The sequence below is a fragment of the Bradysia coprophila genome, unplaced genomic scaffold (genome assembly GCF_014529535.1).
Source record: "Bradysia coprophila strain Holo2 unplaced genomic scaffold, BU_Bcop_v1 contig_151, whole genome shotgun sequence".
Taxonomy (NCBI): domain Eukaryota; kingdom Metazoa; phylum Arthropoda; class Insecta; order Diptera; family Sciaridae; genus Bradysia; species Bradysia coprophila.
In genome coordinates this window covers 7,786,876-7,921,275 of record NW_023503423.1, presented here as the reverse complement: position 1 = coordinate 7,921,275, position 134,400 = coordinate 7,786,876, and the positions used below count along the sequence as shown (strand labels likewise).

The 134,400-nt window shown below is 36.6% G+C and overlaps 8 protein-coding genes and 3 long non-coding RNA genes across 21 annotated transcripts in view; 6 read left to right on the top strand and 5 right to left on the bottom strand.

The window, feature by feature from the left end:
* Nucleotides 1–15,405: 15,405 nt before the first annotated feature.
* On the top strand, nt 15,406–68,062 carry LOC119074800 (protein sevenless). Of its 5 annotated transcripts, none has more exons than XM_037181079.1 (17): nt 15,406–15,935; nt 47,818–47,871; nt 57,230–57,289; nt 57,359–57,446; nt 57,624–57,874; nt 57,937–58,112; nt 58,218–58,284; nt 60,177–60,505; nt 60,592–60,760; nt 60,835–60,947; nt 61,011–62,076; nt 62,145–63,058; nt 63,128–66,059; nt 66,122–66,552; nt 66,687–66,829; nt 66,979–67,032; nt 67,300–68,062. In XM_037181079.1, exons 1-17 carry the CDS (start codon nt 15,780–15,782, stop codon nt 67,833–67,835), a joined length of 7,539 nt encoding a protein of 2,512 aa, XP_037036974.1. In that variant the 5' UTR covers nt 15,406–15,779; the 3' UTR covers nt 67,836–68,062. The 5 variants fall into 5 exon arrangements, with proteins under 5 accessions (XP_037036974.1, XP_037036973.1, XP_037036978.1 ...); XM_037181078.1 differs by having other exon boundaries at nt 60,592–60,766; XM_037181083.1 differs by lacking the exon at nt 58,218–58,284 and having other exon boundaries at nt 57,937–58,047; nt 60,592–60,766.
* A 2,000-nt stretch (nt 68,063–70,062) lies between these two features.
* LOC119074799 (MICOS complex subunit MIC27) lies at nt 70,063–71,367 on the bottom strand. 2 transcript variants are annotated; one of them, XM_037181076.1, is made up of 5 exons: nt 71,239–71,367; nt 70,880–71,031; nt 70,670–70,821; nt 70,295–70,540; nt 70,063–70,228 (listed from the first exon to the last, which is right to left on the bottom strand). In XM_037181076.1, the coding sequence occupies exons 2-5, from the start codon at nt 71,023–71,025 to the stop codon at nt 70,113–70,115; spliced, it is 660 nt and encodes a 219-aa protein (XP_037036971.1). In that variant the 5' UTR covers nt 71,026–71,031; nt 71,239–71,367; the 3' UTR covers nt 70,063–70,112. The 2 variants fall into 2 exon arrangements, with proteins under 2 accessions (XP_037036971.1, XP_037036972.1); XM_037181077.1 differs by lacking the exon at nt 71,239–71,367 and adding an exon at nt 71,119–71,180.
* Nucleotides 71,368–72,279: 912 nt separating this feature from the next.
* Nucleotides 72,280–80,575, top strand: LOC119074782. The gene is made up of 10 exons (XM_037181056.1): nt 72,280–72,468; nt 73,327–75,818; nt 75,901–76,053; nt 76,123–76,341; nt 76,402–76,562; nt 76,642–76,855; nt 76,913–77,122; nt 77,193–77,444; nt 78,658–78,774; nt 78,837–80,575. Exons 1-10 carry the CDS (start codon nt 72,459–72,461, stop codon nt 78,963–78,965), a joined length of 3,957 nt encoding a protein of 1,318 aa, XP_037036951.1. The 5' UTR covers nt 72,280–72,458; the 3' UTR covers nt 78,966–80,575.
* A 157-nt stretch (nt 80,576–80,732) lies between these two features.
* LOC119074797 lies at nt 80,733–99,254 on the bottom strand. Its single transcript, XR_005087255.1, has 4 exons — nt 99,244–99,254; nt 94,669–94,673; nt 88,721–88,723; nt 80,733–80,865 (listed from the first exon to the last, which is right to left on the bottom strand). It is a non-coding gene; the product is annotated as an uncharacterized LOC119074797 (long non-coding RNA).
* A 2,410-nt stretch (nt 99,255–101,664) lies between these two features.
* Nucleotides 101,665–103,373, bottom strand: LOC119074792 (LIRP-like). The gene is made up of 3 exons (XM_037181074.1): nt 103,300–103,373; nt 102,030–102,213; nt 101,665–101,969 (listed from the first exon to the last, which is right to left on the bottom strand). The coding sequence occupies exons 2-3, from the start codon at nt 102,211–102,213 to the stop codon at nt 101,755–101,757; spliced, it is 399 nt and encodes a 132-aa protein (XP_037036969.1). The 5' UTR covers nt 103,300–103,373; the 3' UTR covers nt 101,665–101,754.
* A 5,529-nt stretch (nt 103,374–108,902) lies between these two features.
* Nucleotides 108,903–111,003, top strand: LOC119074798. The gene is made up of 2 exons (XR_005087256.1): nt 108,903–108,955; nt 110,796–111,003. It is a non-coding gene; the product is annotated as an uncharacterized LOC119074798 (long non-coding RNA).
* Nucleotides 111,004–113,190: 2,187 nt separating this feature from the next.
* LOC119074796 lies at nt 113,191–131,904 on the bottom strand. The gene is made up of 3 exons (XR_005087254.1): nt 131,773–131,904; nt 124,921–124,923; nt 113,191–113,205 (listed from the first exon to the last, which is right to left on the bottom strand). It is a non-coding gene; the product is annotated as an uncharacterized LOC119074796 (long non-coding RNA).
* Nucleotides 116,999–118,994, top strand: LOC119074784 (collagen alpha-1(VIII) chain-like). Of its 3 annotated transcripts, none has more exons than XM_037181062.1 (6): nt 116,999–117,097; nt 117,159–117,254; nt 117,315–117,684; nt 117,871–118,016; nt 118,073–118,594; nt 118,661–118,994. In XM_037181062.1, the coding sequence occupies exons 1-6, from the start codon at nt 117,086–117,088 to the stop codon at nt 118,676–118,678; spliced, it is 1,164 nt and encodes a 387-aa protein (XP_037036957.1). In that variant the 5' UTR covers nt 116,999–117,085; the 3' UTR covers nt 118,679–118,994. The 3 variants fall into 3 exon arrangements, with proteins under 3 accessions (XP_037036957.1, XP_037036956.1, XP_037036955.1); XM_037181061.1 differs by having other exon boundaries at nt 117,315–117,741; nt 117,928–118,016; XM_037181060.1 differs by having other exon boundaries at nt 117,315–118,016.
* On the top strand, nt 122,946–123,891 carry LOC119074787 (cytochrome b561 domain-containing protein 1-like). Its single transcript, XM_037181066.1, has 2 exons — nt 122,946–123,157; nt 123,255–123,891. Exons 1-2 carry the CDS (start codon nt 123,032–123,034, stop codon nt 123,771–123,773), a joined length of 645 nt encoding a protein of 214 aa, XP_037036961.1. The 5' UTR covers nt 122,946–123,031; the 3' UTR covers nt 123,774–123,891.
* Nucleotides 125,638–127,494, bottom strand: LOC119074786. Its single transcript, XM_037181065.1, has 4 exons — nt 127,351–127,494; nt 126,816–127,200; nt 126,454–126,750; nt 125,638–126,357 (listed from the first exon to the last, which is right to left on the bottom strand). Exons 1-4 carry the CDS (start codon nt 127,356–127,358, stop codon nt 125,863–125,865), a joined length of 1,185 nt encoding a protein of 394 aa, XP_037036960.1. The 5' UTR covers nt 127,359–127,494; the 3' UTR covers nt 125,638–125,862.
* Nucleotides 128,618–134,400, top strand: part of LOC119074789 (keratin-associated protein 21-1-like) — a 65,271-nt gene continuing 59,488 nt past the window's right edge. The window contains exons 1-3 of one of the 4 annotated variants that reach the window (XM_037181070.1): nt 128,618–128,689; nt 128,747–128,978; nt 129,027–129,065. In XM_037181070.1, the coding sequence (XP_037036965.1) occupies nt 128,645–128,689; nt 128,747–128,978; nt 129,027–129,065 (316 nt within the window). In that variant the 5' untranslated portion in view covers nt 128,618–128,644. Of the gene's footprint in view, nt 128,690–128,746; nt 129,066–134,400 lie in introns of all 4 variants that reach the window. The other 3 variants (XM_037181071.1, XM_037181068.1, XM_037181069.1) reach the window with 3 other exon arrangements.

Here is a 134,400-nt window from a genome sequence, read left to right as displayed (position 1 = left end):
TTTTACCAACCTTTGTCACTTTGTCACTTTGTTACAACGAAACTTTTGAATTTACCGGTGAAGGACGTAATTCTAAGAAACTAATTTGAAGGAATTTTCATAAAAGCTTATAATTTAGGAGCTATGAACGTTTTAAGGTATTGAACTATAGGACCCATAACTCAAAAAATATGGCAGATAGAAAGTTCGTTTAATAGACAACGTTATAGAGTCTTAGATTATAGTCGATGCGTGTTTCATGGTTTCACTAAAAAGTCGCTTATCTTGGAGATATGAGCGTTTTAAGTGCGAACTATGGCAGCCATAACTCGGAAAATACGGCAGATGGAATCCTCGTGGAAAAGACAAAGTTGTAACCACTGTTTCAATTACCACCTGCTTCACACAAAAAGTTACAAAAATCGAGGGGGTGACCACTCACACACAAGAGCGTACACTGTGATCACTTTCAGACGATAACTCTTTCGATAACCAACCACTTTGCCGAAGAAACGAACTTTCCATCAGTTTTGACGCAAATTTTTTTTGTTGTAATTTTCTTTCTAAAAATTTTCGGGTAAAATTTTTGTTGATCAAACTTTCGCGTGCTTTCCTTATCAGTTGCCATTTGTGACGTATATCTTTTTGCGTGTCGAATCTGTAAGCGTCACCTACACCGATATCAGTTCTTTTGTAAGTCGATATCAGTTCTTTTGCGTCACACTGTAAGTGGGTTTGGGCGATTTCATTATCCTATTTTCTTCGGACCTGTATACATTTGGGTGTCTCGTGTCTGTTATATAATTGTACGTGCACAATAATGCACACTTTTGAAATTCCTAAATAATTCTTTAAATCTTATTTAATTAGAATGTTAAAAATGTAACTTTTCTACTGGAAATCGTTTCCAACAAAGGCTTAAAACATCGTATATGGAACCAATATAATTTTTATGACTCAATAAGTATTTTAGCGACGATTAAAATCGCTTCACACAAAAAATATCATTAATAAATAATATCCAGATGTTGTCTGCTTTCTTAATAAATTTGTTTAAAATCATTTTTACAAATAAAATATACATTTCGACGATATAATATAATGCGGGGTTAATACAGAAATGATACTAGGCACATGTCCTTGATCTCAGAACCATATAATAATTTTGAAAACAAACTTAATGTTTGTTCATTACAATCCATATAATACGGGGAGTGTATTAGTAATGTATGCAACAAGTTGAGAAATGGGGTTGTTTTTGTCACTGGAAGTGATGTGATGCGATTACATTGTCTCCGAATGGTTAGAGATGTTGCATTGGGTTTTGGTTTGGGAACTGTCGGGAGTTTGAAATTTGGCCAGAGCAAGCTTTTTATTTACGGTTTATGGTTCAAAAGGAAGGATAGACAAAAAGTATTTATGAAAATCCATTTCGTCACTAGTGAAAAAAGTGTAAATGAAAATCGGTTTCGTCACTAGTGACAAACGGGAAAACATAGAAAAACAGAAAAAAGACACCCAAATGTTATGCAAAAGTCTACTTTCCGCAGCGCTGTTACAGAATCATGTTTTCATATAACGTTCAATACATGTCTGCTTTCGTTCGGTCATATCTTCATCAATGGTTGGAAAAGTTATTGTAAACATATCGAAAAGGATAGTTTTACAAACAAATTTTTTTTTGAGGCACGCACTTGATGATGTTTAACTTGTTATTTGAGATGCATATTATGGTGTGTAGTGTAATATGCATGCTTAATGTGCACTATGAACGTATGAATGAAACATCATGGCAATTGTAGACATTAGACATAACTCCAACAAATAATCTATATAAACAACAAAAGCGAAACAATTGGTTTGTTTCTCTTCATATTTTTATCGTTTTAATTCCGGAAATCAGCAATCATAGTTTGGTGTATGATTTTCCTATATATGCATTTGTTATCGAAAAAGAAAAGGTTAGACAAAGTGAACTTTGTGGAACGTTTACGATATATATACCGTAAACTGTACAGATGGTCTATCTACTATCTGAACCGATAACTAATTTTTGATTCCGATGATGACAACTTCCGACGATCCGGTTGCTTTAATTTTTTATTTTTACTCTGAAGAAATGTTGAGGGCTTGCGATTTTATACTCGAGTATTTTCGTAAAGCGCTGTCTGATTTTAGGCTTCCTAATTTTGTAAATAAGGGGTATATCGACCGAACCGTTAAACCGCTAATTTATTCAATATTTTAGTTGATTATGAACGTCAATGTGTTGCTGGACGTTTTTTCGTTAGAAAAGGCAAAAGGTTCTGAAAGAAAGATCTGACCTTTGCGAAGCTAGTGACAGTGTATGGATAATACACTGTAAATAGCAGTTTTATTGTCTGCTTAAACATTTTCTTCAAATTATGGCTATAAATTAACTTTATAACTCTTTGTAAACATGTAAACATAGGACAGAGGACAAACAAATTGTTTAAATAATTCACTCGTCCGATTTGTTGTAAAATGATCTTCTTTTTCGTCGGACCGCAATAATGGTTTTGTTCGAACAATAAACATTAATGCCTTTTGTGTACTATTCATTTAACATACACGCATATCCTTTTCCATGTTCAATTTCCACAGTTTGTTTCGATATTTGTTTACGTAAACGCAAAACGGACAATTTTTATTTTCTTGAATAAATATACCTAATTTTGGATGGAATTTTTGGAATGTATGCGACACTGTTTCATTTTATAAATACTAGGTCCCACCTGTTGGGTGGGTCAGATCCCTTGACTGTCTGAACCTGAACTTCTTTATAGATGTTGTATTGGTAATGATTTATTGGTTGATTAAGAAGAACTACTAGAACGGTCTAAATCTCTCATTAACAATTTAATTCTGTTTTGTTTTACTGAAAATCTTTGTAAAGTCTTGGGACGTTATAAAACGATACTAATTTTTGATTCACAACTTCATTTTCTGTTACTGGCCTGGTTTTATGCTCATATTAGACCGTTATTGTCTATAAAATGATTAATGCCTTCAGTATAAATTAAACTCGTGTGAATTGCGGCTAGAGCGTTGCTCTCGCCGCAAACTTCACACGAGTTTAATTTTTTGTGGTTTAATCGCTTTTGTTAACAAGACAAAATAAAATAACAAGAAACAATTGTTGAAAATTCGTTTAGCAACAGCAGTTACATCGTTAGACCAATATAATGTATCTTAAAACATAACCTCAGCAATTCTGTGCTTTATCAATTTTTTTTGAACAAAGAGCAGAAAAGGTTTTTTTTTGAGAACTCCTTCCAGCTGGTTGAACCAATACCACCCATTTTCGAACTTGACCTGAGGAATTCAATGCTTCATCGAATAATTTTTTTTTTTGAAAATCGGTTGAACTTTGCTCCAGTTATCGTGTTAACAAAGAGCAGAAAAGGCTTCTTTCGAGAACTACTCCCAGATGGTTGAACCGATACCACCTATTTTCGAACTTCAATCCTTCATCGAATAACAAACAAACAAACCCATTTTCAAACTTGACCTGGGAGGTGCGGGAAATAGATAAAAATTCAGTTTCGGAAGATTCTAAAGTGGATTGATTTTATTATGCAAAATAAAACACATTTATTTAAAAATAGTATTGAAAAGTGTCAGTAAAAAATATCAAACCAGATTTCCATACATTTTTAATCATAGTGAACGTGATACCTACATGTGTATTTGTTTCTGTAAAACCCATGACTTACAGACAAGGGAATAATAAATTGCCTACCCGCATGAGAGTAGAGGAGCGTATAGAATGTGCAGCCATAATTATAATTATCATTATAAAGTAAGAGGATAAAAGGATGCGTCAACAGTCAAAATATATCTAAAAAAAAGCAAACAATATTTGAACATAGCCTCAACTATAACAGCGGCCGATAGCAAGATCGTGGCGGTTAAATTACACATTTTAGGTAAATGTTAGATAAAGGATGTAGTGGACGATTTGTTTAAATTATGAAACGAGAAGTTGGTACCTTCCATACAAATCACTTTCCATTAAGTCGAACGGATCCACGAGGAACCAAATTTTGAATAAAGTATTATCATATCGTATACCTCGTCGTAATTATAAAGTGATTTCTATATTCACGCTTCATGTGACGAACAAAGTACTCTGTTTTTATTAAACTTGCCGTATGGATCCTCAATTTGGATTCAGTTAGATTCGTACTCCTGTCCAGATCGACATGAAATTATTTTTCTTATTTTTAACATCAGTGCTGCTGCACTTCACAGTATCAGATTCAGTAATACTTAGATCGTTGGATTTTCAATAGATTAGAGTAAATAAGAAAAATCTTCTTTTTTTTCGAGGGCATTCTGGTGGTTTTTAAACATTGCTCCAATTCTTTCAACAAAAAATATATTGATAAATTATTAACACCGCGTAAACCAATCAATCGTACAACGTCGCTCACTTCATTGGATATATACATAAAGCCTGGAATTTCATTCGACTCACCGATCTATGTAAGCTATTTTTACTGACAAAGAAAACGAGCTATCGAATCCATTTGTCCATACAGATTCATGTGGAGTTTTTCAAAAAATTTGCTACTCAATACAAAACATTTATGATTAATTATAAAATTGAGCTGTGCGAAGGTTTGATCCTTAAAAATCATCCGTTGTATATATACCTTTTCCACAAAGGTAATGAAACTGAATCCAACATTTTGAACCCGTGTCCTCTAAAGGTTTGACCGTCGTTTTGATGATATCGTAAAAGTTTTGAAATCAAATTCGAAAGTTACGACATATTTTAGGGTCATATATTCATAAAGCCGTACTACACAAGCTACGAATACATGCCGCGCCTGCTACCAACTGGAATGTGGCGTATCGAAAATACGGTAACAAAAGATTCGAAAGACGGCGAAAGAGTCCTTAAAATTATCAATTACTACGAAATCACAGCGACGGGAATTGAAGAGTTTTAACGCAAATGTTCAAATGGAAAATTCAAATTAATAAATCTCGGTTGCAAGACAGGTTTCTACAAGCTACATTTTATTGATTCTCATTTCATTAACTGAAGTTAATGTCGTCTGCTTATCCGCTACGCTGAACGATCACGAGCACCAAAATCTCAGGACATGTCATATTATACTTAAATGGTCCGTTGCCAATCTGCAACGTTAAAAAACTGAGTGAATTTTGTGCACTCCTAGACTTATTGATGTCATTTCGGACCTACGTCCAAATATTCTGACATTGTACACACTTCACGTTCTATTGTACATGTATGTATCGATGGCACATTTAGAAGACTTCTATGGACTGTTTGCCACCGACTGATGAGTAGCAGTCCTTAGAGCTCCTGAATGACGAAACAGGTTGTCTTTGTTTAGAACTTGATATCATCAAGATCACCTTCTCCTTCACGGAGTCCCATGTATAGGCTCCAGCGTGAGTTCTTGTTTGTGATGTTTGCCTGAAACTACATGTCATATTATACTTAAATGGTCCGTTGCCAATCTGCAACGTTAAAAAACTGAGAGAATTTTGTGCACTCCTTGACTAACCTTAGGAGTGGATCCTGTGTAGATCAACCGTTACGTCCTTGTGCAGGACGTTTGGAATCACTGAAAATGCCTACAAACATTGAGCTAAATTCAGAGCTCATCAAATGTTTCTCTATAGTTTTGCATGCGGTGTCGTGTGTGATTTCCCAAAATGATTTCCCATTTTTCTCGGCTTAACTCTTGTGACTAAGTATAGATACTAAATCACTGATGATATTTGGACAGGTCGAAAAACAATTCAGTTCTTCAAAATATTTATTTATTTATTTTCGTTTAAAGACCAAATAACAGGCCAGAGCCCAATAACAATTCAGTCTATTACAAAAAACAAACAATAGAAAAAATCTACAATCATTGATTAGAAAAAAATTAAAGTTAAAAGAAAAAAAAACAAAATCCGTACATAAAAAATAATTGAAATAATGAGACTACCAAACAAAATGATCTTTCACTGATCTATTAAATGCCATTGATGAGCTGTTGAAAATGTCAAGGTCACTGAAGAGCATGTCATGGTTTCGTTGAATCCTATATAGCGGTGAATTTGATTGATAATTGGTGACCATCCTCGGAAGATAAAACACATCTGATTGTCTCGTTGTCCTAACTGGTTGCCGAAAAGAAAGACGCTGAGAAAGCACTGAGTCCACATGATTATGTATTAACTTGTATAGCATAACTTCATCACCATTCAGTCGAACGATTGAAGTTTCAGATGTTTCAAACGCTCATTATAAGGAGGTCTCTGGTTTCCAATACCAAATTTGAATTAAAACATGCGAGTAAATTTCTTTTGGACTCTCTCAACCTGTTGCACCGCATCATGATAAAACGGACTCCAGACCGACGAACACTATTCAAGCCAGCTTCTGATGAGAGATGAGTATAAAAGACGTAGACTGGATTGGTTAGTAAAGTATTTTCCACAGCGGAATATAAAGCCAAGTGTCTTAAAGGACTTACGAACCATGTGATCAATGTGATCAGTAAACGACAATTTGTCATCCATAATAACTCCAAGGTCTTTCTTTAATGATACTCTTTCCAGCACTACTCCATCAATAGTGTAAGGAAACGATATTTTGTTTAGACTGTGAGTAGTTGACATAACTGCACACTTTCCAACATTGAGAACCATATTATTTTCCTTACACCATTTAACCACCGTCCCAATGTCATCTTGAAGCATTTGACAATCGTAAGACGTACTTATCGCTCTAAACAACTTCAGGTAATCTGCAAAACCTGAGCAGGATGGCAGCGAAGATAACAAGTCGTTTATAAACATAATGAACAGCAATGGATCGTTCAGAACTATTTATATAGAACTATTATAGAACTATTTTGTATGGAATGGTTTTTTACAGTGTTTTACAGTTGTGTGATACACTGTCAAATTTCTCAGAAACGTTTAGCACTGATTTTTACTGAAAAATATCATTTCGGCGTTGAATGATTTAATTTCTATCTAACAAAATTTTCGAGTAATTTTTTTTGAGTATAAAACGATTTAGCAAATTTAATGTGCCGGACATATAAAGAGAAAATGTTGTTCATAAAAATCAGTATTCATCTGACGTATAATTGAAGTTAAACATTAATTTTGACGTTTATTGTCAAATGGCAATGTCGTAAATTAACTAGTCGTAATTTGAATCAAAAATAATGTGGAAAAACAGGATCTGAATCGTTCTATTGTTCTGTTTTGGAATGAAATTCAAAATTTAATTGTAAATCGTTTTCAGAACGTGCAAAGTAGTGTACTTCTTCAAGTTTTTTATCAATGTAATTAAGTCTTCAATGAACGTTCTTTGCTGTGTCAATCTGAAGCTTTTTTGGTTCTTGGCATTATTTGCCATCCCTAATCTTCTAAATTTATTTCCTAACAATTCGTACTCGATGGGAGGATTCAACATTAGATACCAAATTATTGGTGTAATTAGATTCGATATTGTGAGCAAGACAGACGACAGCGACACGACTAAGAACGCCAACCAATAAATTATTTCTGAATCGTTCCACGATAAGGTCATAAAAAAGGGTAAACCCAAAGCACTGTCAAGCACCGAAGCTGACTTTGACATAACTCAATTAGAAGGCCAAAAACACACCTGTTGACTATTTTGTAAAAAATTTTGATAGCCATTGTATGAAAAAGAATAGCCAACTTTGATCGGTTCAGTCCTCTATTTGAGTGACGGCAAAGTCAGCTTCGGTGCTAGAAGCTGACTTTGACATAACTCAATTAGAAGGCCAAAAACACACCTGTTGACTATTTTGTAAAAAATTTTGATAGCCATTGTATGAAAAAGAATAGCCAACTTTGATCGGTTCAGTCCTCTATTTGAGTGACGGCAAAGTCAGCTTCGGTGCTAGACAGTGCGTTGGTAAACCTTTATCGGTGGTGCATATTGGAAGTCTTATTACAATCAACAAAGGAACAGTTGCAAGTAATGCGATACAATATGAACGGACGAAACTCATAAATTTGTTTATCTTTTCGCTTTTTTCCTCATATTCTTCACGATTTTCAATTGAGTGAACAGCGGTCTGATCATTTAAAAGTTCCAGGATTTCCTTTTGCTTGAATAGAAGGTACAAAAATTTGACGTATACAACCGCCGATACAACTGCAGTCTGTACCGAAAAAATCGACTCATTTCGATCGTCACATAGAATATAGAATTAGTTAAACAAAATATCGGGAGCAAAGCGCCACAAAAAGTGTAAAATAATTTCTTCTCAATTTTACGGATATTAGATTCATCGTCCCTTTGCCATATTCCAAGTGTGTGGAATAATTTTATAATTTGCTGAAGTGTTTTGTGAACTTGAATCGCCAACATTTTCTTAGACTTTTATCATCGGCTGTTTCAACTCAATGCCAAACACTGACTGGTTGAATGCTCGCACTTAAATCCATTATATAGAACTGGTGACCGTCGATGTGCTGGTGATTTGATGCATAATACACAACCAACCATCGCAATACAATAAGAAACCTAAAAAGATTTTGATTCGATTCACTCGCAGGCCTCACAAACCGTCTAAAACTCCTAAAATTTCAAAAATGCTCCTAAAATCTCCTAAAACTCCTAAAATGAGACCTCGAAAATCTCATTAAACTTATTATAAATCAGGATCACGATCAATGCAATCAGTGGATGTGTAAAATAACATAAAAAACGCCTACGTCTCCTTAGATCTCAATAGAGTAATTGTTTTTGTTAATTGCTAACTAGGTCCCACCTGTTGGGTGGGTCAGATCCCTTAACTGTCTGAACCTGAACTTCTTTATAGATGTTGTATCGGTAATGATTTGTTGGTTGATTAAGAAGAACTACTAGAACGGTCTAAATCTCTCATTAACAATTTAATTCTGTTTTGTTTTACTGAAAATCTTTGTAAATTCTTGGGACGTTATAAAACGATACTAATTTTTGATTCACAACTTCATTTTCTGTTACTGGCCTGGTTTTATGCTCATATTAGACCGTTATTGTTTATAAAATGATGAATGCCTTCAATAAAAATTAAACTCGTGTGAAACTTCACACTCGTTAATTTTTTGTGGTTTATTCGCTTTTGTTAACAAGACAAAATAAAATAACAAGAAAGACTTATTGAAATAGATCAAAAAATTCGTTTAGCAACAGCAGCTACATCGTTAGACCAATACAATGTATCTTGAAACCTAACCCAACGCACTGCTACTAGCATGAACACTCCTTTGACAAATGTCCAATTTGGAGGCTTTTGTGATGAGAGCTACCGCTTAAGATTGATTGTATGGTGTGTTTTAACTCATACAACGAAAACTAGTCATCTATCTTTACGAAAGAAACGCAGTGCCTACTGTGACTTCATCAGCCTCCAAATATTTCTTATGTTCATGCTAGGAGCAGTGCGTTGCCTAACCTCAGGAATTCTGTGCTTTATCAAACATTTTTCTTTAAATCGGTTCAGAACACTGTAACTGGGGTTAACAAAGAGCAGAAAAGGCTTTTTCTGAGAACTACTTCCAGATGGTTGAACCAATACAACCCATCGAACTTGACCTGAGGATTTCAATGCTTCATCGAATAAAAAAAAGTTTTTGAAAATCGGTTGAACTTTGCTCCAGTTATCGTGTTAACAAAGAGCAGAAAAGGCTTCTTCTGAGAACTACTACCAGATGGTTGAACCGATACCACCCATTTTCGAACTTGACCTGAGGATTTCAACACTTCATTAAATAAAAAAAAAGTTTTTGAAAATCGGTTGAGATTTACTCAAGTTATCGTGTTAACAAAGGGCACAAAATTTTAACATTTAACGTTTTTTCATCACATTTCAATACATTTTTAATCATAGTGAACGTGTTATGTACGGTGTATTTGTTTTTGTAAAACCCATGACTTACAGTCGAGGGATTATTTGAAATAATATTCTGAAAAATGACAGTAGAAGCAATACATGGAAGCTGTAAAATCTAAAATAATAATCATTCTGGATTCAGATACTGCCGATCCACATGATTTTTGTGAAATAATTTTTTAAGAAAAACATATTCGAACAGACTTATACCATTTTTTAACTAAAAAAATGCTTTTTATTTAGTTCTAAACTGACGATTGAAATTTAATTGAATTCTAAGAACTTTTTGATAACTTTAGGTGAATACAATTTCTTTGGGTAGATCCATTTCCGATCCTGTAACATCGGCCACCACGTAAACCTAGTCTAAGCGAATGCTGCAACGTGAGTTTAATTTTGCTAAATACTTGAACGAACAAGACAATACCTTACACGTAGGAAATCAAAGAATGTTACAAGAAATATAGACTTCCCGGCAATAGACATTGTAAAAGGAAAAATATGAGTTGTACGGCCTTCCACATCGAGCTATTTGTACAAGGAAACATAAAATGTTGTTAAAAAAAGTAAGCGAACGAAAGCTCGATCCTCCTAAAACTCCTAAAATATGAGGATTTTTAAAGCATGGGAGGCCTGCACTCGTTCTATTTATTCTACTTGTATCTGATTACGTATGAGTATAGTGAGAGTACATTATTTATTTCCACCTTAGACGACTTGCATCGAATAATTCGTCCAGGCAGTCTACTTCTGAATACGAAAACAAGACATGCACTTATTACCTTCACCAAAATGAACCTTAATGTTTTTCCAAGGTAACACTCTACCAACCGTACACAAGTTGTTTACAAAATTAGGAGGCTAAAAATATTCCACTAAATTCCACCTTTTGGGCGGTGCGGGTCCCTTGACTGATAATTTTATGAATATATTTTAAATCAATTTCATTGAATTTTTCGTTGTTAAACTTCCGAAGCATCACAAATCACTGGCATAACAAAAACCTTCGCCAGAGTCCAAATTCTTTAAATCATAAATAAAATACAACAACTCGTGTGAATTACGGCCCTCGCTCCGCTTGTATGAGTTGTCTATTAATCTGTTTCATCGTCTTATCGTGGCCCTACGTTAGTGAAGGGCCGTGCCGCAAGTCCGTTCACACTGAAAAATTCAATTCAATTCAATTCAACTTTATTCAGCAGGACAAAAAGGAAAAACCTTGTACAAATATCCTTTCGATTTAACAAACACTATTCAACTCTCTCTATCGATAATTAAACATAACAAAGATAAACATTGAGATACAAAAAATATAAAAAAAAAATAGCAAGTGACGGCATTAAATGGGAAAATAAGATTTTTAGTTCAGAGTATAAATGAACAAATAAACTCACCTACGGCGCTACCAGACACCACGCCCGCAAGCAACGCAGAAACATTCATTATATAAAGAAAAGAAATAATAATCTTGAAACGAAGGACTCCAGTCACAGAGCCGACAAGCAAACCCCGTGTGCAAAGCGTTTTTGACTCAATGGGGACGTACGTAATCTCGACATGCGTTGGAGAACCTCGACACAGAGCTAAGCATCCTCACTCCGACGGGAATCGCGTTATAGTCAGCTACAGTCCTCACAAAGAACGACCGGCCATATTGGGTCGAAACATGCCTTGGAATGACGTACTGGCAAAAAATTACAAAAAAAATTTCCGCAGGACTGAGGAACATATATACACAACTTTTTTGACTTTTCCTCTCCGCTCCTACTACCCCCACTTATTTTATTCGTAATCTGGGCGTCCATACGAGTTCACCGAGCTATCACACGCCTCATAAAGTTCAGATTTGGCCGAGATATTAATTTTCAAACTTTGGAAAATCGTATGAAGAAATTCATTTTCGTACATTTTGAAATTGATGAATTTTACCAACCTTTGGTACTCTGTTATGTTACTTTGTTACGGCGAAACTTTTTAATTTACCGGTGGATTTGGCTGAAATTTTCAGGGTATGTTAAGGACGTAATTCTAAGAAACTAATTTGAAGGAATTTTTATAAAAGCTTATAATTTCGGAACTATGCGCGTGTTAAGCTATTGAGCTATGGGACCTTTAACTCGGAAAATATGGCAGATAGAAAGTTCGTTAAAAAAAGACAAATTTATAGAGTTTCAGATTTCAGTCGACACGTGTTTCATGGTTTCCCTAAAAATTCGCTTATTTGGGAGCTATGAGTGTTTTAAGTGCGAGCTATGTCAGCCATAACTCGGAAAATACGGCAGATAGAAACCGCGTTTAAAAGACAAAGTTATAGAGTTTTAGATTCTAGTCGATGCGTGTTTCATTGTTTCGAAGTCGCTTATTTGGGAGCTATGAGTGTTTTCAGTGCGTCAATTTTTCGATTTTCGTCAAATTTTCGATTTTCATCAAAGTTTTAATTTTCGTCAATTTTTCAAATTTCGTAAAATTTTCGATTTTCGTCAAATGAAAGCTTCAGATCAAATAGAAAGTTATACAGTTTTGTAAGAAGAATATTTTCGTTCAAACTGCACAATATGATTGTCTATAATCTGCGACCAAATTCTAAAAAATCAAAACCTACAAGCTCTGTAATCCACTTACAAAAGAACTGATATCGGTGTAGGTGACGCTTACAGATTCGTCACGCAAAAAGGTATGCGTCAGAAATGGCAGCTGATGAGGAAAGTGCGCGAAAGTTTTATCAACAAAAATCTTACCAGAAAAATTTTAGGAAGAAAATTATAATAAAAAAGTTTGCGTCACAAGTGGCAGATGTTGAGGAAGGAAAATAGTGTCGAATCTTTAAGCGTCACCTACACCGATATCAGTTCTTTTGTAAGTGGATTACAGGGCTTGCGTCACACCTCCACTGTAAGTGGTTTTGGGCGATTGTTAACGTTAATCAGAAGTAAGTGATGCGAATGTGGAATGATTAGAGGACTTTTTCACTTTGACGGTACAAAATAAAAAAGCACGATAGCTATCTTTATTAGGCCTGTTCATTTTTGAGAAATAGTCTCAAATTCATCTGGCATGGTGTCTATCTGGTCCGGAAGGCTAAAATATTGGACCCGTATTTTTTTTAGAATTTTAAAAAATAGTTTAGATCTTGGAAGCGAAGCATTTGTTCAAATGTACGAAAGCGTTGGTTAGAAGAGAGGAGAATGATGGTGTATATCTTTTTTACTCTTCTAACCAACGCATTCGTACATATGAACAAATGCTTCGCTCCCCAGATCTAAACTATTTTTTAAAATTCTAAAAAAAAATACGGGTCCAATATTTTAGCCTTCCGGACCAGATAGACACCATGCCAGATGAATTTGAGACTATTTCTCTAAAATGAACGTGATCTCATCCTACAAACTCCCCGTCTATCTCAATCTTCTAAATCCTAGATAACGAAACCCCAACAGAATTACTCCTTCCTTCAATTCCTCATTTTCTTTTCCACATTTAACACAGCCCCGCACACACATCATGCTTCGTTGGGAGTCGAACCCAATCCAAGCATAACGACATTCGATCGATACTTCACAATGACGCCCCAAAAACACAATGCTGGTTCAGCATTCTGAAATATAATTCTACGATCTCTAGTCTCGCGCTACGAAACTTCACTCTGCACTTTTCTGCGATCACCTCACACCGATAGTTCTTTTTCAATCTGCAGTAAGACCTTGACTCGTTCCTTCAAACCAAGGGCTCACCGTTTTGCCTTAACTTCACAGAACGTCTCAATCAATAATCCAAAACAGGCCAAATACTCCTTAATCAAAACACATAACGACCGAAACTAGCGAACCGATTCCCATTCCTTTTCACGTCTCATTTCTTTCTACTGAATTTAAATCTGACCAGGCACTCCGAAATTGAATTCTGTGCGACTATTATTTGCTAAGAAGGTGTCAAGAATTTTAACAAATTCTTCTTTGTTCGTCGGCCGCTGCATTGATGGTTCCACTGTTTCTACTTGTACTGGAGGGATATTCTCCCCAACACGCATGTGCCAGTACATCTACTTGAGAAAAACTCGTTACTTAGGGCATGTTGCCCGTTCAGTAGTTGTGTTTATTCTGCTCCTTCTTCCATACAAAACCTTGTATTTATACGGATTTCAAGTCTTATGTGACCAATTTTAATTTAAAGGAATACTTTGATGACTTTTTCCTACTATTTTGACTAGAGTGAAATCACTCTCCATAATATTTTTGACACTCCCACCAGTTTCCGTAGGTAACGAGGAAACTCCAACCAAAAATATACAACCTCTACGTCCTTTTAATTCGACAGTTTTTAAATCGACTCGACCAACCAATTGACCAAATCTTTGTTTACTTCTTCTTCTTGTTGTTGCTAATGACGCTTGCCAATTGACCAATTGTTTGTTAGCTTCTTCTTCTTCTTCTTCTTCTTCTTTTTGCTATTGTCAAATGACGCATGCCAATTCACTAATTCTTTTTTAAATTCTTCTTCTGACTCTCTCACCTGTGGTATCGGAATTGATGAGGAAACCACACCACGATTCACTACTCTTTACTGATGTTTCTGGATTGTTACGACGACCATCGATTCGACCACCGAATGATTAACCAGTCTCTGCTAACTTCTTCTTCCTCTTACTGCTGGCTTTTTTTGCTGGGCATTACGACGACCATCAATCCGAATTTTCTATCAAATTGACTCGACCAACCAGTCTTGCGAATTTCTTTTCTTCTATGACCTTTTCTTCTTGCTGCTGCCAATTGACGTCCTTTGCTGGGTATTACGACGACCATCAATATCCAAGTTTACTCGACCAACCAGCCTTGTAACACCACGACCAATGTTACCAAACTGCTAATTCTTCTTTGTGCTGCTGCCAATTGACGTTCTTTGCTGGGTATTACGACGACCATCAATCCGATTCTTCCACCAAATTGACTCGACCAACCAGCGTGTAACACCACGACCAATGTTACGCCTTGAGTAGCTCTTGCTGCTGCTGCTGCTACGGGACCACCAATGTCACGAACCTTCCACACACGTTGGGAGCCATGTTAAGAATTTTAATTTTCATAATATTTTCGACAGAAGGATAATCTCTGCCTCTATTGCAATTTGCAAAACTCTTTATCTGCTCGGCATGCACCTGTGTCTAACATGTTTATTTTGACGAAATGGAGTTATGCACCTTCAAACAATTGAACTGCGAGTATCCTTCGTGAAACCGATCCAAAGATGGTATCAATTTTATATCATCAGTTCAGATGTGTCCAAAAAAGTAATCCGTTTGTGGAAGACCGTTCTTCAACACAACACTTTGTTGTTAAATGTTTTATAAAAATGCACTGCACATATAACCGATACATCATACATACAAAGTCCCCTTCATCATTTCATATATGAGTGTTGTATGTTGTATTTATATATTGTGAATGGAAACAGGCAATATGCGCAATCAGCTTAGTTAATTTTATTTTATGATTAGTTGAGTTGTGACCGCCGCAGTGTTAAATACAAATACGGTCAGAAATAATAAAGACGGTTGCGGGATCATTTCGTTTTAATTTTTTTTTTTAATTTTTTTTTAATTTTTAAATTAATTCGTTCAACGATTTTATATTTGTTTCAATTTTAACTAGACTTGTAAGCTAAAAACGAAAGTTAAAGTAAAATGTTTTTGGAACATTTAAAATGAATATTAACCGTCATCCTAGTTACTCACTGTCGCAAAGGAATAGTGATTTATGATAATAACTAAGACAGCGACCAACAGGTGGAAACATTATAATAATGAATAAAAATCATGAACATTGTCACCAGTAAATTACGTATCAACATTTAAGAAAATAAGAAACCGTTTCGAAGAAACTCACAATGCCACCGACAAGGGATAAAAAGTCAATCCCATTTAGCATCTATTTGGTCTGTGTGTTCTTGATAATGTTGGATAATTGTGAAAGTGCAACGTCAAGTGAAAATATATCGATAGCACATATCGAGGAGTCGTGCATCCAAAAATGTCCTGATCACGTAAGTGTTATTTCTATTTACTATTCAAAAAAGTGTTTAAAAAAATCACGGAAATTTGTGCTGGAAAAACAGTGTTAAAAATAGCTCTCAGTTTAGATCAGTCTAATCCTATCAATGGCTTAGCCCTCTAGCAAGATTCTTTGATAGATCGAAGCATATTAAGATCCCATATTTTATTATTCAGAGCATTGCATCGCAATTTTAAATAAATTGAAAAATAATTGCTTGTAATGACTTGGTGGTGTCCTTGATACATAGTCACACGAGTTATAATAAAAAAATATGAATAATTAAATTCAAACACAAAACATATCGTAAATGAATCTCTGAACATGATGTATTACATGAGATCTAGTAAAATATTATTTCAACAAAAATCGTTTAACCACTCTCAGCATCATCTGAACAATTTGCCCTTTGAAAACAATTTTATTAAATCAAATTACTGGCTTTTATTCGATCATTTATTTTTTGTGTTATACGACTTCGGATATTGAATGGAATTATTTCTGGTGAATGCGTCGAATAAAAGACCGTACACACACAGTTATCGTGTATAATGCGGTGGTTGAATTATTATTATTATCTACACTAAAATGTTTCCCTCATTTTTCGCTGGTCGGTCTATTTTTTTGCATTCCAACCAAATTAAGTGCTCATCTTGAATGATCCAACTGTTTGAAATGAGCATCCAACCAGCGAAAAACGTATATCATACGGTGTGCGTTTTATTTCAGCCGTGGTTACACACAATTCCATTTAATTTATGTCATTGATCAAAAACGAAAAGTGCTACCGATATCATTCAGCCACACAATCAGCGAACTTTACATCCATGCAATGCAAATACTCATCTCAATTGATTAATTGTTTAATAGTTTCGTGCTGAATCTTGTCGTTATTTTGCGACACTTTAATGCGGAAATAGCACAATTGAACCAACGCATCATAAAATGTTATGAACGAAAAAAAAAATGTTTTTGTTGAAAATGCAAACAATGTTATAATTTAGATGAAATATTCCTTTTGAGCGCATAGGATTCTGTTTTGGTTGTCAATTGTTGGGTGGATCAAATTTTCTTCTTCTAAATTTCACACCCACTTTGCCTCATTTTTATGACATGACACATACATTCTATAATGTTCACGTAATCTGATTGGCGGTCAGCTACACTATGTATAGCTTCATTGTAATGGTTGGTCTGGAACGGAACTATCAAATGATAAAAAAATTAGTTCGAGTGCTTCAAAAATTGAAATTTAACTCGACCAATCTTTCACACCGTTGGGGAGGATTTTTCATAGATACGGTGTGATTACCGTTATTTTCTCCACTCAAATGGCCATGAAAAAATGGTACTTGTTGACGCTCCGTCTCATGACAGCTTGGAGGATAAATGTCTTTTTTTCCATCTTTTCTCCATCTCACCTGTCGAGGGGAGAAAAAAGACGTTTTCTACCCGGAACTGTCACCTTTGTTTTTGTTTTTAAAAATATTGCGTTTGTTTCGAGGTTAAAAATCACACCTAGCGCATATGAAAAACGTTGCGTTCACCCCTGGAAGAAAATAGGAAATTCCACATCTTGTTCGAATATCCTGTTTTCTTCACTCGGTAAACAAATAACTATTTAACCAACCAAAGTCTAAAGTCTTACTTAGACCTAAAATAATAGCCACAGTCCACTTTGAATGGCTGTAAAATTGTTTGCGTAATATCTACAAAAATGAGATACAGTAAACATTAGTACTGTTGAAGTCTGATATTTGTTTTACAAAACGAACGACCATCACGTTGTATACACAATTTTACAAACAGGATATATTTTTCAGTTGTTTGTTCGTTAAATTCTGGTGAGCCTCAAGTTATTTAAAAAGAAAATTACCGGCTTGGTGACGACTGTTTTTGATCTGGACATGAAAATGTATACATCTGGCTCAAAATATCAACTTGACTTGTGCTTCATTTCTTCTAAATTATTTCAGATTTTTAAAGTAATATCTGTAGAATCTACAGATTGAACAATAATCAATCTCTTGGAACATTTAGCCAAAGAATTTGTAATAAAACAACTAAATAACGAATGGAAAATGAATCTGAACTCTGTGGCATGATTTTAGTTAACAGAAAATTTCTTGACATCATAACTGAGTCTGTCTGGAAAGTCCTTTAATCTTTGTATGCAAAAAAATTATGTAACACCTTTCAGGTGAATGATCTCCAACGGAAGCAACAAAACCTAAGAATTTTTTTTTTGAGATTTTTCGAATGATTGTAAGAATTTAGTATTTTTCATGTGGTTCTCGTGATTCCCGTGATTCTGTGGAGTCGTTTATACCCATTGAAAACATGGCAAAATATCCTTCTTTCCGTTAGGATTTTAATTTCACTTTCAACGGGAATAACAGCTTCACCAGCAAGTACGACTAAAATGTCTATAGAGATCCATAAACATTTCGTTTAATTAAATTAAATTTATTAATTAAATCAAAATGATAATTTTAATGACCGGCCGACCGGCGCAAATTCTTTTTTTAATTGAATTTTAATCTTTTTCTGAAAAAACATGAATTTCGATGAAAAACTTCAAGGTAATTCAATGGCAATAGATTTATCTTCTTCTGCTAATTAAATGAAAACTTTATCTACATTACAGCATCTTTATTTGCTGGAGAATAGATGAAAATGATCTTGATCTTCTATTATATTAAAGATTCTTATTAGATGAGTAGGTCAGCAAAATAATATAACATGATTCGATGAGGTTTTGAAATACTCTAAGGCTGGGAACAGGTCTGATCCAAACTCAATCCAACAATAAATGTACTTGACCTCTGCATTAAATTTACTTGATACTGACGATCAAAAAAAGTTTAGATAAATCCGATCACATATCAGAAGATATACTTAAAGATAAATTGGTGTATAAATTGACGAGATTGAACTGTTTACGATTGTCAGCTTTGAGGTAAATTCAGGACAGATCGAATCAGTCACAGTTAGAATCGGGTCAGTTTGAACTGATTTCAAGTGAGATCAGACCAGTTAACCATTTACAATCTCCAGCAAATCCCACAGGTTGTAGTATTTGCACATAAATAGTAAACTGAACGTTCTGACTTATGACGTTCCAGCTGATCAAACTGTATCCTAGCAACGTCGCCTTTGAATTTAATTTTATTTTCGTATTAATAAATAACAACACTGAGATTATAATGTTACACACTCTCAGAATGAACTGATGTGAAGTCCGTAGAGATAACTTTTTATAGGTCTCGTCACCTCATATTCTCTTATCGTCAATACCAAATGGAATAAAATGAAAAAAAATACTTTACAAAAATCCGAGAAGAATTTTCCCAACAATTTTAATTTCCCCTACACAAGTGAACAATTGAACAACCGCATTTATCAGCAAAATTGTAAATTAATTTGTAAATAAAACGGTACGCATGTGTGCTTACGACCGAAAAAAAACCCATGCGGGGCAGGTTGATATTAAAGTCACATTCATTGACATCCCTTTCGTTCCGCTTCGCATAGTAAAAAATATATTCAAACAAAAGGTACCTACAAGTCAAAATGTTCTACTCTACAGCGTGAATGCTTATAGGATTTCATAGGTATACATTTAAGAGGTAAACATTTGATCCTTTCACCGTTTTTTAGTTGACTATTTTATAATTTAAAAGAGGAACAAGGTCAATTTAACTTTTGTCGTTAGAGATATGTGGTGTGCAATCAGGTGAAAATTAATGCAAGTGAACAAGTGAAGGTATTTCTACAATAATGTTGGGGGAAAATGTTTTTTTTTTTTTTAAATCTGATACACTCTTTTGTTCAACTTATCGCTTAATGAAACAGGATCAGTTTCCGGTAGTTTTTGAGTTATTTTCGAAATTATTATGCTGTGACCTTCGAAGTGAAATTGGGAACGAAAGAAATATTTAGCTCTTCGAGGAGATGTATGAGACGGAATGTTTTGTTTTTGTAAGATTGACCATAATGCAATGTAGATTTTAATGTGTGTGACGTGACATCCTTTTTTGCATGCTGGCAAGCACTGCTCCTAGCATTTCCTTAGAAAATTTTCGAAGGCTGATGCAATCAAAATAGGTTCTGCATTCCGTTCGTTGGGACAGGAGTCTTGTTTTCTTGGTGTGAGTTAAATGATACAAGACATGTCATGTTACGCGCATACATTAATTTAGAGGTTTTTTGACGTCTGAAATATGAATGTTATTGCTAGGAGCAGTGCTATGCGTCTGTCATTGTCATACTCATTTTGTGGTGATTATCGGAACTACGATCGAATCAAAGCTGATGACTAGACATTCAGTTTGTATATGTCTGTTAGTTCTCTCAGAGTCTACTGTAACATTCGCTACGTTTATTTTCTGGTTAAGCAACATCTGAATGATGTATACATCCAAAATTGACTAACAAAATGTTTTCTCTGTTAACATTATAATCGTTGTAGCAGAATGTTTACTTGTTATTGTTATCGTGTATAAGTTACTTTATGGTCTGTCCCGAACCACACCAATATAAAATTAGCTCCGCCAATCTAGCATACGATCTACTTTTCAGACATAAATCTAAAACATTTCAAAGACGGGGTCGCGACATTTTCGACATAATTTTGAAATGTAAAGATATAAACAAAAATTTCCATCGCTAAATGATTTGAGAATAACAAAGAAAATTATCGTTCGGAGCGAGTTACATTGAAGATGAAAGGTTTCGGTATTGTAGCAACGTCTTTTATAAGAACGTTGACATCTGAAAATCTTAGCGTATGATTCCGAGCTAAAAGAAGAAATACCGTTGCGTTGATATAAGTGTTAGTCAATCGAATCTCCCTCTGTTGATCAGCGACAGAAATAATAACACTCTAGGTCACCTTTACCTTACACACGTTTTGACCCTAAAGTAAATCTTCCGGTTGATGACACGACACTCCACCGTTGTATGTTCACCAATTCGTAATTGTCTTTGATATCATAAACCCTACACACTGAATCAAATATTTAAAAGCATAAAGTATCACTGTGTGATATGCGAGGCTATTGTACCGGACCAGTGTATACGCATAATATTATTACGAGGATTGTACCATGAATATATACACCATACCACATATAACCCATGCATGTAATAAGTTAGAGCAGCAAATTTCTTTTTTTAATTTATAACAAGTCCGTTCCGAGTCAATTGTCGTCATGATGGGATGTGGAAACAAAATGTATACAACCATTAAATTCATATTTATTTTGCTGTTATATGAAAGATTTAAACGCACACGAGAATGAGTGAAGTAATTAAAAGAATTAAAAACGGACAACGGATGCATGCGGTACAAAATGGAAAAATGGTGAACAGGGTGGTTGTAATAAGAAGAATTGTGTTGATGGATTACGAGTGATAGACGTGTAGATCTGTTTATTCACTTGCTTTTAAGGTCGCGAACACACGAGAAATTTTGCGTTGATGGGATCAACAATTATGATTGATTTTACACATTTTAGTTGGTGGTGAACATAGGACTACAATGGAAAATGCAGCATAAATGTCGATCCCATCAACGCAAAATTGCGGTCGGCCCAAAAAGGTTTGATACAAAATCGGTTACTAATTTGGCTTAAATTAAATGTTGCTATTTAATCGAACAGTAAACAAAGCCACTCATTCCTCATCCCCTAGTTTTGTCGTATTTTCGATGGGCTGTGTTTAATCTAAAAATAGTTAAATCTAGAACATCGAAAACTCTGTGTCGTACACACTGTACAACCGCCTCTTCAACCTAAAAATAATCAGTGTCTGTCAGGAAATATGAGTGAAAATCCGAAAGGTCAGATTTTTGAATTTAGGCCATTGTCATCAGGAACGCTCCTTGGACCATCGGCACCTTCGATAGTTTTGTAGATTTTCAGATGCTTTCCGGACCTTAGAAAATTCAAAATTTGAGAGTAGTCCAGCAACGAATAACAGTAGCCGAATCTCAGTGGTTTGAACATTTACAGTAATGAGTGCTTGCTCGAACATCTTTCCTTGATGATTGAATGGAAAAATAAAATTTCTTTTAAAAAAACTTTGTAGATACAGTGCCGTATGTTGTGAATGCTCTATCGTATATTATAAACGCTCCCCTTGAAATAAACCACTTGTTACCGAGAACTCGAGTGGTTAAGATCGACTAAAAACAAGAGAGAGAGAGAGATCCTCAGATTCCACAAAATTCAAACTTCTTTTCCAACCGTCCAACCACGAATCCTTTTCCGAAACACCCTGTCAATAATTATTCCTTTCTTCGTTAAATGTCTTAAGTCTGTTAAGCATAGTCGGTGATTAGCTTGCGCTATTTAATTGATGCAACACAAATTTCCTCTGTTGTTCATTATGGTTTGGTGCTGTACAATGTTTTATAACATAATAATCTATAGACGAAAAAATAACAATTCATTTCTATGCTACGGAAGAAGTAATTAGTTTTAATTTTTAATCTGGAATATAATAATTATGTTCTGGTTGGAGTGTGTCTAGTCTGCTGTGGAGAAACGTGTGCATGTAGCGAATATGCACTGTTATCAGTCTTGTGCAGTTTTGCGTTGAACTCGATATGTTTAATGATTGGGTCGGGTTTTGGGATGGATTGTACGGAATCAAGTGATGGACCATTTAGAACCTTCAGCAGCGTTGAATTAGAAGCCTCAGTGACTATAACCTGTAGTAGAGAAGGCTTCAGCTATTTTCAGTTCTTCGATTTAAGTCTTATGGATTATAGTTTGCAGATAGTAAAGCATGATGTTAAATCGTCCGTTTAGCGTGTTCAATTTAGCATGCTGATAGGAACGAATTATTTTACAAAAACAGTCTGTCTTGCTAAAAGGACAAAATTAAAGAGATAAGGGAATAGAAACATCACCAGAACCTTTTGATCAATTTCTAAGTGACGTGACCCTTTTATCTGATTGACTTGCTGCAGTGACACTAATTTTATCTACTAAATGACTGAGAACATTCACTTTACGGTGAATTTAGTAAACAAATTTGCATTGATTTTAAATGTTAATATTAAAAAAGTGGCTGATACAGCACACTTCGTTCGCATCAGTATACTTATTTATCATTTTATTTAATCGTTTGCATGCACAAACTATAAATAACTATTGATGTATTTGATTCTGAATATCACACAGATGCGGAGCGTTGATGAACAGCGAAATTGTTATGACCTCAGATCAATGATTGTAAATACACTTTGAATTCAAAATTCGAATACAAAGCAATCAAACAGAAAAACCAAAGTAATACTGACGCAGACGCCACAACCTAAATCAAATTGATTGACTTATTAATGTTCTTAAGGGGAGGTATAACACTCTGACATAAAATTATTCGAAACTACTCCATCTGTGAGTTAGTCGATTTATTTCACTTTTATAGGTTGTGCCCTCTGAGTTTCAAAGTCGAAATTGTGTTTGGCAGATATAAAAAATGGAACTGATAGATTTCTGTAAATGTGTACCTTTTTAGAGGTTCATCCTTTCGATATTATAGTCTCCAATGTATCGTTCATATTTAGAGCCTTTGTTACAGCTACAACTTGTCGTACGACACAAAACACAACATATTCCACAACAATAATCGACACAACCACAACATCGCATCGGAATATTTCACACATACATTTGCAATTTTATCTAAATTCTTCTGTATTAGCACTGTAAATGGGTGCTAATACCCGCAAAAATGTATCAAAATAAAACTGTGCTGCTGCACATATTGTACAAATATGATACACGTTCGAAATGAATATGAATTGAGAATAAACTAAAACCGAATTTACAATAGCATTACGTGTGGACATTTAGCGATTCATCGATCACTATGATGTTCACAGTCAAAATATGCCTTACTGTACTCAGTATAGTGACTGTACTGTCCGCAGACAAAAATGTTTCACTCCATATTGGATTGCTTATTTAGTTACTTACCAAACTACAGAATAGTTAGTTCAATAGTCGTAACGAAACAGAGTTAGTTTTCTACGAATGGTGTTGGAAATTACATCAATTATATGCGAGATCTCACATTACCTTTTTTATGTTTTGGGGTCGAAAACGAGTGTTTTTCAAAAGCCTTTTGAACATTTTTTTGATTATCTGTTTTGGACGGATGATTTTAGACAATTTTGAGAGTCGGAGCATGAACAGATCAGCATCAAAACAGATACGCAAATAACTATTTCTAGCCTCAGTTCTCTGGCACAAGATTATGGGTTTAGGGTATAGAAGAGGCTGTGATAAACGTTAATTTATATAGAATTTAATTATGCGTGTATAGACAGTAGATGTGCTGCAAAAGTTTGGCTTGATTTCGTTTGCAACTTGAAACAGCTGTCCAGAGTATCCAACTCCACCAATGCCTAGGATGTTGAAATATAATTAAATTAGTTTTAGTGTGATGTGTTACAGGACATACGATTAGCTATCCTAAACCAATACAGACAATTATAAAATAGCAAAGGAAATACAGCTTTGTCCGTGGTCAAAAAAGGGCTATAATTCCACATTTGAATTGGACCACAGTTTTGAAGATAACATTTTCAATTCAAATAACATACTGTTGAGAATTTGTATTGCCGCTTTCAAATTGGTTTATAAGTTAGACCCTTCAAATTTTCTAAAAAAATTGTTTGTAGAATAGAATTTTAAAACAAACTTTCAAAACACAGTTTCGAATAAAAAGCGGAGTCCACAAGTTAGATCACTTTTCAAGCATCGATTCAAACAATTTTTATAATTATTTTCAAATGAAATAGCTAGAACTTCGAGTAAAATATTTGCTTGTATGAGCTAGTTATTGTTATGCTAGGTGTAATAAAATTTTGAACAGCGTACGTACTATACTTTACGGGCTGGTTGGAAAATGAACACACAAAAATGCATTTACTTTACTAGGGAGGGAAGGTGCCTTTTCCTTCACTCGTAATGTAAACCGCCTTACTATACACGTGCAATAATTTGATATCTCGTATCACGATGAGTAAAAGTTCCTCGGGCTAAAGCCCGATTCTTTTAATCAGCTGGATACGAGATATCAAATTCCTTGACTGGTATAGTAATGTACTATTACCGAGCAAGACAATTATAATTCTACTGATTACCTTACTCAAATATTTGCTTTTTCGTATTATATTTACGAAGATCCATTCCTCTTTCATGGCGAGGATTGACCAGTTCCTTAATCAATGCTTCATTATAAAAATAAACGAGCTCTTCCTCCATTTCTTGCTTCCAGAACTCATCGTTTTTTTCTAGTTCAACAATTTCGTACTGTTCGTCCCCTAAGTAGATCATGAGGTATGCCATCTGCCTTTTAGTGATGTGTAATTGGCCCTGAATCTCAAGGTACCAATGGCTTTTAACGTTTACACGCCTCTCAGCAGCAGTACCTGCCCAGAATGAAATTGTTTTTATAGCATCCCTCAAATTCTTTCCAAATTCTTTTTTCGGACATTTAATCGCCACAATAGCATTGTCTCCGTAGAGTCTAAATGGCGAGGCTCCTAAAAATCAATGAAAATTTCACTTGAGAAAACATGTACAAATATTGGGACAGGTGGTATTTGCTATTGGTGATCATTAGAAGGAAATAGACGTCAATGGAAGTAGGTGGAAGAGAGTTTCCTACTCGCAAAATTTTCAATCAAGTGTAGATTCATACTAGAGACATTAGAGACATTTACCTAGGAAAGCGATTTCTTCGTCTATAAAAATTCCACAGTTTGTAATTTCTTCGAATTGATACAAACGGGAGAAGATCAACAGGGCATGCTTTTCATATATTCGTTGGTGGCGCATCTCGGCTGTGTTTCCATGCTGAATATTGTTATACACGATCTCTTCCACAATCTTAGTATAACTGTTACGATTCCTTACGTTCAAAATTCGACCGAAATAAGACGAAGTGAGCATTATCTTTCGAGTTTCACCCCATTCAAAAGAGTTTTGTTTCGACACGGTTTCCACTTGAATTCGATTACGGTTCACCTGGTTTTCTCTCAGCCGCTCGAAAAGCCTGCTTTTAGCGACATCTAATTGCGCCTCTGTAAAATCCACTTCTTCACGACCATCACCGTAACGAACCTTCGCTTTTTTTTTGCTTGATGACTCGTCGTTGGTGTATGTTTTCGGGCGATTTTGCTTAGCAATTGCATTGTTCAAGCATTTCCTCTTTCTTTTGTTTTCCAGCGCTTTACTCATAGGAATGCTTTCTCCAAAAATGGCCTGTTGGACGGTTGACCCCGAATGACCGTCAGTGTTGTAATGGACATCAGCAATATTCGTCCTCATCTCGTAGGATCCAGCCAATGAATTACATACACGCTTTCCACCTGCAATATTTATTTTTGTGATATTTGTGATAAAAATTGGGAAAAGAAGGTGTGGGAAACATAACAAAAAGGAAAAGTGAAACAAAAAAGAACCGAAAAATGTATTGAAAATAACACAAAAGAAACATGAATCAAGTTGGTTCGATATTTTCGTCCAACCTCATCCTCGAAAAAGTCAACTATTCAATCGTATCGGTTTATAGTTTAATTTTAGTTTCAAACGAGCTCAGAAAGGAAAACAAGAGAGAAAATAGACTTACCCAACGACTTTGCTATTAGGCTGTTGAACCCTTCTGTTTTGTTTGTGCACAAGCCGGCCACCAAACTTTTCACATTGTTTCCGAAGTACTTTTGTATCAAGTCAAGTACTTCGTAGTACACACCGGTTTCCTTGAGCTCAGTAACCACATTTAGTGCATCTGCATCAGTTGTTTGTGTACAGAAGTATTCTGCACAATTATTATGAACTCCAACATAGTGCAAAAAAGCATTCATGACGTCTCTTTCGAGATTAGAATATTTTTCTTCCAATCCTATGTTGGACAGTCTCCAGTGCTGTGCAGCTAGTCTTATACCTTTACATATGTTCCTACCTATATTAAAGAGGGTGAGCTCATGAACTATCGGAATTAAAATTGGTCATAAAAATGTGGGTACGTTCAAAATCTTATACAACTTTATTTACTACGAAAGTATGCATTAATTCTGGTGAACTTTAAAAATAGGTAATTGAAGTAATCAATTCATTTAGCAGATGGCAGAAAACAATAGTTATTTACGTGTTTTGGATGATTGATTTTAAGCAATCTCGCAAGTTGTAGCCCGAACGAATTGAAGTAAAGCGGAAGTTCCTAAAATCAGTCGACCTCGACCAAGACAGGTACGTATCTAATTTTTCATTCAAAGGGACGAAAACTAGAGAAAATTTACCTCACTTTCGTGCCCCAAGCATGAAAAAGATTTGATGTACCGATGTAAAATTCATTACAGAATTGGTGATAAAAATAAAAAGTCTAGCTTTCGTGTAACAACTTCGCCTCCGATGAATAAATTTCAATTTCACACAACTGGACTTTTCAATTTTTTATCACTAGTTACGTAAATACAGTCAAAGGCAGTCAATTTTCAGCATAAATTAGCTTCACCTGTTTTTCAGCTGATCCATACAAACAATCACAACCGTTTATACGACTTTATACGGTTTTACCACTATCATGCGCGTGCGTGTAGCAGATTCAACCGTATGAACAAGGAAAACCAGTTTTGATTGTATGTCTAGATCAGCTGAAAAACAGCTGAAGCAAATTTATGCTGAAAATTGACTGCCTTTGACTGTAACTATTATATAAAACTCTAGAAAAAGTATTGACCTCGTGCGATTCATTTTTTATCAATGAAGTTATCAGTTGTCTTTTGAAGGAGACGCATTTCTTTGTGCCTTTCCCCTTGAGTAATTTGTAATTATTGTGTTACTGCAACGCATTTCAAGCAAAAGTGATCTGTCGAATATGATAATAGAGTACAATTTTGTATGAAATGGTTTTTACAGTGTTTTACAGTTGTGTGACACACTGCCAAGTTCTAGTACCCTATTTAAAGTATCACTCATGCTTGCAGTGCGTTAGTTACTGTGGAGAGATGTTAAGTTCGCAGTTGGGTTTGCTCACTTAGTGTAATTATTGTACCGCGCTGGGGTTTCATATGTGTAGATATGCATTAGTATACACGTGCTCGTTGATCGATTAATAGCAAGTGATAAACCTTACCAATTTCAAGATTCAAAAGTTTGCGGCCCTTCCGTTTCAATTTTGTCGATCTTAGCAGTGCTTTCCATTGTTTAAAAAAATTTCGGAACAGATGATTCACACATTCAAATTTTTCAATGGAAATGTGCGGATCTTTGTACAATTGCAGATCCCTTAGCGCTTTGTAAGTGCTGCAGTCACCATCACCAACAAATCTATTGAATCGTGCTCCTTTCTCAGCGCAGTACTTGAATCCTTCAACTATGATCTCGGTCTCCATGCCACCTGAGGGCCCGTCATAATTTTTCCTACAGTTGTGATTTCGTGGTGTAATGTTTCGAGACTCGGCAATCTTGCAAATGTGACAATATTTTTTTTTAACCGCTGAGTACAGAATTTTCTTTGTTCGGAGTCCGATAATGGCCGCGCAGCCTGCCAATGACGAGAAGTTGCCGGTGTACGCTCGCTTCTCCCAGCTTCCATCGAACTCCACAGGGATCAATGCATTTCCAGCTGCATCGACATCATTTTGTTTCCTGGCCAACCTTATCTCTTCGTCCAATGCTTCGGCTTCAAGTCGTTTACTAAGTTTGAAGTACTCTTGATGTATCTTATCTTCTTCGTATTTGTGGTAAGTTGCGTAGCTCATCGATGGAACATTTAAGTGGGCCAAGAATTCTTGCAAGTGGTAGTGTCCAAGTCCAATTGCGGTAATACCCAAAATGGCTGATGTGTTAATGTTTTCAGTTTCATCATAGGCTGGACAGGAATTGAGCCTCATCATTTTTCCACAATCACCACACACGAATATGAACGAAGACTGTAGCCCCCTCCTTATCTCTTTTGAATAGGTGAAGGTCCCATTTTCGCAATTTGTACATTCAAAACGTGTTATCTGCGTCATTTGGTTGAATACATAATCCATGTCGACGATTCTACGCCCAGGTATTTTTTTCTAAATGAATCTTTGTATTGATACGTGTTTAATTTTCGAATCTTACAACCTTTTATACCTGATAGATTTGACTTCGAGTTTTAGTTTCTGCCAATTGTTCTTTTTCTTTCTAGGAAATGAAGAAGATTTTTTGTTATTGTAAGCCTAACTAAGAAGTATGAAGTCAGTGAGTTTGCTCTTCCAACTAGACTTTATCTGAAAAACTATATGTTTCGACATCAAACAGGGACTAATAGCCAAAACTTCCGTCTTATTCTAAATATCTTAGGGCCGTACACAAACTACATCACGCTATTTTATTGATTTTATTGCCCAGAAAATCTTTTTCTCTATTTTTCTTACTTCTCCACTTTTACTGAACTTTCGATACGGATAAATGAGAAGAGTACGAAAAATAGAGAAACAGACATTGATAACACGATGGGAATTTAGAAATACAGTAGGGTACGGACCCCAGTATTCGGCATAGTTTAGAATATCGGCCACAACAATGGGTTTCATTGGGTTTCATTGTTCTAAACAATAGATGGCCGATATTCTAAACTATGCCGAATACTGGGGTCCGTACCCTATAACTGACTAGGAAAACTAAAATAGTAGCGGAAAATTTTACGAAATGTGTCTGGTCAAAATCCTATCTTTTACCTCAGTTTGATTTGGTATTGAATTTGTAACAGTTTCGTCAAAGTCATCAATTTCGTTTGAAGCACGACGGTCTTCGTTTGTGTTCGCTTGGCCTTCAAAATCATTGTTGATTTGAGACGTCTTGCCAATTACCGAATCACTGTGTGGCGGTTCCTTCATGTAAAAGATTTGCTTACAATCAGGGATTATAAAACAGTGGTCGAGTCGATTTCTTGGACTGAATTTCACAAAACATGCAAGTTAATTTTGAAACGAGAAACAATCATCTGAGCAAAAAAGCGCTCTGCGTCTACAATACATATTTCGATGATTTTCTGAAGAAATTTTAAATTTTCTTAAAAATACTTCAAATTTTGCTATGAACGAGGATCACATGATTTTTTTTTAAAATTTTAGTCAAAAAATCGACTAGATCATTGTTCTCAGAAGAGTTTTGTGTGTTGAGTCCAATATATCTGAGATGTTGTTACCTTGACTAGTTCATAAAATAATATGTAAGCATCTTTGCCAGAGACTTGATTTGAGCTCACTTTTCGAACGTTACGATCATCTAGCTCGTAGTGCTCTCCATTCGCTGCCAATACGATTGTGTTATAGTGTCCAATGCTTCGAGACTCTCCAAAATGGTTCACGACAGCAACCAACTTATACTTCCATTCTGAGTCTTGAGCTTGCAAAAAATGTGTTGCTAAACTTAGTTCTAAGGAAATTTCGATCTTGTCTGTTATTTTCGAGCCTCCATCGGAAAATCTTCTTAGATGCAGGCAAAGATACGCAGGAGCAGCGACTAGGAAATGCTTCTTTTTAACAAAGTCATAAGTTCGGCAGGTTTCACATAGGTATTCTATGTCATCGTGGTCGAAATATGAATCCACGGCAGTTTGTACAGTACCATTTTTTACCACATGTAAAGAAATGTCTGTGACGACGCTGTATGACTTATGAACTTTTCCACACGAACCACACACTACATGTGTTGTTAAATTGGCTGTGAAATTGTCAGCAAACCATCGTACCGAATGAGGTTTTTTTTCCAGCTCTTGATTAAAAAGCATTAAAAATTCGTGCGAATCTTGATGCTCCCCATTCAATAGCTGCGCGAATCGTGAATTTGTTTGCTTCAACGCACCGTACAACTGATATGGACTGCAAGCCACTTTACTCGAGTAAATGTTTCCGTAGAGGTTGACTACCATACACGAAATACAATTGCGAATGTTACACTTATTAGCAGTGTTCAGCTCACTTTGCAGATGATTTGCTATTTTAGGTATACGGTAGTATGCTTGTAGAACGGCGTTCATAAAACAATTTTGTCTTTTGTTGATCAGCCCACAACCAATATTGAATTGCTAAAAATTAATTGGGAAACCTAAGTAAAACTTAAATGTGGAAGAGTGGTATAGAATAACACCTTAGCCATATCGACGAGACAGCATACAATTTTAATTCAATTTTCGTTTGTTTATTATCGAAGTAATATTGTTTTTCCGTCTTCAATAGGGCTTACACTTCACAAAAAGACAGAACCGATTACTTTGTTTTATGTGATACGGCAATGTTAATAGCGCTCCGCTCATATGAAATATGCCTATTTACGTAAAGCACTGTACGTACGAGGTTCCAAATTTTTATTTTGACGAGTGGGAATACAGCCTTTCCTTTCGGGTCGGGCCATAACTTACCAACTCGTCAAAATAAAAATTTGGAACCTCGTACGTAATGTACTATTACAACAACACTGTGTGATCTGTTTGTCTTTCTAATGATGCTGACTGCTCCTATTAACTTGATAAATTCAACAAATGTAGATGCATAGCACCTCGTATCTATAGAAGAATCAACCATAGTTGCATGTGTGTGGCTAATTAAGGTTTGAAAAAACTTTCATTTGTTCACGTTCATATGTGCAAACTTTGCTTTGACAAAGTTCTTTTTGGATCTAAACTTTACAATTTTTTCAATAACTCGACTGAACTAATTTTTTAAGAGAGAGCTTACATCTTCCTATAAAAAAGTATAGACCGAGCATGCGTCGTCCAATCAGAAATGATCACCCTAACTGATTAAATCTTAAAAATGCGTCGTCCAAAGATCACTAGATAATGTTGGGTCAAGTTACAGTTCGAACTTCGAAATACAGAAAGAAAACATTTTTTTTCAATCGATCAATTTTATTGCCAAGAAAAGGTGGTCAGGCATAACCATCATTCCAACCTGTAAAAACTTGGGTCTTTTCAATAAGAAATACGAATTACAAGTTAAATAATAATCTGTAATGATGCCATTTGCGAAAGTTTGATCGTCTGCAAATTTCTGAAATAGTATACTGTTAATTTTGTGGAAAATTGAAATCAATTACAAAAAACACAAAGAACATCACAGAAAAGTTACGCATCTTCGAAAGTAACGAGAACCATCGTAAGGTCAGCTTTTTTTTGTTACAAAAATTATTCAGACGGACGTGGACAAGAACCCATCACGATATTGATAACATTGATATTTAGTGTGCACACAAAACGCACAGTCACCTGTTACGGTGACAAAGTTGCGATTTCGAGTGCATACAACAGGCACAATCACCAGTTTGGGTGATAAAGTTACAATTTCGAGTACGAGCAACATGCACAATTACCGACTAGGGCAATAAAGTTGCATTTTCGAGTGCATACAACAGGCACAATCACCTGTTATGGTGACAAAGTTGCGATTTCGAGTGCATACAACAGGCACAACCACCTGTTACGGTGATGGATTGCAATTTAGGTGCGAGCAACGTGCACAATTACCGACTAGGGCAGTAAAGTTGCATTTTCGAGTGCATACAAGAGGCACAATCACCTGTTACGGTGACAAAGTTGCGATTTCGAGTGCATACAACAGGCACAATCACCAGTTTGGGTGATAAAGTTACAATTTCGAGTGCGAGCAACATGCACAATTACCGACTAGGGCAATAAAGTTGCATTTTCGAGTGCATACAACAGGCACAATCACCTGTTACGGCGACAAAGTTGCGATTTCGAGTGCATACAACAGGCACAATCACCAGTTTGGATGATAAAGTTACAATTTCGAGTGCGAGCAACATGCACAATTACCGACTAGGGCAATAAAGTTGCATTTTCGAGTGCATACAACAGGCACAATCACCTGTTACGGTGACAAAGTTGCGATTTCGAGTGCATACAACAGGCACAATCACCAGTTTGGGTGATAAAGTTACAATTTCGAGTGCGAGCAACATGCACAATTACCGACTAGGGCAATAAAGTTGCATTTTCGAGTGCATACAACAGGCACAATCACCTGTTACGGTGACAAAGTTGCGATTTCGAGTGCATACAACAGGCACAATCACCTGTTACGGTGATGGATTGCAATTTAGGTGCGAGCAACGTGCACAATTACCGACTAGGGCAATAAAGTTGCATTTTCGAGTGCATACAACAGGCACAATCACCAGTTTGGGTGATAAAGTTACAATTTCGAGTGCGAGCAACATGCACAATTACCGACTAGGGCAATAAAGTTGCATTTTCGAGTGCATACAACAGGCACAATCACCTGTTACGGTGACAAAGTTGCGATTTCGAGTGCATACAACAGGCACAATCACCTGTTACGGTGATGGATTGCAATTTAGGTGCGAGCAACGTGCACAATTACCGACTAGGGCAATAAAGTTGCATTTTCAAGTGCATACAACAGGCACAATCACCAGTTAGGGTAATAAAGTTACAATTTCGAGTGCGAGCAACATGCACAATTACCGACTAGGGCAATAAAGTTGCATTTTCGAGTGCATACAACAGGCACAATCACCTGTTATGGTGACAAAGTTGCGATTTCGAGTGCATACAACAGGCACAATCACCTCTTACAGTGATGAATTGCAATTTAGGTGCGAGCAACGTGCACAATTACCGACTAGGGTAATAAAGTTGAATTTTCAAGTGCATACAACAGGCACAATCACCTGTTACGGTGACAAAGTTGCGATTTCGAGTGCATACAACAGGCACAATCACCTGTTACGGTGATGGATTGCAATTTAGGTGCGAGCAACGTGCACAATTACCGACTAGGGCAATAAAGTTGCATTTTCGAGTGCATACAACAAGCACAATCACCTGTTAGGGTGGTAAAGTTACAATTTCGAGTGCGAGCAACATGCACAATTACCGACTAGGGCAATAAAGTTGAATTTTCGGGTGCATACAACAGGCACAATCACCTGTTAGGGTGACAAAGTTGCAATTTCGAGTGCGAGCAACGTGCACAATCAATGCAGTGATAAGGTTCAATAGAAATAACATTGGAGCTTCAGAGTAAATGGGAAATCAAAATAGGACTACCTAATTACAGCTTTGTAAGAACATGTTAATATACCCGTAACTTTTTGCTGATTGCAAAATATTATCATGGTTTGCAAGTCAGTTTTCACAATTTCGCTACTTTCGAAGATTTTTCTGTAATGTTTAATACGTCAACATCTATTTTTATTAAATGTTTGTGCTCCATGACTTCAATTTCTGTAACCATTCATTATCAGCATAGTCGTAATCATTGTGCCTGACAAAAACATAATTAAATTAGTTAGAATACTTTTATGTTCTGTATACAAGTCGAATTTTTTGAAAATTAAATATAAATGTCTTCTGTGATCTGAACTAGCATCGAACATCATACAAAACTAACGCAAGTGGTACGGTGGAGCTAAGGAAAGACAATATCGACTTCAGTTTAGCCGAACGAAATATCTCGATTTTTGATAAGAAAAGCTTGTAAGCGGCTTCTCGAGGAGTAGACCAATTGGGGAATTTATGGAAAAGCTCAGAAAGAAAACCAGTGCTTTTTGTGGTAGCGATACCGGATAGTCGACGTCATTGAAATTGAGACTTGAATTTGCTTCAGCTGTTATTCACCATTCATGCAAACAACAGTGCTTTACGTATTTGTGTGGTTGAAATAGTTACACGAGCGCGCATGGTACTTGTGGAACCGACTACAGACGTATGAACAGTTTGGTTGGTATAGTGAACAAGCTGAAACAAATTGATGTGCAAATTTCACTGACGTAGAAAGAAATAATCTGGTCGACTGTTATTGTGTTGTAACGTTATAGTACAACCTGAAGTGATTATCAGGACTAGGAACTTCTACCTCCTAGCGCGAAATAATTGCTAAAGTCAGTGACATTCGCCCAAGGCAATATGTCAATAACAGTTTGTAATCGCAGCGAAGGATCACTGCGTTCTCTATTGAATAAGAAATTTGTTATATTTATTTAATCTAACATGTTCGAACGACAATGGTTGTGAGATATCAAGAAAATAAAGACTCGATCTAACGTTTTCCTTCTGACGGATTACGCAGTGTCGTACAAATTCCACTTATGGTGCTATATGAGACCACATGTGAGACAAAAAGAACGTCAAGGCAAGTCGCGTCGGTGTAAAAATGTACAAAATGTTACATTTGATATGATGTAAATGCACCAATTTAATTCTGAGGGGTAATAGTAAGCAAGTAATATTTCCGATTTCCCATAACATAATTATAATTTTTGGTCCGACAACTGAACTACATTTAGTAGGACTTTTAGTAGACTTTGAGGCCATGAAGCATCTATTTTATTAGCAATAATAAGTCCGAATTCTTCTGTGCTAACGTTAATAGCTGATGAACATTGATTCAGAAGACTAACGCAAATGACTCCAAGGTTTTCGTTATCATTGTAAAACTCAAGCGACATTAGCATACCAAATGATTGGTATGGTTCGCGGTACCCAAATCAATTTACCGATGTTTCAATGTTATTAGTCAAGTTAGACAAACATCAGTGTAAAGTATTCACATTTTCGGATAAAAAATTCCCAGTATTGTGGATACCACGGATACCCCTTATTTGCATATGCGGATCAGATAATCTCTCAATCAATTTGATAAGTACCTTCAGTTTCATGAATCCTTTAAATTTGAAACCATGTAGCCACATAAGTTTTCGCTCGGTCTTCTGCTGTAGTTTGTTCCAATACAAAGCCCTCGGTAACATGAAAGTTTACTTTTTGTAAAGATCCTTCAATAGTAAAGTGGAATAAAATCACCTTCTGCGGATTGGCCAATAGTTGTATGTAAACGGTTGTATGTGCCAGAGGCAATCGGATTTTTTCCTGGAAATTACTCGATGAACAAATTATCTCCGATGGCGTAAATTTGATTTTATGGACTATTTCTTCAATATGGATTCTTTACCATCGATGAACTGCATGTTTCTTTGTTAAATAACCATTTATTATTGTAAATTTATGCGTAATGAAGGTTTTATTGGAACAAGTAAAAAAACTTTCGACGCACTTTTTTCTTGACAATTTAGACTGACAAATGAATTGCTCAGGGCTACTTGTTCTTTTAGACGAATTACAGTGCTCTTGTTCCCCTACGTTTCAAACAAGTCGAGTTCGACTCCTTGAATAAGAGGAAACCATTTTGGTTGTCCCGGGATGCCAAATCAGCGAGAGAAAAATTCCGTCTGTTTGTCGGGGAACAAGTGATATTTCGGGGTTCAAGTGCTGGTTCATGTTTTACTCAATTGAATGTAGGGAAGCACAGATAATGGAAGCTGCTAACCATAGCATTCAGACGAAAAGATTAACACATTATAAAACTATTGAGTTTTCATTTCTATAAAAAAAATCAATGAAAGCTAAATTAGATAAATCGGCCGATCGGTCATAACGTTTATATGGTTTGATTGAATTTATTGACCTAACCAACGCACTGCAAGCATGAGTGGTACTCTAAACACGGTACTGAAAATTGACATTGTGCCACACAACTGTAAAACACTGTAAAAATATTTTCATGTAAAATAGATTACTTACTGCAGCACTTTTGCTTGAAGTGCGTTGACCTAACGCACGCAGCATAGTGGTGTTTTTTTTATTTTGTTCCCAATGTAACTGATTTTGGGAAACCATTATCACTGAAAACATTTTGTGAAAAGACTACTTACAGCTTATGATGTTCGAACTTATACATTAGTTCATTAGAACATCTTTATTGCTTCATTGCGCTATTGGAAATAGCAAAAGAATCGTTCTGACTGTAGTGCACTGTACTACAAATTCAAAATGGAATGTGCGAAGGTCTATCGCAGGGTTAAATCGTCTCATGAAGCGTTGAAATTTATTTCTCGGTTCATTTTATATTCATTCGTTCACTTAAAATTCAAATTCTGGAACGATACTTTTGTGATTTCCAGTATATAGTTATTATAGAGCAATGAAGATGGTCTCAGCATTTCATTTTCAGAAATCCTTCTTAGCGGAACAATTTATAAAACTTTTGGATATATGTTACAGGTTCGTTTCACCGTTTCTAACAACCACAAATATTGTCATTCACAAATCCGTAACTTCACTTCATCTAAAACATTTTATTTATTACGACCCTACGTATGACTCTTTGACAAACAAAAAAATCTTGGATCAGACCTACGATAAATGTAGATATTTTTATTGTGGTAGGCGACGTAATTGACATTCATACTCATTTGCTTCTGAACTTCATGGAATTTTAAGATTCGCGAATATGGTAAATTGTTTAATTTAATTTTCAAAATTACTTACCTGCATGAAAAGTGAGAACTAAAAAAATTCAGTCGTAGCTTTTTTGTAAAGTGATTCTTCCGATTTAGTAGTACAATCACCAAAGTTCTGTGTTTTTTTAAATTCCTTCAAATGGAAGTCATTCAACGATCATTGATCAGGACCTCAAATTCATAAAATAGTGATGCCAAAGGATCAATTTATTAATAATTTTGTTTCTTATTGACGATTAAAAATTAATGAGCCAAGCAAACAGTACCGATTTTGATGATATAAGAAAATTGATTACATAATATTGTTGTAATGAACCCAAAACTTCAGCAATAATTGAATCTCACAGTCAAACTTCCTACCAATGTACTGTATCTTTATGTTTGTGATTTACATTGAAAGCAGATTCCAATGCGTCTTACAATTTATATCGTGAAATGTGGTTATTTCCAATTTTCTCTATTATTGTTCTAGGACAAGGAAGAAAAACTGATTATAAATGCTAGGTCATCTGATACTAAAAGGCGATCAAAAAGAGTTCAGAAACGTAAGGAAAATGGAGAAGGAAACGTTTCAAAAAATGTACCCAAAATTGTACGAAAAAAACACTCAAAAGAAGAGCCGGTCCAAGTCCAACCGTTGATAGAGCCGGTCCAAGTCCAACCGTTGGTAGAGCCGTCCACAATAAAGAAATCTGAAGTAGCGATAGGCTCTTCCGCGAATGGTAAAAAGCGACGCAAAAGAAAACCTGTCAGCTATGAAATTGACTGTAGCGGCATCAATATGAACATCAGTGATTTTGTAAATTTGGTCTCCCTAACAATTAAACACTCTAATGACATCTTATTGTAGCAAAAAGATCTGTGGAATCGAGCCACCAATGGCAAATTTAATCTGGCCAAAAACATTCGAGTAAAGAAAAATGGAAATACTATCGGCATAATATCACGCTCGTATGTTTCTAAGAAGTGCATACGCTCGAATGTCCACTTTTTGACCACAATGTATTTGAAAAAGAAAAAGTTAGACCGCTCAGTGCATGTAGTTGGTAACGGAAATAAGTACAAACTGATGTACAAATAACCTACTTGTGTACATTACATTACTATTTCTCAATCGGTACTTCATGTTTTCGTTCTTATCAGTATTCCGAAATGGTATTGACCTTGTTTGGTCTAATTTTCAATAAGACGTTTTTGCTTACGTTTTTGAAAACACTGAGAAAGTTGGTTCGAGCTGGTCTTCCTTTGAAGAATGTTACTCAAAGATGAACTCACTGTCAAAGAAGTCGCACGAAATTTACAATGTTGTAAACGGTGGATGATGTCCTACTCCCAGACTATTTAGTTTAGAATTTTCCTCTATGTAAAGTAAATACGTCTCCCCAAATTCTTACTACACCTTATAGTTGTAACGATACCTTCTGCGTGGTTTTTTACAGTTTCTCAATAAATCTTGATTATTGCCATTATCTGGAACGTAAAAACTCATTATTTTCGATAGTATCTTCATCTACATCAACTGAATGTGTTATCAGTGTAAAAGTAACTGAATCTAGGACTTCAAAAAATTAAACAACAAAAGTTACAATATAAACAGACACGAGCTATTTCTCTCTTCATTTCCTATGCAACTCGCATATTTTCTACAATTCACTAATATTTGTCATCAGTTTTATTATAAAACAGTGCAGAAGTGTTCTGCTCTGTGCCTATTGTGCGGATTGTACAAATGTAATACACGCTCAGGATGTGCGTGTATAGGCTGTAGCTGTGCTGTGTAAGCCGCGAATTGTACAAATATTTTTGAGGTCTCCTACGGAGACAATAAGGAAATTTCGAAAATAATTTGGCAGTTGTTACTTGCCCATCTCAGGGATTTTAATTAGAGGCCTCTGATTTTTTACTTTTATTTTAAATTCTCGACCAAAACACAACATTCTGAAGCAAACACACAACGTATTCAACTGTTTCGCCTATTGTTGTACATGAACGTATTTTTACTTGAAAAAAAAAAAAAAAAACATTTCGTCGTCGATATTCGTGTATAACAATAGTTGAATACGTTGTACCATAGCACTGTCAGTGCGTTGGTTGTACCTTGCTTCAGAGAATGTTGTGTTTTAGAGGATTTAGAAATAAGTTTTTGGGCTCGACATCCGAATGATATTGTGTCAAATAAGTGAAAGAAATTTTATTTATCTTCCGCGTAATGATATCGAAATGAATGATTTTGAGACAAGTTTTACAATTGTTCTCTTGGAGCAATTATTTGATTTTTTTTAAATTATTTGTTGCTCTATTATTTACTAGAAACTAATTTCACATTTTAAAGACAAGGCTATTTCAAAATTTCCCTTTTATATTTCGTAAATCATTATCTACGATGATGGTTGCATCACCCTAGGCAACGCTATAGCTATTACCACCGGATGTTAGTAAAAATAGATAATCTGGGCGGCACAATTTATTTGCCCTATACCCATGCAAATGTACTAAATAACTGATGATCTATCCAAGCGAACCCATAATAATTCGCACTTGTAGATGCGAGAACAGAATGAGGCTACTTCATATAGAAACAAGCAGAGATGAGCCGGTTATCCAAAAAAACCGGAATTTTCGACTCGGTTTGAATCTAACCAAAACATTCGCTTCGGTTTGGATCAAACTAAACCGTAAACTTCAATTTTCCCGTAAACAATTAAACAATTGGAAATGAAGACTCGTCAAAATTGATTGATTTGATTATAAACTAGGCGAAAATAAGGTCCGGTTTTTCGGATAACCAGCTCATCGGAAATAAGTAACGACGTGGACTTGGGTCACGCATGTGATGTGATTGCCAACACCAATCGAAGAAAACTAACTCTGATTTCGTTACGACCATCGAACTAAACATTCTGTACTTTGGTAAGAAACTAAATAAAAGCCCATAATATGTAATGAAACATTTTTGTCTGCATCCAGGGTTTTTATTTAGTTACATATCACAGTACAGAAAATTTAGTCGATGCAATACAGCATACAAAGTCACTATACTGAGTATAGTAAGGCATATTTTAACTGTGAACATCATAGTGATCGATGAATCGCTAAATGTCCACATGTAATGTTATTGTAAATTCGGTTTTAGTTTCTTCTCAACTCATATTCATTTCGAACGTGTATCATATTTGTACAATACGTGCAGCAGCACAGTTTTATTTTGATATTTTTGCGTGTATTAGCACCCATTTACAGTGCTAATACAGAAGAATTTAGATAAAATTGCAAATGTATGTGTGAAATGTTCCGATGCGATGTTGTGGTTGTGTCGATTATTGTTGTGGAATATGTTTGTGTGTTTTGTGTCGTACACACGACAAGTTGTAACTATACATAGGCATTGGAGACTATAATATCGAAAGGATGAACCTCTAAAAAGGTACAAATTTACAGAAATCTATCAGATCAATTTGTTATATCTGCCAAACACAATTTTGACTTTGAAACACAGAGGGCACTGCTTGTAAAATAGAAATAAAACGACTAACTCACAGATGGAGTAGTTTTGAAAACTTTTACGTCAGAGTGTTAAACCTCCCCTTATAATAAAAAAAATGATTTGAGACAATGTCGAATTCGGTTCAGTTCAGTGATATTGGTACTAATCGATTGCGTATTTGCTTTGCTTGTTGTTTTGACTAGTTGGAAGTTTGAAGCCTCGTCAAAACAACAATTTCCAAGCAATTGCGCGCTATACTAAAAACTCTCGCCTCATATCAGTAAATTTCACGAAAGGAGTTGATCCGAGGCGACACCGAGGTCAATTAAGTGTCGGTCTAACGACAAACAGAGGAAGACTTTGAAACACAATGAGACTACATTAAGTCTTTTATCAAATGCCTTTTTTCGTCGGACTTTTATACCGGGGGTTTGTACCCAACTTTACACACGAACTATAAAACGTGAAATATTTTACGACGATTTCTAACCCGAGGACTGACATATCGTGTGCGATAAAATACCGGCATACGATTCGAGTTTCATACGTTTTATGCGACTGGCTACAACATTTCCAACTTTTAGCGCACTAGTGCGATAAAATACGATAATGAGACATTGCACGCAGGTGTAATCGATTACACCACAGTATGAGTCATTACTGTAGATAAACGAAACCTAAACGAAAAGTTATTATTTCTTACTAAATGACTTAATGACTAAAGCAGGGTATGGTCTAATGTCGGCTCGGAGGACATAGAGATTTTGTACATTACAAATAGTGGGTGCGTTGGAGATAAAACGACCGACCGGCAATACTTCTTCTATCATTAATTTCTTCTGTAAAAAGAGAGAATTGCTTTGTCGTTAAATTGATGAACATTTTGCACTACTACAACGTTCGTGGTTTCTCCCTTCGTCTGGGTTTTAAGTTTCGTCTATCAGGACGTAAATTACTACCGCTATCGTGAGTCTGTCAATCGAAATAGTTTTAATTTTTTCGATGATAGATGGTGAATAACAAACTAGGATCAATTTGAATATTGTTTTGTGAAAAAAAAAAGGTTATGACGCTCACTAAAACAACCCGGGTAAAAATTTCAGTCTCAGTGAGACCGAAAAATACGTAGTCTCAAGGGTCTCATTTCGGTCTCATTGACTTTTTCAGTTTGCGAGAAGTCTCAATTTTAATTTATTTTATGTAAATGAATAAGAATGAACGAGAGAAGCTGAGTGGTCTCGTTTCGACTACTTTTCGAGAATGTTTGAGGATGAATGAGTAGTCTTTTTAGACTTTCATTTGTTAGACGTGATGAGGCTGTCCGAGTGGTCTCGGATTTAATACTTTCCGAGACTGACCGAGTAGTCTCATTAAAAAAAAAAAATATTCAAATTTTGAGAACGGAAAAGTGTTCTCATTTCGAGAAAATATTTTATTCGAATTTTGAGAACGGAAAAGTGTTCTCATTTCGAGAAAATATTTTCTTCCAATGTTGAGAACGGAAAAGTGTTCTCATTTCGAGAAAATATTTTATTCGAATTTTGAGAACGGAAAAGTGGTCTCATTTCGAGAAAATATTTTATTCGAATTTTGAGAACGGAAAAGTGTTCTCATTTCGAGAAAATATTTTCTTCCAATTTTGAGAACGGAAAAGTGTTCTCATTTCGAGAAAATATTTTCTTTCAATTTTGAGAACGGAAAAGTGTTCTCATTTCGAGAAAATATTTTATTCGAATTTTGAGAACGGAAAAGTGTTCTCATTTCGAGAAAATATTTTCTTCCAATTTTGAGAACGGAAAAGTGGTCTCATTTCGAGAAAATATTTTATTCGAATTTTGAGAACGGAAAAGTGTTCTCATTTCGACAAAAAAATTTCTTGGACTTTTGAGAACGGAAAAGTGTTCTCATTTGGAAAAAATATTTTCTTGGACTTTTGAGAACGGAAAAGTGTTCTCATTTCGAGAAAATATTTTCTTCCAATTTTGAGAACGGAAAAGTGTTCTCATTTCGAGAAAATATTTTATTCCAATTTTGAGAACGGAAAAGTGGTCTCATTTCGAGAAAATATTTTATTCGAATTTTGAGAACGGAAAAGTGTTCTCATTTCGAGAAAATATTTTCTTCCAATTTTGAGAACGGAAAAGTGTTCTCATTTCGAGAAAATATTTTCTTTCAATTTTGAGAACGGAAAAGTGGTCTCATTTCGAGAAAATATTTTATTCGAATTTTGAGAACGGAAAAGTGTTCTCATTTCGAGAAAATATTTTCTTCCAATTTTGAGAACGGAAAAGTGTTCTCATTTCGAGAAAATATTTTCTTTCAATTTTGAGAACGGAAAAGTGTTCTCATTTCGAGAAAATATTTTATTCGAATTTTGAGAACGGAAAAGTGTTCTCATTTCGAGAAAATATTTTCTTCCAATTTTGAGAACGGAAAAGTGTTCTCATTTCGAGAAAATATTTTCTTTCAATTTTGAGAACGGAAAAGTGTTCTCATTTCGAGAAAATATTTTCTTCCAATTTTGAGAACGGAAAAGAGTTCTCAATTCGAGAAAATATTTTCTTTCAATTTTGAGAACGGAAAAGTGTTCTCATTTCGAGAAAATATTTTATTCGAATTTTGAGAACGGAAAAGTGTTCTCATTTCGAGAAAATATTTTCTTCCAATTTTGAGAACGGAAAAGTGTTCTCATTTCGAGAAAATATTTTCTTCCAATTTTGAGAACGGAAAAGTGTTCTCATTTCGAGAAAATATTTTCTTCCAATTTTGAGAACGGAAAAGTGGTCTCATTTCGAGAAAATATTTTATTCGAATTTTGAGAACGGAAAAGTGTTCTCATTTCGAGAAAATATTTTCTTCCAATTTTGAGAACGGAAAAGTGTTCTCATTTCGAGAAAATATTTTCTTCCAATTTTGAGAACGGAAAAGTGGTCTCATTTCGAGAAAATATTTTATTCGAATTTTGAGAACGGAAAAGTGTTCTCATTTCGAGAAAATATTTTCTTCCAATTTTGAGAACGGAAAAGTGTTCTCATTTCGAGAAAATATTTTATTCCAATTTTGAGAACGGAAAAGTGTTCTCATTTCGAGAAAATATTTTCTTCCAATTTTGAGAACGGAAAAGAGTTCTCAATTCGAGAAAATATTTTCTTTCAATTTTGAGAACGGAAAAGTGTTCTCATTTCGAGAAAATATTTTATTCGAATTTTGAGAACGGAAAAGTGTTCTCATTTCGAGAAAATATTTTATTCGAATTTTGAGAACGGAAAAGTGTTCTCATTTCGAGAAAATATTTTCTTCCAATTTTGAGAACGGAAAAGTGGTCTCATTTCGAGAAAATATTTTATTCGAATTTTGAGAACGGAAAAGTGTTCTCATTTCGACAAAAAAATTTCTTGGACTTTTGAGAACGGAAAAGTGTTCTCATTTGGAAAAAATATTTTCTTGGACTTTTGAGAACGGAAAAGTGTTCTCATTTCGACAAAATGTTTTCTTGGATTTTTGAGAACCAAAAAGTGGTCTCATTTGGCAAAAATATTTTCTTAGACTTTTGAGAACGGAAAAGTGTTCTCATTGCGACAAAAAAATTTCTTGGACTTTTGAGAACGGAAAAGTGTTCTTATTTCGACAAAATATTTTCTTATTATTGATAGGTAGTTGGCACGACTGTATGATAAAGATGATATTATCAGTATTACCAGATAACATGTTAAAATCACCCGCCTAAACAAAATAAATTTAAAATGAATCTTTCGTTCGTAATTGTTCAAATTTTATGCCGCACATTCAAAATCTAATGTTATAAAATCGAGTTAAAGAGTTCAGGTTCTCGAAATGAGAACACTTTTCCGTTCTCAAAAGTCTAAGAATATATTTTTGCCAAATGAGACCACTTTTTGGTTCTCAAAAGTCCAAGAAAACATTTTGTCGAAATGAGAACACTTTTCCGTTCTCAAAAGTCCAAGAAAATATTTTGTCGAAATGAGAACACTTTTCAGTTCTCAAAAGTCTAAGAAAATATTTTTGCCAAATAAGACCACTCTTCCAGTCTCGCACACCCGTAAATGTTAGCAAAGAGACCACTCGTTCAGTCTCGTTCATCCTCAAACATTCTCGGAAAATATTTGAAACGAGACTACTCCATCAGTCTCGGAAGGTGCAAAGAAAAATTATTCGAAAAGAGACCACTCGTTCAGTCTCGAAAAGTATTAAATCGGAGACCACTCGGTCAGCCTCATCACGTCTAACAAAAAAAAATCCGAAAAGACTTCTCGTTCATCGTCAAACATTCTCGGAAAATATTCGAAACGAGACTACTCGGTCAGTCTCGGAAGGTGCAAAGAAAAATTATTCGAAAAGAGACCACTCGTTTAGTCTCGGAAATTGTAACAACGGTTCAAAAATAAAACTGCCAATAGATATATCAGATTTAGCAGCAAGCGTAACGTCGTTGGTGGTCCGATCCGAAAGTTAAGCATCATTGGTCGCGGTTAGTACTTGGATGGGTGACCGCAAAATACATCACAAAATAAAAAAAAAGGTAAAAAAAATCAAAATATTACTAAACATTATTACAATCATTTCAGTCAACTTCTTCTGTACAAATTGGATCTAGTGAATTGTAAGAGAAATGAAAAGTTGTGGCCATCTATGAACTCAACAGAGAAGTAACAAATGACAAAAAACGGGACAGAGAATATGAGACTCAAAAACAGTCTAACATACTCAAAATGTGAGACGTCTCAAAAAGAATAAAAAAAAACTCAAAATGTGAGACCTCTCAAAAAGAATAAAAAAACTCAAAATGTGAGACGTCTCAAAGAGAATAAAAAAAACTCAAAATGTGAGACGTCTCAAAGAGAATTAAAAAAACTCAAAACGTGAGACGTCTCAAAGAGAATAAAAAAAACTCAAAATGTGAGACGTCTCAGAGAGAATAAAAAAAACTCAAAATGTGAGACGTCTCAAAGAGAATAAAAAAAACTCAAAATGTGAGACGTCTCAAAGAGAATTAAAAAAACTCAAAACGTGAGACGTCTCAAAGAGAATAAAAAAACTCAAAATGTGAGACGTCTCAGAGAGAATAAAAAAAACTCAAAATGTGAGACGTCTCAAAGAGAATAAAAAAAACTCAAATTGTGAGACCTCTCAAAAAGAATAAAAAAACTCAAAAAGTTAAAAAAAAAACTCGAAATGTGAGACGTCTCAAACAGTCTTTTTTTTAAAATTATCATCAGACCACCGTCTCAGAAAGTGGAAATGAGACTACTCATCCAGTCTCATACCATCTCAGAAAGTGGAAATGAGACAACTCATCTAGTCTCATACCGTCTCAGAAAGTGGAAATGAGACTACTCATCCAGTCTCATACCATCTCAGAAAGTGGAAATGAGACAACTCATCCAGTCTCATACCGTCTCAAAAAGTCGAAATGAGACTACTCGTTCAGTCTCATACCATCTCAAAAAGTCGAAATGAGACTACTCGTTCAGTCTCATACCGTCTCAAAAAGTCGAAATGAGACTACTCATCCAGTCTCATACCGTCTCAAAAAGTCGAAATGAGACTACTCATCCAGTCTCATACCGTCTCAAAAATTCGATATGAGACTACTCGTTCAGTCTCACACCGTCTCAAAAAGTCGAAATGAGACTACCCATCCGGTCTCATACCGTCTCCGAAAGTTGAAATGAGACTACTCATTTAGTCTCATACCGTCTCCAAAAGTTGAAATGAGACTACTTATTCAGTCTCATACCGTCTCCGAAAGTTAAAATGAGACTACTCATTCAGTCTCATACCGTCTCGAAAAGTCGAAATGAGACTACTCATTCAGTCTTACCGTCTCGAAAAGTCGAAATGAGACTACTCATTCAGTCTCATACCGTCTCGAAAGGTCGAAACGAGACTACTCATTCAGTCTCACACCGTCTCGAAAAGCAGACTACTCTGTCAAACAAGTCTGAATGAGACTACTCGTCAGTCTCTCGAAGTTCAAAAAAATTATTCCAAATGAGACTTCTCTGTCAGTCTTCCAGATTCTCGAAAAATATTGAAAACGAGACTACTCTGACAATCTCATAAAGTCTCAAACATCTTTGAAAAATATTTAAAACGAGACTTCTCCACAGTTTCGGATGAATTATGATGAATTTCGGATGAATTATGAGAACTAAACCAGTCTCAAAGGTCAAAAAAGAGACGTCTCACCTCCATACAAAAAAGCTGTATCGAAAAGACGTCTCACGACCACTTTTTTTTTTACCCGGGAACTGGCAGGAAACTTGGAATGGTTCAGTGGATGTCTTCCAAATAGGCATGGGCGATAATGATAATGATTATCGATAATTATCGATTATCGATAATCGATAATTATCGACTTTTTTTATCGAAAATTATCAAAAAAATATCGATAATCGATAATTATTGATATTTTGATAATTATCAAGATATCGAGAATTCGATATATCGATATTTCGGTCCGAAAATCCGATATTTATCGATATATTCCGATATATCGGTATATTATCATGAATTTTCAGATAAATATCAAAATATCGATATTTTGATAATTATCGAATTTCGATATTTTGATAATTATCGATAATTTTTAAATTATCGATAACGAAATGATTAATCGATTATCGATAATTTCTTTCGATTGATATTATCGATAATTTTGAACGTCTCCCATCCCTACTTCCAAATAATATAAAAACAAATACACAAAAAGTTCTTCTCGAAGAAGGTGGGGAAGTCACTAGACAATCTTCGCTGGGCTTCGTGATCAACTCAAAAGTGTCATAACCTGTTTTTTTTCACAATTTATCAAAATTGCATGTTATAATTTAACGACATGTAATTACAATGCACGTGTCTCTCTTCACTTCGTCACACTAAGATGCTTTTCATAGTTACCATAAATCCCCGCAACGTCAATCAAATAATAGAGAATTTTCTTTTTTATTCTTTAATTAAAAGTTTGAAAATATTTTTCCGTTAAATTTAACTGTTTACAACATTCAATTGTACTTATCTCTTCATTTCAGAATCGAACCAACTCCGAACATATAGACTGCGGCAGAGATTGCTACATATCACAAGTAAGTTGTTTTGAATTCCACATTCAATATTTATTTACATTAAACTGTTTTTTTGCGAAAAGAAGAACGTACAGAGAAGTTGATAATAAAAACAACAACAGTAATTAAAATGAGAAATACTCTAAATTGGAGATTATAAATTTGTATTTTTCGCGCTAAAGTTTATTTGCCTCGTGTTTGCATCGTTTGCATATAAAATATAAATTAATCAACAGACATTCGCTTGATCTCATCCCAATAATATGATGGAACAAAAAAAATTGTACAGAGCGTTAATACACATAAATTGTGCTGCTGCTTTTTTTGCTGCTGTTATATAGGTAGCTTTATAGTACGCAATTTTTTGTTTTGCTTTATTCACGACTGTTTTTCACAACACAGTGTGTTGACGTATATTTAGTGTTATACATAACACACAAAATGGTTTGGTCAATGATTTCATGTGATATGTAACTTATACATCGCGGAGAGAATATTAACGCAACACATCATACACATTTTATATCTCATCAGAGTTGAAAAACGTTATTCTCTGTGCACAAGAATTTTTCATTGAATAGTTGTTTGCGGTGGCCGACCAAGCGTAAGTCCGGCCCGGAAGAAATCAATTTCATGAAAAAAATGTTGTCTTTTTTCGTACTTATGTACAGCAGAGTAGAGTTAAGGTGCATTTAGAAATTTGAAAAAAAAATGTTTTGGATTTGATTCCGTTAGTTCATGATTTTGTCTTACGAAAACATTTAGTGGATGGTCAAAAATTCATATTTTTATGAGAACTGGGCAACAGGTAAAATAGAAATGAAGTCATCACCTCCTGCGTGGTCATTGCTTCACCCTCGTTCATTTTATTAGTTAGAAAATATCACTCGGCAGTACGGCGATCCTTTCATCGTCTTCTGTTGAAACATCTAGAAACACCTGCTATATGACCATTAATGGTTGGTTTGAAACGAGATTAAATAGGGAACGCCGACCACCAAAATTTTTTTTATATTATTAATCAGTGATGGACAAGAACATCACTCAGGAAAAAATCAGTCCGAACGCCTGGGCCGTTTCTGAGAACCAGCAGCTGTGTCGTTCACGGCCGGCAAAGCAGCGGTTGATTCTGACCTATATCGGTAGCGGGACTAATTCTAAGATTTTTTATTTAAAAAAAAATCATCTTGGAACATCTGGTTGGGCAGCTGTAGCCCCAAGTAGTCAAACGATTTTCAATAGACAATATCTTCGAAAGGAAGCAACCGTGAAAGTTTCGGATTGTTGATATGGATGGAGGGTTACAAGCCCTATCCACTACTAGTAACTGATTTTTTAGGTGTTGTCTCTAATGGCCAATTTTTTGACCATATTTTTTTTGCTACCATCGGCGAACTTTGAACACTGCTAGAACGCTTCCAATGTACTTTTTTTCATCAAAACAAGTACAGTTACTTAACCTTAAGCTTAAGCTTTTTAACGATACCAAACATGATACTCATTGGTCGTACCGTTTTTGTTAAATTTTTTGTAGCGAGGTCGCTCTACGACGAAATTTACAAACGAATCTTAAATTTCGAAAGTGTAACTCAGCTACTTCGTGTCCTTTGTCCTTGTTTGATTTTTTCGTGTTATTAGACAACAGTTGAGTGTCGAAGAAGTCAAATATGACTTCAGTACTCTATTTAGAGTGCTTGCTAGAAGTGCTTTGGGGCTTAAAGATAAAGTGACTTCGAAACCTTTATCAAGATCGCTTCCGGTCTATTAGTTAGATACGTGCGGGTAGCTTCCCCTGATGGCAAACAGTCGTACATACAACGGTCATGGCTTATAGATAACTAAATGTAAAATTTAGCAAAATGTATTTAACTAAAAACTATTACGGAAACGATTTCGATTTTTTTTTTCAGAAATGATTATAATGTTATCTCACGCCAATATCATTCTAAAATGCAACTGCAAAGTAACGATAATAAATGAGTTTGAGTACACATTTCTCAGTATTAAAATACGATAAAAAAACACATCAATTCAACTTGACAAAAAAGAACATTGCAACACAACAAATGGATGCAATTTATTCAATACTCCTAAGCGGGAAAATATTTTTTTTTTTTAAATTGAGAAAAGGGTCAAGGAACAATAATTTCATTCGGGATAAAAAAAAATGTTACAGAGATCCACTTAACGAAAATATGAATATGTCAACGGTTTATATTCGAAATTCAAATACGTTCTGTTATAGTTTGTCTGATGGTTGTTGGTTGTCGTTTTTTTTTTTTTAACAAACTGAAAATAAATTATGAATTCAATGAGTGAGAATGATGTATAATGAGGAAATGGACATTGGCATGTGAACAAAAATGAAACAGTTCTGTTTCTAAATACTTTTTTTTTCGAGCCCATGTTAAAGAGTTATGTTATCGAGAAATCAGAGTTTTTTCGATGGAGAAATTGGCCACTTATGGACAGAGTATTTGTGTTAGTAACGGAACACGGTCTTGTTACGCTCGAAACAGTGCCGTAGCTAGAAGATATTGATACTTATGTACCACTCTATATGAATAGTTAAATGTAGAAACGAGATGTTCTACATTAGTGAATTACAAGAAAAATGAAATTTCATTCGTTTAGCTCCGTTTCTTTGATTCGCTAATGTGACAGACCCCGTTTCTGCATTTAAGTATTCATTATGTAGAGTGATGGATTTATGCCTAAAAAGATACTTTAAGAAGAGAGATAGGAAAGGTAGAAAATTTACACTCAACACAACTCGGGAAAAGGGTTTTTTATTTACGGAAGCCGTGTTTTCCCCAACACAGCATACTCACGGCGAGTAACTCGCCAAAAAATCACTTTCTAAATAACTGTTTCGGAAATAAAAAGTGTGCCCTCGCTTGGAAGTTAAGGAACACATGACAAAAAGACTGTTTTGAACCGTTCGAAAAATGTCAAAAATGATAACAATTGAGCGTGTGATTTTTATTCATAGTTTTCGAATCGTGATATTTCTGCCGCCTGCGAAAGGTTCATCCCCACGAGGAAAGCGATTAATCGTCGAGCACTTTTTTCGGGTATAAAAATTATCTGAGCTATAAATGTACAGAGAAAGTTGTATTCCAGATAAAACATCGTTCCAGAGACTCGATTTAAAAACCGAAATGTTTTTATGGGACTTCAACAAATCACTTTTCACTTTTCAAAAAACTATTAAACGTAAACACTCAATGAAAAATAAATTTATGAAAAAAAATGTCTCTAAAAACGACGACCATCAAAATATTCATACAAAATTACTCCCTTATGCGATGACATACATTCATAAATTATATCTCAAGAATGTTTTGAGAATGTAAAACTTTCAACCACCACTTATGCTTCACATTTGTCATTTCTTAAATGGTTTGTTTTTATCTAAAAATGAAAATCCCTTAACTACCATGAAATCAAGTGCATAATATAGCACAGCATTACTTTCATTTGTTTAGACAAAATTATCAAAAGCATTACGTAAATAATGTTTGAGACACTGGCATAACTCACCATAATTACATGAAAACATATGTATATGGCGTGTAAGGGTAGCATGTATACCAAACAGTGATTATCTGCAGACGCATTCTTTTATACAATGTAAACAGCACACGTGAGACTTTTTATTTTGGTGAAATTGTGAATTTTTTTGTTGTTGTTGAAAACGAAAAAATTCTAAACATTCCCATCACATCAATTAAATGTAACATCGAAACGAATCCGAAAATCTCTGAATTTTGTTGTGCTACGTAATGTTAACCAGATAATTGAGCGACCAACACAATCAATTTTTAAAATAAACATTAAACTAAAATGCATCCATCCATTTCCATCCATGAAGAAGAAGAACAAGATGATGGGTTCATATAACAAGCACTTGAATTAACTGACAGAGTTTCTATTTTATGCAAACTCATCATAATGTGGACTAGTTTGACGATGGTGTTTTAGGTTTCAAATAGATTTCATTATGTAAATTTAGGATGGAACGAAGAAATTTTTATGCAAAACTGAAACTTTTGTTCGTGTGCTTGGAACATGTTTAACGAACAAGATAAACATTCAATTGCTCCACTCTGAATTATTCAATTAAATTAATGAAATGACAAATTTGTTCTTGAATTCTTTGTTTCAGTACCACATTTATTTTCCATAATTTACAACTTTTTAACTTTTGATTATAAATCACAAAATATGATTATGATGCAATGAGTGATCTAATAAAAAGAAGATATTTTTCTTTAAAAAATTTCGTTAATAGTTAATGGAGACCAGTAAATCATCATCGTACATACACTATATAAGTCCATTATTTGTATGCTTCTTGATTGCTGTGTAAGAACATTATTTATTATTAATTCCGGAAAGCGAAGGCGTTAATCTACTCAACAGATACTTTTACAATCAAAAAATTTCTTATAAGCTACTTGCGCACACGTTCAACATGTGTAATGCGAGCGAACAGAACGATTTTTTTTAATCTGTTTATCGAGTAGCGAGAAAATGTTTGGTTTATTTTACACGTAAAAGTGCAGCAACTACCTGAATTGTGTCGTTCAATTAGTAGTACAGCACAGCTGGTGTATCGATTCGATTTTTCAATCAAAACTATAATGGGTTCGATATAACCTTAAATAGCTATTTTGCTAACTAGTTAGTAAATGGGGTTGTTTTGCACACTAGATGTGAGTTTGTCTATATGAGCGAAGCATGTTAGCAACGACATTTTATCTTCTGTTACTTAAAATATTCATAATTTTGATGTAAAACCATATCAACCTGTAACTAACACAGAATCGACTACACATGATTAAACAGCCTCGATGAAGCGGGTCTTGGTATATATGAGACTAAACCTATCTTGCCCGTTTCTCTTCTATTATACTCATTGACGAGTATAACCTGAAGTGAATCATAACTCGCCAATCTACACAACAATCGCCTTTTGTACCACACATGGGTTCAGATGGGCTCAGGATCACATGAGTTAGAAGTATGAACTCTATCCAACAGTTCATTCTTCATTCACTCGTTGTTTGATTCTTCTATCGTTGCTTAAAAAGGTCCAACAAAAATTGACTTTTCGCAGCATTCTAAATTTATGCAAACAGCAACAGAAAACAACAAAAAAGTCAAACTTTAGGTCCAAGTAAATTCAGATTCGCGAGTCTAGTCTTTTCCTATGTGGTAGAAAAGGCGATTGTTGTGTTGATTGGTGAGTTCTGATTCACTTCGGGTTATAAAAGAGAAACGGGCAAGATAGCTTTACTCTCATATATACCAAGTTTTGCCTTCATTCGCTTTATATGTAACAGTAACACTCACTCGCATGATATTCTAATGGTTCGTTGCCAATTCGTTTCATCGTGGCTGTTTAATCTAGCAGTTACTTGTGTTTCATAAAATGTGAAGTACTAGATTTGGAATTTACTTAGCCACGCTCAAATTGTGAACGACATTTACTAAATCTAGTACGTCGATCTAACAGTTTATGTTCATAATGTTTGTGTTGAAGAAGCTGAGAAAAGAATGCAATCGGTTGTGAGTTTCTGAGCTAGTTTTGTCGTTTTGTGTTAATCCGGAAGCGCAATTTGTAGATACAAGTGAAAGCACTCAGAATCTTCCAAATATCAAAAGAATTTAGTAAATGAAGGAAGATAGAAAAGAAACTAATGAACCACTTCTCCTAAAATCAAACTTCTTCCAGAACAAATGGTACGATATCATTACTGTCTTCCACTTCCAATTGTACACACACACAATATTATCGACAATTGTTAGAAATTAAATTTGAAGCGAAATATTTTATTTACGCAATAAAATCGAACTCCATATGGTATGCTCACACAAAATACCATATAAAAACCATTTTAACATCTTTGTTGATGGTCTGAGAATTAAATTTTATTTCGCTCAAACGAGTTTATCAACTAACATCAATCATGTCGAATACTTTATCTAGATCATTAATTTGATCGTATTTTTCGTCTATCTCAACAATGTCGAATCAACAGTTTTTTTAAGTTTCTGATTTAGTTTTTTGTTGGTGCCACTAATTTCCATTGAATTTTTGCAACTAGTCAGTACTGGGTTTGCTCAGCATATGCTGCCCATGTTCGTTAATACTTTTACGATATTGCATAACATCAGCGTAAATGTGTTACTATAAAGTACCCGGTCTGGTACGTGAAATACGTTTTTACGAGCTGAATGGAAAAATGTTTTCTGGTTCCAATAATAATGTCAAGGATCAATAGAGCTTAAGAGCGTACAAGGGTTTAGCTGTGGACATAAACCAAATACTATGGCGCCACCTCTTTTAATTCAAATGAAATGCTCATTGTGTCTTCAATAACAAAAGAATCTGGAACATCGAAGACGGCCACCATAGAAATACTGTAAAAACAAGATGGCCGCCGTGGTAGAAAATTTTTTGATTTTACTTAATTTCGTCGAAACAAAAAGGAATATTAAAAAAAGGAAAACATATTTTCGTGGTCAGCGACATAAGGAACGGTTTTGATATAGCAACTTATGTGATTATTCTCGATGTGCTGCTGAAAAAATGTACCTAACGTGGAAAATTTTTTTGCCTTGCAGAGGTGTTTTAATTGTGAAAATCAATTAATTTTATAAATCCGAAAACACATTTCTGTTAAGTAAGGTTCTAATTAACCGTTAATCACCTTCTTGCTGTATTCCATCTCTTGAATCCTGAGAATTATGTTCCTAAACATGCCCTATTTTTCGCGCAATTTTGGTTCTTGTCCGAAGCTGAACCTTTGTACCCTCTTAATAGCATTGACAGCCTGCCAATGACAGGAGAAGGAACTCTGAACATAATTTTCGGTGGAGCTAAAAACTTATGGTTTATCACGTAGCAGTAACAGGGGGAGTACCTATCTGTCTGCGCACAGTTTCAATCCCCGGCGAATCTTCGGTGAATCGCAGATGAATCTTGGGTGAATCGCAGATGAATCTTGGGTGAATCGCAGATGAATCTCGGGTGAATCAGATGAATCTCGGGTGAATCGCAGATGAATCTCGGGTGAATCGCAGATGAATCTCGGGTGAATCGCAGATGAATCTCGGGTGAATCGCAGATGAATCTCGGGTGAATCGCAGATGAATCTCGAGTGAATTGCAGATGAAACTTGAGTGAATCGCAGATGAATATCCGTTAAACATTTACGTCACCACTACTTTCTTATATACAATGTTAATGATATATTAGCATCCAATCCAATCCAGCTTTATATGGATAAAACATGTTGCTGATATGAATATAAGTCGATTGGGAATCGTATACACAAAAACATAATATCTTAATGTTATTATGTTAATCACTTACTGTACATGGTACTATGACTCTTAGAGTTTGGAGGGACATATTTATAGTTTTGTTTTGTATTTTATACATATACACTAACATACATGGAGAGATAATTTAATTTTAATAGAAAATTTTTCTTCTTAAAGACATTTACTTTTGACCTTATTCACTCGACTCAACAGAAAAAAAAAAGATTCCGTTTTAATATTAAGTTGATAAAGTGGATCATTCTGGGTGCACATGTCAATAATATAGAAAAGAAAATTGAGATTTGTGTACAAAGAAATAAACTAGGAAATATAAGTTAAATTATAAAATTCATTTTTCTCAATAAATGAAAATTGAGAATCGTCTAAAGAGCAGAGTGCGAAGTCTAATTATTGTATTTTCTGCAATCAATACGAAATATTTGATTAATCAGAAACAAAGAACATCATCAACATTAGCAATTAATTGAACTGTCGTTTTTCTGTACTCACCATAAGCCTTCAACACGTCACCTTACTTCTTACCAACTAATTATCTGATATCTACGACGGCGGGGGTAATGTTGCTTGATTGTAAAATGTATGTTAAGAGGAATGAAGTAATAGACCAAGAACCAGTGAACGTATCAGACTGTCATAAGGCCAAGGCACATGCCATATTCGACACTTTAATTTTTTAGCTCTATCTAGAGGGACCCTATAACGATACGATGGTATGCGCCAATTCTATATTTCGGCAGTCGAACACCGCAGAAAATCCAAATTGGTGACCAAATGAAAGTATGGTCCCGAATGATGAATGCAATCTAGAAAATAAAATTTTTAGTCAACGGTCTGGCATGGTGTGCCTTACAAGTCATATCTTAGAATTTTCAAATTGATTGTATTTAAACCTTGACGATATTTTTAACTAGAGTAATTCCTAACATATTATAATGATTATACATCGCGATACGCTCACCGTCTCTGCAAGGTTAAAGGATCAATGCGGCTATTGTTGGATTTCTCTTCGACAAAGAAAAATGTAACACAGCCTGATTAAAAGCATCTATTCCATCTATTCTGAGATCTATTCATGCAAAAACTGTAAATTAAATGATTTGTCGTTAAAATATAGCTATCGGAAAGTAACATTTTAAAATACGCTGCTTCAATTGCATCCACATCTTTCTATCGGGTTCAATCTAAGTTTTGCGTGGTTGACAGTCAATTAAACCTTATCCTTACCACATTAACCCTCGACAATACCATTAAAGTGATAAACACTCTTGTCCGTTAAATAAGAATGTTACTTATCGTCTATGACTCGAATATATTATCTGATCGTTTGAACCCTTTTTTATTTTTATGTTTTTAAATTTTCATTTTTAAATTATATTCGACGTATACAAGCCTCAGTTCAACAAACTAATAAATCAAAGTTTTTGGAGATAAAGTGACTGGGTAGACGACCATCACTTAATATACATTATTTCGTAGGATGTTGGAAAAACTAAAACTGGAGAAAAATTCATAGATATTTCCAATGTATGAAATATGTCTGCCGAGAGGCGTATGAGTGAAATAACATAAAATTGAAATAGCTTCAAATTGATGGTCTGTCAATTATATATTTTTGGAATACAATTACTTTGGTGAAATGGGTTTTTCCACTAAAAGCAATTCTATAATTAAATCGAAATTTACAGTAACTGAAATGTGTAGCGCAATGAATCTTTCCGATGGATTAAGAACGGGTGCATATTTCACCTAAATTTCTTTAACGAATTTCGATGAATATTGAAACGTTTGTAAAGTTAAATTATATATTTTTGTACAATTGTTTTCGTCGCATGCTCTTAACAGAGCTTGATGATAAAAGTTCAAAAGTCTATCGCTACATTCTTAGATTAGTCAAAATAAAAAAAAAGTCTGCGACAGAGAAATTCATTTAAAAACATCTAAATCTAAGCTCTACAATCTCAAATCAGCTTTGTTAAATTGTGTTATTTAATTAATTAATTTTTTTGTCTCTCGATGATTTCAGTGTACCTTAGGATGTCAACTTTGGGACAAGGCGCTAGATTCATCTTGTAAATCAATTTGTGTAAGTTTCCATTTGATTTTTTTTCCGTCGTACCGAACATAAAATTCGAATGAAAATTTTTCCATTTAGAATCAAACTGAAGAGGAAGACTTGAAAGAACTGTACTGTGTGATGGGCTGTAACAATGCCATAAATCGATATTTCAACTGGTTGATAGGTAAGATTTGAAGAAATAGACATTCCAGAGAGTTATACTCTAGAGGTGACGTGGTGGCGACATTGCCACTGGCCAAATGTTTAAAAATGACAATGTCACCACACCATGCCAACTCTCTAGTGTAACTCTATGGGTAATTGAATTTGACATTAAAATGTATAATTGAAACATGACTAGATGAGGTCGGAACACCGTCTGCACCGGCTCTGGTTGCTGATAGTTTAACGGCCACATCATTATCACTGGAATGGGAAATTCCTCCGCGGTTATTGAAATTTACGAAAGGAAAGTCATACATCACCAAGAGCTACTTGGTGCAATGGCGTTACGAGGAAGTGGTTGGTGATTGGAAATTTTGTCGCAACCAAAGTATGGGCGACAATTCAACCGTTCGGGTGGATAACCTTCAACCATACACAAAATATCGAGTAAATTTACCAACAAAATGGCGAATCCATCGAAGACTCACAAAAATGTTTATCTATTGCAGTTTCGTGTAGCGCTCATACTATCGTCCAACCACGAGAAAGAGTTGTTCTCCGAGCAAAGTGTAATAATCAGCACTTTGCCGATGGGAAAACCATTATCGGAGCCAGCAATAGTAAGAGCGGTTGCTATCGATCACACACGGATATCCATTTCATGGGAGCCTGGTCCATTTCCGAGGTCAATTTTTTTTTTGCCAATTTTTGTTTTTGGTTCATTTTGGACATTAAAAAATGGACCAGGCTCTGGACGAATGTTGAAACTTGAATTTTATTTTCATTTTAGGGGTCCGATATTGTCATATGTGCTACAGATCAATGATAATCGACCGAACGGCTATTTTGCTTTAAAGGTTAAACAAAACGAAAAAAATTAATTTGAATTTCGTGTGCAATTTTCTATTTTACCTTTGTTCGCACAATTTTCTTATCTTTTGCACAACGTAAACTATAAATTTTCTATTGACTTTTTGAAGCTGATTGTAGTTCGCTGTAGTGATCAAATTTTGTTAAAAAATTTTGCACAACTTTTTGCTGATGAATTTTGCAAACATTATCGAATCCGGCTCTGGATAAACTAGACCGAAAGGCATTGCTTTTAGGTCATTTCCTTTACGAATGCATGCATATGTTACACACACTCTATTTACAATTCTGATCATTATTTAACCGATTTCTAAACGAAACAATAATTAGTGGCCTTGAATTACCGACCTGTAATCGAATAAAATTCTGTTCTTTGAGCATCATTACACAAACGCCAGCTATAAAATACGAGATACAGAAATAAAAACCTATTCATAGATCAATGATGATAGCCTTTTCAAAATGTTTTTTTTAAATCCATATTTTGTTATATTGATCTGGACGCAGCACAAGCATCACAATGGCGCATGTAATAGTTGGTTTCGTTGTTCTCTTTTTTTGCACGTATCATAATGAGATGTACACGATTTTGGTATGATGCAAGTTTTATGTTATACGAATTTAAACCCATCACCAACATTCTCACCAATGTATTCCGATTCATCATTTGATAGTGCTGTACGAAATTGTTCGATAATCTTCATTGCATTTTCAATGCATGCCCTTTTGCAATATATCTGAAAATCGATGATTTTTATAGCAAAAAATGCAGATCTCACTTGGGCCTGCTTATCAATAGAGAATGCATTTACCGACGTCACTAACCTGTCACAGACGGCAAGCATATTAACAGTTTTACCATCTGATCTTCTACTTCATTTGATCAAAGATTTTCAAAGATTTATTTCAGAAATCTTTTACTTCATTTGTTTTGAACGTGTCTTTTGCTATATAAAACCTCATCGGTCAGAGCTTGTCGTTAATTATTGCTGTCGTTGTCGATAACAGATGACAGCAGTCTGTAACAAGCTAAAACTTCGGCAAATATCATCTGCAGACTGTTGTTTGTATATTAATGGCTAATTGGATATTTTGTATATATAAGACTTGGAACAGGTCAGGTAAACCCGAAACCTGACAACCTGAAGTTAAGTGATCTTATCTGACAATAATATGAATTGCCCTTACCTGACACTAAGAAAAATTCAAGTCTGGTCAGGAATTTTTTTTTATGTCAGGTCAGGTCAAGTTCAGGTCATTCTTACAAATTGTCTGAACCTGACCTGAATCCCAGAGGTTGTATTTTTCATGATTTGACCAGAACCTGACCTGTCCCGAGCTTTGTACACGAAATTGTCGGTAAAATTGCTACTGTAGCACGATGGTACCTCCTTGCGTAACCCAGTCGTTGTACGTTAGCTGGAGTGAATAAACACATTTTGAAGTCATTACAATACAAACAACAGGCCGCAGCTGATATTTAACGAAGATTTAGTGACTTCAGTAAATGCATTTCAGTTTTATCTACCATCTTATCAAATAATCGATCCAAAATTTTGAAACCTTTTACCTTTGGTTATAATTGAAGACTGGAGAGTAGTGCAAATGATCAGATTCCACATAATTGAAAGTATTTAAAAAATCGCATGCACACTGAATGGAACGATTACTATTATATTAGCATCTTATACGTAGGTACTTTGCCAATTACTACATCTAAAAACTACTAAAAGTGGCTCAACTTTTCATCTTACTTTACTAAACGATACTAACTTTACGCTTATTACATTACCCGCTCGCATGCACGGTTCAGCTTATAAAACAAAATCTTCCAAACCCAAAATCGAACTTCCATACTCAAACGACTCATAACTTCCAGGACATTCCAGCAACAGACAATTTTGCCGTCATTGACAAACTGGAACCATCAACGGAATATTCGGTGTCCGTTAAAATGACGAATACTGTTGGCGAAGGACCTCCTGCAATGACAGTTGTCCGTACAATGGATGCACCAGACATTCCGCACGAGGAGCCAAAGACCAAACTAATTTTGTGCGCCGAATACAAAGTGTTGTCACAGGGAACGGAACTGTGGTCAGACTCTGCACAGCGGATTTACTCGAGCGATGAACGGATCACGGGTGTAGCAATCCATATCGCACAGAAACTGATATTTGTGGCGGATGAGGCTCGGTATATCTACAAGTATGTTTTCAATTTGTTACTTTGGAATGAGACGATGGTAAGGTTCAAGGTTCACCGTTATGCTCATCACAACATTTGTATTGTAGAGCTCCGTTGGATAATGAGAATGGGAAGAAAGAGATCATTTTGAGACCGGATAGTTCTGCAAGTACGGCGCCACTATCGTTACAAGTTCAGGAAATGTCGAGACCGTTGGACTTGTCAATGGACTGGTTGAACAATCATTTGTACATTTTAGAAGAAATCCGAAATCCCGTAAGAGTAAATATTCAATTTTCATTCTTAATGTTTTCGATAGTTTTACTCGTCTTACGCCACCGTTCTTTCAGTCACAAAAATTATGGCGTATTTCAAGGTGCGATCTGAATGGTGCAGGGTTAACAGTGGTGCTCGCTGGATTAATGAAACAACCGAGTCACATAGAAGTGGATCCATACAATGGGTAAGTAACTTGACTTCAACGGAGACAAGCAGAGCCAACAATTCCCACATTACTTCGCTGTAGATATCTATTTTGGGTGATCAGTGGTCAGTCGGACGAAAGTGGATTATTTCGATTGGATCTGGGCGATGTATCGAATGGTGTCAAGCACGAAACGGTTCCCTTTCCGATGTGGTCACGATGGAACATTGGCGCGTTTACGCTGGACTACATAAGTTTCAAGATTTTGGTGCCGTTGCAAGACAACAATACGGTGATATCGATGGACCTGGACGGGAAGAAAAAGGAAGACATTCGACGAAACACTCAGACGCCCAAATTTAAACTGGTCAAATCGTTGGGTATGGCCAATCAAATATTTTATTGGACCAATGGATATGAAGTGATCAACGAGGAATTTCACGAAACCGAACGGAATTACTATCACAACGTCTATCCTCTTCTGTCCAACAAAACATTCCTCTTTGTACTCATCAATCAAACATCCGCACAACCGATTCCCGTTCCCATCAATCCGCCGAGTAATGTGCAGGCATTGTTAAGCGATCATCGCGGTAAAGTCACTTGGCACACACCACATTTGCTCGGAATGCAGGGCAAAGGTGCGTGGCAACAATGGAAATACATTCTGGAAATTACGAACGAGGATGCCAACAACGAAACGGTCGTTCATCGCGGTATTACGGGCACACATTTCCAAGTGAACAAATTGCACCCGAATACCAACTATAAGTTTCGAACGGCCGCGTACACATCGGCAGGCCGTGGTCCGTTTAGTACGGAATTTCGAACACGTACTCTAAAATCACCGCACGATCGTTATCTCATCTGGTCGTCGAATGAATACGGTCTACTGCAAAGCGATGTATTGGGCGAACACATTCATACGTTGATACCGAAGTCTAGCAATGAAAATCAGAATATTTCCGACATTACCTGGTATGAAGACGTTGTCTTCTTCGTTAGTAATTCCACCTTGAAGTATTACAATCGTACGAGTGGTTTCCACGATGTGCTGAAGGGTTTTGACTCGGTTCAGAGCATTGCATTTGATTGGATCGGTCGACGTATCTACTGGTTTAATCGTCAATCACAATTGATATTGCGAGCCAATTTAAGTGGCTACGAGGTAAATATAAGCTCTTTCCGTAGACCGCTGAATGCTACAAGTAAAACCTTACCCTTTTCTCAATCCAGCAAGAGCCTTTGATCTCATTACCAGCCAGTGACACCGATCTGAAGATTGATTCGTTGCACGGGTACCTATACTTTTCATCTGGTCACGCTGTCGAATATTGTCGCTTGAATGGTAAGAATAAGCGAGAATATTATCGCACTGAAGTCTACGCCGGTAAACAAGTGATGGGCTTGACTTTGGATATCGACAACCAGAGACTGTTTTGGATTGTACGTGGCTACGATGGTTCCAGTTTATTTATGGCCCAGATGCCTGGCAATTCTCATCAGTCCGTTCAGGAGTACATTTTGAAAGAGAAAAGTCTGCAAGGCCCACTCACCTACTTCAGTGATCGTTTACTGTGGCTGCAGGACGAACATACCATTATCATCAGTAACATTACCGGCAAGAATTTGGCTCACATCCGGAATCAGAAACTCAGGGGCCTGAAATCGCTCGCCATCATCGATCAGACCCATCACGTCTATCCCAACTTGCCAGATAAATTGAATGTGATACCGGAACCGATTAATGTATCCGAAATGACCATCGACGGCAGCTCCAAATCGTTCAACATCACTTGGCCACCAATTATGTCCGTTAATTACGGTGAAGTGTTCTACGAAATTAGGTTTTTGAATAATGTTGTCACGGAAACGACGGACAATACCATTCTCTACGCAAACGATACACTTGATCCGTACACACCATTGGACATATCCATACGCGCGTACACGTACTGGGCTTCATCGAAAGTATCCAAAATTACTTTGTACTCGCCGCCTGCCGAACCGTCGACACCAACCAATCCTCGAATATTTGTCACACATCGTCATGATCCATTGGGCAGCGGATTGAACATTGAAGCGACATTCCGATGGAACGCACCGAAATATCCGAATGGGCCGATCAGCGGCTATGTGATCGAATACTGGTAATATTGTTGATTACACACACATTTTTGGGTCCGTTAATGAAACTGAACATTTTTGTCATCAAATAGGTATGACGACGATGACTACAATCATTCCTACATCGACATCGACGATCCGAATGTGTTCGAGAAAGTGATTCCGAATCTGAACGATAATGTCACTTACTTATTCGAAGTCCGAGCGTACTCAGCAGTTGGAATGGGAGCGAAAACATCTCCACTGGCAGTGCACACCAAAAATGAAAAACCCGCACCGACGATCCTTGCATCGATCGATGAAGGCATCTGGAAAATTGACATGGACTTACAGACTAGAGAATTAGTCGTGCACACTGGGAGTTTGGTTCGGCTATTAACGTCGATTCAACTAGAGAGAACATTGTATTGGATCGACGACAACAACAATTTAATGTCTTACGACAAATCGAACAAAGCTAAGCTAACCACGTTACCCACAGAACCATTGGCCCTAACAGTGGATTGGATCGAGCGAGTGTTGTATTGGTCACAGCGGCAGCACGAAGGTAGTGTTGTCTTCGCATTGGATCTAAACAGTGTGGAATTGAAGCCGAGTGATCCCAAATTTATCATGGACAGGAGGGGTGTGGTAAATAGCTTAGCAGTGTCGCCAAAGGATCGCTTACTGTTCTGGGTCGAGACCACCACACACGATCAAAACAACGGCATTCTAATGACAAAAAGTCTCGATGATGACACCGTTAAGCCATTCTTCCCGGATGTATCCCGTTCCATTTATAAAACGTTTTCATTGGACACATCGAGCGACAACACTCTCGGTATCATTTGGAGAGGGAACAGTACTCAACTTTTCACCACGGATATAAATCACGAACATTCGTGGCCGATCGACATTTTCTACAACGAAAGCCAACAAAATCTGGTCAAAGACAGTGGTCGACTGTATTGGACAGAAAATGGTAAAATTCATGCGTACAGCGTGTACGCTAACGATCATCATGAGTACGTGATGAATGCGCCGAACGCTAATCGATTATTCGCCTTCTTCCACCAAAATTACCTCGACCAAGAATGCATGATCCCGTTGCAAGGATACAGTGGCAGCAAATACAAGCCAGATTTAATTAAAGGCGAGGAACGTTCACTTCTGATCCGGCTACCAGAAAGTGAAGTGCATCCAAACTGTAATGGTCGTAGTCCGCCAGGAGTTCTGTACACCATTTTGTATACTAGCGCCGGTAACGTTCGCAACTGTACGTTGCCGGGTTGCAAAATCGTCAAATCACTCAACAAACGAGAACTAATCTCCGGCCTAAAACCGTTCGTTCGATATAGATTCCAAATCGGCGTCAACAATTACTACGGCAAGAAAATGGGCATTCCGTCGATATACGGTCCAGTCGTTGCATTCAATACGTCAATTGGCTTTCCTTCCGCCCCGCGAAACGTTCAAGCTGAAGTAATCAGTCCGTCCGAAGTGATCGTTCAATGGCATGGTCCAATCGAATTGAACAGCGATTCCGTTTGGTACGAAGTGCATTGGGAAACACAAAATGCCATCAATCGTGTTAAGAATCGCCAGCAACAGTTTGCGTTAGATCAAGAACGATTTATGGCCGGCAATGATGCACCGATCATGATGAACATAACGAAATTGCTGCCGAGTCAACCGTATAAAATATGGGTCAGGGCGTACACTTCAAATTCAACATTCAATGAAAGCGATCCGGTTCAGATTGAAACCATATCGGAACCGGGCGACATAACACTAACCGATCGAAGTCCATACGATCTTCACTTGCACTGGATGGTGCACAAAAACATTTCCAAATACATTATTGAATATCAGGCCATTGGCTCGGACGTACCGATACGAATCGAAGAGGATCTACTTTGGAAGAACAACAGCGACATTGCCATTCACGTGGACAATCTGAAGCCAAAGACCCAGTACAAGTTTTCGATTCTGCTTTATTTCCTCAAAAGAGACGTTGCATACACTTGGCCACCAGACTCACGTTTTGTGTTCGAAACATTAGGTGATCGTCCAACAAGTCCAGGAATACCTCTCGTCATTCATGTCAGTGGTGACGTTTTTAAGGTGTATTGGCAGCCGTCCATGGAAAATGGAGCTCCCATTTTAGAGTACAGTCTCGAAGCGCAACAACTTCGTGTTACGAATCGAGTATCACGTTCGACTGACGATGTTGAAATATTTGACTCACACACGACGGCTGTGACGAATTTCATTTCCAAACCTTTGGAGGTTGAAGAACCACCGATGCCTGATACAGAGTGGAGAGTATACTACAACGGAACGGACAGCTATTGGATCATACAAGATTTACAACCAATTGATTATGCCTTCCGATGTCGGTCAAGGAATTCGTATGGCTGGAGTCCATATAGTGCCATAAGTGAGCCAATTACTGGCCCATACGTGACACCCGAACGACAGACGTATATAATGGTAGCCATTTGTGTACCGATTGCAGTCGCAATTGTGATAATCGTAACGTCAATTGTGGTAATGGCTTTCCGTCGGAAAAGTTTGAAGAAAAATTTGCACGGACATTCGCCGAGAATACCTGACGTTGAGTTGGCTACGTTACGTGAACTACCTCGAGGTGCAAACCTGATCCATTCGAATAACATTCTGTACACTCATGGCCCGTTAACTGATACAGACATTGCACTGTTGCCACAAATTCGACGCGATCAAATTACGATGACCAGCTTTTTGGGAAGCGGTGCTTTCGGTGAGGTGTACGAGGGCATTGTAAAGACTGTGAATGTGGAGGATGCAGAGACTCGAGTCGCAATTAAAACACTTCGGAAAGGAGCGACGGCACAGGAAAAGAGTGAATTTCTTCAAGAAGCACATCTGATGAGCAACTTCAAACATGACCACATACTGCGATTAATTGGAGTGTGTTTCGACATGGAAACACTTTATATCATAATGGAACTGATGCAAGGCGGCGACCTATTGAGCTTCTTAAGACAAAGTCGACCAAGCGTGGTAAGTTTTTGCATGTTTGTTTGTTGCTGTTGAATTATCTTCAACGATGTTCGGTTCCATAGGGTATTCCTTCATCACTAACTCTTTTGGATCTGGTATCAATGTGTGTTGACATTGCGGCCGGTTGCCGTTATCTGGAAGAAATGCATTTCGTTCACAGAGACTTAGCATGTCGCAATTGTCTAGTGTCGTCTGTAGATCCTGCTAATCGGGTGGTAAAGATCGGTGACTTTGGATTGGCACGGGACATATACAAGAACGACTATTATCGAAAAGATGGTGAAGGCTTATTGCCGGTGAGATGGATGTCTCCGGAAAGTTTGGTTGACGGTGTGTTTACTAGTCAATCGGATATATGGGCATTTGGAGTGCTTTGTTGGGAGATATTGACACTAGGTCAGCAGCCATATCCGGCGAGAAATAATCTGGAAGTTTTGCATTATGTACGAGACGGTGGACGATTGGGAAAGCCTTCAGATTGTCCGACGGAACTGTGAGTATAATTTCAGTTTTATGTTCAGATCAGATGTTCTTCAGATTTGAGGACACTTTAAAGAGCTATAATTTCCTCCCACTCCCCTGTGTTCCCTTGCAGCAAAATTATTTTTTTTTTAAAATTATTTCCAGCTACAATTTGATGCAATTGTGTTGGAGCTACGAACCGGATGAGCGACCAACGTTTCGATATTGCTTGGAGATATTGGAGAAATTAAAGGAATGCACGAACGACAAGATTCGAATACAAGCGAGAAACTTAAACAAATCGGACGGTAAGCATCATGTCGCATAATTTTCCAAAATCAATTTGATGCTCTATATTGTGAGGCATGAGTTTCATTCTATTAATTTGCTCATTCCACACTAATTCTTTGAAAGAAAAATCATTTTCCTAAAACGTTGTCTTGTCTCATACATTTAGGTGGCTTTTTTAATAAATCATATTTGCTTGCCGATGAAAATTGCAATGAACGAGGTAAATGAACATCAGAAACGTTAGAAATTCATTTTGCATGACTTCAATTAGGTTTTGACTGTAGTAAAGACAATCTAATGTTGAGGTTTGTGACGCGTGAATTCCATCAACGTTGAAGACATTCAATAGAATCACTGAAGATAAGCACAAGTGGTTTTTCACTTGAACTCAACCACAACATTTCAACATTGATAGGAAAGCATCTACGTCCAAACCTCTGTTCCGCCCAGTCGATTCACTCTAATTTACATTCAAAATTCCTTCCAGGTACCCTGAAATTCTGCTGCGACGATCACGACCTAGTCGAACCGCCAGCAATAGCGACCCCAACATCGTCCAATTGCAGCCCCATTCAACCGCAATACCTCGAAGTACTTCACAATGAAGAAAACGATCCCATCATTCGATCGTCGTTCGGCGATGGTTATGAAATTCCCGTGCCAGATGTGGATCAATCGCTAACCAACTCCACGTCATCGTTCATCAACAACGGGCAAACGTTGAGCAAAGACTGTCTAGACAAAGAGCGAACATTTTCCAGTTCGTCGACTGTCAGTGAAACAAGTATCGTATGTGTTCAGCCACCACCACCACCGACGTCCGTACAGCCGGCGCCAATTGCTCAGCCATTATCGGCACATACGATTTTAAAGGTGGCCTTACCCAATATGAAAGAAGACTGTACCAGTGATGAATCGTTACTGACGACCGTGCCGATGCACAATGCGGACAAAGTTAAACCGATTTATACGAATTCCAAAGTGGATGAAGTGTTGAACCATGACGGTAAGACGATATTGTAACGTTTGGATGTGTAAACGATATTTCAAATTGTGTACAAAATGCATAAAATATATTTATAATGTGGTTCTGGTAGACGTGGTTGAATGGAAGTACAACTTAGCCTTAAAAATGATGAAATTTAATTTACGATAACTTTTAGGTAGCTAGCCAATTAATTAATTAATTTAACGAACTTAAAATGATTCGAAAGAACTATACTCTTTATGGCAAAGTGTAAAGAGAAACATTTACAACATTTCCACCTTGATGGGAAAAACCAGTCAGATAGAAAGAGAGAGAGAGAGAGAGAGAGAAAGTGTGCTTTAGTGTTGAAAATACCATTTTGTGTAGAGTTTAATGTTATTGTCGCCTTTATATTAAAGACGTTTCCAAAGATTCCTAGTTGCAGACATAAATGTAAGTTACTACTTGTACATGACTTTGTGTTAAATGATCTATTTTTAAGATGAAAGAAAATATACAAAGAAAAATGAAAAAAGAAAAAAAATTGATCTAATTACTGATTGGACCTGCCACTGCCTGCAGTCCATTTTTATTCTCCGAATAGAGATTGCGCATAAAGCTTTGCAGTGATGGTTCGCCCTTTGAAGAACATCTGTAAGTCCTGGAGCATATAAACTTCTCAAAAATCGTTGCCTTGAGAGTGCGTGTACGAATAACGTGCATCCGTGGTATCCAATCCAGTATACCGGGAAATCTACCCGGCCCAACGGGAAGAAATTGTGAAAAGAGGACTAGAAATCGTGAAATGACTAGAAATATGGAAACGGAGTGAAATCGGAAAATGGTCAGAAATCGGGGAATCACCAGAAAAACGGAAAATCGGTGGGTAACGAACAGGAATCAGATATTAAAATGATTAGATAATAACAGGTGAACATATAAGGGGAAGCGAATCGAGACCTTTTGTAGGAAAAAAGAACAAACAAAGGTCTTTTCATTGAACTGTAATAGCGAGCTTTGTTTGGGATTTCAGTTTTTCCGAAACCGTTAATCGAATCCTTCATTTCGATAACGTTGAAATAGTGCACCTTTTTAGTCAATATACCTTTTCCTCTGTACTTGCGTCATTTCGAAGGAACATAATCCAAACGTTTTCATAAGTACATTTTCATTCATCCGTTCACGCCATTTCATTCACAAAAAGTTTTCGCTCGTTCCACTCCCGCCTTTCTGATGATCTGTAGAAGAGATACATTGTTTGTCAACATTATGATGAAATTTGGTCCCATTTTAGTGTATACCGAAAAAAATCGGGAAATCAGATTTGGATACCGGGAAGAAAACATTATGTCCACAAGCGCTTGAAAGTAACTACGACTGGTCGCTCAGTGAATAAAAATTAGTTACTCAAACCATTCGGAATTATTGCTGGAGGTTGTCCTTTGACAACGGACTAAAAAAACTATGTAGGCGACCAAAAGAAACCAGTCTTAGACGGGAGGCTAGCACGAAACTGGGAAACCTTTTTACACGACTCTTTTAAGTATAACAGAGAAAGTTTCAACAAACAGAACACCTTCCACATACGGCTATTCATCTGTTACCGATAACGACGATAGAAATAATGACAAGCTCTGGGTAATACCGTTATTTTATAGTAAAATGAATGATAAAAAATTGAAGTACAAGATTTGAAATCAACAGATTACAAATACTTTGATCGATGGAAGTAATAGACCCGATAATAATACTAGTCATACGCTTGCTGTCTGTAACAGGTTAAGTGAATAAAAATGTTGAAATATGGACTACAGATGCTAAAAATGGGCCTAGGCCAGCGTTCTGGCCATCGTCAGTGGTTCATGTAGCACAAGACATTCACATTCACATGACAGCAAAAATTGTTTACCCAGTTGAAACAGGACCTTGGCAGAGAACAAATTGCTATTTTCCATGAAGAACCTATGCTAATAAGCCAAAAAATTCTCTCAAAAAATAACTCGCATATGTAAACAAAAATTCATCCGTTTCCTTGGATTCAGCAGTAGCCACGACTTGAGAAGAAATACAGGGTTTCCGTGCGAGTGATTTCTTATGGATTTCTCTAGGCATACTCATCACTCTGAATGCTACAAACGCTTCATTAAACCCAATTGCACCCTAATACTTCGTACGATCGATCCACTTTCCTAGAGACAGTGCAGACTTAGTGGGAATAGGTTCAATTTCTTTAGCCAATAAATGAGAGAAACGTGCACCTTCGATTTCAATGAAACAGCTTAGTTGCTTCAACTAAATCCTCTTTTAATACAACATCATTTTGGTGATCATTTCTATTTGGTTGATTTTTTATCGTCAGAATTGGACCCGAATAAGCCACTGACCGATGACATTAATTCGGAGAAATTTGATGGAATCGCCGGCAATTTGGCCTCCTCACCCGGTTTGACTGAAATGAATCATCACAACAATATCAGAACACAAGATCTCATTCATGTGTCACAAAATCACTAACCACCGTAAATGAAATTAACACCAATGGTCGTCCAAGTTTTTGCCTCAGCTAAACCTTTTTGAGCATAAATTTCTGCCTCTTTCGGATAGCATATCGAAGCCAGAGCACCGCCACCAATGGTTGTGTACAGTAGACGACGAATGAAGCCATGTCTTAATCCAATAACGAAACCCGAAGCAGCACCCAGTGCTATAGCTCCTGCTCGGGGTAGCGAATTTTCCGGTTCATTTAGGTAATCGAACGCGACTGCAAAGAAAGAAAGGGAAAGAAAATTTATGGAGACAACGGAAAATCGATTTTTCATTACTCAGAATGACCGAGTCTGTAATCAACACCAATACTGGTGAAGGTAAAACCACAAACTTCCTGTCTTACCTCTAGAGTGTTCCCTTCCCGTGGCGATGAAGTCATCAATTTGTTTGGTCTGTGACAGAACGGCATCATACGCGTCCTGTGTAGCCACTCTCACTGCACTGATACCTTCCTCTAGTACATTCTTCTTAGCATTTACGCCTGGATGGCAACTCCTTAAAAATGCAAACGTAATTACTAGAAGACACTGCACCGCAAAAACAACAACCGTACTTCTCTTCCGGATAGAGTGGTGTGTAAATGGGTAAATCTTTCGGTCGATGTTTCACCACGACCTTCTCAGTTTCTTTAGATTCGTCTACTTTCACAGCCGCGGCAGCGAATATTGGAGCTGCTGTCATCCCCATTTTTCGAAGCATTTTACGCTAAACGCATCGGAATGAAAAAGGAAATTACGGCTGATTATATTAGTGACGGTACTGGTGTGTTTAATCATCACATCAGATTATTACATAAGAAAATGAAGTTTGATTTCGATTGTAATCGTTAAGTATTGCTGTGGACTCACAAGCAATTACAATGACAATGCTATAAGGCTTTCGAGTTTAAGTGGTCAATTAATTGCTACGTACCTTAAATTGTAGAAAAACTAGCGACCCAAAACAAAACTTTTTCTACTTCTTTAAAATATCGATGTCAGACGATGACATATCATACACACCAAATCCACCACGAGCTTTGAGCTTTACTACTCACACTTTTAGCCAATAGTATGAGCGACGAAAAGTGAAGGACCTCACTTCCCTCACTTACTTTTAGAGATTATTACGATATATCTCTTCCATCATATGTAAATACCTTTGACGATTTTTTACCAGCTGAAAACAAACGATGTGATCAACGCACTTCAAGCATGAAGGGGAAGTCGAAATAGGGTACTGAAACTTGTCAGTGTGTCACACAGCCTGAAAACACTGTAAAAAAACCATTTCATACAAAATAGATTCTATTTGACAGCTGTCGACTATGATCACTTTTGCTTGAAGTGCGTTGATGTGATCCATAACCTCAATGGTTTTGTAAACATTTCGTCGAAAATATTTTTTTAAGGCTATGAAGTCTGTGGATAACGTTTTGACATCTCAAATAACTTTGTAAGTGACCTTTATAAGAGAGAATTTTTAACTCAAAGAGCTACACATAGCAATGCGGAAAAGACCTAATTCAAATTTTTCTTTTGTACTGTCATTACTGTTACTGGTGTCAAATTTGACATGAGAACAAAAGCAAAATTTGAATTAAGTGTGGCCTAATGTCAAAATTTGTATGGAGCGGAGGAAATAGCGGTTACCAGATCATTGGTAATAACTCGAGTAATGCTGAAGGATCTTCAGTGAACACACAAGAGACATTGAAAACATGTTTTCACACCGATTTTCGGGATTTTCAGAATTTTACAGCGTGATTTCAGGCTTCTACGCAGTCTACTTCAACTCTGTAAACTGATAATTTTTTTGTATTTTGGCATTTTATCGTCAAGCTAGATGTGTCCCGCGTATATGTATGTGCGTGACTTCCCCAAAGTTTACAGCCTTGGTCTACTATATAGCAAAAAAAAAACAACTTCAACATTCCAATTTTTACTAATTTTTTTTTGGCACCACCGGCAGCACTGACACGACATTTCCATACCAACATAATAAATTGAATTTTAACTTTCCACAAGAGGTGAACGTTTATTTTATTCGTCTCATCAAAAGTGTAAAGAGAAAAAGGTTCAATCGAATGATTGAATGTCAGACAATGTTTAATTAACCAATTTGATAGTGGAAGCAAAGAAATAAGTACGACCATGAATATCGGTAAGTGTGTGCCATATTTCTTGCAATGACAACTCCTATAAGCAGCGTAAAACAAAAGAAGTTTGTCAACAACAACAACAATAATAAAAACCATTCAAATTATCGATTTCAAACAGAGTCATTCATAGATCGTAATTGACTGTAATTTCCTTGTGACCACTAACGACCTAGTCTGCAGTAATTCTTTTAGGAAATTGAAAAAATTGTGAAAGTGACGATGGAAATCTCTTTTCCTTGAAAATTCAATAATTGGATGTATTGCGATTTAAGTGAGTGCGCATGATCGACCTAAAAGGATTTTTGGGAGATTGTTGATGTACGATTAAGAAGTGAATTGTGTCGATCATTGAATTGTATGTGTACTTCTCGTCAATCAGTGATTCTAACTACACGAAATTGAAAACTACGAAAAATTATTCCGATAACTTGGTACTGGTTAGAGAGGTAGGCAACTATGTTCTACGTTCAGAGAGTGAAAACCCATTTTGACCACTTCCTTTGTAACAAAGGATTAATTGCACGACACCGACATTGTGCTAATTTGAGCAAATTGGTCATTAAGTTTTGATTATTTTTATATCCCGATGATGACTTCACTCTCGGTTGACTCTCAATGACCAACATAGTGGAATCGAATTAAATTGAAGTAAATTTCAACTTGATATGACTGGTGATGTTAATCAAACTTAAATGACGAAAATAGGCCCAGATGCATCACGCATCACCGTTGTCGTTTAAAGTAGTTGGTGCACACGACTTTTACTCGATACAAAAAAATACAAATTTTATCACCAGAAACACTCCAATCATACTACCACCCATCAAACTAGAATCTACATGAATCCATTCTCCTTACAGACTCACCAATGCAGCAAATGAATCCCGGACAAAGGGACGATACCTTGTTTCCCGGCAATGCCACTAAACGGGATAGCTATGACGATAAAATGACAGTAATGAACAGCAGCATAGCCAGTAACATGGATGATTCAACTCCCAGCGATTCCGGGATACAGTTGCTGGACTCTGTATCCGAGTCGATAATGTCAAACAGTGGACTGCTCGAATATGATTTGTGCACACCACTGGAACATGTTTCATCCACACTACCCGATGTGGTGCTGCCAGCTGAGACAGCCACCAGTGTGTCGGATGATGTGAAATCGTTTGTAATGACCAAAAGTGACATTGACAATTCGAATGTGCAAGTGTTTGATCCGGACATGGAAGCCGGAAACATTCCCGATGAAATGAAGACCAGCACCTGTTCAACATTCGATGCCGAAAATATTGTGTACAGACGGAAGGCGAAAAAGACGCGAAACCATTCGACCGGAGGACCGAAGAAGAGAGTTTCGTTTCACGAGGATATATTGAAGAATACGAAGACAGACAACATTCACATTGAGCATGGTTTTATCACGTACAAGGGCTATTCGAAGAAAGCACCGCAGATTGCACGGTATTCATGGTGCTCTGAGGGAGATGACGGCGATGCGAAACGGAACGATCAATATTTGTATCGGAATGCGTGCTCTGATGTGCTGGATTACGGTAATACGGAAGTGTATGATAAGGATGCCAATATCATTGAGTACGACAATTCCGGTGTCTTTGAGTACGGCCCACAAGAAAACCAATTGAAAAATGACGAATTTTACAAATGCAGTTGCTCGGATTCAAATTCCAGTCTAGACTCCGGCGATAGCAACGACAATGTCAATCGAAACTATGGGCAAGCCAAATCCAATTCATGTGACTGCATCGGTCTGAATCCGCAGCCCAAAATTGTGACGAATATCAACGATAACTGCTACTTTTCCGAACCGAATATTGAGTCGATGGACGATTCGTTCGATTACGTCAAACCAAAATCGGTTTGGAGCAAGGAAAAGAAACCGAAAACGAGTTGCTTGAAACGACAAACTGGCGTCATTGAAGAGTACGACCTTAGCGAAAAAGTGAAAACATTTAACGTCCATCAGTTGCCGGATCACATGAACAATATCATCGACAACAGTAAATACTTGTTCGGCTCGTTGAAGAATATATTTGGTATCCCATTGCCCGAGCGAGGAGTTCCGGAAGGATGTGAAGATTTACAATCCGTTTACGAGTGTTTGCCAGAGGTTGAAAACTCTTCGCCTGTTAAGCCGAGAACATTTCTGTCGAAGAGTTTCGACGGCGGACTATTCAAGAAAAATGATAAACCGAAGAAATATGTCCACACCGTTGACGAGATGCTGCGTCGAAAAGTGGAACCAGTTTCGCAGGGCGCTCCAGCCAGTCTAACAAAAGAGCCGGATGTGACCAATGAGGATTTCGTTGATCTGGGTGAAAGTGTACAAGCGTCGCCGATCAACAATTTCCGAAACAAATACATCATCAACTGCGAGAGCACTGTCTTCGAGCACACTGGTGTGTCCTATGAAACCGAAAATTCTCCGCTACATGCAACCATTGAACCAACATTGATTGTCGAACCAACCTTACCGAAAGCTCCCGCTCCAGTTCCATTCACCGCAAAGCTCAGCAATATGTTCAAGTCATTTCGCGACAACTCTCCCGGCTTTGAAATTGGCATACCGAAGCCGGCTGAGACTATACCGTCGCCTGGTCCGACGGTTGAAGTGTCCAACATTATGACTTCTAGTCAGATATCAAGCATATCGGATAATTCCAGTTCGACGCACAGGTCATCATTGCCGAAACCGGAAATTTCGATAACCACAAACTCACCGAACAAACACCGTCATCTATCGTCGCCAATGCGAAAGAGGTCAATGATTACGCGATATGAGAATCCACGCATGAGTCCGGATCTATTTTCGACCGGTCGTGAGTCGAAAAGTGTGCTATCCGAGGAATTTGACGATATTCTGACCATCACAACATCTACAGATCAAACGGACAGTGACATTGTAATTGTTGACTATCCCGAACCGGATGCTGGCATTCCCACCAGCCAATTGCTCAAACCTCCGTCAACCAAATCGTCGTTGATCAACCGATTTCTGCGGAATGTCACCCAGAAGAAGATCCAAGACGCAACAATCAAAAAGAATTCCTTCCTGGCAGCTAAGACGAAAAACGACAAGAAATTATTCGAAAATATTTATGTGAAAGGTGCAAAGTTGCCCAACACTGATCTGATCGACGATCTGAATGCGGAGATCGCGCTGGAAATTGAATTGTCCGGTAAAAATAGTATGGCGAACAATTTGATGCGTTTGAGTGACAGCAAATTCAACAAAATTGATTATGGGCTTGGTGTTGGGGAGGTATCGGTGGACATTTTCAATCCCAGTACATTGCACATACTTCGTGACGAAAAGGAGGTTCTAATGAAGGTGAGTTGCTAGCACTTTTTGATGGTTTTTATCAGTAACTTGTCGGTCAGTCTACCACATCAAACACTTACAACTTTTCCAGGTTTTCAAATTGTACACTGGCTACAGTTTAAAGGGTCACATGACACCGGTCCTTGTATTTCTAACCGATAAGACCCTCTACGTAACGGATTTGATTAGAAATCGTTTGACAAACAAATTTGTTCTGCCCTATTCGGAACTGGATGTTATTTTGGTAAGAGAAGCAAATCCATCAAAGGGTTTTCGTGGTGCCGCTCTTCAACAGAGAAACTTTACATTTCAGATAGGACCTCACGGTAATACAGTGCTTTTGAGCAACAGTGCTCGCGATATGCAACAAGTTCTGTTAGCTGGCGGTCCGTATCCTGCCGATGGCCTTGTGTCCAGTTTGGAAATGTGTGCACGCCGTGGCGGATCAACATTACCGGCTGTTGGACAATTGACGTTGGATCATTTGGCTCCGTTGCAAGCGTTTGTAAGGGAAAATTCGATGGTTGCGAAGGTAAGAGCTGATTTTGACTGGAAACGAGTTCTTTGTAATTTCTCTCTTTCGATCGAATAGAATGATCCATGGCTGTACTATGCCGTTGTTAGTGTGCCAGCAAACATGTTAAATCTGGAAGAAGAGCCTTTGGGGCCGCACATGAAGGGACCGCTTATGTTTCGGAATATTTCACTAAGCGAACAGGGACAACCGTGGGAGGCGGGATACTTTTTACTGAAGTAAGTTCAGGCTCTGGTTGTTTCATCCCTATCGTTTGACAATAGTCTGTCACGCAACAACTAAACTCTTCTTTCGTAGGGCTGGCGTACTTTATATGTTCAACGACGCTCATCAAAAGCTTCCAAATTTGGCTATTGCTTTATTCGAATGTAAAGGTGCTAGACGTGCTACTAAATCGACTCGACCACATTGCTTTGAATTGTTGCTGAAAACAGGATTCATGCAACTGGCTGCTCCCGATGAGTATGTTGCCTCCGACTGGCTACAAGCATTAGTTCAGGCAGCTAGCGGGGTTAGTATTTCTCTTGGCTTTTAACGAACTCACAAATTCAATTGAATTTTTCGTCAGTTATTCGAAATGCAAGAAAAGCATAAAACACTTGGCTGCACTCTGGTCATGACATCCAACCATTTAATCACATTGAGAGAAGATTTTACCGCACCACTGAGGCGAGTGAATAAGATTGTCAGTGGAGTTATGTCGCCACCCAAATTACCGTCTGGCAATGCAACCAGGAAGCTCAGTGCGTCGACCATAACGACAGACACAATGAATGATGTACGGGCAACAATTTTTTTTGGAATTCGAATTTCATTTTCATTTCTCATAAACATTGAACGTTCAACAGACAATGTCATCGCTGAGCAATTCAACAAATTTATCCGAATATCGTTTGACATCGTCCAATAAAAGCTCACCGTCTCGGAGTCAGTGCAATAATTCGACGGTGTACAACAGCGGATCGGACGAGAAAAGCTTTACCAGCATGAGCAGTATCTACGGAAAGAATTCAGGGATAGAAATCAAAACGTGTGCTGCACTACAAGAAATGTCCACGATTCGCATACCATCTCAAGGGGACAATTGGTGGTGTATTTTGGTGAGTAAACGCTATAAAATCGGTGTGATCAGAACGGCGCGAACGTTTTACTTAAAGTGACACAATCAAATTAGAATCGTCTTTTTGCGTATTCATTTTAATAATGAGTATGAATAGAGAGAGAAAATGCTCCATTTGCGCATGCACTTTATTAAAATGGAGACTTAAACAGAACCTTTAAAACGCACTTCGGTTACTTCACAGTTTGTTTAAACAAAGAAAATTCCGATTCTTTTCTTACGTTTGAACGAACAGTCACGGGTGATACACATGGAGTAAGTACGCAAAGACCTCTAAGCACGATACGGACTTTACTCCGTTTACATGCAGTTTTCAACAAACAATGGAAACTGTTCTCTCTCTCTCTCTCTGTTTCTCTATTTCCATTGTTTAGCGTAATTGTTGAGTGAACGGAATGAAGTGGGAATTAAGTGTGCACTCCACTCAACAAAAAGTATTCCGTGAGAAAGCCGTGAGAGAGCGAGCTGTCAAATAAACAAAGAAAAAATTGAAAAAATTCAATTTTGTCTCTCACACGGAGTACTTTTTTCGTAAGAGGAAACTAAGCTAAGTCTTGATTTCCACTTACGAAAAGAACTCTGCGTTTTCTCTACGTTTACTCTTTAACAATAAAAAGATACGATGTTTAGCTAAACGTAGGCAAAACGGAGAGGTTCTTTTTGTAAGTGGAAATCAAGCTTGAGTATGGTTAACACTCAACAAAAAGTATTCCGTCAGAGAGGCGTGAGAGAGCGAACTGTTAAGTAAACAAATCAAAAATTGAAAAAAATCAATTGTGACTCTCACACGAAGTACTTTTTTGGTAAGTGGAAATAAAGCCTTAAGCACGAGTACGCACTACTACTTAAGCACTACGCTACGTTTACTCACCGTTTAAAAAACTGTTCTCTATTTCCATTGTTATAGCGTAAACGGTTATATGAGAAAACGGTTAGTAAATGGAGTGTAGTAAATTTTGTACTTTAAACTTTAAGAAAGTTGACGCAATGGGGTCTTTCATCCGGAGATAAATCATCTCTGCAGTTGTAGCTGTCAAAAAAAATCATAAATTGTTCCTCTCATTGCTCTCCTTTACAACATTTTTGACAGCTACCCCTGCGTGACCGAAATTTCCTTCTCTGATTTACTATCATATACACTCTTTTTGGTGCATTAACAACGACCCTCTCTCTCTCTCTCTCAATTTCTCTAGGAATTTTCCTGTCAAGAAGTACGCGAAAACTCCGACGACATGGTGATATTCTTCGCAACCAATTCGGATTTGCGACGTTTTTTGACAATGCTGGAAACAATGTGGCAATCCAAAAATGTACGACACTCGGATGCTCAGATCGAATTTCATTTTTATCTAATCGAATTTTTTGCTTACAGAATGCACCATTTCCCATCAGTATTTTACCGGATAATGACCCAATTGGCAAACAGTGTTCGGATTTGTTTTTCGATTTAAATAAATCATGGGATCCGCTTATATCTGCCGCACTTGGTTATCCGCAGTAGTTTATTTTATACGGAAAAAACAATATTTATGAAGGAAAACTTATTTACACTTATAATATTCGATAAAGAAAAGACATTGTGTGTACAGTAAGTATAAAGTGCTACTAACATTTGGAAAAACAGAACTCTCCCTCTCACACCTTTGTCATACTTATCTGATACACATTTACGTATTATCAATGCAAGAAGAAACGCTTATTTTTGTGATATTCGTTCGTTAAGTTTATTTTTAATTTCTGTGTAGAGACGAAAAGAAAATGTTTATTTTGCAAAATGCTTCATCCTCATTCTGTTAATTTCTTGGTTACTACTTTTACCATATCTATACCTATCTACGCCTCTACGCTTAGTTAAAATTTGTTTAATAAATTTTTTGTATGTGCGTGTCATAAAGGGAACAGTAGCGAATAACAGTAATTCTAAATTAATATACTCTGCAGAAGCGGTCGACTTATTACATTTTTATCAGAATTTCGTATCGTCCACTGATCTATTTGGCATCTTAGGAAAATATATCCGGGTTTTTCTCTTCCTTTTATGTTAACGGAGTGCTAATCAAAATTCAACACGAATCTCGTTAGTACTGCTATAAGGCTCCAGAATTACGAATTTTTATCGATTTTTTGTTGTTGTTCAAAGAATATTTTTTTGATTCAATTTCTACAGGGCGTAGATTCTCATGCCGTTCGTAACTTGACTCTTTTTATGCGACTTTATACACGCAACTGTCAAGTTACGAATATTAGGAGTTACGAAAATTCGAGAATCGTTACCCAGGGCGCCGATTCTCATGAATTTAAGAATACTTAACTTGACCTTAACTTGACTTTCACCTTAAAAGTTACGAATCGCATGGACCCCTCTCAACATTAAGGTGACAACTATCACATTACTCGTCTGCTTGTCACTATTCTATTCAAGTAGTTGAGTCTCGACCGGCCATAAAGCTTTATTGCTAGATAAATTTGGTGTTGGACTCCTACTGCATGGCAATTTGAAGACGTTTTTGGAAACGGATATCTGAAAATAGGCAATAGGCCACGCCAGAACAACTTATCTCATTGTCAAATTAGTTGTGGAGAGCTTTGACACACTTCCTAGAGCCGTCACGTTTTCTCTCCCCGCTTGTTTAAGACATCATTCGAGTACGAATTGTGATCTGGATGTGAGCCTTCCGAAGCATATATAAATCTACTCAGTGTCGTTTTTTTCATATGGACTCTTTATACAAACGAATTGGTGCCGGGGTCTACTAACGGAGTGTTTTGAGTCACCTAAGACAAATACATTTGGCACCCAGAATGAACATTTTAAAAATTGCCCTTGGTGCCAAAGAATGAAACTAACATGCGATTTGGTGTGTTCCGGCGTTCTTTTCGTTAAATTTATTCAATCTGACCTGAAACTCACTGTACGAAATTTTTCAATTTGTCGTTTATTTTCGGCTAGTGATAAGGGCTAGTGACGAAATGGTCTGATAAAAAGATACTCGTCGACTAGCTAATATAGTAAAATGTAATCTCTCTATCATCTAGTCAAAAAAAGGATAATAAAATACAATAAATAACGTGACGTGTAATTCAAATTTATATTTAAAAAGGAGAAAGAAGCTAAAAAGAGGAAAACTATTTATAAATATATTATGATTGTGTACAATGTTTAAATTGAAATTACTTACATTTAACGATAATAATCTTATATACAACAAATCCTAGAATAGTATATAGAATCAAATTTGTTTAAATTCATGATCCAATAAGACAAGAATGATCAATGTGATTGTGAGTGCTCGGAATAAATTGAAGAGAACTGATCAATCAAGTGCGAAGAAAACGAGAGAAGACAGATTGCTTGTGAAAAGTGTTTGGATTCAATACAGTTGCAGCATAAAGGTAATGTGCTGCAGTCGCAGTCACTCCGTTTAGCTCTCCGTTTACTTTACAGCAATAGAAAGAGAGAGGAATTTTGATTGTTTGATCGATTGTGTGAGTGCTAAACGGTGAAAGTGCTTAGAGGCATTTACAGGTTGTTAGAACTAAATTATGTAAGCCACTGAAGGTAATGTAAATCCACAAAAACACACAAGCCCTAGTTTTGATTGAATACGATTGCGGGCCTGACCTGTTTTGGATTAGGTTCTGTTCCTTCACCGAAAACATTTTAGATTAATTGAAACTTAGCCTGTTGAATGTTATCTCACCTTGTATCACGTTCTGGTCCTAGCATTAAACGAAATATATGAAGTTGCAGTTGAATCCACTCGAAACTTGGGTTCTGGATTTTTGGTGTTACGCTGAAGCTTTGCATTACCTTTAAAAATTTGTAGACTTTGACCACAAAACCGTACCAATTGCTGTTCAAAAGCAAAGCGATCCGTCCTTAAGCTCCCAACTCCCTTACTACGTTCGTCGCCTGGTTATTTTCTTTCAATATTGATAACAAGTCCATTTTTTGCTAAAAAGTTTTCCATGATTTCCAACATTTACCATGTTTGAGAAAGTTTGAAAAATGTCGGCAAATATTGACAAATTATTCACAGAAAAAAAATCTACAAAAAATTTGATCATCAGCATAGCGGGGGGGGGGCAATACTCTCGCCAGAACATAAATTCCATCTTTTCATCCGAATTCGACTTACATTCTACTTCGGCTCTGCTTTGATAAATCTGACGTGGGAGTGACTGGAGCGAAAACGAGATTAGCAATGAAGAAAGCTATATTTTGACCAGCTGTATTAAACGCCAACCACTTGTTGACTGCAACTTGGAATTTTGTACATGCGCACCATATGACGATAAATATTTCCAAACTGAATTATAAGTTATACTATTTTTTGCTGTGATTATAATGCTTTTATTGAAGTCTACTCTACTATTATCTGTTCGTTCAAAGTATGTTAAGTGTTGACGCATGAAATGTATACAGTTCGTGCACAGAAAGTGGCCAGCGCTCAACTGCACAATTATTGTCTGGCAAATTACTTTTGTGACCAGTCCAATCGTCGCTAATTTAATACTCCATTAACAATTACCAGCTTCATTTTCCTTTCTTAGCCTGTTATGGACGGCTATCATCTGTTATCTCTAATATAACGTCGGGAATCAATGTCAAGTTTTGACTAATGTAATACGGTCATATATATCCAAACGTATGCCTATGAAAAATGAAGTTAAAGATTTAAAATCAATCTCTTGAATATATTTAGATCAAATAAAATAATAGATATCCGATAGTAACGCTACTGATATGCTTGTGAAAGGTCAATAATTATTATTTTGTGCTCTGATAGTTGTTGTAGTAAATAGGGATAGCGACAAAATGTCAAAACTCTTTTTTTAAATGAAACAACCCAAAAACCTTATGTGAACCTAGTTTCACTCAAACCTGTCAGGGCACACTTAAACCTGATCTGTTCTCTTAAATCAAGGGCTAAATGACTTCCCCAACGGATGTGACACAAGATTCTTTGATTTTGTATGTTGAGTGTAATGATTTCCTTGTGATTTCCGATTTTCTCGGATGTTGTGACATGGTTCCCCGGAGTCTTTTCTCTAGTTTTATCAGGTCAGCTCAATAAGAACCCTCTTTTATACAAATTGTATGATAGAATAGAATAGAAACGATAACTGAAATCATTAAAAACATGCTACATTCAAAATTCTTGTTTGAGCGATCTCCTACTTACTGTACAGGATTGATTGGTTAAAAATAATCTTCCAGCATAGGTCTCATAATTTTACCCCAAACTCTCCAATCTTTCCTCGAAAATATTATTTAGTGATGCATGTTTAACGAACATCACTGCCGTAATTCGGACGAAAAACAATTTCCAATAAAATAAAAAAAAAACTGGAAATTCTTTTGTTATTTCCACTGGAAATTGTTTTTCTTACAAACGGCAGATCAGTCGTTGATATTATTTTACATTGTTTATTTGCCTCTAATTCACTTTAATCCGAGTGTATTGAAAAAGAAAAGAGAAAATTTGTCATTGTAACAGTTACCATACCAATACCAAATATACCAAAAATATAAACTAAACGAAAAATATTTTGTTTCCATTTAACTACATAAGAAGCAAATAAGTGAAACTACTCAATTTAAAATTGTATACAGTCATGGCAGACCTCCCACGGTTAAAAAAACATCATTCTTTTTTAGGAGTTGTAGAAGGTTTTTATACTTAATTTTTAGGAGTTCTCGTTCGCTGGGAAGAATTCACCACATCATCAAGACGACGAGAATCATCAGAATAGGCGAATTTTTGTATGAAATCGACCATTTTATCATCAACTGTGGTGTGTAACCCGCGTATCTGTATCTGCGTGACCTCGTATCTGTATCTGCGTGACCTCGTATCTGTATCTGCGTGACCTCCCCAAAGTATACAGCCTTGGTTATAACTAGAAAGTCTCTATTCATTGGATTTCCATTGTACAAAGTATTGTCTTTTTTGTTCCAGTATGTAGCAAAAAATTGTATGTACTCACCCAAAGTTACCAGAAAGCTGTAAGTTCAATTTTGGACATTTGCCAAATCAATTTTTAGTAATTACCAAAGACCAAATGTGATCTTCAGGCTTCTACCTCATTGCAATACAGGACTTAACGTGGTGTACTAAAAAATTGGTTAGCGGCACTCATTTTCGAAAAAATCGGTATCCAACACTAAACTCGGAAAATTAGTTGCCAACACATATTTTTCGGCGTGAGAATATTGAATCCAGTCAAGAGAACGTATACTGACCGAAAGTCCTGAAGAAGTTTTGCTTCTCACTAGATTCGTTGACCAAAATAAAAAAACTATGAAACTTACACGACATATTGCAAATTATAAAGAAAAAGGAAATTTGTGTTTTCTTACTTGTGTTTGAAAACTACGTTACGTCATTTTGTCGGTTGGTAATCTATAGACATCTCCTACTTCCACTATAATTCGCTAATGTGGTATGCCACCATTTTGCATTGCCCTTCGACTAGTTATGTTTTTTGAAGATAAAAATATCTTCAGAATTCTGGCTCAATACGTCTGTAAAGACTTCTTTTTTGAACACTTTGAACAAATAGTTATATAGAATATTTCACCAAGAGCTAAAGTTTGCGACCTGAGCGAAGCGAGGATTCGCTTAAGGTGAAATTTCCTATTTCTCTCCGAGGTGAACACAACGGTTTTAATGCTAGCGTTTTGCGAAAATCCACATTTTTGTCCACTTGAAAGAAAAAAAAATGGCGTGTTTTGGTATTCAGTCATTCTAGGTGTTCTCATCATTATCATTTTCTCACCCGATAAGGCTGGACTCGGCATTTTAGGAGAAAAAATGATTATTTTCTTACCTAAAATGTCCAATGAAAGTACAGAATAGGTATGGCCAATCGAAAAATTCATCTTAAACGCACTCACAATTTGTGTCAAAATAATATGAAAATGAGTGCGTTTCATGGCTGAAATCAAATTTTTATGTCCTCCGGGCGGGTGATAGACCATACCTGTTTTACACTTTCATTGAAAATGTCACCTACTCAGAATGACAACAAAACGCCAATTTCACCAACGCCATAGTGAACAAAATAAAGATGTTAAGCATGAAAAAGTTATATGAATTGGTTCGGTTTTCAAGACAGACGTCGCGTCGCCTCGCCGTGAATCGTTGTATACATAAACTGGGTGAAATTGTTGAATAAAATTTCGTCAAATATTTTAATTGTGAATCAAATTCGCTAAATTATAAATATATCTGTGAACCTCTACGCCATCGCTTTTGTGAACATACATAAACTAGTTGCATTAATAACTATTAAAAGTACACAATGACTAAACAACTCAACTTTCCCTTTAGCTATTAGGACCATAGACTGCAACTCTATGATTAGAACTCTTCAGCTGTTAATGATTTAACTTCATAATAATCATTCCACGATACCACCACGACTTCTGAACCATTCCTATCCATTGATACAATCACATCGAATCGCCAATCTCCAGAAGGAACAATTCGAAAGATTGGAGATACATAGTCATAGATATTCGATATTCTTGGTTGTGTGCCTCGATGTTTCTAAATTCAAACAGATTAGCTTTAACAACATCTGAAAAAAGCTATGTTGGTAGTGTCATTACAGTTATTGGACATGGATCAAGCAAATTCGTTTGCATGGTCTTATTTCTCGATAGTCCGAACAATAAAGGATGAGTCTTTGATGAGAGTTCTTTACAGAGCTCAGTCTTAAAATTTATCATGTGTGGACGGTAAGCAGTTGCGAATTTCTTGAGTGTAACTATTTGGACCTGTTAAATATCTTCAAATGCAAGATTTGATGTGAAATTATTTTGATCTAAACCTACATAAAATGGAGCTTCTAATTTCACACCGCGATGCAAATAAATGTCCATAGAGATAAACTTCGATGTACGATTTAATGGTCGGCAAACTGTTTTAACTTTACAATATATTGGATTGCAGTAGCTGGTACGGTACATCTGTCAAGACGAATGGACATGATGGGCTATAACAACGAAAAAGCAAATATAAAATTGTCCCGAGAGCAACTGTCAGTCATACTATGAATGGAACTTCTTTTTTTGCAGTAACACAGCTGAGCGACATAAAAAACAGCGTCAACAGTACAAACTCCTTCATAACTGATTATTTTAAAGAAAATTCACGTACGATCTCGAAAGCGATTTGTGGACGAGACTAACAATAAATTTTGTTGACACAGAACAGTCCTATTTAACAGCTTCGACCATTATTATACGTATTATAATGGCACAATTATAATAGAATCATGTGATAAAATCATGCAAAAATTGCCAGCAATTTTTTAATACCATCAACCATCCAACTATAGGAAATTTTCGTTGGCATGTAGAGGCGTAGGCGCAACAATTTTTTTTCTCAACTTTATTCATTGAGCCTTGCAACTCTGGTAAATATCCAGGAAATGACACAAATGACTGGTAGAGTGTCGTCCACTTTATGCAACATATTCCAACCGAACCAATTAGGTGTTGGTATAAAGAATGATGCTGAAGCTGGAGCACATGCCGCTCGTGTATTTTTCAATTCGAAACACCAGTCGATCAAAATATTTTTGAAAATCGATATCAAAAATGCATTCAATGAAGCTCGTCGATATGTGATCTTACAAGAGGTTAAGGACAAAGTTCCAGAAATTTTTAAGTTCACCGAACAATGTTATAAATTCTTAACGAATGTGTATTTTGGCGAGAATGCGATACTATCTCAGAGGGGTGTACAACAGGGGGATCCACTTGGTCCAGTATTATTTTGCCTTGCAATACAAAGAATAATTTCAGCATTGCAGTTGTTGGATTTAGACCTCAACTTGTGGTACCTCGATGATGGAACAATCGCAGGCAGCCCCAGTGTTGTTTTGAATGCGGTTAACATTATTACTGAAAAAGCACATGAAATCGGATTAACGTTGAACTATCGAAAGTGCGAAATGTCATTTTTGGGTCCACATACTGCTGAAAAGAAGGAAGACCTACTGATGTTGTTCAGAAATGCATGTCCTTCAGGTATTTACGAACAAATTAAAGAATATTTCATCTCACAGCGCATACTTTTTGTTACGCATGTCGATCACAATTCCACGTTTGATTTTCTTCCTTCGCGGAAACCCAATGTGGCGCAATAACGTGGGCTTACAAAGATACGATGATGTCCTAAAAGAATCTTTGGAAACCATACTGAATGTTCAATTGACCGACAGAGCCTGGGCTGAATCGTCCTTACCTATCAAAATGGGAGGAATCGGCATCAGACATGTATCCGAAATGGCACTTCCTTGCTTTTTATCGTCAATTCATGACGTCTCTAACCTACTGGACAAGCTGTTACCACAACCATACCGGCAGATTGACCAAGCTAGAATTGAGGCCGAAGGGATTTGGTTCGAAAAGTTTAATGAGTTGCCACAATTGGAACTCTGAAACGTTCAGAAAATTTGGGAATCATTCGTCACGGACATTAAAATCGATTCAATTAAAAATGCATTAGAAAAACCAGAAGATAAGACGAGATTCCTTGCCAATTCAGTTCGCGAATCTGGAGCCTGGTTGCAAGCCCTTCAATCTCCACAGCTTGGTACCCATTTGACAAACGATGAGTTTCGAGTCGCATTGGCTTTACGCATAGGGTCACCGATCGTTCAACGCCATACCTGTGTTTGTGGCGACACTGTAGATAAGTACGGACGTCATGGTCTATCCTGTTCAAAGGCCGCTGGAACCAATCCAAGACATGCATCGGGCAACGAAATTATCCAAAGGGCATTAAAATCTGCGGAAATCCCTGCAGTCCGAGAACCACCGGGTTGTTCAAGACCAGACGGAAAAAAACCTGACGGAATGACGTTAATTCCTTGGGCGAGAGGCAAATCAGCATTGTGGGATTTCACATGTCGTGACACTTTCGCACAATCGTATTTGAACAAAACGTCACAACAAGCGGGCCATGCAGAATCAAGCAGAAACAAAGAAAATTGACCACTACAGTGACCTAGCAGATCATTTTATTTTTATTCCTGTCGCCACTGAAACGTCTGGAGTGTTTGGTGATATTGGTTTGAGATTCATTAAACAAATTGGCAGCAAAATTGCAGAGGTCACAAATGAAAAACGTTCAACGTCATACCTTATACAACGTTTGAGTGTAGCCATCCAAAAAGGTAATGCGGCGTCAATTATGGGAACAATACCTCCATCCAAGAATTTAAAAGAAATATTTTATTTATAAAAACAATTACATAAAATTATTTGGTTTGAATCAAAACTGAAGACTCGAAACCTCTTAAAGACAAACACCAAGAGTTGCATAAACAACTATTAAAAGTCAATTATGACCAAACAACTTAACTTTTACTTTAGCTATTAGGACCGTAGACTTTAACTCTATGTTTAGAACTCTTCAGCTGTTAATGATTTAACTTCATAATAATCATTCCAAGATACCACCACGAATTCTGAACCATTCCTTTCCATTGATAAAATCACATCGAATCGCCAATCTCCAGCTGGAACAATTCGAAAGAGTGGAGATACAAAATCGTAGATATTCGATATTCTTGATTGTGTGCCTCGACGTCCCTAAATTCAAACTGATTAGCTTTAGCAACATCCGAAAAACGGTCAATTAATATTGCAATCTGTTAATACGGTAATTGGACATGGCTGAAGCAAATTCGCATGGTAGGTCGTGTCTTTCGTTAATCCAAAAAATAAGGGATGTGTCTTTGATGAGAGTTCTTTACAGAGCTCAGTTTTAAAATTTACCATGTGCGGACGGTAAACAGTTGCGAATTTCTTGAGTGTAACTATTTGAATCTGTTAAATATCTTCAAAATAAGCTAAATTTGATGTGAAAATATTTTGATCAAAACCTACGTTAACTGGAGCTTCTAATTTCACACCGGGATGTATATAAATGTCCATTGAGATATACTTCGATGTACGATTTAAGGGTCGGCAAACTGTTTTAATTTTACAATATTTTGGATTGCAGTAGCTGGTACATCTGTCAAGACGAATGGACATGATGGGCTATAACAACGAAAAAGCAAATATAAAATTGTCCCGAGAGCAACTGTCAGTCATACTATGATTGGAACTTCTTTTTTTGCAGTAACACAGCCGAGCGACATAAAAAACAGCGTGAACAGTACAAACTCCTTCATAACTGATTATTTTAAAGAAAATTCACGTACGATCTCGAAAGCGAGTTATGCATGGACAGACTAACTATAAATTTGGCTTACACAAAACACTACTATATGAACCTTCGGCCATTAATTGGATTGTAATGGCACAATTATAATAGAATCATGTGATAAAATCATGCGAAAATTTCCTGCAATTTTTTAATACCATCAACCATCCTCCTAAGGTAATTGCGCTCTATTGTACAGGGTGCCGCGGGAATTAGTCCACTTGGGAAATTTTGTATCCGGCTAAAATATGCTTGTCTGTCTGAGTCATTGAAAAACCTGCTTACAAAATGAAACGTTAATATTTCCACCTAACGTTCCTTTTACTTAAAATGGGTGTTAACTAAACATTTCAAATTTACTATACAACACTGAAATGGTAATTTCAAATTTTCAATAAAAATTATTTCCATCGCAACATTTTTCTAAATAACCTCCATACAAACTACACACACGCTCTACGGGGAATAATGATCGAGATGTCCGTTGCATTGCGTTATGCTATTTTAAAAGAACCACTACTTGCGTAAAATTTGAACTGTCAAAATTTATTTTCGCCGCGTAGGCTTACATATCTGTCACTTTCGGCCCTTGGACTTACATTTTTTTCTTTCGTCCAGCATCAGATGCATAGGTATTTAGGTAAAATTGTAGCATTCATTTGCATTTTGATGATATATTTTCATCAGAATCCTTTTTGAAAAATGTACGACCGCAATAGATCATTGTCAATGTCGTTTGAGATGTCAAATGAGCTGTCATTTTCACAAAGCTAACCAAAATGTTACAAAAATTTATATGGAGCTGTCATTGTTTGAGGTTAGCTTTGTGAAATTGACAACTCATTTGACACTATTTTGAGAGAAGAACAGTTATTTGACACTGATCTATAACGACCACGAGTGTGTTAGCTTTAAATAAAAATTAGTTTTGATTGGAGTCATTTGACCGGCTCTGAGAAGCGTGAGCATTTTAACTGCTCAGTTTTCACAGAGCTGGTCAAACTGCTACAACCAAATACAAAGTGATGATTCGGCTTTTTTCCGTTTGTCCATTCTTTCAGGACGTATTTTTCCCTATTTTGTTAGCAGTACTTTCCTCAACATCTGCCACTTGTCACTCAAATTTTTTTTCTAGAATTATCGGTCAAGTTTTTGCTTTTATAATTTTTGCGTACAAGCGCAGAATGCGTCACCTACAGCGATATCAGTTCTTTTGGAAGTATGCACAGGGATATCAGTTGTTTTGGAAGATTTTTACATACCACTTTATGGGTTGATCAGGTTAAACAGCCTCGATGAGCTTTTAGATTTTATAGTTTCAGACAAGGTTTGAGCTGTAGTGAGCATTACTTAGGAATATTTTGATTATTTTTTGCATTCAATCAATTAAATCCAATTCTAAAAACTTCACATTCAAAAATGTTGCGCAGAACCACTTTGTCGCATTTTCTCATGTCGCAAATTTCTGTCTCTGCCACTGTTACCCGCTTCATCGAGGCTGTTTAGATCAGGTTAGTTCGCCTGATTATAAGTATGGCGGCTGTCGAAAATACTCGTTTTGATCGTGCTCGATTTTTTGTTAATTTGGACTGTTTTATGAACTCTTATTGATGTTTTGTCGTTTGATTTTACGTTATGAAGTGTTTTTTTAATGAAATATCGACGTTTGCGGACAGTTTGTGTGTTCTTTTGGCAATAATCGTCGAATTATTAAGTTCAGTGATAAACGACGAATTGTGTTTTATACAGACAATAGCGGCCTTTTATTGTAGTCGCTCGACATCGCCATTCAACGTATATCGCTTGTTGCTGTTTCGATTGTACCGTTCCAGCTGATTGTTGACATTGAATCGAAAAGATGAACAACTGTACGGTGTGCGATGACTGCTTTCGAAATGACAATCGAAATAAAGTTATTTGTGATGGGTTTTGCCGTCAATCTTTCCATGCTGAATGTGTCAACTTTAGTAAAGATGCGCTGTTGTGCTACCGAGAGATGCCAAATCTTCAATGGTTCTGCGATGGATGCATCTTTCAAACACGCTCGTTTAACGTTTCATCTCCACCATTCAATAAAGTCAATTAAACCATCGCCATAACAACCTCATCGCCCGTCGAACGCTCGCAAGTTGCTGCCAAACGCCAACGGAAATCATTTCCAAATGCAAAGCCGAGTCATCATCGCCACGTAATGTTGCCAAACCGATCGAATAGGGCCGAAGAACACATTAGAAACGCCAATCAATCAGTGATGAGTCCATCAATGAACGTAAAGCCGAAAACCGAAAATCGTTTGATGAAGTCCCCCGTCACAAATGGATCGAATCGGCTGACATCTGTAATTTCGAAACTCGATGTTGCGCAACTGAATTCATCAGCGAACGTAAAACAAGTCGAAAATTGTTTCGTCGAGACTCCTGCCTCAAATGGATCGAATCTGCTGACCGATTCATTAATCGCGCAATCTGATGTTGATGTTGCTCAATCCAGCCCACAGCGTAATTCCGTTGATGATACTGTAAAGGATCCATCGGAACCCACAAACCTGTCAACTAATTCTAGTTCTTTTGCCGAAGTGCTAAGTAATTCGTCTACTGGCCACATTCAGTCACAGCGTACAGTTTCGCCGAACCGTGAGACCTGCAAAGTAGTTTACGTGGCCAATTTTGAAACGTTTGTTACCGAGGAAAAAATTGTCAATTACTTAATTCGGAAGAACGTAATAACGTCTGCTAAAGATGTGTCGTGTAAAATATTGGTTTCGCCCTCTGTGGATTTTTCAACTATTAGCTTAGTATCGTTCAAAATTACTGTCGGTTTGGAGGCTTTCGACTCTATAGTAAAAAGTGAATGGTGGCCCGATGGTATCGTAGCTCGTGAATTTGTTGAACGTTAGACTTATGTAGTCTTTGCAATTGAGTCATTGTCATTGCTGTAATTTTGTTTAATTTAAGTTGTAAACTGTTAATTTATTGTTATTGTATTTTCGTTTATTCAGCCAGTATTTGGCGGTGAAATAAAGATTCATTCATTCATCCATTCTTTCAGGACGCATTTTTCCCTATTTTGTTAACAGTACTTTCCTCAACATCTGCCACTTGTCACGCAATTTTTTTTTCTAGAATTTTCAGTCAAGTTTTTGCTTTTATAATTTTTGCGTACAAGCGCAGAATGCGTCACCCACAGCGATATCAGTACTTTTGGAAGTATGCACAGGGATATCAGTTGTTTTGGAAGAACTATTAAGAAGATTTTTACATACCACTTTATGGGTTGATCAGGTTGGTTTGCTGAGTGAAGTGGGTGAAAACAGCTTCCCAGTGGTGATAAGTGACGTACTCGAATTTTAACTCGTCGATGTTATCTCAAAAAATTTTGTAACCATTTTTTTAAACGGTTCTGAGCCAAAGCAACACTTTCTAAGTTACATTCGGCTTGCGCATGAAAGATGAAAATCTAATGTAACCGTGGAATATCCCATATACGAAATTTTTGAATAAATGGTCCTACTACTTCAAATAAATGAAGATAATATTTTATTGTCAAACAAATTTTTCGTGTCTAATGAAGCATACCGAATCCGTTAAATTATAAATTTATCTGTGAAACATCTTAGGGCAGTTACACACCTCTACGAAGAGTTGTAAAAATAACCATTTAAAGTAACAATGAATAAACAATTGAACTTTAAGTTTAACTATTAGGACCATAGAGTGCAACTCTACGATTAGAACTCTTCAGCTGTTAATGACTTAACTTCATAATAATCATTCCAAGATACCACCACCACTTCGGAACCGTTGATATCCGCTGATCTATTCGCCAATCTCCGGCTGGAACAATTCGAAAGATCGGCGATATATAGTCATATACATTCGATATTCTTGGTTGTGTGTGCCGATGTCCCTAAATTCAATCAAATTAGCATCAACAATATCTATATGCGGCGTGGGGTAATCTGGCACACTATACAAATTGATGGTATGCCAGATTCACCTCTAAGCAAGGGGTGAATCTAGCACAGTCATGACTTCGTTGCGTGTAGTAAAAGGGCGCATACTATGATCACGTGTGCCAGATTTCCCGATGCCGTGCATGCTCCGACACTATTGCATGTTTTCATACGGTCAGTGGACATGGCTCAAACAAATTCGCATGGAAGGTCTTATCTTTCGTTAATCCAAAAAATAAGGGATGCGTCTTGGATTCGAGTTCTTTACAGAGTTCAGTCTTAAAATTTACCATGTGCGGACGGTAAACAGTAGCGAATTTCTTGAGTGCAACCACTTTGATCTGTCAAATATCCTTCAAAATATGCAACATTCGATATGAAATTATTTTGATCAATACGTTGACTGGAGCTTCAAGTTTCACACCGCGATGCAAATAAATGTCCATAGAGATAAACTTCGATGTACGATTTAAGGGTCGGCAAACTGTTTTAATTTTACAATATTTTGGATTGCAGTAGCTGGTACATCTGTCAAGACGAGCAGACATGATGGGCTAAAACAATGCAAAAGCAAATATAAAATTGTCCCGAGACCCGAGAGAAATTGTTAATCATACACTGAATGGAACTTCTTCTTTTGCAGTAACATAACTGAGCGACATAAAAAACAGCGTGAACAGTACAACCACCTTCATAACTAATTATTTTTGAAATAGATTCACCTACGATGTCGAAAGCGATTTGTGGATGAATAAATTTTGTTGACACAAAACAGTCCTATTTAACAGCTTCCACCAGTGATTGCATTATAATGGTACAATAGCCTTGCCAACCAACTTTGACTAATGATGGCATTTTAAAGGTTCTCAATAGTGGTGACTTTGTCATTGTTTTATTTTACCGGAAACGTGCACACATTCAAATAACAGCATTTCCGTTTTTCAAATTAACGGTCAAAATAATTTCAGTTTAGTGGTGTCACTTATGATTATCTTCACAACAGACATGTCAAATTTAATTTAAAAATCACATTTTCACAACACGCACAACGTTTCACCAAATTAATTCGACTTTAAAAATAGTTCGCAAAATTTGTCTCAAATTCTGTTTCAGACACTAGAATGAGCAACTCGGAACTATTTTCTGACCGAAAATGAAACTAAATCACTTAGTTTTACGCAAAATACTACAAATTTTCGACAAAAACTTGTTTCAGATTAAAAATTTACTGTGGTGATTCGACATTTCATCAAAAATAAATTCACTGAACTTGTGAAAACTGGCTGAACAATACTACTGTATTTTAATGTTGCAAACTTAAGACTTTATGTGGAATTTGGGTGGGAAATGGCGCAAATCACATATTATCACATTGAAATTAATTGCGGCTTGCCAACTTTCGGCACCCTGGACTTTACTTAAATAGTCGAGGAATGCCTCCAAATAAATTTCTAAAAATCCAAAACTGAATTCTAGATGGAGGTATTCCACGACTATTTAAGTAAAGTCCAGGGTGCTAAAAGTTGACAAGCCGCAATTATTTTGAACGTGATAGCTCGTTACCGTTTATTGACGTCCGATACAAGATTGCACTGAAAAATCGACGACACGAGAAACGACGACTTTCGGAAGAACCGGCGACTTCCTGAAGAAGCGTTGAGTAGAGCTCACCTTTTCTTCAGGAAATCGCTGTTTTTTAACATTTTGTACGACATGTTCTACTCACCACTTCTTCAGGAACTCGCCGTTTCTTCAGAAAGTCATCGTTTCTTGTGTCGTCGTTTTCAGTTCAATTTCTCATACGAGTATAGTATTAAAGAATTGCAGGCAATTTGGCACGTTTTTACTACATGATTCCGTTATAAGAGACTATGCAGAAATGAATTTTTTCCTCAATTTTTTTGCATAAAGTGTAACCGGAAAGATTTTTTCACTTTATAAATATCTATAAACCCTGACCCACTTGCCAGATCTAAATGTGACGAGATAAATGTGCCGAGGGTGTAACTTTAGGTAGTGACAGTTGCTAATACTCGGAAAGTTGAAAATAACACGTTTCTAGGTACTCGCGTCATTGAGATTTAGCTAATGATAAGACATCATCAAGCAATCATTAGCGAACCCGAAATTACCGTCGGTTCACTGGATCAGTTATTTTTAATCGCATACAGTTTTCCACATCGATGAATCCTTAATCCAAATATTACATCTGCTCCTAGGTGATGTTTAGTAGTTCTGACGATGGAGTTAACATTTTTGGGTTTTTCCTGTTTTTGCTTTTCATCCTATATATAAATTCGAATCAGATGCTTACATCTCTGTAAAAAATATCCACTTGATGCATATTATTTATTGATGTTTAGTATTGTTGTTTATTTTGCTTTTTATTACAAAACGTTTTTTTTTACACGAAATAAAGCGTTTACAAAATATAAAATATCTCGTTCATATTTTCGGACGTATCGAATGTAGCCATTACACTCGCAGCATTGTTTCTTTGAATGGCTAAACTTATCCGTTGCTTTATAGATACGTCTTTGATTTTCTTTCTCCCGTTGCTTGTGATATTTTTTTGCCGAGTTTGTCGATCGCTTCTAAACACCAAACCCCCAAAGTTTCCACAGCAAATGGAAGGATCAAGAAGTTCTGCTCCAGTAGTCCTTTGTATTTTCGATGTTTATTTTTTGCTGCTAATTCTGCGACCGACCCACTTTTGGAGGATGATAGATTCAAATAAGATGGTGCAAGTGTGTCGGAACATGTCGCATCCCAAACGAGCATTTGACCACGACTCCATGGCACAAGGGTTACTCCGTCAACTCTCTTCCCATCAGTTTTAGTTTATTTACGTTGTCATAAAAAAGTGCTACGATACTTGTAAGGCTTTGATAATCGAGTCTTTTACTTACCAGTCCGAGAGATGTACAAAATTTGTGTCTATCACAAGTTATTGTCATCAACCCATGGACTCGATTATCAAAGTGATATGATATTTATCGAAGTAAGCAGAATGCAAAGATCGTTCTTAATTCTCCAATTAACGAATCCTGTCGAATGTTCAAAGCCATATCCGGTATTATTGATTTATAGGTTGCCACTCAACCAGTATCGAAATACGCCTCTCCGTAACTGATTCCGACTTCAGCGAATTTTTAGAGCTGTGTTGTTTTTGTTTTATTTTTGTGGTAGTTTGTATTTCTATTTTCCTGTTTTACAACTGCGATGAATCTATTAAAAATTAGTAATGGTAATTAGTCGACTTTAAATGAAAATAAATGAATGAATGTGAATTATTTTCGAGCGCAATTATAATGCTCGGCTCAGTTAATACTAATTTTTAAGCGCACGCAATTTTCCACGTCGATGATCTTTGCTCTGCAATATGAAATTAATCCACAATCCGAATATAAGGTCTGTTGTTATAATAACGAAGCGATGAAATTGGTAACAAGCATAGTGGGGTTTCTGCTCCTTCTGTTTCTTGTCGAATATATTAACTCGGATCAGGTACAGCACCCTTTCTCTTTACAAATAACTCTCTTCGCTATTAAGGGTCACTTTTTTCAGTTTATTTCCGTTACCCTTCAAAAGTGCTTCGGGCGCTGCAATAAAAAGTATTGCAACGTTACACTTCGATGCCGTCCGCTAAATCGTACATCAAAACTGGTAACGGTGGATTTTTATGTTCATCCTGGACTTAAAGTGGAAGCCCCAATCAATGTAATTTCTAGTTGGCTATACCCGTACAATCTAATTTACCAAACAATCTCGACCTTCAGGTCGAAATAATTGCATACAAAAAGTTTAGAACCCAATACCGTCAGCATATGATGAAAGCGAAGATAGAGTTATGTGGTCAACTTAACACGATGGAGCATCCATTATTTAGTTACTTCAGTAGGTATTGGAAATTCAGTGGAAATCTCCAGGGCGGCATGTGATTTTTCTTCAGAAAATAGTAAAAAAGTGATCAAATTTACCGAAAATAGTTGGTTTTCTCACTATGAATTGATTTACTAAAAGTGACCAAATAGTGAGAAAAACCAACTCTAAATCGCCATTTTATACTAAGAAAAAGTAAAGTAACAACCTTAGCGCTTGTTGGCAACGTGCGGAAGGTTTAAAAATCTTGGAAAAGGAGCACGAAATTCGATTTTTTTTTCATAATGTCATTGCAAAATTACCATTAAGGCTGCTAGTGGTATTATTGGTATCGAAACACTACTCTACTTGACGTGTAAATTCCTCTATTACCCGGCTAGGTGCTTTGGACAAAAACTTTTACTGTATGACAAAGTGATTGGGACATCAGAAAATAATAAGAACCGTAGTTTTGGCGGTTGGAAGGCCCTAAGAACTTATTGTTATCTGATTACTTGTTTTTGTCCCTTATAAACTGAAAGGACTCAAAATGAAATATTATTTTTACAAACGTTTTTTAGAGCAAAAGAACTCCATCTGATATATTTAAGAAATAACGGCACATGTTTAAACAGACTCTGTTATTAAATCGTGGATATCTGCAGGGCTTACTTTAGAGAATTTTAATTCTGAAAATTCCGAAAATTCTGAAAAAATTCCGAAAAAGTTCAGAAAAATTCTGAAATAATTTTTCGGGATTTTTCAGAACTTTTTCGGAACTTTTTCAGAATTTTCAGAATGAAAATTCTCTAAAGTAAGCCCTGTATCTGAATGTACCATAAAGGAAGGTGATTAAAAATTTAGAATTGTTTATACTTTTAGGAAAAATAAAATACCGGAGTTATTTCCCGTTTACCTCATCGATGAAGGAAACTGGCTGAGCGATTGCTAACATTGTTTACCTTTGCTTGATTCAAGTAGTACATTACTTACCAATGTAACTAATGCTGGATAATGCTAATTTTGGCGATCGACTTGTAGTCCAGGTTGGTAAACACACAAGAATTGCCATTTCCATCATTTGTTCCATTACCAAGTAAGATATTTTACTCAAAAACTTGAGGTTAAGTTTCGCCACAGTGAAATAAAGTTAACTTTAAATGTCTTTTTCGTTAAATACTAACAATTGAATTTATTTCGAAAAATCGCATCAGCTGAGGGTTTTCCAGGAGATGACTTTCTCCATTCCAGCACATTCACCCTATTTTTGGACCTTGCCAATACAAAAACTTAAACTAATTTGAATTTTTAATTCCAGTGCGTTCTATTCAGGGGCGGATCCAGGTTTTGCTCTGACCCAGGCGGATAGAAGACAAACAAATTTCTGATGCGGACGGTTTTCGTGTAAAAAATTTTTTCTTTGCAAAAATCAATTTCTGACCCCCGGCGACCGCCTCGACCGCACATAGATGGATCCGCCCCTGGTTCTATTACTGCATAGGGAACTGAAATACATTTCAAATGAACTTTTACAGGCAAACTTTTGAGCTGTTTTCGTCTATAGATACGATATTTTCATAGGCGAAACTACATCTTAACATTTTTGTTCGTCAATTCTTTTATTGATTGAATGTCGTATAGGGACCTCTAGATTGCGTGCAGAATGAAACCTTTGCAGAAGCATCTGTAGGATACTGGTTTCTGTTCAACTAAAAAAAATTCTCTGCGAATTTTAGATTCACATGGGATAAGTGGACTACTGTGGTTTCGTGTACGTCTTAAAAATGTAATAAATATTAAAATGAAATAAGAAATTGTTCCGATTTTTCAATATTTCTTTCAAAATAGTTGGAAATAGTGATAAAAGTAAAAAAATCAGGAAAAAGTAGGTCACTATCGCTTCTTTTAAAAACAGTCGGAATTAGTGAGAAAAGTAAGTCACATGCCGCCCTGTCTCTTTGATCCGTGTCCGATAAGCGTAAGATTGGCAATTTGGACATCAAGTGTAACATATGATTAGAAATGAAATTACGGCTTTTAGGGACGTCGATATGTTAAACCGTACGTGTCCAACAACAACTACTTTCCATTAGTGCCAGTGGGTGAATGGAAAGTGGATTATATTCTATCGAAAAGTACCAACAATTCGGAAGAATTTCTTGCTTCGTGGTCTGATTTTTATGAAATTAAACCTACCAGTGCTGTGGAGTTTTGAACTATCATTTAAATTATTAAAGTCTGAAGTGATTGCTTTCTATTATATTCTATGAAACCAGTTTGAAAAATTCATTTATCACATCAGCGCCCGGTAAGTTGACTTTGCTGTGTATGATACCACCTCTCGTAAGAGTCACTTGACATCACTGCTGTTGCTGAACGCGACTCAGTGACGGTAAAGTCTGCCTTCAGCTCCACTCGTTCCACAAACTTTCACACTCAGATATATACTCTCGCACACATTCAAACAAGTGCAAATGACTCACTTATTTGACCAAGTATGTAACACATTTTATCATGTTAGCGTTCGGTAACGTCTTTTCGCCTTTGAGAAAAAGATAGAGGCTCCGCAATTGCGCTTATTACTAATGCTCAATGAACAACGGAGGGTGCTACGGAACAATAGGATTTTTCGATTAGCAAAACACAGGACGTTGTATGGGAACTACGAACCGGTGAACAACATATCCTCGTGTGAATTATTCCACTCGTTCCGCCTTCGGCTCCGCTCGTTCCACAAACTTTCACACTCAGATATATACTCTCGCACACATTCAAACTAGTGCAATCATGACTCACTTACTTGACCCAGTATGCAACATACTATACTCTGTCAGCACTTTAGACTAAATAGATATCTATTTAGTCTAGCACGCACATAAGATTCGTACATAGAATCCTACTATTGAGAGATTTACAACATAAACGGACTTTACCGAAATGCGTAAGAAACACGACAGAGTAAAGTTAACCAGGCAGGAGCGCTGATTTGACCTAAATAATCTAGTAGCCTTATATTTTTTGCGAAATTTTTTTTTCAATTTATGTCAGTGTTCATATGAGTTCATTTTCATCCAGTGTACTAGGCCCCACCACTTGGGTGGGTCATTTCCCTTGACTGACTATCAATACTTTCAATAATTCCACTCCCAGTTGTCTTAGCATTTTTAAAAAAGCTGTTGTTTTGAAAAACACAAAATTATAGTCAGATGAAAAAGCCTCTTAGTCTCTTTGCTACATCATCACAACGCTTTTAAAATGGCATATTTCTTGCCTACCTCTTGAATAAATTAAACTCGTGTGAATTACGGCCCTCGCTTCGCTCTGGCCGCAAAGTTCACACTCGTTCAAACATTTTAGGAACGAAAAAATATTTTTAATAATTAAGAATTTCACGCAAAAATTGTCGTATATCCCAGATTACTAGTCCAATTAAATTCCAATGTTCGAGTTTAACCACATGAATTACGCTACTGGTCGAAATTGATTTTTGAAGCCTCTGAGAATTACTCGAGCTATCGGTTTCTCAAGCAAGCAAGCAAAAACTCTTTTGGGAAGTACTTCTTAATTGTTAGACCAAAAATCCAGAATTTCACAACTCGTCAAATAAGAAATTTTTCTGGAAATCCGTTGCAAAAATGTCGTGGTATAACAAGTTATGTTTACAATTACTCCAAACTCACTACTCCAATATCATTATCTGTCAATTAAAACAAAAAAATTGAAAATCGGGCAAAAATTACTCAAGTAATCGCGCGGTAAAAAGAGAAAGCGTCTGTGTAGAATTTCTCCCATCTCGTTGTTCGACCATTATCCAACTGCAAACTCAGCCTCAAGAGTTTCAATCTTCGTCGATTAAGACAAAATCTTTGAAAATCGGATAAGAATTATGGAAGTTATCGCGGTAACAAGTAAAAAAATCTCTTGAGAATTACTCCAATCTCATTACTCCAATATTGCCCATCTAAGAACTTAACCTCATGATTTCCATTCTCCGTCGATTAAAATCAAAATTTTGCAAATCGGTAAAGAATTACTCGAGTTATCGAGTCCACAAGTGTACGGACGTTTTCGGTATTTAACGTTTTTTGCCAATGTAGAACATTTTGAAAATATCAAAGTGAACTTAGCGTTACGGACATTTAAGGGTATTTTCTTTCATAAGACCCTGACTTTCAGTCAAGGGAATTAGGTCCCTTATTTGACGTTTCGAAAATGAACCGCTCCTGCCTGGTTTATTTTACTTTGCCGTGATAAGAAACGATTACAAAATTATTTAATGGCACAGATATGTGAAACCCAAGGTAGATATCGTGTGTATAACCAATACCCTCTCTAGCAAACAAACTTCCTGTCGTCGAATAAAAAAAGGTTTTTGAAAATCGGCTGAACTTTGCTCCAGTTATCGTGTTAACAAAGAGCAGAAAAGGCTTCTTTCGAGAACTACCACCAGATGGTTGAACCGATACCGCCCATTTTCGAACTTGACCTGAGGATTCAATAATCAATACTTCGTCGAATAAAAAAAAGTTTTTGAAAATCGGTTGAGATTTACTCAAGTTATCGTGTTAACAAAGGGCACAAAATTTTAACATTTACCGTTTTTTCATTACATTTCCATACATTTTTAATCATAGTGAACGTGTTATGTACGGTGTATTTTCTTTTGTAAAACCCATGACTTACAGTCAAGGGAATAAGAAATTTTCCTGAAAATCTGTTGCAAAGATTTCGTGGCAACAAGTTGCGTTTACAATTACTTCAATATCACCACATCTACGAGATTAACGTGATTTAACGTTTTTGCCAATGTAGAACATTTTCAAAATATCTTAGTGAACTTAGCATTACATATATTTCGGGTTATTTTCTGTCATAAGACTCTGAATTTCAGTTAAGGGAATAAATAGCATCCTCTATTCTAGAAGGAGGAGTGAGGCCAGCAAAACGTGACGTCTTAAAAGTTTTAGGAAAACATAGGACGGAGAGAAAGATTCACGAATTTTCTATATATTATACCAAAGCACTGCTCCTACCAAAGCTCTGTATGCATACAACGAAAACTAGTCATAACGATCTTGTCTCCGATTAAGTAAAATTCTTATACCGTTGATGATCCATGGTCAAAACCACCGGACAGTCACATTAAATAAAAACCATTTCCAAATTTAAATTGAAATATATTCAGCAATTATAGTTTAAAGTTGCCATTTTGGATATGCCGCTAGTCAATCAATGTTATCTTTCATTCAAGCTCCACAGTAACTCATTAACTGCTTAAGTGAACAAGGGCTTCGGCAGCATTCGTCGTAGACTCCGCGCTTTACAGCCGTGTAATCACGACGCACTCGGGTGCCAAGTGCTGATGCTGAATCGAATTGCCTCACAAATGGATAGGATCGGAATGCAAATGGAGGATAATTCAATAGTTCATCATTGATGTAGTCATTGTCTTCAGCATCGTCTGCGATTGAAATAGTTTTCGAATTAGGAAATAGTAATTTTTCATCCATCCCGATTCTACCGGATCTTTTGTCATTTCTGTTATTGTATGTCGGAGAAGCATAAACGTTTCTGCAGAGAATTTGTAGCATTTGTGTTAACTTCGGGCCACAATAGCGCTCACGATCGTTGGCACAAACGGCAGCAAATAACAGAATTTGTAGGCATAATACGATTCGTAATGGCAAGTATTTTGATGATGTCATCTAGAAACAAAATTATATATAGAGAAATGAACAATTATAGAACATGAATCATAAGGTCATTGTCTGTAGAAATGATTTTTAAGTAGGGTCCAGGTTTGTTTCTCTGTGGTCTTATGGTACTCAATCGCCGTTTCCCGCAACTCGCTGTGCCGTGCATCAATCAAAATAAAAATCATTGTTTTGCATAGCAAACAAACACATCTCAATATAAGATTATACTTTTTCGTAGATTTTGTTTGTTTCCATCGAATAATAATAAAACATAAGAATAGCGACTCTCTTTCCACACCTTCCCTTCCACACTTACGAGTGTAAGATTCTCTTTGAAATTCTGTTGAAAACAAAGAAGTTAAATAACTTCTTTGGTGTAAAACGTAGAAAGCAATGTGGAACGAAACGTTTAAGATGCAAATCTTTTTCCATTTTAGTAAGGTACTTAAGTTCCATCCAGATGCACTGGAAGCAATCCATGACCTGACCAACGAAACTACAATCCGAAATATGTTAGACTCTTCTCATATTATCCAGGATTTTTTTGAACTCGATAATTAGATATCAAAGAAACATTGAATTAGAAAATAGTTTCTGGGGCAATTTTGTTGGCTCTCTGAAATTTCCTTCTATGTTAGCCAAAAGTTCACATGAAACCATAGCACTGCTTCTAGCATTAAAACTTGTAAGTCAAACGTCAAAAAATCTCATTTTATACACGAACAAGGCACAGCTGCCTTGACACCAAGAGTGTTTGACTACTGTCGCATCGTAACGAGAGAAATGCAGGGTTCGGGTCCATTCTCATTTCATCAGCTTTCCAATATTTCCAATATTAAGCTTGGAGCAGTGTTATGGTGATACTCAAATTGAGACAAATCTGTGCTCAGCTCGCTTTAGCTGTTGTACCAGCTGTTCCACTCAAACAAACACTCTGATGTTACATCTACGTGTAAGCAATGTGATGGTGTGAGTTAATCAGCTGGTAAAACAGCTGATGTGAACTCCGACAAAAGTTCGGATAACATTAACCGAAACACGGGAAACAACAAAAAAAAATTAAAACTAACTGTTAACATTCGAAAAGCTTCTTACTTCTGTATAATATAACTTGAGTCACAACAAAATTACTCGAACCGAATGTCAGTGATTCCCGAACAACTGCTATTACAGTAATGATACACATATTGAACAATTCAAACATTTTATAGCAATTTTCTCCCTTATCCAATATCCATTCGTCCTTCAAAATGTGTGAAGAGACATTCATATCATGAACATGTTAATATGTTAATTACACGCCCCCAAATGTTCTTATTCGCTGATTTTTAGTTTCGACAATCCATAAAATGTAGCATTCTTGGGGAAAAAGACTTATTTTACTAAGCTTTACTTTAAAGACACGAGGTTTTTACTGTTCAGTGTATCTATCAAAATTATGCAGAGAGCTTGTATGACACCACAAGATGACTAGCAAAACAACTACAGGTCGAAAATACTCTAGCTTATCTATCGATTAGACTCATTCTGACCAGACGAGGTATTTTCGTCCCTATGACAGAAAGGAGAAATGGTTTAAAATGGTACGGTAAAAACATCGTATCAACAAATTTTCCACGAAACCAAACAAAGTTTCAATTTCCCTCCTCGGTTCTGTAAATAACTATTATGCTGAATATTTTGGAAGAGTTTTCCGCAGTTTTATATGCCTAGCTGAGTGGAGACAATTTATCTTTCACCTTGAAATTAATTTTATGCCACTACATTTCATCTTTGGGGTCACATAACTCGTAATGATTATGAATATTCAATTTATTGAAATTAGTGAAAGACTTTTTGCATTGACACAGCAATGCTCCTAGCATTTTCATAAAAATATTTGGAGGCTGATCGAATCAGAATAGGTTTTGCATTTCTTTGGTTCAGACAGGAGCTTTGCTTTCTTTGTCTGAGTTCAAACAAGTGCATATATAAAATTTGGAGTCACTTTGACGCGAGGGGTTGCTCAAGGTTTGAGTTGTAGTGAGCATTACTTAGGAATATTTTGATTATTTTTTGCATTCAATCAATTTAATCCAATTCTAAAAACTTCTCCCATTCAAAAATGTTGCGCTAAAAAAATTTCAAATCTTGCGACAGAACCACTTTGTCGCATTTTCTCATGTCGCAAATTTCCGTCTCTGCCACTGTTACCCGCTTCATCGAGGCTGTTTAATAAATATTAAATTTTTCTTGAGAAACAAGACTATTTTAATTTTTGCATGAAAACAATGCTGGGAGTACCCCTGACAAGTTTCAAGCTGAAAATCCCGACTTAAAGTTCTTTCAAGCTCACCGTGATAATCGTGAGACAATCGTTTTGCACTATGAATTGGTCTCCTGCTACATGTACTAAGAGCTAAGCAGGCCTATGACATGTTGCAATGGACAGTATTTGTGCCAATTATTCTTACCAACATATAAACCATTTAAACTGACAGTACCCTCACAGTCCATTTAAAACAGTTTTTAATCTATCAAATTAGTACTTATCCGAAGTTATTTGTTTTGTTCCGAAGAGTACTGATTAACTAGTGATTAACCATGATTAAAATGATTAACCAGTGATTAACCAGTGGTTAATCAGAGTGAGCAACCCCTCGCTTTGACGCCTGACATACGTTAATGCTAGAAGTAGTGCTATGGAATTGGAAATGAAACAAAAATTTGAAAGTATTGTTGGCATGTTAATAGACACGTATTTTAGACATTTAGACATAAAAAAGGACCGGGAAAAACACTTGTCGCTACAATTGGTTTTTAACGTCAACTTAAAATCATATCATATTTCAATAATCTCATCGAGATGATCATTAAAGAATTGATTAGAATTTTAATAATTGATGATGATGATGTATGAATTCCCGGATGATATACCGGCACACACATCACAAGTGTTCAACTCAGTTATTTTACGCTTTATTGAACTTACATCATGTATAAACAAAGTGCGTGGTGTTGGTGTATCGTAATTAACATAAACCGTAGATGATGGGAACCTATTACCAAAATCGCTAAAAATCGAAATTATCCAAGTTTTGCGTTAGTTGAACGAGCATTTAAATGGAAATTTTATGAATACGATTTTAAGCATAACAGTGGTGACTGAAATCCTTTGCCTGTGGGAGTAAGGCCATCAAATATAATGAAGAAGTTTATGGCCGTGAGATGTATAGTGACTGAATTCGGCGTCTTCAAGACATATTTACTTTTGTCACAGTATTCGGTAAAATTTTTCAAATATTACTATTTTTACTAGGATTCAACATGACTAAGACTATAATTAAAAAGCCATACTTGAAATATGGCCGTTGGCCGATACTAAATAGCCTCAATACGAACAACACACACTCTACGGATAATAGCGGCAGAGTCAAAACGACCCAAAATTATATCTGCTAAATTTGAAGTTTTTGGACAAAATGATGTATGGACGACTTGTACATTATCAAAAATAAGGGGCACCTTCCATACATCACTTTTCGATTGGACCACAGGTACCACCCGGAACCACCTGGAACCACTTGCAAAAATCAAGCAAAATTTCGACTCTGCCGCTATTATCCGTAGAGTGTGTGTTGTTCGTATTGAGGCTATTTAGCCGATACTAACAAAATATCAATTTTTGTAACATTACATCGCATAGAACAGTGGATTCGCAGACCAAATAACAACTCCTTCAACATTAACTAGGTCCCACCTTTTGGGCGGGTCAAGTCCCTTGACTGACAATTTTTTTCAATATATTTTTGACCAATTTCATTGTTGAACTTCCGAAGCATCACTGATACAAATGCCTACATTTAATATATCGATTACTGTAAACATTACAACGAAATTTGACAGAAAAAGTTTTTCAAATAAACCTTCGAAGATCGAATGATCTTTGAGTTCTCATTTTTCTTGTAAATTTGCAGCAAGATTTTCAATCAACCACAAATCGTAAATAAAATGCGACTCGTGTGAATTACGGCCCTCGCTTCGCTCTGGCCGCAAACTTCCCACTCATATGAGCTATCTATTATTCTGTTTGATTGCCATTTTGTCATATTTAATCAGAGTAGATGCGAAGTTTTACAAATGTGGAACGATGAGAGGACTCTTTCACTTTGGTAAAAATAATAAAAAAAAACCGATAGATGTTCTTCTCTTACAGTTTTGTACAAAAAGGAAGTCCCCGGTATTTTACAAAACCGTCACTCGTGAATAAAATGTGGATGGTAATAAACGACCGATAAATTATTTAATTTTTTTTTCGTTTCTTCACTTTTGTCGATTCAGAAAACGACAAAACGTCTTTAAGTTACATTTTGTAAAAGGATGAATTCCCTAGGAACGAACAGAACGCCTTCTCATTACATTTTGTAGAAGGATGAATTCCCTTGGAACGAACAAAACGCCTTCTCGTTACATTTTGTAAAAGGATGAATTCCCTAGGAACGAACAGAACGCCTTCTCATTACATTTTGTAGAAGGATGAATTCCCTTGGAACGAACAAAACGCCTTCTCGTTACATTTTGTAAAAGGATGAATTCCCTAGGAACGAACAGAACGCCTTCTCATTACATTTTGTAGAAGGATGAATTCCCTTGGAACGAACAAAACGCCTTCTCGTTACATTTTGTAAAAGGATGAATTCGCTAGGAACGACCCGCCTTTGCTTTATATTTCCAAAATCGACAAAGAGTGAACGAAAGACAATTTTTTTTTACTTTTTACTGATTTACTGAAGAGGTGCCAGCGACATGTACCACATTTCTATCGGTATTTTATTATTTTTATCGGTAAAATTGAATTTTTCTATTGGTCGAATATAATATCCCATAAAATTATTACGACTCGTGAGAATTACGGCCCTCGCTTCGCTCTGGCCGCAAACTTCACACTCGTATGGGAGTTGTAACATATTTTGTTTGATTGTTGGAATAATGAATTTAAAAAAAATATTCAGAAATTTGTTGAGAATGACTTATGTCTTATATTGCCTACAAAGAATGATGGTTACATTTAACGTTTTTCATAAAATTTCCTACACTTTTCAATCATAGTGTGCTCATGACATTTTTCTGCCGTAAGACCTTGAGTAAAAAAAACATCTTTCTTTGGTAGTAGACGCATTAAATTTGTTAGTCAACTATCAAGTTGTTAGTCAACTATCAAATTTGATAGTCAACTTGTAGGAAAAGGGATGGACTACCTCTTGTTTCTTCAAGGATTTCTTTATTACTGACGAATAAATATTTTACATAAATATTCCAGACACAAAGTTACTTACTACGATCCATAAAACTTATTTCAATGATCAGTTGCTTTGACCATTCCAACACTCCTCCTCAAAGCATATTGTTCATTCTCCTCCTCAAAATTATAATTTAGAAGCTCTTTCTCGATGAGTTATAGTTTTGCGTTCCGGAAATATTAATTTAAATTTTGAAGATAAATTTTAAAACAAATAATCATAATCATCATCTGATTCCACAGATGCAATGAGATTAACTGCTTCTTTCGTAGTTTCGTTATTGGTATTTTCGTCTTTCTTCTTCTTGCCAGCCAACCAATTATCAAATTTTCCGCAGAATCTCTTCAAGTGACCCGACTCTCTGCAGAAGTCGCAATACTTCTTTGGCAAGTTTTTCATAGCGGATATAGATTCCCCTTCGAATGGAAAATCATCGACTTTCTTTTTTCGTTCATACTCGTCCATTAGTTTTGATTGGACCAGATCGAAGGTTAGATCGTTTTCGTCTCTGCAATCCAATGCTGTGATGAGACCATCGTAATCTTCTCCAACACTCGTCATAACGATCGATACAAATTGTTGATCGTCTATAACGTGGTCGATTTCGCACAAATCGTCGTAGTATTCCATTAATTTCGATAGATGTTCCTCCATGTTGCCATTCTTGGGAAGGATTTCGTGGTACAATTTTCGTAATAGACGTATTTTGGTGGAGAACGTGGCTTTCTTATGATGGTTACATAACGCATCCCAGGCGCCTTTCGCTGAATCAGTTCTTTTGATGAATGGTAGTTGATTGTTTTCGATTAGAATGCTAATGAAGTATGATGCGCGCTCCTCCATTTCGTTCCATTTTCGGACAGTCACGTTTGCTGGTCTAACGGCATGTTCAACCACATCCCAACATTTTTCGGTTTTAAGAAATAACTTCATTCGGTAGGACCAGGTGGTGTAGTTTTTTCCGTTTAATTTTTCGAACGCTGATTTCGTTCCTTTTTGCTCCGTCATATTGATTTCAAAAATTCAGATATATCGATAGTACACGTTGCTATGCTCCGCTAGGTTCAATCCTGTGCGTACGACTATGCTCGGCTATGCTTTTAGCTACGCTCACAGCTAGGTCTATTGCTATGTTGATACTACGCGGCAGCTAGGCTTGATGATACACCAGATTGTTTACTGAATTTGTAACAAAGGTGAATATTCCTTGAATGTTCCTATATGCCCATAACCTGTAGGAAAAGGGATGGACTACCTCTTGTTTCTTCAAGGATTTCTTTATTACTGACGAATAAATATTTTACATAAATATTCCAGTCACAAAGTTGCTTACTACGATCCATAAAACTTATTTCAATGATCAGTTGCTTTGACCATTCCAACACAACTATCAAGTTGCTTGTCAACTATCAAATTTGATAGTCAACTATCAAATTTGATAGTCAACTATCAAGTTGATAGTCAACTATCAAGTTGATAGTCAACTATCAAATTTGATAGTCAACTATCAAGTTGCTAGTCAACTATCAAATTTGATAATTGGCTAGCAGGAGATGTTTACCGGTTCAAAGCTGGACATCGACTGATGGAATTGTTCTTTCCACTTATTAAATAAACTCTATCGAGAACATACTTATACGATTTACACACACTACGTAACCAAATCAAATTTCATCAAAGTAATCTTTTTCGATTGAGGCTATAATCAACAGTGTAAAATCCTGTTTTTCCTGGATAGCTTCCAGATCCTTCGTCCCACATTGCCCATCTTCGAACTTAGCCTCGAGATTTTAATTCCACATATTTAAAAAAAAGATTCATCCAAATTGCTTGAGAATTACTCAAGTTATCGTGCCTTCAACGATTTTTTGTCACCCACATTTAACGTTTTTCATACCATTTCATACATTTTCAATCATAGTGAACTTTTTTGTCACCCACATATTTCGGTATTTTCTGGTGTAAGACCCTGACTTTCAGTCAAGGGAATAATCTGAGAGCACAGTCACTTCTTCCAGTCTATTGGCTAAAATTTGACAGTTTAACTTGTATTTACTTGTGATATTGATTTTATTTTATTCCCTTGACTGTAAGTCAGGGTCTTATGCCCTAGAATGTTTGTATGAAATGTTATGAAAAACGGAATTGTTTGTCCCAATATTTTTTTTTGCTTGTAAACACGATAACTTGAGTAATTATCAACCAATTACTAATTTTATTTTTTTAATCGACGCAGAATTAAATTCTTGAGGTTAAGTTCGAAGATGGGCTATGTGGGATTAAGGATCTGGAAGTTATTCCAGAAAAACAGTAACACTGTTGGAAATTCAATCAATCGAAAAAGATTACTTTGATGAAATTTGATAATTTGTAGGTTAGTTATATCCAATTATCACACATGATAGTTGGCTATCACGAATGATAGCCAGCTATCACGAATGATAGTCAGCTATCACGAATGATGGTCAGCTATCACCGAAGAATTTATATACTAGCAGGACCGAACACAAAATGCGAGGTAAACACCTTGCGAGATTTTTGACATATGCGAGATATATCGGCGACGGTAGTTTAGTTTGCCTGTTTTGGTTATCCACTCTTTTAAAATTTTAGCACACTGACTAAGAATGTATGAAGGTCGCGCTTATTATTTTAAAAACGTAGAAAACAAAAACAGACAAACCAGACTACTGTTGCCAATTTATCTTGCCTACTGTCAAAAATGTCGCGAGGTGTTGAATTCGTATTTTGTGTTCGGTACCCGGTATAAATTCTTTGGCTATCAGCTATCACGGGCAAAAGTAGCAGATTTCAGGCCATGGCATAAAAAACGTATAAAATTTTTTTGTAAAACCAATTTCTGAATCGTTATTGAAATGTATGGAATGCACGACAGAGTAAAGTTAACCAGGCAGGAGCGCTGATTTGACTAGGGACCTGAATAATCTAGTAGCCCTGTGTTTTTTGCGAACAAAATTTTTCAATTTATGTCAGTGTTCATTTGAGTTCATTTTCATCCAGTGTATTAGGTCCCTTATTTGACGTTTCGAAACTGAACCGCTCCTGCCTGGTTTATTTTACTCTGCCGTGATGGAATGACATTAAACAAGAATAGACCGGCTGAAGCCTGGTGAGGTCTTTTTTCTTTTCTTTTTTTTTCAATTTCTGTTTACTATTAGCTTGGTATTCATTCAACTACCACTTTGTTTGGTATTCAATTACCCAATTTTTGAATTATAAATAGGCAAGCTAGCCGACTAATTTCATCAGTCGCTATGTAAACAGTAAACATCTCTACAACCTCCGTAATAGCTTGGTAGTCAACTACCAAATACTCGATTTTTATAAATAGACCAGCAGGCCGAATAATTTCGTAAGTCGGTGCGCATCTCTCGAACAGTTAACATCTTCGCTGATAATTATTTTGGTAGTCCAACTACCAAAAACTACCAAATTTTCAAATCGCAATGTCTGCTATGAGCGATCGGTTACCAGATAACAAATAATAATGATTTGCCTGGTGTTGATTTGATCATAGTAGCATTGCAATTTACCATCGTGGTAGTCAACTACCAAATACTCGATTTATAAATAGACCAGCAGGCCGAATAATTTCGTCAGTCGGTGCGCATCTCTGGAACAGTTAACATCTTCGCTGATAATTATTTTGGTAGTCCAACTACCAAAAACTACCAAATTTTCAAATCGCAATGTCTGCTATGAGCAATCGGTTACCAGATAACAAATAATAATGATTTGCCTGGTGTTGATTTACTCATAGTAGCATTGCAATTCTAAGTGTCACGTATTTGGCTGTAATCGCCATAATTATGATTTGTGACACAGACACATGGACGAACGGATGGACGAACGGACGGACAGATGAAGTGTCCACAATAGGGTATTTTTTCAAATAAAAAAGACCTAAAAATAATCAAACAGAAAACTTCAAAACTTCCACGAGTGTGAAATTTGCGGCCAGGGCGAAGCGAGGGCCGTGATTCGCACGAGTCGTGGTATTTTATGCATGATTGATGGTTTTTTGAATGTAGTGAGTACCGGAGGACTTCCTTTTTGTACATAAAAGTAAGATAAGAGAATCTATCGTACTTTTTCATATTGTACCAAAGTGAAGAGTCCTCTAATCTTTCTACATTCCCATCATTTACTTCTGACTAGCGGTAACAATAAAACTATGAAACAGAATAATAGACAACTCATACGAGTGGGAACTTTGCGGCCAGAGCGGAGCGAGGGCCGTAATTCACACGAGTCCTTGTATTTAATTTATGATTTATGGTTGATTAAAAATCTTGCCGCTTTACAAGAAAATTGAAAACACGAAAATACTTTTCCAAAGAATTTGAACTAACGCGAAGGTTTTTGTATCAGTTATTTGTGATGTTTTGGAAGTTTAACAACGGAAAATAAAATGAAATCGTTTAAAAATAATAATAAGAATAAAATTGTCAGTCAAGGGGCCTGACCCGTCCAAAAGGTGGGGCCTAGTTTTTTAGACCCGTACGAAGTACTGGGCTTTTATACGTTTATGCTTACGTTTGTCAAAGTATTACAAGCCCTGTAGGTAATGCAAATCCACAGCAGATCAGAGGAATTACGGACCCCGACTTTCAGGTTAATTCATTTTTGTAATGTTACCATCATCATTTTCTTACGACTAATGTGGTTGCATCTGCTTATCACTGACAGATTGTGGAAAATTGTTATCGTCACTACCGCAAAAATCAGCCATGGCACTGCCGTCGAGTTGGTCTTTTGAATAAAATATAATAATAGCATAAGTAACAATTCATTTTAACAATTGAGTGATTCAAAACTCCACAGCACTGGTAGGTTTAACTTCATAAAAATCAGACCACGAAACAATAAATTCATCCGAATCGTTGGTACTTTTCGATAGCGTAATATCCACCCTCCATTCACCTACTGGCACTAATGGAGTGTAGTGGTTATAAGAAACGTACGGTTTTACATATCGGTGACCCTAAAAGTCATATTTTCGTTTGTAATCATCGTGATACCCAAATTTACAATCTTACACTAAACGGACACGGGTCCAAAAAATTTCCTTTGAGCTGCCGTTTCCAATGCCTACTAAAGTAGCTAAATAACGGATGATCCATCGTGTTAAGTTGACCGCATAGCTCCATCTTCGCTCTAACCATATGCTGGCGGTATTCGGTTCTAAACTTTTTGTACGCAATTATTTCGATCTGAATTTCGAGGTAAGATTGTAAATTAGAATGGGCCGGTATAGCTCACAAGAGATTACATTGATTGGCGCTTCCAATTTGAGTCCTGGATGAATATAAAAATCAAACTTGACCAGTTTTGATGTACGATTTAGCGGACGGCAACTAATTGAAGCATTGCAATACTTTTTATTGCAGCTCCCGAAGCATTTTTGAAGGAAAACTGAAATAAACTGAAAAAAATCTTAGAGAATTTTTTTACTTAGAAAATAAATGCAAAACCTGATCCGAATTTATAAATTCGACGAATAACAGAAACAGCAGAAACGGAACAAAGTTTGTTTACAACTTCATTGTGTCGTCAGAATTAGAGTGTTTATAAGTAACACCAGAATTTATATTTGGATTCAAGTTGCACGAACACAAGTTCATCGATGTGGAAAATTGAGTGCGCTTAAAAGTTAATTGAGACGCATTGTTTAAATTTTGGTTGTACATTATTTATGAACCTGATGTTAGCACAAGATTTCTATCTCAATTTTTTTCGTATTGATGTTACAGTTATTATAAAAAGTTGAGATAGAAATATTGTGCTAACTTCAGGGACATTTTTCCACATCGATGAACTTGTGTTCGTGCAACTTGAATCCAAATATAAATTCTGGTGTTACTTATAAACACTCTAATTCTGACGACACAATGAAGTTGTAAACAAACTTTGTTCCGTTTCTGCTGTTTCTGTTATTCGTCGAATTTATAAATTCGGATCAGGTTTTGCATTTATTTTCTGAGTAAAAAAATTCTCTAAGATTTTTTTCAGTTTATTTCAGTTTTCCTTCAAAAATGCTTCGGGAGCTGCAATAAAAAGTATTGCAATGCTTCAATTAGTTGCCGTCCGCTAAATCGTACATCAAAACTGGTCAAGTTTGATTTTTATATTCATCCAGGACTCAAATTGGAAGCGCCAATCAATGTAATCTCTTGTGAGCTATACCGGCCCATTCTAATTTACAATCTTACCTCGAACTTCAGATCGAAATAATTGCATACAAAAAGTTTAGAACCGAATACCGTCAGCATATGGTGAGAACGAGGACAGAGTTATGCGGTCAACTTAACACGATGGATCATCCGTTATTTAGCTACTTTAGTAGGCATTGGAAACGGCAGCTCAAAGGAAATTTTTTGGACCCGTGTCCGTTTAGTGTAAGATTGTAAATTTGGGTATAACGACGATTATAAACGAAATTATGACTTTTAGGGTCACCGATATATAAAACCGTATGTTTCTTATAACCACTACGTTCCATTAGTGCCAGTAGGTGAATGGAGGGTGGATATTACGCTATCGAAAAGTACCAACGATTCGGATGAATTGCTAGTTTCGTGGTCCAGTTTTTATGAAATTAAACCTACCAGTGCTGTGGAATTTTGAATCATTTAATTGTTAAAATGAATTTTTATGGTTGATTGGGTTATATCATTATATTTTTTGTGCCTTACGATCATAATTTGACGTTTTTCGTCACTGTACCTGCGATCGACAAATTCAATTTTTCAGTACTTCTCATATAGAGACGTATTTGCGGCCGTAATAGTATTTTGTATGCTTGCTAAGAGATCCGAAAGTAAAGCTGTCAATTCGCGGGGCGAAAGCGGAAGCTTTCGCCCCGCGAATTGACATTTCTTTACTTTCGGTCCTCTTAGCAAGCATACAAAAGTAACTTTCACGGATGCTCTCTCCGGCCGACAATGGAATTTCATATATACTTTTTCGGACGCAATCGAGTGTGCATGGTAGTTGATGAAATTGTTGTAGAGTTTGTATAGTGATATCTTTGTTTATGTTGTTCGCAGAGGTGAGCCGGTTATCCGAAAAATCGGAATTGTCGGTTCGGTTTGAAAGTAGTAAATCGAGCTCAAAATTGGTTTCCTGATTAGTTCCTGTTTCACCAACTCACATATATGTAAAAAAAAATTGCAGTTCTCAATATAAGTGGATATAGTGCCTGCACCCAGAAAAAGAAAATTCATACAATACTCCGGGTATGTGTAAAATTCTTCGGAAAGGTGGAATATACTTCAATAATGTATATGATACATGGCCAATGTCTTCTATAGGTGGAAAACGTTGAAAACGTAGTTACGTATTTCGATTGTCAGATTTGAATATTCATGTGTTACGTATTGTGGTGATACACGTGGAATATGAATAACTTACGAGTAGGACGGAAGCTAAACGCACATCAAGTATGTTAAACGTATATAGTGGATGCTGGTCTCAGACATTGAATTTGGATCATATTTATATTTCTTAACACGAAGAAGATCAACGACAAAAAAAAATTCTCGTCAAAATACTTTCATTTTTTATTAAATAATTTCATTTTGATAAGGTAAAAGTAAAATAAAATGATCGACTCTGGTTTTTGACAATTGAAGTTTAATTGTCAAAAACCAGACTCGATCATTTTATTTTGCTTTCATTTTAATAAGTGTCCATAACTATCTTTGCCATCAAGTCGTAGCAAGTTACGCGTGCTTTATGAACTTAAATTCAATTATGTTAAAAAACGACATATCACCATTATTGTGCGCTACGTTATAACGTGCTCTGCGTAACTTATACGCCACACACGTTTATGGCTTTCAAAGTACGCTTCAACAATACGAAATGTCCACCAACACTACTGTACTGCTACATTAGAAAGATCGTTGGCTCATGATTGAGAGGTCCCCGGTTCAATTCCCAAAGAAGTCAATTTTTAATTTAAAGTATGTGTTACCAATGACTACTAAAATGTATAATAACTACTATAATAAACTGGTTAACATGGTGTAAATCGTAGGTAAATTCAATAAAATTCATATTTTCAAATCTCTGTCAAAGCGAAATACGTCTCCCACGTATTATATTCGAGCCCGCTGTATAACTTACCTTACCACACTTTTTAACAGGTGGCACGAATTAAGCACGTAAGAAATTTCGCTCAGTGTGGATGGAAAGTATCGATAAATTCCAATTTCTTTAATTCACTTATTTTGGTTAGACAGAATTGATATAATAGGAAGATCCTTAATCGGGCAGATCAGGAAAGCAATTTTGAGGTCGATTTACTATTTTCAAATAATTGATGAGGTAAAATTTTAGAATTTTGATTCGTTTCGTCAGTCTTTCTTTCCTCCACAAAAAAATAATTCTATGAGACATCTTCTGGCTGTATCAAGTTAGTTTTGCTAACTATTATCTCGTAAACCTATAAATAATAAAATTCGCCCGAAAAAACGTTATATGGGGAACTTTAAAGTTCGATGATTCTTCAAAATTTGATGGGTTGAGACACATTGTGAAAAATCAACTCCATTTCTATCTGGGACGGTGGGTATGGTCGAGTGGGGTGTCAATGGATACAGCCTGAAGTAAGCTACAAAACTCCGAGTTAGAGCTTCCTGCTACTAACTTTCCCAGCCGCCCTTCAAAAATTTCGGGTTTTTCGAGGTTTTTCACTTGTTGCGGCGGCTGGGTGGGCGTTTGTTGGTCAATAATATTCAGCTCATTGACCTTCATAAACGTGCACAATTTGACATGATTCACATCTCGCATGTTGGAGTAATTGATAAAAAACGATATCCGCGACCACTTCGGAGAAAAATTTTCTAAGGGCCATTACAGAATTGAACGACGATTCATTTGAGCCATACCTCGATCGGATCGCTGTCGGCTTGAATCCCGACTGTTCGAAGTTTTGGCGAATTCACTCTTAAAGGGTAAATGTGACGCAAGTCCTTTATCTTACTTACAAAATAACTGATATCGCTGAGGGTGACGCATTGTGCGCCGTATGCAAAAGTTGTATCAACAAAAAATTGACACAAAAAATTTGTGAAAGAAAATTTTACAAAAATAAATTTGCGTCACAAGTGGCAGATGATTCGGTTTTCTTCCGTTTAAATTCTTTCAGTACATTTTTTAACCCTTTTGCCTAACAATAGGTTCCTCAACATCTGCGACTTGTGACCCAGTTGCTGTAAATATGCTCCGTCGTCACCAAAAAAATTGTTTTACAACTTTTTTGGTAGTGGACTTTCGTCACGCCCGCTTACTAACGTGCGGGCATGATTTATTGAAAAAAATCCCTGTTGGCGTTTCTCTTTTGAATAATTAAAATTTAACAACAAAGAAAGTGCAACGTATCAACTATATTGTAAATTGGACATGAATCGATGATACGAACAAACAAAATATATCTAGTTCGTTCAGCATATTTATTTGAATAAAGTTTTGTGCTGATCCTGCATGAAACTCATAAAAAATGAACCACACACGCTCGATGTCATTGTCTTTAGACACCTATAAATTAGTACAGCTACAACGGGACAAGGTGTAAGATGTTCAAAATGGTTAGTTCGTAATCAATTGTTTCAAAAATTAATTTTTTTATTGAAAGAATTTCATTTGCAGGAGCTAATCAGTCTATTAATTGGACTGATTTTGTTAGGGAGTGGAACGTGTCAAGTCTTTGATGGTCGTGAAATATCAAGCGAAGATGATTTAACGGTAAAATTCTAATAAATGTTAAATGTTATCAGTATTCAAATTGTAATCATTATATTCAAGGCCAGTGCTGCAACTCTCTTCGGACCGAAATTATTTGGAATTCGCAGTGCAAGGCTTGGAAATTTTGGACCATTTGGTTATGGCGGTATTGGTGGAATGAAATTGGGTAAAATCGGCCCTTTACACTATGGCCACATTGGTGGCATACATGCGAACAGTTTTTTGGGTGCATCGAACCCAAACGCAGAGGAGGACGAATCTCCTGGTGGTACTGGGACACCGTCTGGAGGGAGCCAATACCACGAAATCGTCGGCAATCCTATGCAGAATGGCCTAGGAATTGACGATCACGAAAACATCGTTGGAATGCAACAAAACTGGCAAGGAATTGATGGTCCAAGTAATTTTGGATTGGAACAAAACTATCGAGGTATCGATGATCAGGCCAACTTTGTTGGAATGCAACAAAATTGGCAGGGAATCGATGGTGCAAGTAATTTTGAATTTGAACAAAACTATCGGGGAATCGATGATCAGGCTAACTTTGTTGGAATGCAACAAAATTTGCAAGGAATTGATGGTCCAAGTCATTTTGGATTGGAGCAAAACTATCGAGGAATCGATGATCAGGCCAACTTTGTTGGAATGGAACAAAATTGGCAAGGAATCGATGGTCCGAACATAGTCGGAATGTACCGAAATTATCACGGATTCGATGGTCAACAAAACATGCTTGGTATGAACCCTAATGAACAAGACGCGGTAATTATTTTCATATTTCAGTTTAGGTTCTTCATTGTGACAGAATAAATTTTTAGTGGGAGCTCGGACTTCAACCACAAATGCCTGAGAACTCCAGAGCCTTTCTGAACGATGGACTATTTGGTGTCAAAAGCGGCAAACTTGATAAATTTGAGAAAATTCCATCGTTACCATCACCACCACCGTTACCATCACCACCACCAAAGTTTCCTAAACATCCTCCAAAGATACCACCTCCATCTCTGCCTCCTCCACCGCCACCACCACCAACTCCTCCACCACCTCCAACTCCGCCACCAAATTATTACGGAGGATATGGAGGCTACAGCCACGGACATAGTCATGGCACTAATCATGCAAGCGGTCTTTATCGTCGTTATGGTGGTCATCATAACGGTCATAACAGTCACGGCTTCAACAAATTTGGAAACCATCACAGTCAGGGTCATAGGCATGGATTTAGCAAATACGGCGGAAAAGGTCATAGCGGTCAATTCTTTAGGAGCGATGCACAAGAGTTTGAAGGAAATGCACCGCAAGGCTATGAAATGCACAATCAAATGCAGCAACTGTACGAGGTAAGATAGCACCAAAAAGTAATTTGAAATTTGGATCGACCGTTTACTAATTTTTCGATTTATCAGGTACCGAATTTCAGATAAATAATGCGGTGCCACTACCAGCAACAACAAATTATTGTCAACCCAATCAACCGAATATCATCGTTATATTGTATCATCCAAGTCCACAATCGCGACAGTCATCATCAGCTAGATCATCAGTCGACGATGTATTAACCGGACTCGAAGACATTGGCTTCGACTTTGAATTTCGAGGTTTAATTGAAAATGTTTTTCTAGCACCATATCTGGGAGTGTTAGATCCAAGTGATTTGATGGATGATGAAGATGATGATGATGCGTTGTTGTTGCTGTAAAAGTTTCCTTTTGTTGATAATAAACTTTTTCTATTTTACGAAACGGACTTTGAACGAGATTGTTCGCAGATTTTGGGACGTTTAGTGAATGAAGCGGTCTGAGGTGAGGGTTTTAACTGAATTCCGAAGGGAACTCCTAATACGGTAAATATGAGAGTGTAATACACAGTATATAAACCACTGAAGGTAATGCTAATCCGCAAAAAAAACTCGGAGACCAAGTTTCGAATAAATTTCAGTGCAGTAGCGCAAATTCACTCGATTGCCGTACTTACGATTTGAATAACATTTCTATAGAAATCGTTAGCGCTACACCAAACGAAATAGCTACGACGCTGCACTTAAATTCACCCAAAACTTGGGCTCCGTATTTGTGTGATACGCTGAAGATTTGCATTACCTATTCAGTGTTTAAGCTGCGAGCGCACTTACACCGTTTAGCTCTCCGTTTACGTTTTAACAATGGAAAGTGGGAGGAGCTTCCATTGTTCACTCGTAAACGGAGTGCTAAACGGCGTAAGTGCGCTCGCAGCCTTATACAATTTGCGCCAGATCCACTCCAGCGAGATTGAGGAGTGGAACAAAATTCGAAAACAAATTCCAATCTTGCGACGAGAGCGTTCACTTCTTTTAAAGTGAATATTTTTCGTCTATTTTATACCAATAGGTATTATACCAAGGACTGAAACTATAACCGAACCATTCATGCGACTATATAGTATATACACCGACGTTGTTTTGTTTATTATTGTGGTGTGCATGTTTGCATAATAATCGTCTACCACGATGTACCGTTTCCCTGCACCAACTCTCATATAGAGTAGAGAAATTAACCCAAACATTTAAATCCCTGATTTCCGTAGGATAGATGATGGAAAATCCTTCACACAAAAATGTATGGAGAATCCTTCACACAAAAATGTATGAACGATTCTTCACACAAAAATGTATGAACGATTCTTCACACAAAAATGTATGAACGATTCTTCACACAAAAATGTATGGAGAATTCTTCACACGAAAATGTATGAAAAGTTTCATACATTTTTGTGTGAAGGATCGTTCATACATTTTTATGTGAAGTTCCATACATTTTCGTGTGAAGTATCGTTCATACATTTTTATGTGAAGTTCCATACATTTTCGTGTGAAGTATCGTTCATACATTTTTGTGTGAAGAAATTTCTTCATACATTTTTGTGTGAAGGATCGTTCATACATTTTTGTGTGAAGTATCGTTCATACATTTTTATGTGAAGTTCCATACATTTTCGTGTGAAGTATCGTTCATACATTTTTGTGTGAAGAAATTTCTTCATACATTTTTGTGTGAAGGATCGTTCATACATTTTCGTGTGAAGTATCGTTCATACATTTTTATGTGAAGTTCCATACATTTTCGTGTGAAGTATCGTTCATACATTTTTGTGTGAAGAAATTTCTTCATACATTTTTGTGTGAAGGATCGTTCATACATTTTCGTGTGAAGTATCGTTCATACATTTTTATGTGAAGTTCCATACATTTTCGTGTGAAGTATCGTTCATACATTTTTGTGTGAAGAAATTTCTTCATACATTTTTATGTGAAGTTCCATACATTTTTGTGTGAAGGATTCTTTGACAATCTAGTATTGATAGTATTGATCTTAGACGAACTAATAGTTCGTCTAAGGTATTGATAACTTCTTATAATTCTTTCACCGTTATTTTTTTTGGATTTTCTAGGAGTTTATGTTTTTTTTTTGGATTTTCTAGGAGTTTATGTTTTTTTTTGGATTTTCTAAGATTTTATGCTTTTTTTTTGGATTTTCTAGGAGTTTATGTTTTTTTTTTTTGGATTTTCTAGGAGTTTATGTTTTTTTTGGATTTTCTAAGATTTTATGCTTTTTTTTTGGATTTTCTACGTTTTTTTTGGATTTTTTCATAAATGGAAAATGCTTATTTGACCGTCCAACGTGTAGACAACGCGGTAAATAAGTTTACCTTTTTCAACGATGTAAAGGTGAGCCTCATAACCTGCGGCCACGACTGCCTCCAATTTTCTGGTTAGATTGTGATCATGGTTTGCGGTAAACAAACATTTACACTCGAAAAATTTGTTACCAACCCGAGCATCAGTAAAATATCTTGCCGACTCTCCAGACACGTTCATATACGGAATTCCGGGTAAGTCAACAACAAGGATATCCTCTTCTTTGTAAGTTTTAAGTAAAACTTCGTACAAAAAGTTTTCGGATCCTTGGAACGGCGTTATCTTACCGGATGGCCACGTATACGGCTTGTACTTGAAAGCAGACCGAATAGTTTTCTGTCGAATGGCGTCGTTCTGCTGAGGGAAACGTACACCGTAACGTTCCAAATTTGTTTTTTCGGTACGCATTTTTTGGTAATTTATCACACAGTTGCAGTCAAATGAATTCGGATCGTCTTTCATCCGGTTTTTTGTATTAGAGAACTCCCGCTTATGCGTTTTGCCTGCCTGGCACAACCATTGAACACAGGCATGTCCATTATTATTCTTCACAAACGTTGTAGCTTCTACAACTGTGTCCGAGTGTGCGAAAACAAATTCCATAATTTCTTTTCGCCTGCAAACCGTACAACCGCGATTGTACCGAACGTGCATACATATACACGCATCACGATTGCTCGTAGCACGTCTACGTTGCAGTTGGAGGCTGCCTTCGCAGTTACAATCGAACTGATCGGGCGCGCCTCTGTTCAGCCGACGTCTCGTCGGAAACGAAAAGCGATGGCTTTTGCCTGCATGGCATCGGGTGTGCAAATCGACTTTGAATCGTGTCAAATAGTTCAACGATGCTTCAGTGATCCGTTTAGAATATCGGAAAACTAATTCCAAATTGCGACGTATAGTACAACACCTACAATTGTTCTTAGATGTCTTGTGCCAACACATGTTAGTCGTATCTGCTTTCATATTGTCAAATAATGTGGAAAAGTTAGATGTTTACTCTATGAGAGTTCGCTTCAGAATGAATCGAAGAGTCGTGCCGCATATTGTTTGTAAACAGAAAATCTGTTCTCCACTCCCATATACATTTCGCAATTAAAAGAAACCAATGCAATCACATACACTACACTCTCTTTCGCAAGAGTCGTGCCGCATATTGTTTGTAAACAGAAAATTGGAAAGGAAATTAAGATGGAGACTGGTGATTAATTGAATGTATTCGTTCTAAGGTTTGCGTATTTTGATTGTAAGTAAAATTTTAGGAAAATAATTTGTTTGTGGTTTTCATGCACAGGCTGCACAAGTACAGATCGTGTGTCCGCATATGTTTGTAGATGTTTGTCATCGTGGCGTAGCTTTTGTCGCAGAATTGGTATAGAAGTGGTATAGAGTGGGTGGCTTAAGATGTAATGAACGGAAAATCATTGATATGAAGTGCTGAAGTGTTTGCTATTACGGATTGCAGGACCTTCAGAACTTTCGTTATATGTGAAGCGTACGGTCACATGTAGTTTAAGTATGATAGTAGATTACGTCCTTGATTGGAAATTTTTATTTTTCCAAGGCTCCCTGACAGGGCAAAAGTTCCAAGCAACTACGTAAATAAAGTAAGCACCCGGAAAATAAGTAAGGCTCACACACATATCAGAGAAGTATTGACTCATTTACCGGGGGTGCAATGAATAAAGTTTAGGACGTACAGTAGTATCGCTTAGTACGTTGGCGCATTATCGTGCATAATTTAGCTGTATCAAAATTCAAATCTTAAAAGAACTAACGCATATTGCGTCTCGCTTAATTGAAGCTTTTTTTTTAAAAAATTTTATGAACAAAAAGAAGTTTTCTCTTTCCCACCATTTGGGTCTTTATGAAACTGTGAAGTCATTCATAGTAACAGCAATATCCTCTTCTGATCCACTTGAATTTCCTATTTAATTTACCACATTTACACGACGTCTGCTCGTCATAAGTCCCCTGACTATACACTACGTTTGGGCCATTATTGACTCGTAGATAACGATTTTCAATGGTATAATACCTCTTGGTCGGTCATTAACGTCATTAATTGAGTTACTCTGAAGGTATCGAAAGATCGTCCATCGAAATGTCTGCAGCAATAAATACTGCTCGTCATTTGGTTATTTTATTAATAATTGGATTTGTAACATACTGCAGTTTCTCCAATGGAATCACATTGTTTTCTTTCCATCCGCCGTTGATGTTAACCGGGGTATGTAAATTTGACATGGGATTTAGTTCAGGGTGACTTCATTTTAGCTAAACATTGGACATTGGACATTAATTACCCGATTTTTTTGTTGTTGCAGTTTCTGCTTCTGATGACCGAAGCAGTGATGGTGTTTTCGAATGACAGTGCATTTCACCAGAAGCTGACCAACAGCAATCGCCTCGACTTTCACGGTGGCCTACAGTTTTGTGCTGGTATTTTCATTGCGCTTGGATTTTTGTCCATAAAGTACTCGAAAGTCGAACCGACTGACGATGAAGAGCCAAGTTTCCATAGCAATGTTGGATATGCGACATGCTTATTATCCAGCGGAGCGTTCTGCGGTGGAATATTGGCTAGATTTGGAGGAGTGTTGAAGTTACCGGTCAAATTGATTCGAATTTTCCATGCACTCTTCGGAAGTCTTGCCTACTATTTGGCATTGAATGCAATCTGCTCAGGATTGAACAGTGAGTGGCTGCAAAGTCATGTGTCACAAAACGTTATCTATGCTTTAATGGGAACTGTCATTGTTATTGGAGCAGCTGCGGTCTATACACCGATTTTTGGAATATATGACCGGGTCAAGAGACTGTTTGCGAAAGACAAAAAACGATAATCTTGAGCAACAGTTCAATGAATTCCTTTTTTACTTTAGCGTACGGTTACTCGGTTATGGTTATTCTAATTTCAAATACATTTAATTAGCCGTTTCCATTTGACTTTCATTTGATTTTCACTTCAAAATCATCGAAGGATCAGAGATTGGTGGATCATGCTGGTCACCTATTTGTTGGTTCGAACCCATTTCTCCTAGATTTTTAAAGAGGTTATTAGTGCTTCTATTTCCAGAGAACCATAAAGAACAGAGGAAAACAATTAATTAGGGACTGAAATAGTGGATCGGACTTCAGTACAGATTTTTCATGATTTTTGGAGACATTTAAATATTGGTTTTCAATCAAGTAAATACAGAGGACGTCAGTGAAATTAAGTTAGAAATTTGCTTCAGCTGATTTTCAGCTGTTCGACCGATTATAGACACTTCTATTTGCTTGAGTGCACCAGCTGAAAAGAAGATGATGAGGGATTCTTTTGAAAAACGACCTGCCGAAATACGACGCGTTTTCAAGTGAACTTCTTTATTTGTGCCTAGATAGGTATTGGTCCCCTGAACTAAAAATATTTTTTTGAAGAATTGAGAATTGAGAAGAAGCGAGATTTGATAGAAAACCGAAAACATGCACTTTTCTCGAGGGGTCACCGACTAGTTTTCGAAGTAGCAAATTTTTGCGATTTTTTGGAATTTGTGGTTTAGTCGAAGCCTAAAATGGCGGACACTGTTCTCTAGGGAATCAAAAAATCTTCCATATCCGAGTAAATCCCTATAAATCTCAATAAATCCAAAAAAAAATTCAATAAATCTGATAAATCTTGAAGAGTGCGGCACCCCTCGACTTTTCTTATGGAAATTTCTCCGTCTACACAAAACGTACAAGATCGTGTGAGGTGTCATTAGAAAGGTAATTGCATTTACATACTTTCGGGGCAAATAGTCTATATAGGGATTTATAAGCCAGAGGTTGCTAGTTCGCCCAGATGTAGACAACATGAGCAAAAATCCGTTCACTTTAGATTTTAATGTCTAGTATGTTTCACCTAATAACAAAAGGCTCTAGGCTCACTACCTGAAGTGAATGCAACCCCAACACAGATGAATTCGAGTGCAGCGCCAGGTCCAGTTCACTTTAAGATTTCAACAGAACTTTCTCGGTGTTTCAACAATATTCGTAAATGCGACACTGAGTATGCCGTTTCATGTGCTTCATTCGAATTCATCGAAAAGTAAGCATCCGTAACTTTTTGTGGTCCGCAGAAGATTACATTAACTTCAGAGCCTACATAATTTTCATGTTCGTGTGTAGGGCCAAAAACGGGGGTTTTACAGAAATTTTCTCGGGTTTTCGGCCACTTAGCTCTACGTATCTGTTCGGGACGGTTGATCTGAGGCACTAGTGAAAGTAGCCCCAACTTCGTTCGCGAATTGGCCTCGAACCAATCGTCCGAAACAGATACTGAACCATCGAAATTTTCCCCGTTAGAAGTGGTTTCAAAGTAAAAGGAACCGTCTTCCCTTTCGAATAACAGTGAGATTTATTTCACTTACTTTGACTAAATTTGGCGAATCGTTAACTTCGGTGAAATTTAGTGAATTATTGCTCAGTATAAGGCTCTGAACGGTTCCGATCCCTCATCACAATGATCATTGTCATTTTTCAGTTGCTAATGTTTTTTGATCAGAAGGAACTCAAAGTATAGATTAAGAGTCCCATAGTTTTAAACGTGCTAAAACCGTTGAAACAATTGAAGATTGAATGCCAGTGTGCATCCCTCAAAGTCAAAAAATTGCTAGCGACGATATCTGTGTCTTAAACAACGACGAGGACGTCTAGTCCAAGCGACCGGATTCAAAAACCATTTTGTCATCCATTCGTCCATCTATCTTTATTCTGAAATGTAATTCCAATTTTTGTAAAATATTCCCCGAAAACCTAAACAATAATAAAACGGTCGTGTATGTGATGCACGTATGTATAATGTATAATAATATGGAACTCTACGGATGTTTATCGCACAAGGTCGATGGCAAGGCTTGGAGCCGATTAAAAATCAAATTTTTCTCCCTTGTAAACCAAACAACTACAAAATCAAACCGACACAACGAGCTGCTGTAATTGGTAGTTGGTGAACTTCGGAACATCAATGGGCTTGATGGGCTCGCCGATATCTACAGGAGCCGGTTTTCGTGATCCCAATGCTTTGTCCGCTTCATCCAGACCCAATTTAGCTGCTTCCTTGAAGTACTGCCGTGCAATCTTTCGGTTTTTCGGCAAATCTGCCAGGCCACGGGCATGGTAGACACCAACGTTGTACAGGGCCTTTTTGTGACCCAGAGACGATGCCAGTATATAGCAATCCAACGCCATTTTCGCGTTTTTCTCGATACCAATGCCCTCTTCATAGCAAACGCCCAGATTGTAGGCAGCTGATGCATGCGAATGGCTGGTAGCCAATTTAAAATGGGACACAGCCAGGTCATAGCGATCGGATTGGATGTTAGCAACGCCCAATTGAAATTCGATGTCGCCAAGTATGTGCAGTAGACCTTGTACTGCGTCGTCGAATGTTTTTGGAGCCTCAACCTGTTGACGATTTGGATCGTTGTTCATTACAATTGGAGACGGTGCTTGCGTTTGCAACAGGAATGGGGATTCCTGAACTACTATCGAGTGACCTACCTTCGCTTTCGTTTCGCTTGCATCCTTCAGGTGATCGTTGCTTACTGGTTCAACGGATTTCTCTTTATAGGTGCGGCTGTCAAATTTGTTGTCATCGTTGAACGTCCAAACGTACCCATGTTTTGACTTTTCAGGTGCCGTACGCACCCAATGGGACAGCATAGTACTGTGGAACTCTTGGCTCGGTTGCATGAGCACTTTTGCATATTTACATTTGCCATTCCAACCATTTTGAAGATTACGCCGTTTCATACACAGAAATTGCGATGCGTACCATCCACAAATCAATGCACTGCTCTGTAAAGTGTAAAACAAAATGTTCAGCTCATTGATCCATAGGAGTGTAGGAGAAACGAGTTTACCCATGTCAGAGCGTCAACGAAGCTTCTCTGCACCTTACAATGATGTCTACCATGGACTCGTTCTCGGAAGTCCTCTTTACCGGACGACTTTGAGCCCCATTCGTTGGAAGCAGCAAATTTACGTAGAAAATTGCAGACATTTCTGCCGCCAGTTTCCTTACTCACAGCGCTGCTACCATCGGGAACTTTCGGCTCTAATCCAAATTCAAAAACTGAATTTGATGAACGCTGTCCCAAATGTCTCCGAAAATGCTTGTTTTGCTCGTACGATGACTGACTGCCATCGTACCCGTTGACTCCTTCATTACCGCAAGTCCAGGTACGTCTCGCCTCTAATACGTTACAAGTCCTTTCGACAGTATCCTTTATACGTCTCGACACATATCTGAAAAGGAGTTCTTGGTGAAACCTCTGCGTATTTCACTTTTACGACAAACATTAATGCACATCCATAGCTATGGAAAAGCTTCATTTCATCGGAAACGAAAATGCTTCATTTTCGAAGCAATTGTAAAAAATAACTATTTCCGAATACCTCAACATCGTTAAACCATCGACGCGACGGTGGTATTGTAGAATTTAGTTGTTTTCGGTTTTTGCGTATCCAATTGATATGGATGCATGAACCATATTTGTTTTGACACTTATCTGTAACACCGAGTCTGTATGACACTTCGAACGACTGGTAGATTTTTCGTTATTTTTTGTTAGGTTGAATTTCCATATCACACTGTACATTACCGGTATATTACCAGCAATACCACAAATGCAGCGAAATGTTTTGAACCGGTGGCGGAAGGTATCGTACTATAATTAATGTCGAATATGCTACTACTTCTCCACACATTCGCTTAACGAATTGTTACGATATTTGTGTAATGAATTAAAATCTGAAACTTTAAACCGAGTAGCATTATGTGTACGATCTGAAATTTTGAATCATACCAAAACCTGACCTGACCTGACACAATCAAGCCTGGTGCCTTTGCACACCATTTTTTTTTTTAACGAAGGGAGGATATGAGGAGATGAAAATATGGACCTAGATCTAAATCTTTTTGGGATTGACAGTACTCTACCGAATCTTTTTTAGAATTAATATTTAATTCCTTCGGTGATTACTTGGATCCATAAATGGGTAATCCCTAGAAGAATTAAAATTTAATCTTTTAGGCCCTGAATTTTGATGATTGTCCCGTTTCTCTTCTATATAATCTTCAGGTTATACTCTTCAATGAGTATATAGAAGAGAAACGGGCAAGGTAGGTCTAGTCCCAAACACACCGATATAGAAGTGAAACGGGCAAGGTAGGTTTAGTCCCAATCACACCAAGATCATTTTAATCCATGTTTCAGTCAGATTTTTTGGCTCATATCTGTTGACTCTTGAAAATAATGATACCTTAGACACTGAACTGACTGCAAAAGAGATGCACTTAATTTTCTCTCAGATCGAAACAGTGGTCAAACGTCCTATACTAGTTGACAAAAAAATACAACATCACAATCAACATCACAATGTCCAACATTTGCAAATTTTAGATGCATCTATTGCATAAATCGTTGTATGAATAAAAACAGCTGAAGCGACGTATGTCTAAATCTCACTGACGTCGACTGTACATTGACACACAACGCACAACATTTTGCGACTGAATTGCATAAAAACATTTTCATATTACTTTAACGACATGCCATTGAATCATCAAATGTATTTAAGTTTTTTTGTTTTATTTGCACAACTGAAATTTGCGATGTATAATTTATTGTTCGTGAATGGAAAATGTATAAAAGGAGAAAAGCTTTGTGTAAAAGTATCATTCAGCAAAATGAAGTTTATCGTAATTCTAGCTGTGCTTTGCTTCTGCGTACAAGTAAGACTTCGTTTTTAAAAACCTTATTTGTAACGCTTACTCTCATACGTGCTTTAGGCAAGCCTGCAACAGAACTTTGTACAAAGCTTCAATCAAGGTTTCGGACAAAGCTTTAATCCGGGCTTCGGGCAAGGCTCAAATCAAGGCTTCGGGCAAAGCTTCAATCCGGGCTTCGGGCAAGGCTCAAATCAAGGCTTCGGGCAAAGCTTCAATCCGAGCTTCGGGCAAGGCTCCAATCAAGGCTTCGGGCAAAGCTTCAATCCAGGCTTCGGACAAGGCTTCAATCCGGGTTTCGGACAGGGCTTCAATCCATGCTTCGGACAAAGCTTTAATCCAGGCTACGGGCCAAACCAAGGATGTCAATGCATGCAAGGTGGTGGTGAAACCAACCCTGAAATTCTAATTACGCTTCACAAAATTATGTTTCATTTGACAACTACGTCAACCACCACAACAACTACTACTACAACAACCATGGCAGCATGGTAGGAAGCTGGAGCTATAAAAAATTCGGCTTTTATAAAATTGTGAATTGAGTTTAATAAATATGTTGGCAGTAGTGACATGCTTTATTGACTTAAAGATAAAAACGCCCCGATATAAAGCGTTTATATTCGACAAGATCAACGCACTGTCTAGCACCGAAGCTGACTTTGACGTCACTCAAATAGAGGACTGAACCAATCAAAGTTGGCTATTCTTTTTCATACAATGGCTATCAAAAAATTTAAAAAAATAGTCAACAGGTGTGTTTTCGGCCTTCTAATTGAGTGATGTCAAAGTCAGCTTCGGTGCTTGACAGTGCTTTGACAAGATTCAACTGCATTTGTATTCTATTATAAGTAACATATACTGTTCCTCCTTCAGATTCCTGGTTTATGTCCATGCTTTGAATGAATTGGTAAAGAAACTAGAACGAAATTAGGTAGTGGGTTGGTGCCATAACAGTCACGTAGCCAAGTGGGTGGTCAGTTCTTTTTAAATTTTCCGATTAAATAATTATTTATGTACGAAGGTTCAGGCGATGTCCTGACAGGCTCAGCTTCGCCTTGTATTGACAGTCCCAATCTGGTTTCTGAAAGATTTGTATCTATAAAAATGCAATCTTTATTCAAGACGATAGTGGAGAACGCCCCGCTTTACTGTGACAAAAAGATACCTTTGACTTAATTCATCCATTCAATAATTTTCGTCTGAGATAGATTTTGTCAAAAAAAAAATTCTTAAGGAGAATTCTTTACGAAAATACCAAACATGACCAATAATATTGCAGGGAGAGCTTCATTTTACTGTATAATATTTTCTCGTATAAAAATTTTCCATCTAGACCTAGCTTACTTGGCTTCATTTGTGCAAACAAAATCAAAATATTTTGGGCTGTAAGATTTACAATAGTTCTTTCTCACGTAGCTTTAAATGAACAGCTAATATTTTTTCGTAATTATTATTAATTAAGATAAAAAAATGGAAATTACTTTTCCAATGACGTATAAGAACATAATTGTAGAAATAGATCATATTTTTACGTCATTAATATACCTAGTAGGTATTACATACAATAGTTATTTGTTAACCAAGGGGAAATTTCACCAAGAGCGACCGCCGCAAATTTCCTCGGTCCGAAATATATATATTTATAACACGTTGCCGGTTATTGCGACTTGTCAACTTTAGGTACACCGGAAAGTGCTGAGGTAAATAGCCTCAATACAACGTACACACACACTCCTCGGGTAATAGCCGCAGAGTCAAATTGTCGCAAAAATTTGCATGCGACATTTTGTCGTTTTGGAACCACAACAAACATTGACATTTTGGAAAAATCTTGCAAAATCAAAAACATTGAATTGTTGTCGACTTATTTTGTTTGTTTTCTTAATTTTTAAAATATTGAACGTGCTATTTGTGGCCGTCCAGTCAAATTCTTTGTGTTATATACATAATTAGTAATATTGCATGTAAAATTTTCTATAAAAAATTAATGGATCTGAATCTGGGTATACAAGACTTTACATAATTTTCAACATAGTCATATAGGACGCAACTCTAGATTCTAGCAATATTTCACAATACCTTACTGTGCAAGCAACTAACTAGTAACTAGTTGCCTTGAAAAACATTTATTTGCGAACTCAAAGTTGAATAATTCGTCGATTCATTTGGAAGTGTGCAGGTTTGTAGCAAGGCTGTATACTTTGGGGAGGTCACGCAGATACAGATACGCGGGTTACACACCACAGTTGATGATAAAATGGCCGATTTCATACATAAATTCACCTACTCTGATGATTCTCGTCGTCTTGATGATGTGGTGAAATTTTTTACATGTAAAATCATCAGAAGTGGTGTGTTCCCGCGTATCTAATAAAGTGGCGGTCTGCGTGACCTCCCCAAAGTATACAGCCTTTGTTTGTAGTGCTTAGAAAGACGCTGTGATCAAGGTCGAACGGTCCTTGAATGAAAGCTGTACGTCGAAAATCAGCACATGGTTTTCGTCTTCAGAATCTCTTGGACAGCAACAACCAAAAAAAATTGTCGATTGATAGTTAAGAGTAGTCTACTGGAAGTCCAAAGATATTACGGAAGCCGTTTTTGTTGCTGTCCAAGATGGTGACAAGAAATTTGACTACGGCGCAGAACTTCTAAAGGCTCTTTTCCCGCCACAAAGCCACTAAAAAACGAAATATCTAACAGATCTCGTTGCTACTGGTCTCATCTTTCTAATGATATCAAAGATACGTAGGTAGAGACCCGACGAATGCATTTTTAATTAGTACACAGATATTAGTATACACAGTACGGCAAAATTGCAAAAAAAAATCATTTCGAAGGCCTCAAACGTATTTCTTCGCATTGAACATGATAATATCAATCTAAAATAGTAAATTACTCTTCCAATTATTCAACTTTGCGTTCACAACCAAATTTTTTTCAACCTAAATTGATGTATAAATAATGAACGAATTTAATTAACGATTATTTATAAATGAAAAATAATCATATTCTAAGGGAATAAACATATGAAAATGATTTTGCCTTATTTTTTCTCACATTTTGTAAGATGGCATTTTCCCTGTAGTTACCAAATCATATTCAAAATATTCGCGCCTAATTTGGAACCACTTTCACGCAAATTTTGAATGTCGCATAATTTGTCGCAAAATGCGACTCTGCCGCTATTACCCGAGGAGTGTGTGTGTACGTTGTATTGAGGCTATTTATGCTGAGGGAGTCGAAGAATACCTCCAAATAAATTTCTAAAAATCAAAAATTTAACTTTTGATTTTTAGAAATTTATTTGGAGGTATTCCTCGACTCCCTTAGAACTTTCCGGTGTGCCTAAAGTGCCTGCTCGAGCATTATCCCCTACGTCATAATAAAGATCGGTGACTGGAGTGTTAGAATAATAAACAAACCACTGTTTCCATTTTTACCTATTCCTGGTTATAAAATTAACTGACTTTGTTTGTTTACGTGGACCAGCTGGTCAAACAGCTGAATCGAAATAGTGCAAAAAATTGAAAGTCATCGACTGTACTTTTGCTATTTAATTTTTTTTTAAAGAATATTCGCTTATACATTCAATATTTGCGCACATGCCAAGGAAAACCCGAATTTATATTTTTTAGAGCTTTTGTTTTCGATATTCTTTTCAAAATATTATGCAAATTTTACCATCCACCATTTCATTATATTGTTTAAATATTTACAGAGAAAGCTATTTTCGATCACCTTCTTGATAAGTCTGACGATTGCGCCAACCTTGGAAGTCTTATTCTTATAAAATTGGAAATTAGAACATGGTATAAGCTGATGTGTTATCTAAAAATTTGATTTTGTTTTAGTTTGTAAACGATCTTTTTAAAGTTGCAGCTAACATTAACGGTTCAGGTGAATGTTGCATGAAAGTGAAACTCAAGACCAGGTCCGTCGTTAAAGTTGTGGTTCTCGTAGCACCCTTTCTATTCTCTTCAAGAATATGAAAGTGATTTTTACAAACTTTCGACCATTTAAGAAGAATCAACACAACCCGTATTGTAGCTTAAATCTGAACGAAAAAATAATATATTTTTGATCAGTTAAAAACACTCAAAAGAGCAAAAGTGACGCAAGTCCATCTGACGTATTCTGAGCTGAAAAAATGTAACAACAAAATTTTGGGTCGCAAAGTGGCAGATTTTTTTAAAATTTTGTCTAGTTATAGGACTTGCGTAACGGAAGCTATGCTAACCTTTTCCTTTCTGGAAAAAGTGGGACCATCGTTTTGTGTCAAGAAATGTTGGCTTTGAGTAACAATGATCCCGGCAAAAACTCTTTCAGAGCAAAGTTGGACGCAGTCTACAGTCTATATGTGTGATAACTTCTAAAACAAGTGATATCGCTAGAGGTGACGCTGTCAGCGTCGTTACGCAAAATTGAATTTCACAGCCAATTAATTGAAATTAGCTGATCTAGTTTTCCAAACCATTCGCCAATTTTTTTTTTCAGAAAAAATTTTAACCAACAGAATTTTGACTGAAAAATTTTCAACAAAAAATTCTGCGTCGCATGTGGCAGATTAAATGTTCTCGTAGGTTTGTCCGTGAGCATCTGCCACTTTGCGACGCAGAATTTTTTGTTGAAAATCGAAAATTTGACGAAAATCGAAAATTTGATGAAAATCGACAATTTGACGTAAATCGAAAATTTGACGAAAATTGAAAATTTGACGAAATTTGAAAATTTGACGAAATTTGAAAATTTGACGAAATTTGAAAATTTGACGAAATTTGAAAAATTGACGAAATTTGAAAATTTGACGAAATTCGAAAATTTCACGAAAATCGAAAATTTGACGAAAATCGAAAATTTGACGAAAATCGAAAATTTGACGAAATTTAACGAAAATCGAAAATTTGACGAAATTCGAAAATTTGACGAAGAAAGTAATTCTCTATCTGCCACCATTCAAGAAATATCTCCAAAACCCCAATTGACCCACCCATTTCCAACTTTTGACATTTTTCGCAAATGCCCTTCTTTTCTACTCGTAAAACTCTGAGACTTTGCCGAAGAAAGTAAATCTCTATCTCTCATAAGCCAAAAAATATTAGTCCTTTCATCCTACGCTCGAGAAGCTCAAAATTTGATCACTCTGACCACTCTAGCTCAACCAAATCTGCACCAATTTTTCTAATTATTTTTTTGTTCGATTCGTGTGGCGAATACCTTGATGGGTCACACGCCCCTGCAGGTTTCAATACAGCTGAGCTACAGCTGAAAACGCGTTCCCGACCCTCGAAAACCACACTCAGAAACCACTTCGAGGCCAATAAAACAAAATTCTGGTTTTTCCTGGGGTAGTGGCGTATCACATTTTCATTTTTATGCCCACCCTGAGGTTCCTGCAAAATTTCATGGAGATTGGCTGACTAGTTTCCGAGATCGACCGTCGATAGATAGACAGATAGACAGATAGACAGATAGACAGATAGACAGATAGAAACATACAGAGTAAGTTGAAAGATTTTGATTGTTTGGAAAACGTTAAGTTGGTGCATTTTCTATCAAAATGACCAACTTCAAAACGATGTATCTCCGGTAATTTTAAAGCTACATAGTCGAGTGATAGCTCGTTTTGCTCGTATTTGAAGCGCGAATAGAATAGAATAGGATTTGTGGTGATACAGGCCAAAGGAAAGAAACTTAAATTCTCGCCTATATATAGTTGC

What these genes read in the sequence shown, in the direction of transcription:
- LOC119074799 (XM_037181076.1), bottom strand. Translation starts at nt 71,025, where the DNA reads ATGCTTCGAAAAATGGGGATGACAGCAGCTCCAATATTCGCTGCCGCG. An exon ending in GGGAAGGGAACACTCTAGAG is followed by an intron (nt 70,541 to 70,669) that starts GTAAGACAGGAA and finishes CTTTCTTTGCAG; the next exon opens with TCGCGTTCGATTACCTAAAT. An exon ending in TGTTAATTTCATTTACGGTG is followed by an intron (nt 70,229 to 70,294) that starts GTTAGTGATTTT and finishes GATTCATTTCAG; the next exon opens with TCAAACCGGGTGAGGAGGCC.
- LOC119074782 (XM_037181056.1), top strand. An exon ending in TAGTTCAGGCAGCTAGCGGG is followed by an intron (nt 76,856 to 76,912) that starts GTTAGTATTTCT and finishes ATTTTTCGTCAG; the next exon opens with TTATTCGAAATGCAAGAAAA. An exon ending in ACAATTGGTGGTGTATTTTG is followed by an intron (nt 77,445 to 78,657) that starts GTGAGTAAACGC and finishes CAATTTCTCTAG; the next exon opens with GAATTTTCCTGTCAAGAAGT.
- LOC119074800 (XM_037181078.1), top strand. Translation starts at nt 15,780, where the DNA reads ATGCCACCGACAAGGGATAAAAAGTCAATCCCATTTAGCATCTATTTG. An exon ending in CATCTTGTAAATCAATTTGT is followed by an intron (nt 57,290 to 57,358) that starts GTAAGTTTCCAT and finishes TTTTCCATTTAG; the next exon opens with AATCAAACTGAAGAGGAAGA. An exon ending in ATATTTCAACTGGTTGATAG is followed by an intron (nt 57,447 to 57,623) that starts GTAAGATTTGAA and finishes AAACATGACTAG; the next exon opens with ATGAGGTCGGAACACCGTCT.
- LOC119074792 (XM_037181074.1), bottom strand. Translation starts at nt 102,213, where the DNA reads ATGACATCATCAAAATACTTGCCATTACGAATCGTATTATGCCTACAA. An exon ending in CAGAAATGACAAAAGATCCG is followed by an intron (nt 101,970 to 102,029) that starts GTAGAATCGGGA and finishes TTTCAATCGCAG; the next exon opens with ACGATGCTGAAGACAATGAC.
- LOC119074784 (XM_037181060.1), top strand. An exon ending in CAAGCGAAGATGATTTAACG is followed by an intron (nt 117,255 to 117,314) that starts GTAAAATTCTAA and finishes ATTATATTCAAG; the next exon opens with GCCAGTGCTGCAACTCTCTT. An exon ending in ACCCTAATGAACAAGACGCG is followed by an intron (nt 118,017 to 118,072) that starts GTAATTATTTTC and finishes ATAAATTTTTAG; the next exon opens with TGGGAGCTCGGACTTCAACC.
- LOC119074787 (XM_037181066.1), top strand. Translation starts at nt 123,032, where the DNA reads ATGTCTGCAGCAATAAATACTGCTCGTCATTTGGTTATTTTATTAATA. An exon ending in CGCCGTTGATGTTAACCGGG is followed by an intron (nt 123,158 to 123,254) that starts GTATGTAAATTT and finishes TTGTTGTTGCAG; the next exon opens with TTTCTGCTTCTGATGACCGA.
- LOC119074786 (XM_037181065.1), bottom strand. An exon ending in TCGTTGACGCTCTGACATGG is followed by an intron (nt 126,751 to 126,815) that starts GTAAACTCGTTT and finishes TACACTTTACAG; the next exon opens with AGCAGTGCATTGATTTGTGG. An exon ending in CAAGCGAAACGAAAGCGAAG is followed by an intron (nt 126,358 to 126,453) that starts GTAGGTCACTCG and finishes AATCGTCAACAG; the next exon opens with GTTGAGGCTCCAAAAACATT.